The following is a 130,642-nucleotide window of genomic DNA, read 5'->3' on the forward strand; positions in this document are numbered from 1 at the left end:
TCACCTGACCGATGTCCAATCGCAAGCTGCTATTCATCTATGTGTGTGCTTGTGTGTGTGTGTAGATGCATGTGTGTGTATGTGTGTGCGTGTGTGTAGGCGGGCCTTTTCTGGCCTTTTCCCCCTCCCCTCCCACGTCCTCCATCTCTGGCGCAGCATTAGCATGCACGCTGCATGCTGCACCCTAGCACTCACTTCAAACACCCTCACACAGACACACACACACACACACACTCATGTAGCGCACACTAGTGGAAGCAAAAGCATTTTGTACGTCAATGAGATGTTTTCATTTGACATGGAGCCCACACTGTAAATGAGACACACTCTCACACACACACACTGAACAACCCAGTCACTCACACCTGCTGAGTCTCTGCAGAGACACTTTGTGGTGGTGTTTCTGGTCATTCCTTCTTGGCTGTAAACTTGCGCAACACAAAAGTGCACTAATGTCGCCATGGTTACACACACAAGCGCACACAGACACGCACACATAGTCTACAATGAAGGGAATCAAACTCGTCACACCATGTAGCAAATAGTCACATCTCACATGACTTTGCCTTTATGATTTTGTTCATCTCTTTTTGTTGAAATTGTCATCACAACTTCACATGAATACTCAATAATTATGATCGGTGGAGAAGAATAAAAAATCTAAATTAGGGGTGCTAAAAATTCAGGCCGCGGGAAAACAGTGACGCAAATTTTTCAGCTGGAGTCAGCCTTGTTTCTAATTTTGTCCGATTGAGATCGCACATTGTCACTCCACATTCGAAACCTGATGCACAAGTGAGACTAAAAAATTCAATTTTTTATTTCATTTTATTTTCATAATTTAACACTTGCTATTTTCACTTTGTACATTGATTTATTTTTTAACCTTATATGGCAATCCTTTATATAATTAAAAAAAGATGGGATTTTTTAAGCATGGAAAATTGTTTGGGGAATCAAGAAGAGCAGCTGACAGGTGGGAGGGCGGCGACCTGAGGTGCTTCATTAGCGCCCTCAAAGGGACGTGCACGCTCGCTCATTCATAATTAATCGCGCACGCTCATATCAATACTATACGCGTCACAGAGAATATTTTTCGGGCCAAACCACGGCGACCGGTCGGGGCCGGATGACAATTGGGTGGTCATGAGGGGAACATATGAGTTGCGTTTGAATCAGAATCAGTTTTATTGACCAAGTTCGTGCTATACTTTTTTGAATAACTCTTAAAATAATATGTTAACATACCAGACATGTTCTCAGTTTGTTGTTTATGTGCCATGTAACGTTAGCATACTTGTGCGACTTGTACTCCAGATCGACCTATAGTCCGGAAAATACGGTAATAACATTTAACATGATTCGTTCCAATTTTTTTAACAGCACCATGCAAGTAAGCATTGAGAGCCTTTCCCAGATGTGTCTTCAAGCAAATCCCGGAGGAAGCGTGCAACGGGTGAATCCCCAAGCTGAGCAGGGAGCTTTTATTGTGTGTGTGTGTGTGTGTGTGTGTGTGTGCGCGCACCTTGATGAGTTGCTCCCAGCGTGCTCGTTGGCCAGCGCCTGCAATGAAATGCTGACTGGCAGCCATAACTCTGCTCGGGACTTAGATTGAATGACGCCTTCCCCCGAGCCATGGCGCACACATCTCTTCACTGCACGGTCCATCCATCCTTTCTTCATTCTTGATCTTCTCTGGCTCGCTCTCGCTCTCTTTCACTGCGCCGTGACTTGGCCACTGCGTTCATGCTTGGACAGATCGCAGCAGAAAAGTCATTCAAGCTGAAAGCGGTCGTAAACGGGTCTTCGCGACTCCTTTTTTGTGGACAACAGTCCAAGGAATGCTCGTGAATCTTCCTCGCCGCCCTCCAACCTCATGAAACCAAAATGGCCGAGTTCGAAATTGCGCCCTGTGATGTCCACCAAATTTCACGTCTGGCGTCAGGGGCTGCTTTTGGCTTTACATTTTGCACCAAGGTGTTTGAGCAGCTTCAAAGCAAAATGGCCGACTTCCTGCTGAATTTCAGGGATGGGGGATCGTTGCTGAAATTGGTGTTGGGGCCTGTTTTGCATCCTTCTTGTTTAGGCCCCCATTCATCAAAGGTGCCTGTCTTGTTGTCGCTGCCACTTTCCGCACGAGGCAGGATGCTCGTCTCTCTCCGGATCCTCATTGATTGGCGACCGTGACGGGGAAACCACTCCCAGTGCACGATCGATTGGTCGCCAACTTTGCCATCCACTTAAGACGCATGAAGGCCGCTCCCCCTGCAGTTGAGAACATAAACCATCTGGTGATATGATGCCTCATGAACATTGCTAGCACCGCGAGGTGTCAAGGAGGGGAGGGGGGAGGAGGGGGGCAAGAGTGGAAAAAGGGGCCCATCTATCCATCTTGGTTTTCGCCATGCATTTCTAAAGCTGGAAAGGATGTCAGAAAGCAGCTAACAAGGAAACAAAGGAAAGTATAGGGCAAGGAAGGAAGGGAGGAAGGGAGCGAGGAAGGAAGGAAGGAATGTATATATAGCAGTAAGTTTCAGATTAAATAATCACTAACAGGCCTGCATGAGGAATGTGAAAACAACATGCCACTACATTGGCATGACTTCATTCTACGACTTCAATTAAATTGACTTCAAATAAATGCAATGTTGTGATGTTTGTCCTTTGGTGGCCGTCCGAAGAAGAAGAAGAGAAAGTAAATAATGAAGCGAGCTACGTGTTTACACGAACGCACATGCGCAGCAGTGAGCGTCGCGGACAAGCTCTGCCTTGGAAGCACATGCACCGAGCTCCTTCCTTCCTTCCTTCCTTCCTTCCTTCCTTCCAGGCTTCCCATGACGACTGCAGCATGACAGTGCGCCACAGCGGAGCCCCTTTCACACAGCCTGCGTGAGAATTTGACGCCCCGCCCCCGAGATTCAACATCAACCACATCGACGGATGGATGAAGAGTAAAATGGTGGAAGGATGCAAAATGGATAGAAAAAAAATGGGCTGGTGGAAAATGATGAATGATGGTTAAATAAGCGGATGACGCACACACGCGCGCACACACAACCAGCAAAAAAATATATAGAAAATGTGTGTGTTCGTTGTCATAAACAAAGAGAAAGTGCTCCACTGGCTTACAGTCTAAATATGGACGTCGTGTCGTGGTGGGAGGCCGGCGGGTCATCTTGAGTCTAAACACTCGCTCGCTCGCTCAGTGTTTATTGGAGCTTCCTGCGTGAAAGTTGAGAGCAGTAAAACTTTTATTTCCTTGTAGTTGAAGACAAAAAGGAAGGTTGAGAGTTGACAATTTGTTTATGTCTGTTGTTTTTGACTTTTTTAAACAAAGAATGCATGCACTGGGCTCTTTTAAGACTAAATTGGTTGTCAATTGTGTCTTTGATGTTCACAGAGTGTTGCGTTTACAAATATTAGGCTTGCTGATCGATGATAATAAGGACAGGGACATTAAAATGATACATAATTCTCAGAGTTGGTGTCAACTAAATGATAAAAGACACGCTTGTCATTTCTTATGCTGCTGTTCTTGTATGTGCAACAAGTTGCGGTCAACCACTGACCTCTTGATTTGTTCTTCTGCGGAGCAATGCTGCCCTCTTGTGGCCTAAGCAATGTAACACTTGACATGGCCTCGATTTGCAAATATCAGCGGCAGGTGAAACGGATGGATGCCGTATTTCAAGGAGCAACAGAAACGGCTCACTTGCAAATCAAAACAGCAACAGTCTCTTGAATGACTGGAAACATTGGTGACCCCCAAACTTCCGAAGTGGTCGCATATGGTTCAAAAGAAAAACTTGTTTGACTTACTTTGGTTCCCAAATTTCTTAACGTTTAATTTGTAGGATAGTGGCGTTGAAAAAGACTTGGCTTTCACATCCCTGCAAAAAGAAATAGGCAATTATGGCAACAAGTCATCAAATGTAGCACGACATTCTTCCTCCGTTTAATGTCACGTTTTTCTCGTCGTCGCCGTCGGAGGTGGACAGCACAGTAAGCGTCTTTATACTGGAAAAGAACATCCCTGCTGTCTTTCCGGCCGAGGCGGAAAGATTGACTTTTGCTTGTCTTCCAAGCAACTTGCGCTACACAAGAACAGCGTGTGATAATTCCGCCTTGGATGGAACCATCCGGAAGGCCGTTGTGAGGCTGACGTGCGAGCTTCGAATAAATTTGTTGGAGACGGACCACAACAAAATACACAAGAACAGGAACCTGGGGTCTGTGGCGGTGATTTTGATTGTATACATTGTAAACTTTGTCCTGGTGGTTTCCATGGCGACCTCCACAGCAGTTTGGCTTTGGGCTTATCATTCTCTCTTGTGTGTGGCGAGCGAGACGAAGGCGATGGGTGGCGGTGGGCGTCTCGTCGCTTAGCAACCCCAATGGCCCCCCTCGGACTGATATGAGGCTTTGTTCCAGCCTCGCTGTCGGGCGGCCAAAGAGAACCCCTGAACAAAAGCGCTCTTCTTATGGAGGCCTCCACCGTCCTCCGCTTTTTTTTCTTCATCTTTTTCCAAGTGAGTGGAAAGAGTTCAGTGTGGTACTTGGGGGAGGGCACCAGTCGGTCCCAATAAATGAAAACATTCTATTATCAACTTCACGTTGGTTTAGTTGTTACTATACTCAAATGAGCGCAACAGGGCCAACTGGAACTTTTTCTAAATGAAGCCCCGGGAACCTGCTGGACTTTACAACCTGGAATTTGGCAGACGTGTTCGGAGAAGTCATTTTAGCAACAATGTTCTTGAAATTAATTAGTTTCTACATTGTCGCAATGTGAAAGTTGGTAGAAAGGTCTAAAAGGGGTTGAGCCACAAAAGAGCAACTCGGGACCCACAAAAAGTCTCAAGAAGCACACAAAATCAGCCACAATGAAAAGAGCAATTTTGCTATGGGCCGGATTTTCTCACTAAAAAGGAATTTTATGCTAGATATGATTTGGATTTATTTATTAACCAAGGAAAGGCATGTAGCTCCAAAATAGCGTATTTCTTCATAAAACGATGCTCTGTCTGCAGTGAGGCAAATTCCTGTCTGCTCTCCGTGGCAACGTTACACAAAGCAAAAGACTCGCACTTGTTTGTTCCTTCCTTAGTTTTTGGAGGTGACGCTTCCATCGTTGAATAAAAACAAAACATCAAGCTGAAAAACTTGAAGATCAGAAAGAAAGAAAGGAAGTCCAATCCAAAGTTAACTCCAAGTAACAAAACGAGTGGAAGAACATAACTCATTTTGGCTCACAACTAACTGCCAACCCTGATTTAGGAACCCCCTAAATCCTAGTTTAAAAGCCTAATCCTACATGGAAACCCAAGTTTAAGGCCCCAACCCTTGCTTGGAGCCCTAATTTTAAATCCTAAATCTTGTCTTGAAGCCTCCATGTACGCGACTACACTAACAATGTATTTTTTGAAAAGTTAAGGCTACCTTGAAAACTTAGCTACTTAGTTTAAAAGCCTATTCCAAATTCGACTTTGGCTTTTTAAGCCTGGTCATCACATTAGAAAGCCCTGGAACATCTAGAAACTCGAACCCTGACTTGAAGAGCTAACTTAAGCCTGACTTGGAACCCTAGCCTAGTGTCGAAGCCCAATTTGAAAATCTAACCCTGGTTTTATAGGTTTTGAGCCCTACTCGAAACCTGCAACCCTTGTCAAAAGCCTACATGGCGAGTTCCGTGTCACCTGAGTGAGAACGTTCCATTCAGCAGGGCGTCCCGATGACATCATCGGGCGTCAAGGACGTCGGGGTGGACGAGGAGAGTGTGGAGGGGGCCGCGGAGGTGGACGCCTCGGGCAGGCACTCGTCGCAGCAACAACAGCAGCAGTCCAGGAAGGCCTGACCCAGCGAGCGACACAGGCACAGCAGCAGCACGGGCGTGGCGGCGCAACGAGAGAACAGAAAAAAGTGTCCAGCCAGACCCACCGCTTTCGCCAGACCCTCCGGTGCCTCCACGTAGGCCAGTGCCATGCTACACACACTATCGGGTATGTTGCAGGCCACGTGCAAGGTGCTCAGCCACAGCACTGTGGCGCGAAGCCTGGGCTCACGGCTGCGGTGGAGGTGACCATGATGATGATGCTGCTTCTTCTTTGTTGGCGATCCACAGGTGGAGGAGGAGGAGCGCCTGCTCGGTGCTTTGACAGGTTGCTCCGCTGACACCTGCAAATACGGGATTGGCTGAAAGTCGATTCAAAGTCGAAGATTGTCGGCAGCGTACCCGTTGAGTCACTAGGTCACAGGCCAGCGTGAAGAGCAGCGGCAGGCAGCTGTAGCATCCAAACATCCACCAGGTCCGGGCCTCCTGATAGGTCAGCACCAGCGAGTAGACACCGTCGGGCAGTTCCGCCGAGGGCTCGCGCACGCAAACGTCTGCCACCGGGGACGGGCCTCCGTAGCCGAAGGGTCCCCACAGCCTGACGGGTTCCTGGCGCAGCTGCCACAGCAGCAGCTCGGGGACGGCCAGCGCCAGTGAGCCCAGCCAGATGACAGCCATCTTGGACAGGATGGAGCGGCAGGATTCCACCCTGGGTTCGGGCCCGGGGCTTGTGGCACGGTGGAAGCGGTCGATGCTCAGGGCACAAAGGCTGAACGTGGCCACGCCCAGGGATGTCACCTGACGCCGGGCGTTCAAACATCACACACTCATTTCAAAACTTCGAATATGCTTGAAAGCCTCACAGCGGAACTATGAGCCTGGCTTGAAAGCTAACTTTGAAGCTTCCATCAGCCTCGAGCGCCACACGTTGGTGCGTGATCCCACTTGTCCGTGTCCCCCCAGTGAAGACCCCAAGTTAAGATCATTAATGGGCACATCTGATTCGTCTCATTAGCATGACAAAGGCGCTAATGCTCATTAGCCGGATTTGCGCCTTTCACAGCAGGACAAGGAGGAAAACCGCTAAACCCACTAAAGCCCAAAATGTCAAGTCGGGTGAGTCAGTGACGCACCCAGGCTGTCCGCCTCCTCCTGCCATTCATAAGAAGCAAACATTAAAGACATTTTTTCATTTGTTTTCCCATGGGGCAGTTTGGTCCCCACTGCGTGATGGGAAATATAATTATGTTTTTAATTTATGACAAAAGCAGAATAAGTTCGAATTTTGGAAATCGTGATTAAAAATCCCAATTTTTACCAGGAAATAAAAAACAATTTGATGAATCTCCAGTCAAAATTTTTCAAGTATAAACAGGAGGCAAAATGTAAACATTTTTGGAGGGGACAACTTTACAATATTAATATTTAAACGTTGAGAATAACGTTCAGATTTTTATTTTTTTTAAAAAACACCTCCAAATTGTATGCTTAAGAAGGAATTACAAATTTCTATATTTTTATTTTAAAATAAAAGTGACAACGCTATGAGGAGGAAAATAAACGTTCTATTGCTAACGTTTTATTTTTAGGAGAATTTTCTAGCATTGGAGTCAGAATTTTGCAAACGACGAAAAACACAACTTTTATAGAAGAAAAAAACAACAACCACAGACTGAATTTTGCAAGAATAAAGGCATAATGAGTCGTTTACCTGACTGGCTATTGAGAAGCTTCTTAACTCACCTCCAGAAAAGGCACCAGGTAGCAGGAGGCTCCTCCGAGCAGGCGCCTGAAGGTCAGCTCGTGGAAGACGACCACCGGCAGGCAGAAAAAGAGCACCAGGAAGTCCAGCAGGGCCAAGCCAGCCAGGATACAGTTCCAAGCGCTCTGCAGGTACGCGTTGTGCCACACAGTGCACATGAGTGCCAGGTTGCCCACCATGCCCACCGAGAAGAGAACCAGGGCCAGCAGCATCAGCGCGTACGCCCAGTACGAGCCGTCAGCCACGGGGAAGGTCGGATAGGGCTGCGGCTTCGACAGTCCGGAGGACGACGACGGCGAGTTCGACCAGAGCCCGCGGGTGCTGGCGATGACCCGCGGGGTCGTGAAGTACCCGCTCGGGTCTTCTCGTCTCCGGGGAGCCTCGTCTTGACTCGCTCCGGTAACCTCTGAGCTGTCGACTGCCGCGGCATCCTCGCCCCGGCCGAGGTGCGCCTTACCGGGCGAAGGCGGGGGAGGGAGTCGGACTTGGCTTCGGAACTCCGCCGAACCAACAAAGACAAGCAAAAGAAAGACAAGCGCGCTCATGTTGGATGATGAACTCCGCAATTAGGACATAAGCATAAAATAAAAATACGGCTCTTTAAGTCATAAAACGTCCATGAGTGTGACCACCCGTTCCAAGTTAATACGAAGTTTATGCGCCAATAATTGGGCACTTTTAAACCACCAAGGAAGGCAGCAAACTTCCGGTGGACTCTTTCAAAATAAAGACCAAATAAGAAACCGGAAGTATGGCAAAGGATGAAAAATTGTGCTTTACTGTCATGAACCATCACGTAAATTGTTGTTCCTCCCCCATAAAATAACTAAAAAATTCAAAATAAATTATGACACGAAAACTGCCCACACAATTGCAGTACGTGCACTTTTAATAAAAAAAAAGTTGTTATAATAAGAGTTCTAAAAACATTGTGTTGTACCTTGTGTTTGAAACTATTATTTAATGTGCCAATGATAACATATGCACTTATATGGTTTAATATACACTTATTGATATACAAAAAATGTATGTATGTTAAATATGAGAGGGTGACACTTTCACATCGCGGGTGGTCTTGGAACCAATTATCCACGATAAACGAGGGATTACTGTATTTATTTTTTTAATAAGGCATCCCTGTTGAAATTACTAATCTTGAAAATGCATTGAAAGGCCTAAACGTTATCTGGAAATCCAAGTGCTCATTTAATTGACATGGTGTCATCTAAAACGATTGAAGGTACAAAGACAAATTGGGATGGGTGTGACAAAATAAATGACCCCCCCCCCTAAAAAAAATAAAATAATTGTCTTTAGACTTGTCATATATAGCATTTTAATGTCAGTCTCTAAAATGAGCTGTTATATTCCTTACATTTTGAAAATTCAGGATTTCTGCACTCTAGTTTTTTGTGAGGATTTGAGCTTCTTGCGGGCATCTTTGTGTTTTTTCCGGTACTCCTGAGCGCGAACAAAAAAGAGAAAAGATGTCTGTTAGCGTGGACGCCTGATCGGTCGGCTCAAGCGTGAGGGGCGTTCGTTCACCTGTCTGAGCGCCATCTGCCTCTCGTCCCACTCTTCTCGCTCCTCCTCCAGCTGAGACGAGCGGCAGAACCACACGGGACCCTCTGAGCGGTGACAATATCCAAAGCGGTCAGCATCACGCAAAGGCAACGAATGCAAATGGCGATACACGCATCACGCAACTCTCTCCAAAACATCCCTTGTTGGGCAAGTAACAACGAGCATGTTTGTAGAGCCGTTCAAATTGTCAAACTGAATAATAAATTAAAAAACGAAAAGCACACAAACAATACAAAAGTGCGCACCTGTCAATCTGCTGTCATCAAGGCCGAAGAAGAAGAAATTGTTTGTGGCTGAAACCGATTCCTCCCTGTGGGTAAAAACAAACAAGATGGTCATTATCGTGAGTTCTCCTCTTTCACTTGGTCTGAGTAACACTTGAGTAATCACGTTTGCTCCACGTAGTGTTTCTTTCTCACATTGTGGTTTTAGGCGCCTCCTTGCTTTGCCCCTCGTGTGCTTGATCTTCATCCTCGTCTTCGTCTTCCTCGCTGCTGTCTTGTAGGCGAGGGTCCAGTTGCCACGACGCCACCTTCGCCCCCTGGATGAGCTCCACCTTGTACTCTACGTCGTGGTTCCATTAAAGGGAGACGATGAAAATGCAGCAATAAAAGAAAAGACATCCGAGTTCTGCTTTCGCTCAACTCCTCTCCTGCAGACCCCCTTTTGGCATTCTAACATGGCGGCAAGTCAAGGGACGCACCTTTTTGGTCATTTGATGTCTGGATGTCGTCGCCGAAGAAGGAGAACATGAACCCGGAAGGTTCTTGGGCGGGCTGCTCTTCATGCTTCTCCCCCTCCTCCGCCTTTTGGTCCCAGCAGGTCTGGGACTGCTTGGCCGTCTCAAGGTCAGTGGCGGATTCGAACATGGCCTTCAGGTCACCTGACACATGGTAGAAGATCTCCTTGGAAACCTCCGGAAGCTTGGCGGCCTCCTCGCGCTTCTTCCGTCGCGCCGGCTTGCTGCCAAAGAGGTCAGGGAGCACGTCAAGCACGCAGCAAGTGCAGTTAAAGATGACCACACAAAAAGTGAGATGTTTCAAACTTAAAGAATTCAATTCATTTTTAGTGAAATGTAAGAATTCGTCCGGATGGTTGAATAATTGATGAAGTCAGTGACGTGAAATGAGTTTTTGATGGATGGTGGCTGCGCACCTGTCCTGGTTGCTGTCTGCTTTGCTTTCAAAGGCGGCGTGTTCGTCCCTGCTGGGGTCGTAGTGCAGCGCCGACACGTCTCTGCAAATGGGGCCGGCACGTCAAACGGCGGACGACAAACACGGATAGGTACACGATATTTGCATGTGATGCCGACCTGAAGGTTTTGGCCTTGGTGGAGGGTTTTGCGCTGTGGGCTTGAGGTCCCAGAAGCCCCTGAAGGATGGATATGTTCCTCTTCTTCTCCTCCTGCAGAAGGTCCTCCTCCCCCGCCACGCTTCGGTTGCCCTCTGCGTCAACGACAGCAAAAGTCAGTTGATGGCCCGCAATGGAGCAAATGGCCTTGGTGGGGGGGGATTCAGGAGAGTTAAAAAAAAAAAAGAAAAGCTGACCTTTGTTCTTGTCCTCCTCTTCTTCTTCTTCTTCTTCCAGGAAACGAGAGTCCATGCGGAAACGCTCGTCTGTGCCAAAGCGTGATTGCAGCTCCATCAGCTAAACAACACGCACGTGTCCACAGTTATGCGTCAAGCTTTCTATGGATGCCCTTTCCTTTCCAACTTCTCACCTTCTTTCCCGCTAGTCCTTCAAACTGAGGCCTAATGTGAAACCTGCCGCCGTCTTCCTCGTCATCGGCGTCCTCCTCATCCTCACTGCTGTCGAAAAGCCGAGGGGCCGACGCCCTGGCGCGCACCTGAAGGCATGGAGTGTGAAAAGGAGCACGCTCGCCCGTTGCCCCGGGCTCCTCCGACGCGCACGGCTCACCCGCTTCTTAGTGGGCATGCTCTTGGCCTCCTTCGATGGGTCACCGCGCGGCGCCGACGTCTCGCTCGCGGCCTCCGTTGTGTGCTCGTCGTCATCATCCTCGGAATCGAAGACAATGTGTTTGCCCGCTCTTGTCGTGGTGGTATCCTAAATGAAATGATGTTTCAGTCTTATGATGAAAACCAAAGCATTTAGCAAAAACAAGTGAACGCAGAGTGATGCTGAACTCACCAGGTTGGCGAGCGCCCCCTGGATGAGCTTCTGGTGCTGCTCGGCCTCCTTCAGCTTCTGCTGGACGGCAGCCAGCCTCCTGCTGTTGTCTTTCTCCTGTCGCTCCTTTTCCTCCCTAGCGCTCAGTTTTGAACGCCGCGCTGCCGCCGCCGCCTCATTCGCTGAGGATGAAGACAAAGACGCATCCGGCTGGTCCGTCTTGTTCTGCGCAGCGTTCGTTTTCTCCAGAGCCTCCTCGTGGAGAGTGGCCTGGCCTGGAAAGGTAGGAGATTTTGTCGCGGCCACCTTCGTGCCTGTCTTCTTATTGGATTCTGCTTGGTCTTTGCCGCTGTTGCCCTTCAGGACATCCTTGGGCAGGATTGCTTGCTTGGTTAGTTTCTTCCGGGCTCGCCGGTCGGAGCTTTTCTGGCATTCCTCGGCCAACTCGTTGTCCTCGTCTTCCTCATTAAGGACAGCCGTCGCTTTTGTCCTCTTGATTTTGCTCTTGGCTGCCACTGCCTTACTCTGTGAGGACAAAGACGCATCCGGCTGGTCCGTCTTGTTCTGCGCAGAGTCCGTTTTCTCCAGCACCTCATCGTAGAGAGTGGCCGTGCCTCGAAAGGGGGGATACTTTGTCTTTGTCACCTTCTTGAATTCTGGAGGGTCCTCGCCGCCTTTCAGGAGAGAGGCCAGGATGTCCTCGGGCATGATCGCTTTCCCGGTTGGTTTCTTCGGGGCTCGCCGGTCGGAGTTTTGCTGGCATTCCTCAGCCACCTTCGGGAGATCGACCAGGGAGAGTTCTAGACGGGTGACGTTGTCCTTGTCTTCCTGAGGACGGACGGCCGTCGCTTTTGTTCTCTTGATTTTGCTCTTGGCTGCCACTGCCTTACTCTGTGAGGATGACGACAAAGACGCATCCGGCTGGTCCGTCTTGTTCTGCGCAGAGTCCGTTTTCTCCAGCACCTCATCGTAGAGAGTGGCCGTGCCTCGAAAGGCGGGAAACTTTGTCTTTGTCACCTTCTTGAATTCTGGAGGGTCCTCGCCGCCCCTCAGGATAGAGGCCAGGACGTCCTCGGGCAAGATCGCTTTCCCGGTTGGTTTCTTCGGGGCTCGCCGGTCGGAGGTTTGCTGGCATTCCTCAGCCACCTTCGGGAGATCGACCAGGGAGAGTTCCAGACGGGTGACGTTGTCCTTGTCTTCCTGAGGACGGACGGCCGTCGCGTTTGTCCTCTTGATTTTGCTCTTGGCTGCCGCTGCCTTACTCTCTGAAGATGACGACAAAGACCCATCCGGCTGGTTCGTCTTGTTCTGCGCAGAGTCCGTTTTCTCCAGCTCCTCCTCGTAGAGCGTGGCTGTGCCTCGAAAGGGGGGATACTTTGTCTTTGTCACCTTCTTGAATTCTGGAGGGTCCTCGCCGCCCCTCAGGATAGAGGCCAGGACGTCCTCGGGCATGATCGCTTTCCCGGTTGGTTTCTTTGGGGCTCGCCGGTCGGAGCTTTGCTGGCATTCCTCAGCCACCTTCTGGAGATTGACCACAGAGAGTTCCAGACGGGTGACGTTGTCCTTGTCTTCCTGAGGAAGGACGGCCGTTGCTTTTGTCTTCTTGTCTTTGATTTTGCGCTTGGCTGCCTTACTCTCTGACGATGACAACAAAGACGCATTCGGCTGGTCCGTCTTGTTCTGTGCAGAGTCCGTTTTCTCCAGCACCTCCTCGTAGAGAGTGGCCGTGCCTAGAAAGGCGGGAAATTTTGTCTTTGCCACCTTCTTGAATTCTGTCTTTGCCACCTTCTTGAATTCTGGAGGGTCCTCGCCACCCCTCAGGAGAGAGGCCAAGACGTCCTCGGGCAGGATTGCTTTCCCGGTTGGTCTCTTCTGGGCTCGCCGGTCGGAGCTTTGCTGGCATTTCTCGGCCACCTTGTGGAGATCGGCCAGGGAGCTTTCCTGATGAGTGTTCTCCCGGGGACAAAGAGGATGTTTTCTCGAAGTGACGAGTTCGTCCGTGTCAGCAGAGTCGTAATCGTCCTCATCTTGGTTGTTCGTTGGCCTTCCTGGAATTGCCGACCGAGTTGCAAATGTCAAACGCGCGCAGCCACAGTTGGCGGTACAATACTCGTGTTTGTTCCTCTGTTGGTTAGCTGTCGCTTAATCTGATTATGAATCGGTTGTCAATTAATCAATGAGAGTACCTCAACCCAAAGCGATCAGGTTTGTCAATGCGATCTTCAGATTTGTGACATACAAACTTCCGAGTCTGCTAAAATAAGAAGAACACTTAAAAACCTGGCGTTACCTCCGCACTTGAAGTCATGTCCCACCACTTCCAGGTTGTCCTGCGGGTCCTCCCCCGGCGCCTGGAGAGTCTGCTCAAGCGCCACCAGCCGGCGCAGCTCCTCGTCCGAGTCGCTGTCCACGGAACGTGCGTGTCCGTTCCTCTGGGCTGGAGGTCGGTTGTCTGCTGGCGAGGATCTGTTCAACAGGTGACGATTCTCCGGCTCGGCGGTGCTGACAACCTGCGCCGATCTGAGATGAACAAAGAGGTCAAGAAAACAAGAGCGAACATTGCGTCAAGGGAGAACCCATCAAAGGCGTCTTGCCTGGCGTCGTTCCCAGCTTTCGTGGCATCCGTGCGAGCCTTCTTGGGCTTTGGCGGCTGGTACGGTGGGAACTCCCCTCGCCTCTTCTTGCTGATGTCGTCGTCTCCGCCGTCAATGCGCCAGGTGAGCTGGGCCACGGGGGTGGGAGGGTCGGCAATGGAGGTGGGCGGGGCCAAGCGACGGATGTTGTGGGAGTGTTTGGACGGGTCGTACTTGATGGTGCGAGCCTTGGCGCCTTTTTGACAGAGCAGCTGCATGACCGGCAGCACACGACCAAATTTACTGACCACCCAGTCCTAAGTGGAGAAAACAGTCAACATGTGGTTATTGAACAACCATCTACCTGCCACCGCCATTTCCGGAAAACAGGCCAGATAAACTTCATTTTCCGCAAGATGATCAAGCTTACAAATGGGTGACAAACCTTGTGTCCTGGTACTTCCGTGCCTGGCACAGCCGCCTTCATGGTGAAATTGATCACGCCGGCTTCCCTGAGGGACTCCAGCAGCTTGTGCTCCCTTTGGTGAGTGTCGTCTGCATTTTGACGGAGGCGCTGCTGCTCCGCCTGCCTCTCCCGAGCTAGCCTTGGATGACAAGACCAGCCATTCACCAGGCACCTGAAAACAGGGTGTGTGTTCATAGAGAAAGACACTTACTTTTGCAGAAAACTCTCCTTGGCCAGTTCTATCTGCAGCGTTCCTCCTTTCCATTTGGATTTGTTTAAAACGCTCATGCCTGAGAAATAAAACAGATTATAGTAACAATTGTTACCACTTATTTTAAAAAAAGACTTTAGCTTGCACTTTTTATCTTACACTTTTTTAGGTCCGTGTCAGAAATGTTGAGGTTGATGTAAGCAAAGGTTTTGTAGGGAACACCTGCAAAGAAAATAACAAAGCTCAGCTGTTGTAAGATTTCTGCCAAAAGCACGTTCTTGCCAAATATCACGGCTCACCCTCATCATCCCGGCGGGTCCGGAGCTCCACGTCCTCCACGTTTCCAAAATTTCCAAAGCGATCCGTCAGGTCCTTTTGAGTGACCGAGTGGCTTAAGCCGCCCACGTACAGACGCGGCATCTCGCTAAATAGGACAGGACAACACAGTCCGGCATAGATAGTTCAACAATCGAAACCATCAGAGGCAATAAGTCAAGAAAGGTGTAATATTTTCTGGTCCTCATTCAAAACTATTCTAAGTCTATTAAAGGGTTAATTACGACATCGACAAATCAAGTCAAATCGCTTTTTCAAAATCCAAAACGATCAACTAGTAAAGGAATTCATATGCTTGGGAAGCTGCTGAGATATTTACCTCGCATGGAACCACTTGGTGCAACCTTTAAAAGGCTCGGCACCGTGGTCCGTTTGACACTATAGTCCGCTTGTGTTTTTATACCGTTAGAACGTTCCGCTACCAAAGTCATCCATTAAAAATGACAAAAAAAGAGAAAAGAAATAAAACAGCCGATAAAATAGTATTTAATGAATACTAATTAAATTATAATTACTTAAAATGTGCAATTGGACATAATTCAAAGTTGAATCACTTAATCAATGGGACCCCAATGACGTCAATCTTGAGCTGCTCATTTAGCTCGGAGTGGTCGGGAATTGTGTATCATAGACAGCTTTCTCTATTGTGGCATATTAGCGCTTGATATCAAGTTATTAGTTTTATTTTCTCCCCACTCTCCTTTGTATAATTAGAACGTTGGAACTGAAGAAATTATTTTCCCAACCCCTCCGACGTAGGCAAAGTGGTAGCGTCCACAAGGCGCGCGCTTCCAAATCTTTCTCTCTAGAAAAACCTCGTCAACTCACCCAGTAAGTTTCATTTTTATGTTTTTAGTACGTTAAAAATATTCGTAAGGCGCTTTATCATGAACATGAACTCGTATATTTTCACTGTTTTCGTGTGACATTACATATGCGTCGTTAACGGTGGTTGCCGTCTCAATTTAGCCAGCAACACGTACTTATTCAACTCGTACATTACGACTATTTGTCCGGATTGTTTCATCAGAATGGAGAAAAGAATAAATGAGGAGAACAAGGAGGAGGTGATGCTGTTGGAGGAAAACATTCAGCGTCTTCAGGTGGAGGTGGCACAACTGCAACGCCAGCGTCAAAGGCACCAGGAGGAACTCGCTTTGTATTCCAGCCAACCACTACGGGATGCACTGTGAGTTGTATTCCTTGCTAAGCCTCGATGTATGAACATTTTACATCACTTTTATTATGACCTAAATGATCATTATTATCACTGTTATCATTTTTATATACAAAGAAATCAATGAATGACAAAAAGAAGCATAAAAAAGTTCCTAGCGCCAAAGCACACCTTTTATTGTTTTGACATCCGTCTGCCTGGATGTGTGACAGGTTGCTGGTGTGCGGACACGGGCCAAAAGAAGATGCTCACATGGCTCTGTCCAGTCTGAGGGAGGAGGTGGAGCAGCTGGAGGAAGATCTGCAGCGTCAGACTAAAATGAACGGCATCAGCCTGAAGAGCTGCACTGCACGCATTCTGCAAAGCGGTACGTCACAAAGACAAATAAAATGTTCAAATCTGTTTTCTATAAACTCAAATCTGTTTTCTATAGTGGGGATAGATGTTTAGACTGTTTGCCAGCCAATATCAGGGAGCATATAGACAAACAAGATTTTTTTATTTTTTTTGTATTAAAATTATGTTACAAGATATAGATGACTGACAAGCGAGGTTTGTGTTTGTGTCTATTTTTAGGCAGCACCAAGTCAGTGCAAGAGATGTGTGTCTGCGGTCAGTGCTCCGAGTTGGACTTCCAGGTGGAGTTTCAGCTCTCGGAGATCAAGGTGGGTCGTGATGCCGGTTGACACACAAATTGTTGTAGTTGAGGCAGTTGAAGACGAATATGCTTGTGTTCACTGTCTACCATTTCTTGAAGAAAGTAGTTGAACGCAACAGTTTCCGTCCCATCCCATTGCCATGACTATTCATTCTAACAAATGGTAGGCAATGCTCAACAAGCAAAGAAAACTTTACTGGAGATTTACAATTAATTAGCACATGGACTTTCCAATAGGCACACTGCACTTTAGCGACGGTCCAAGAGGGAAAACAATTACTGTAAACTTTGCTACATACAGTACTGACACGGCCTTTGCTTTTCAAGTCAAAAGGCCTGCTGGTGTGTTGTGTGGCCAACAGGGGGTGCCAGAGCTCCGAACTCATCGCTGCACTCTGATGAGTTTAGCAGCTGACCTCTGCTACAGCTTTCAACACGCAAATAAAAATGAAATGTGACTTCTGTAAAATGAGATGAAAGTATCATTGAACGACCTTTTGTGTCTTCCAAAGTTTTCATTATTGGGATTAACGAGGGGAACGGCTGCTTTCCTTTCATGGTCAACTTGTTGCACAGCACAGTGACCTTGTTTTCATTACACGGCTGAGTTATGTCGCGCCGAGACATGGACATTTGTCACATTGCCGCCGCTCTTTTAGTACGCCTTTAATTCATGTATGTTTTTTTTCCCCGCCACATGGTGATGGATGTTTCGGGTAACCTCAGTGTTTGAGCACATCAAAATGGATGGCGAGAGGAAGGCTTCTATGTTTTCCGGAGGAAACTTTGCTGTTCTTGCCGAGAGAGGGATGATCGGATGAAAATGTTTTGGAACTGTTTATTTGCTGCTTGTACACGAGACAGAGGCGCTTCTCAACAAACATAATGGAACAGATGTCAGAGATTGTATTTGTGTTGCAGAGAGGTGAGCGGCCTGAGAAGTCCATCAAGAGCCTGAATGTCGTGACGGGTGCCAGTGACCTGTGCAACTTCAGCCGCTTCCTCACTGGGTGAGTGTTCTCCTACTTGCTGCTGGCCTCGTTGCAACTGCGAGGCGAGAGCAAGTCTTAGCAGCTGCGTGAAGCTCGCCGCGCTCTCCAGTCACATCTGGACGATGCCTGTCTGGAAAACAACACATGGAAAAACACTGCGGATAATGAGCGCGACACAGAGACGCAGCTGAATTTATTCTCCAGCGTAACCGCTGATTTAGAGACTTGTCTTCTTGCGAGTCCCGAGCCAAATGAGCCGTAAACCCTGTGGACTTTTGGCCTGGACTTGACAAAAGTCAGCTGGCCTTCTTTTTCTAGAGCGATAGTGCGAAGCCGAGCTGAGTGCAGATCGGCTCGACGCGTGCCTCTTGGCACTCAACGACAAGCGGAGAACCCTACTTCTGTCAAGATATGATCAGCTATGGAGGTCGCGGCGCTAGGAACATGAAGGAGCACATCGAAATAAAAAACACAAACGTACTTTTTTACTTTTACAATCGCCCATTTCAGTGCCCCTTGGCGATCGGACAAAAAGTGTTCTCTATTAATCGCCCACCCCCCCCTTGTTGGACATAAACCTTCTCTAATTATCACCCTGGGTGACCCCGGTCGGCCCCCCAGACCCCTGGCTACTTTTCAGTGTTTTTTCACATTTGCCATTCTCATCCCTGGTCGAGAAAATCCTTCAAAATATGTCACTTCTGGCCGTGGATTCTTGTATGGTCATTTTCTATCTCTTGTTCTTTCAGAGTGGAAGAGAACAGGGAACTCCTGATGTTCTTCAGGACACTCCGGACTTTCTCAGACAGGATGAACGAGCGCCGCCACGCCTTCCGGCACTTTCAGGTAAGTGGCGGCATGACCAACCGGGACCGCTCGCTCGTAATCATCGGCCCCGTGTCTCTTCATCTGCAACTTGATAGCCCCGACACGAGCTCGATCTAATACGACAAGCACGTGTTTGGATTTGAACGTGCTAACTGGTTGGCCCGTTGTGGTGTCGGCCAAATGCTTTTACAATTGGCGCTTGGACCCAGTCCTAACTCCACAGCAGGCAGAACTCAACATTTAATCACGTTGCAGAAGTTACACGGAGCCGCTGTTTACTCCAAGAGTCAAACGCTTTGCCAAGTTGGCGCACAAACGCGGCATTAGCTCGTTTTTTCCGTACTTGCCTGCGAGAATTTTTTTTTTTTCCTGTTTTATTTTGCTCGACTTTCATTTTGTCGGAAAATGCCATTGTCCCACGGAGCGCAACTGTTAATGACGCACAGGCGCCGGAGTTTTGAGCCGAGGGCGGAGAAAAAAAGTTTTCTTTTGTGTTGCCACGCTTTCACAGCGCCGATGGTGGTCGGCCTCTTAAGGGCTACAAACCGCAAACATTTACAAGCCCTCGCGCGCATTTTTCATCCCAGCACATTTAGATTTCAAAAACTATGACAGCTCGCGTTGTCGTGCAGTTCTGGTACGGAATGTGCGAGATGCGCCGTGTGCTTTTCTCGACAACGTCGCAACGGATTTGAATGAAAGCGAGGCGGATGCTTTGAATGCAAACAGTTAGCCTGCCATGCTAACTGTTGAAAAACAGTTGCACAGGTTTCTTCTTCACCAACAATAATTCCAAACACATTTAAAAAAAAAAAAAAATCCACTTTATTCAAACACCTTAAGCCATACCTTGATATCGCTGTACAAGCACTGTACATTGGTAAGCATTTGTCTTCTTACTGCAGGGGCTACATTTCATACATGGATTCAATAAATGATGATAAATGCTTCCATACTTAAATTCAAGTTGAGTTAATAAATTAATGTTAGAAAGGCGGCAAAGCGACAGAGGGCTGTAAAGCCGCCGCCACGCTCATTCTTGATTTATTGGTAAGGCCGAATTATTGCCTGCGCATCATTTTGGATTCAACGCCAGAATGACGATTCGAGGGGATCTTTAAATCTTCCCTGTGGCTTTTAATCATCATCAACGGTTCTGCTGTCCAATAAGTTAGGCGCTACTCAAAGTTCACGCTAATCACCTGTTGTCCCAGTTGGATACTGGCCACGCTGCTTCGAATAATTGATATTCCCCAGCGGGCGCTTTGAAAACAACTTATAATTCGACTGTGACTGTCCCGCGCCTCACTTGTAATGCAGAAGGCCAGCCCCCTCCCCACATCCAGAATATTTCAGTCAGTGTGCCCCAAAGAACAAAATTCTCGCCTTCTTCTATGTTCACCGGTACCTTCCGATCGGCAGTACTTTCATACACATGAAGCTGTCAGGGTACTTGGACAGGACCAGGGGATTTCCGTCCAGACGGACTTCGCTGAGGCTGGGTCTAAGGTAGTAGGTGTCGTCGGACTTGCAGAAGGTGTTAATGTTGATGTCTGTGATGTTGTTGTTCTGGTGGAGAGAGGGAAGACCGTGTCAGGAATGAACATCCCCGCAAAAACGACCCCATGGCGTATTTGGGGGCGTCTGCTCCAAAAGCGGCACCACGATTGGAAAAGGACTTTCAGTAATGTTTTCCTGAGATGGCAAGATGTCGTTTTTTTTTTTTCTTCCTTCTTCAAGTCATGGCTGCTTGAGACTTTTTGTGGGCTGAATTTTTGATGAAGCAAGGGTTTGATTCTAAACGGAGTGGCTCAGAATGGTAACGTACCTGTAGATGTAAGGTCCGAAGGTTCTCCGGGATCAGCGGGACTGCCTCGATCTGGTTGTTAGCCAGGTACAAGTTGGCCAGACTCGTCAGTTTCTGTCAGGTTTGGAAAAGGACCATTTAAGCCGTTTGCTCTCGGGCACGGCCGAGCGCGCGTCGTGTCCCGCGTGTACCTTGAAGGCGGTGGCTTTGACACCCTTGGTCTTGAGGAGGTTGTTGTTGGCGTTGAACGACGTCAGCTTGGCGGGCAGCGCCGGAAGCCTGACCAGCCTGTTGTCCGCCAGCGACAGTTCCTCCAGTAGCGGCAGATTGGCGAAAGCCCCGTCCTCGATCTCCGAGATCAGGTTGGCCGTCAGGTCGATCCTCTTGAGCGTTACTGTCGCGCGGTGAAAAGAAAAGAGAAGAGCGGCTCAATTCTCTTTGCCTACTGTCGTAATGGCCTCGGCGCCAGGCACTTTTGCTCTTCCGTTGTTGGTGACACCACGTACCGATGTCGGCAAAGTCCCCGGTGCGGATCTTGTGGATTTTGTTAAAGCGGGCGTAGAGGTAGGCTGTCTCCTTGGGCAGGGTGGGCACGGCGGTCATGTCCGGGGTCACCTCCTCGCAGTACACCGAGCCGGTGAGGCAGACGCACAGCAGGCAAGTGGGCAGGTCTGTAACATGTCGGAGGGAGGTCAAAAGACAGAAGCAATTGTTGCCAGCGGAATCTCGTGTCAAAGATTTGCAAATTGTTTTTTTCTTTGGCTTACCCAATGCGTCGCCCCCTGCTGGGACAGGGCTATCGTCCGCTTCGTCTGCCAAAGGCGGCGCTCTCTGTGGAATCAACCAAACCCAATTATGAGAATCAAGTTGGTCTTTGCAAGAATTGAAACTTCTTCAAGCTATCTATTTGTTTTCAATCATTACCCATCAGTCTGCCGATTTTTCAGCATTTTGCCGATTAAAAGCAGATATTTGCGATGAAACAGTAAAGGCCGTTTTGCGTCGGAGTTGTTCTCTGATTCCATTCGGTGCGATGGATATCTTTCTCGTCCCACTTCTCATGTGGCCTCACGTTTACAACAACAATGACGGCGGCATTATCATGTCGTGTTGGTGACGCAAAGGCTCCTGAGCATCGTTTTGCCTTCAAAACAAAATCTTCTGCTCATTCATCCAGCCCATTTCACTCTCAGTTTCCAGCCTTTCCGCTTACTTGGCCTGGCCTGTGACCCTCAGACCTGGTTTTGATGGAGGTGTCAAGTTTCAGCACTTTTTCAGCTTTTTCATCCCATGACGGCAATAACAAAAGCTAGCTGCAAAATCAAAAAGGTATCGCTGTGCAAGAAATGGAACTTGTCAGTGTTTCCCTCTGCAGCCGTGACCAAATTGATTTAGTGTTTCGGGAACGACAGATGGGAAAATGCACCTAGGCTTTTTTTGGCCCGTTTGCTCCATCTGTTGCCAGAAGCAACTGGTCCCGACTCAAGATTATGTTGGAAAATTTGTGCTGCATTTCGGCCGCAGACAAATGTTTACTTTTGCTTCGCCGCGTGTGGTGGAATGAGGCTTTGTGTGCTGGGTGTCAAGTCTCCCCAGTGCGGGACATTTTATACCTTGGAACAGGAATATTTAAAGTCTTAGCGCACACGAGGGGAAATCAACTAATAATCAAAATGTAACTCGCTGACATCGGACGATACCACTTAAAACAGTCCTTCTGCAACTTTCGTGGCCACACAGAATTGGGGCAGCCGCTTTCCCGAACTCAAGTCATTATTCAGCCTCTTTACACTCTCCATCTCGCCCGGTTTGGGATCGTTTAGACAGAAGGAACAGAAGGAAGTTCTTACCCTGGTCCGCGTCAATGTCAAATGGCTGCCGAAGAAGCTGCTTTGCTGCCGTCCTGGTGCTCCGGCGGCCAGCCACGGCACCAGCAGCATGCACGTCAGTACGAGCTCCCTCACGCTGCTCGCCATGCCAGCAGATGCGCTGCACTTCGAGCCCCCTTGGCGGCCTGTGTCCAATGACGCTATTTAAAGGCTCAAGCGGCGCGCTAAAAAAGCAGACCCCCCCCCAAACACACACACACTTTTTTTTAACCCTTTCCTAACCGCGTCTCATTCCTCCAAGAAGCACAGCACGTCATGCAAATAGAAAGAATTGCTTCCAGGGTGTAAAACTTTCATTTTAAACTGTGCAACATCCAAATGGGGCTGGGCCGGGCCAGGCTGTCAAATCGAACGGCTTGTCGAGGGGCTCCAATCTGCGCAATAACCGCATTGTTGTTACTATTCTTATCCACTGGAGGGCGCACGGTCATCCAGTGAAACAACAACTTAGCATAGAGATTTTCAACTTGTGGTCTGCGGCACTCTACTGGTCCGTGGCAATATTGCAGGTGATCTGTGAAATTGGAAATGGAAAATAATTGTAACATTTTTAAAAATAAAATGTATTTATGATGTAGACTTGATTTACTTTCCAGCTAATTTTGTGAAACGTTTAACCATCCAAATTATGCCAAATGTAGCTAAGATTTCCTATTTTTTTTTGCTGCAAACTTTGACCTGGAAAAAAAAGAGGGAAAACAACAACAGCGCTTTAAATGCCGATGTTGAGAACCGTAGGGGGGGTGGGTGGTTTGCTTTTCTCGGGCCTCCTGGCCAGTCCTAAAAGTTAAAAGGTGCTCGGAATTGCCAACGCACCTGCGCGTGTGGAGGCTCGTGTTCCTTTCCTTTCTCCTCGTGAGGCCTGCAAGGCTCGCATGCTTTCTCTTGAAGCTCTAATTTTTCCTTTCGACGCGACTTGTCAAGAAGAAGAAGAAGCACCGACGTGCAAAAAAAAAAAAGTGTGGGGAAGCCCGTCAGGTCTTTTTTCTTTGCCAAAGTCTGAACTCGGTCCAAACGCAGCCGCAAGTCAACAGCTGTGAAATACACTCGGCATGCTCTCATTTAGAACACCGCGTTTCTTCCACTGGAAAGTTTTCCCAGACTGCTTTGCCAGATTCAGTCTCCCTTTTTTTTGTGTAAATCAAGCTTGGGGTCTAAATCAGTGCAAACTGTCAAATTATTTATTGATTTCTATTTAGCGTATTTTCCCGACTATAAAACGCTCCGAAATACAAGTCGCACCAGCCATAAAATGTATAATAAAGAAGACAAAAAAACATATATGTTGCACCGGAGTACAAGTCGCATTTTGGGGGAACCTTATGTGACAACCAAGAACAGACATGACCCCGAATGTAAGACGATTTCCACTTTTTCAGTCTTATTTCAATGCTAAAAATGGCCGAACCATGAAAAAAAACTGCGACTTATACTCGGGAAAATACGGTATTTGGATTGCAAAGAATTAACCCAATATTTATAATTTCTTTTAATGCAAGTATAAAATTGTTGTTTTTAATTATTTGATCATTTACTGTACAACGAATCAACTTAGGACATTTGTGCCGAGTAGAAAAACTCAAGCTACTTCGGCCTTCACACACTTCCAAATATAGCCGCGTGTCGCACGTTAGCATTGGGCTATCTGCTGCTAGCCGTTCTAATGTGGGCGGGAACTTGCTCCATCTTCTTGCAAAACGTCGTCTCCATCCCTCTCGTTCATAACATGACACGGAAATAAATCGTCCACGCCAAAGCGTTTGCTGCTCGTCTACCAGGTCAATCAACTGAGTGACTCTGTTCCGTATCGCCGTCGATATTTTACAAGCGAGCGAAGCCACGCGGGAAAAAACAATTTGCTCTTCCCATCGGCACCGGCGATGGCTTTTCCTTATGCTGGGACTCTGTTCAAACTGCGGCGTTCCGTCTTGGAATTCGCTCTTGGAGGATTTGGGGGGGAAAGTGCTAAAACAGCTGCAATCACATGGAGCAAAACAATAACGAGGGTGGAGAAGGTTTGCTCCACTTAGTTGGGAGGCTATTGTGGAATGGAATTTGTGCATTTGTGCAATTTACCGATGTGGACAGTTGCTTTGACATTGTTTTTTTTTGTTTTTTTTGTGGTAGTACTGAAGGATGGTGTGTTTCGAAAAGGCTTCCCGCCCTCAGATCGTTTCAGAGCAGATGTGGCCGAGTGAAGTTGGGCTTTTCGTAGACACCAGATTTGACAGATGCCAACGCTTGGCGCTTGGCGCCAGAGCAAGTGCGCCGCATGACTCACCAGATGCCCGACCGTGCCGACAAGACGTGAGCCTACGCGGCTAATAAATCTCACGTGTGGCTTGACGGAGGAGACTGACTTGAGATGGACTCAGATGTAGTCGTAACTCAAAAACATCCAACCGACACGATCGAAAGCAGATGTCGACGCAACCTCGCTGACTGGAACGTTTCGCTCTTCAGTTGATAGCTTTCATTATTGCTCGTTACGCAGAAATGTAATATTCAACTATATATATATTTTTTTTCCCGACCAAAACGTGCGGCAAATAATCAAATCAGGCTGTGTAAATGCGGAGGGACGTCCACAACGTGCTTTGTACAAACGAGTTCAGCTGCGCCATAAAACTAAAACCCTTTCAGGCATTCGATTAGCAGCCGAAATTGTTTGGCATGCAAAATACCTAGAGTGGGTAGAAGATGGCGCCAAAGCACCACGTTTGTCTAAAGGCCACTCTTTAAATCGCTTTAAAATAGTAGCATAAATTAAGCTCGTTAACTCACTTCAACATAGCTCCTTGGCACCGCAATCATGGCAAAGTACTACTTTTGTTTTTCCATCATCGTCCGGCCCTAAGTCGGCACAATATCAACATAGTTTGACTCGATTGAAATCGACAGAGACAAACAAACCATTCATGGAGTCAAAAAAAAAAAAAGCCCCCCAAAAAAGAAATGATTTTCTCCAGACGGTGTTCTCCTCGTCACAATTAGCGCCGGGAGAAAAATTTGCAAGCATGGTATCCTCTTAAAACAAACCTAATTGCATTAACATGGGAACTTCCAAGAACTCCACACGTGAGGAACACGAATGAACGAGGCCTGCTCTGGTTTCGAGCGACCAGAAAAAGAATTCACGGCATTTTGAGATGCTTTCAAATCCACTGCGTGTTTTGATGAGTTTCCTTCGGCCCAAGTCCGGTCCTCGAGGGTCCCCTGCTGTCCAGCCTGTTTTAGATGCATCTCCACCGCAACACACCCGATTCAAATCATCAGGAATGTCCTCAGGCTTTTACAAAGCTTGCAAACAAGCTGATCATTTGAATCGGGCGCGTGTCGTTAGGCTGGGCCTTAAACAGGCTGGATAGGAGGGAGCCTTCGAGGACTGGAGTTGGTGACCCCTGCTTGAGGCGGGTCAGCCACGCTGGTCTTTGCGAGGTCGAGTGGGTTATGTTGTATTTCCAAAAGGTCGCGCCTTGGAAAGTAATCATTTGGATGAGCTTTTGAAGACCTTCTAAGGACTGTACCGCCGGTAGTAGCTTTTTCGTGGATCTTTTGGGAAGAGCCGTAAATCTGTGATAGAATCTTTTTCTCCCTGGTCTTTTGGGAAAAGGATTATTGGAGTGCAGGTTTTCCAGCCAGCTTCAGGAATCTGCTCTCAATCAAGCCGGCATTACGCTCCGACATCGGACGCCTTCGCGGCTCCTTCCAGACTCTGAAGCCCCTTTCACGTTGCCTGAGAAAGACGTCTTTACCTCATGGCAGATCTCCAAAAATCCTGAGCCCTCCCGAAGCCACAATTTTGCCCCATTTTGCATCGCACGCTAGAATGGTGCCGACCGCTAGTCTTGGAGCCGAAACAATTTCACTTCCTTAGTCCAAACCTGTGGAGATCGATGGAGGAAGACTAAAGTAGGGGCGCACCACCAAAGATAACCCCCCTCCCCCCCCCACTCCCTTCAGACCTAAGTCAGGAAAGGTCCAAAAACCACATCAGTCAGTTGTTTGATTGCGACTCATCCTGCCAGTCGAGCTCTTTTGACTTTGTTTACCTCTCTGAGGGCGTTGAGTTACAAACATGTCTTCTCTTTAACATGATTGTGTGTGTGCGTGCTCTCACATCCACGTGCATTGATTTGTGTGTGTGTGTGCGCTGTGAAACGTGGCAGGAGGGGGTCTGGCCAAGTGCTAGATCTTTTCCATATGTTTCCTGCAGCTCGCCTCTTCGCTTTCCGAAAGCACGCACTTAGCAAGTATTCATCTCACTCACGGCCGGCCGGCCGGGCCTGGCAAATCGCTAACAACAGCGAAGGTTAGCCACCTTTGTACCCCGCCCGATTCTGGGTACATTCGCTTCCGAATCGGTGGGGGGCAATTTTAAGCCTGCTCGTGAGGTGAGCTACAATTCCAGACTCCCAACTGGCTGTCGGAGGAATTTGTGGTCTACGGGTGGACTGACCGTATTCGTAGCGGTTGTCTTGTACTTTTTTGAAAAAGTCTTTGGTGGTTAGCGTTAGCATTCCAAGCACACAAAAGGCAGAAAGAAAGAAGTCGAAAGATTAAGATGAAAGCATCTCGAGCATCTTGTCTTTGATTTGCTTGGACAGTTAGCCAGAGTTTGAAAAGCGCCACCTACAGGACCAGAGAGGTGAAACGTGGCGTCGGAACATTCCATTAGTTTGTGTTTGCATTGCAGGGGATTAACCTGGAATTGAAAACTTAAGCTTCTAAAGTCCTCAGAAACATCGTCGTTACTGTGATTTATTTTGCCAATGGCTAACGGTCAGAAACGCACGCTACTGCCACCTCGCCTACTCGAGTGGAACTGCAAGCAGGCTGAGACGTCAGGTCTGAACATCGCAGCTAACAGTCGTTGGCCTTGAGTTTACATTGCATCAGATTTATTTGTACCGTAAATCGTTAGTTGACAATTACCTTATAAGTATTGGTGTGTATGTATATTAGGGGAATCCAAACTCGTGCCATCATTTTAAATACAGTTTTATTTGTTGCTTATCATAAATATCAATAATATAAAGAGCCCAGCAAATACAATCCGGTAGACGCCCCACCTCCCCAGCCCCAGAAGCCTAGAAATCTCAGACTGACCTGACGAACCAGAAGTTTGAGTGTGCACTGACATCTACTGGTGAATTCAGACATAACAGCTGTTTGGTGCTGTTTTGTTTTCATACCTTCCTTAATCCATCATGCAGACAGACAGACAGACAGCCTTGGGCATTTTATTTGATTTCCAAGTTGACCTTTATCTTTACTTTATTTCAAAGACAGCAACAAAAACACGGCGATTGAGCTACAGTGATGACATTTAGGAGTGTGACCAGCAGAGGGCGGCATTACTTCAGCACTATGTCCAAACTTGAAACTTTTCCATTTCATATCTACTCTGTCCTCATAATGGACTCCCCCGCCCCCTCCACAGGCAGGATCAATGACCACAGTGCGCAAGATTGGGGAGGAATTCTAGGTTTATTTGAAGACATACTCAATAAATATAGCACCATTAGAGGAGCGGACATATGACAATACATGCCGAGAATGTTCCATTTCATGCAAATCTCGTTTGAGCTCAACCTGGAGATATTTGTGACCATTTTCTCATAATGTTTTCGCAACATCTGCTAAATGACTCCACATCTGTATAAAACCTTTTAAGACAAAATGATTCTTATTGCACTGAATCTAGCCAATATCCTGCCGTGAGAACACTTAATCAAAACAAATGCTTTCGACAACACAATGACATCAAAGAAAAACAGGAAAGAAAAAAAAAAACTGAGATCTAGACAGAAAATTCTGTTTGTTGGTCCGGGGAAGGCTGCTGAGTCAACGTAATGGTTATTTAGAACGATGCAATCTTCTTGCTCCTGTAAAGCAGTAGATGCTTTAACATGTTGTGGTCCATGGGAGGCGCTAATGTTGCTAACCCCCCCTCCCCCTTCCCCCAAGCCGTCCTGTACAGGGGCCTCGTGGCTTCCATTCATACCAATATGACATAAAACCATATGTGTGTGTGTGTGTACTTCTAGTGAAGATGTGAAATGTTCAAATCCGTTTCATCTGTGATTATGAGATTTTGATGATCATTTGCGGCTCTCCCCTCTTTGACGGCCGTCGGTCACTTGCGGAAGTTCCCGAGCTGAACGCCCCGTCGTCCACCCACGCATCGGAAGGTGGCAGGGTGGATGTCCCAGTACTTGACGGGGTTGGCAAACAGACTGATGCCGTTGTACAAGTTCTTTTTCTCGCCAAATCGCAGGGGGCAGAAGTCGTTCATGCCCACGTTGCTAATTTTGTTTGCGTGGAGGTAAATCGCCTGCACAGACAGACAGACGGACGTTTTGGGAAAAATGATTCCAATCATTAAAATGTGTCTGAGTGAAATTCATCCCTGAACGGGGAAAAAAGACGAGTGCAGTTTTGTGCAGCTGACATACTGGAAAGTTCCATGTCCTTGTTGGCGCCAAGTTCCGCAATATTAAGACTTTTACACTTGCTTGTCTTTTCGAGTCTGTCGTGGCTCAGCGTAAGTGTGTGTGTGTGTGTCAGGTGTCTGACCTGGAGGTAGCGCAGCGAGCTGAGACCCGGCGGGACCTTTTTCAGGCTGTTGTTGTCCAGGTGGATCTCGCGGATGTTAGGGGTGTGGGCCAGAGTGCCGTTCTCCACAAAGCGGATCTGGTTGAAGGACAGGCTCAGCCTGCCAGCCGTCACCAAAATTAAAAAATCTTTAAATAATTGCAAATTATATTGATTTAATTACAAATGCCTCTACCGTAAAGATTCCCATGATTATTTATGTTTTTTGCATCCTTGCTATGGGGGAAATTTATTGAACTGAGAGGTCATGAGTGTAATTTGGTATTTGTCTTGTATTTGCTTTTAGTACGAGCCTTTGTTTATTGTATGAGACCAAAAAGTGTTCACCTCTGCAGATTTTTATATCTGATGAAGTCTTCCACCTCCACCTTAAAGATCTTGTTGTACTCCAGGTTGAGCTCTGTGATGGAGGAGGGCAGGTCTGAAAGGGGAGGGGCGGGGCGGGGACAACAACATAGCCAGGTCAGTGTAAGTCAAGCGCTTGTGAGTTGGAATTGACGACAGCGGCGGCACCTTTGGGCACGGCCGTGAGCCTGCTCTCGGACATCCCCACGTAGAGCGTGGCCAGCCCGTTGAAGGCCCCCAGCTCGATGCCGGTGTTGGCCAGCGGGTTGGCGCCCAGTTCTGTTTTGGCGCAACAAGCCACAAGCGAGTCATTAGAACGCATTTCACCCCCCCCCCAAAAAAAAAGTGAAGCCTTTCATTGGTCTTCACAATTGCAACCAAAGACGAGATGAATGGTCTTTTCAACAGATAAAATCTCACTTTGAAATTTCCGTCCCTTTATTCCAAAAGAGCACAGAGTTTCAAATTGGCACCGAAGATAATTCGGTGCTTTGGTCCACCAATGAATCTGCAAAAATCCATCACGTCAGTCCGCGAACGTGTGACTTGTCGCGGCTTTCCTGTCTTCGGAAGACGTTGGATGTCATAGTCGGCGTGTTTTCCTGTAGTTACGACCATCCTACATGCGATTCTCTTTGATTCGTAATCGTCTTCCTAATCGTCTTCTTAGCTCTTTCTGGGCCACTCGATTTATGAGCTGGCCTTGATGCTCGGCACGATCGTATGCCGCTGCAATAAAAAAATGACAGAGCGCATCTGCTTTTGATGTTTCCGCACACGTCTGGTAAAATCTCACTCATCATTTCCATTTCATGCTTATACTTTTTTCTCAATTTATCGTCTCAACTGAAAACAAAGCATCCTGCAAAAAGCCTTCGGAAAAACTCTCTAGTGAATTATGAGCCCAGGCATTTTTGGGACTCTCGTCCAAGCCTGAGTTGTCGTACGAAATGCACAGACACTCAATACGAGGCCTCAGATGACCCGGAAAAATTCTGCGGCCTTCTGCAGTCAACGGAGCCCAAGCGAGTTCTTCATTTTCTGAGTTGCTTTGCAGTTTGACAGATTGGAGTTATTAGAGGAGACGCTCTTCTTTCTACCTTTTCCTTCTCTTCAGTGATCAGCAGTAAACGATAGGTTGCTTCCACCTGAAATACCGCGTTCGGACACAAGAACATGTACTTGCCCGACGTATCGGTCGTTCGCATCCGCTGCAAAGAACGACTTGACCGCTTAAGTGAGCTATCAGAGCAGCAGATGACGGAAGTAAAAGTTGCTTGGGCGGCTGCTAATGACTGGTCGCTTTGGATGCGGGTCCGTACCGAGCACGTGCAGCTTCTTGAGGCCTTTGAAGGCATCCTTCTGGATCTTGTTGATTTTGTTTTCGTGGAAGCGCAGCTCGATGACGTTGGGCGGCAGGTTGGCCGGGATCTCGGTCAGGAAATTGTAGGAGAGGTAGAGCAGGCGCAGGCGGTTCATGTTCTTGAAGGCCTGCGGGTGGATCTTGGAGATGCGGTTGTTGATCAGGAACAGGCCCTGGAGCGAGAGAAAACAACGGGCGTCGGACAATCGCAAAGAAATCCATTGCCCCCCCCGAGCCCCCAGATCGGCTCATGTCAGATGCGTAGCCGCGGCGGTTGAAACCAGTCAGTTTTTGGCCGACTCCGAGGAAAACACCAGAAGGGGAAAACGCCGATCATGTCTCGACACGGTGGTTTGTTTTCGGAAGCGGGAAAACGAGAGGAACGGCTAATTACTCGAGTCACTCCACAAACACAAGACGTGCGGGGCTGATAGCATCGACGTGACTCCAAGCTGAAATGTTACCAGGTGTTTTCCTGCACGAAATGTGACTCACTTTGCGGCTCTCCTGAACATTTCAGCTTTTCAGACGGTTTTGTTTCCCCCCATTTTTGCGCCCTTACGAGTCAGGCAAGTTTTTTCCTTCTCCTGATGCGGGGAAGACATTCTACTAGCGTGCCAAATTGTCTTGCCAGTCAGGAAATGGTCATGTCCACCTTAAACTGGACGCCGACGATGTGGGTGAGGACAAAGAGGACCTCAAATCCAACAAATACTCAAACATCTTGCCGTCCATTTGACGTCTTTCCTACGTGTTGTGTGTTGCTCTCACGTAAAGCTTGTCCAGGCCTTTGAAGTCGTTTTCCTTGATCTGGGTGATATCGTTGTTTTGGAGGTCGATCATCAAGATGTCACTTGGAATCTTGGTCGGCACGCTGATCAAACCTGCCGATGCAATCACATCATGTCGCGAGTGCCCCGTATGATTTAGCGGTCTGCTCTAGGCCGGTTAGACTTCTCGTCCCACTTGGGGGTGTCTCCAGTAACTTCCATTCATGCATTTTGAAGTGATGTCATGTGACCAGGCCAGGATTCTTACCTTGATCAGAGCACTGCACCACTCTGGGCGAGCAGTGGCAGCTCATCGGGCAGCTGTCGTAACGATCGTCGTAGTTGTCGTCGTCGTCCCCGGAATCAGCCATCATGACGTCGTGGCTTCTCATGATGTCCATGACGTCAACGTGCTGGTAGTAGTGGCTGCTGCCCAGCGTCAGCATACAGAACAGAAGGACCGCCCTCATGTTGGGCCGAAACGCCGTCGTCTCGTAGCTTGTGGGAGCTTTGCTACAAGGAACCAACGCGGCAAATGAGAGCAGAGAGTGGCAAACAATCAATCTAGCAATCATCTTCTTGCCATGTTTTTTGAACCGATAAAAACGATCTCACACACCAACAATCGAAAGCCAATCGACCAATCCACCACCAACTGCCGACTTGTTCGTGTCAGGCAGAATCTGCTGAATGCGGTCGGACAAACCAATAACCCTAACTCCACCCCCCCATCCTCCTCCCCCACGCCCCCTCCGCTTTTGTTAACCTTGGCGCAGGTCGGTTATTTGCTTTATGACGACTGGTTAGTAGCTTGAGCCGTGTTTCATTTGAATATTACAATTCCAGGTTCGACACGAAAAGTCAAAAGTGATGCTTTGGAGCAAGAATGTCGTTGTTTGCGCGGTCGTCTAAGAACCCCAGGTGGGAGGACGCGGTCCGGGCCAAGGCAAATGTTTTGCCAGGCTCCTACCTATTGGCCTTTGGGTTGATTTATACGGCTTCCCTCCATGAAAGCCTCACGCTGCCCGCTGAGAGGCCGACATTGTCTGCTTGCCGCGCCTGCGCTAATCTAGATGGATTCTCTGCTCGGCCGCCGACTGGCCACAAATATGCGCTGCCGACGACTGCTGTTGCATTAAACAGACTGTAGTCTTCTGTGGAGTTCATGCAGACCGGCGTTCCTCAGAACTTTAACAGCTTCAGTATTTATGGAAAAATCGGATCCAAAAGAGTCTACAGTTACTTTTGTTAGCCTTGCATTGTGTTAACTTTTAAGACTTGGCTATAAAAATCATCCAAAAAGAGACTCAAAAACCAGCCAGCATCTATTCAGAACCTTCAACAAGACTGATATTGCCAGAAAAATCATTTTGGTCGAAACAAAGAACAGCAGTTCAGCAACATCTGATCAGGATCCCATCCCATCAAAACAGCACCAGCGTGGCTGTCCGGTCTTTGATGAGCGGATCTCGTCGGAGTTAAAAGGTCCAAACTTGGAACTCGGCAAGTCTAACCCCGAGAGCACTTGTGTTCATTCATCTTTCAGGCCATTCTTTGATCAAATCATAAAACACCTGCCCCAAACCATCGGAAAGTAAACAAAAGGACGGAAAATGGAGAACCGATATTTTCTTTCGGTTTACTCTAAACTTTACGAAAATCTGCATTTCTGAGTCAATGACTTCCGAGGAACTTGGGGGCTTTAACCAACATAACATTTGTCATTCCTGATGGAGCAAGGACCACGCCAGGAGATACTTTCAGAAGACTTAGTGCAGACTAGCTTCATGTGGATTTTGTCTTGTGTTCCGTCAACATTTTTATTGTCATAAGAAAGAAAGCCGCGAGAAGGAATCAAATCAAACGTGACTGTAAAGCAGTTCAACACTTCAACCTTGGTCTCCCGCCTCAAAAGCCGCTCTTGTCGACTTTGATGCATTCTGACTCTGAACACGAGTCGCACCGCAAGCAGCCACCCGATGACTGTCATTGCTTATTATTTCCTTCTTGCGTCTACCAAATGAGCTCAAAACCAACGTCTCGGTTTGGGATGTAAAAGATTCTTCATCTGGTAATATTGTTGAGAGTTGCAGTTAGTTTGCTTCTCGAATTTGTCAAAGAAAGCCAACTCATCAGACTGCCACAAAGTGAAAAAAAGCCAAAGGGGTCATCGCCCTACCTTATCCGTCAGCGTCAGAGAGGCTTCGGTCCTCGTTTGAAGCTCAGCAGCAGCAGCAGCACACTTTGGGCGACACACAAGTGAGGGATGCAACCCGAGTCAGCGCAGAGTTGAGAACAGCATCCCCCCTTGTCTCAGCAGCAAGAAGGAAAAAAAAGAAAAAAGTGGGAGAACACCCCCCACCCCACCCCAACGCTGCGGTCGCCGCTGCCGCCGCGCCACCCGACTTTTTCTGTCATGGCAGCAACATCTGCCAATGTTTGAAGCCTCGCCAGGTTAGTTAGTACGCTGAAGTCCAAGTGCAAACTGGAAACATTTTGTTTACTTTCCGTCGCTTAGATAAACCGACAAAACTCTTGTTGACCTCTTTTTAGTCACTAAAGGATACAAATGATTATCGATCAGTAATCAGGGACAAAATTGTATTCGATTATTTGAATAATCGATTCTGAATGGCAAATGTTTGTATACGTCAGCAGTGTTGCACGGAGCAAAAAGTCCACTTTGCATATTTGAGGCTACACGCTTTTGAACGCACTGCGGGTCGTCCTCACGTGCGCCCGGTTTCCTTTTTCCATTGCTGGAAGCCCCCCTCCCCCGATGCAAACGTGCCCCTGGTTTGGCACTCTCAAGCTGAAGAAGCCAAGAAAGAAGAGGCTCCGCTTTCCACCCTGCTGTCTTCTCGCCGGGGGGGCCGTCGTGCAGTCATATTTTCCAAGGCGTCTGAGGTCACCTCAGGAGAAACGCTTAGCCGTTTCCTTGAAACTTCCACTTTTGCGAGAAGTTCTCATCCCGTGTCTAAACGGTTTTGTGGCCGTTGGCATTGCACATAGGAACTAATAGCAATCAACGTCAGGGCAGACAGACGATTCATGGACTCGACAGCAGACAATTAGGAGCACTCATGGACAACATGCAGGCGCTTCTTGATTTTTTTTTTTTTTTGGTCCGTGCAAGCCTGGTTGAGCGTATTTGGAAAATTAGCAGACCGCACTGCCCCATGCTGGCAGGCATGTTCTTTTGCTCACCATCTGACAATCTGTTTGAAAGTAGACTCGAGCTCAGACCACCTCGCAGCAGGTCTGAGTTGGAGCGCAGGCGGTGTAACGTCTGGACTTGACCGAGATGCAGCAGGTTTCATCCGAGCCGCCCAAGGTGGCTCGTATACCTGAGCTGTCGAAAAGCGAGAGCATCTGGAATGTTCCTTGAGCTGAACACAAGATGTCGACTCGACCCGTAATCTGTTTGACAGACTTTGCGTGCGAGGAGCAGTGGAGCCTTTACGGCTCAGCTGAGAAGCAACACCAACGCGTGGGTGTGAGCCGCATCACTTCGCCACACGGCTCATTTGGGACCTTTGGCCTTGTTGGTTTCAGACTCACAACTGAATCATCACTGGCAACACCAGGTTTGGCCATTTGATCCCTCCTGGAGGAACTGTGAAGAGTGCCTTTATTAAGCAGGACGATGCTTTTTTTTTTTGGAAACTGCATGCAAGTACCAAAAAGTTGGTGAAGACGTGTCAAATATTTTGTCAATTGAATTTTAAATGGGCCACGGAAGGTAGAAGAAGTCGGGAATAATGTCCGAAGGACGATGATAAAGTGTCTCCACTTCAGGCTCCTCTCACGGCACTCCGTTACCTCAGAAGACTGGCCGATGCCAAATTCCAAGGTCGAAGGATGCAATTTTCCCACAGGATCTAATGAGAGCCCGATGTGATGCTGGCAAATTACATCTCCTCGCCGATCTTCTCATTCTTGAGCGGCCCTCTATCTCCTGGCGCTGGCTTTGCTTGTTTTATTGCAAGCAAGGAAAACGTTTCCACATGTCAGAGCGGCTTTGTACATGAAGAGACAGACCTGGTGTGATCTGCTGTCTCTCAGACGCTTGGGAAATGCAAGCATTCCTTTACATTTTGGACTCCCTGACATTTCAATCATCTACATGGCACCATTTTCCATTAAGATCAGCGATTTTGTCGCTTCTAAAGTTATTGACTCGCTGCAATTTTTCAAGCTCCGCCAGAATTGTCTTCTGTCCTGTGACAGTAAGCACCAGAACTACCTCAAGAGAAAGTCACTTCCTCGTTCTTTTGTAATCAATCAGCAGTAGAACCATTGGGTTCACCAAAAGGCGCCTTTCTCAACAAAAAGTAGAGGAATCATCTTCAGAATTCATCTGACGAGCTCAGATCACTGTCCTATTTGAAGAAAAACATGAAAGCTGCTCCAATGACTTTTGCAGCATGAAGTTAACTTTGATCCACTCTCCATATTTATCACAACTTAAATTCGATTGAGCTCATTGGCTGTTGCATAAGCGTTGTTTTGTCACTTCGAATCCAACCAATTGACGCATATCGTTGTCAAATTGAGTCTTAACTCAAAACAAAAAATTTATTGAATTTATTGAAATGTAAACAAAGACGCTGAGCGCATTTCATCGTCGCACAGCGACACTTCATCTGCGCTCAATTATCAGCCGCGTAATCGACCTCAAATGTTCACCCTCACTTTCTTTTCCAGTCATTGTTTTTTTTTTCATGCGGCCGCCGCCGCGTGTTGATTGAGAAAGGCCGAACGCTCGGCCTGTCCCCGGAAAATGTGACGATAAAGTTGGTCCGCTTTGTATTTTATTTTATTTATTATATATGTGGCAATCAAACTCACGGTGTCGGCACACATCAGCAACTCCCTATTGGCTAAGCTAATGCTAACGAGTGCAAGGCACAATGTTGGATGTGTTTATTGGAAAATAGTTGACCTGACATTGTATTTTCGGAAATCCCACTTCGCTGAAGGTTTCCACGTTTACATGTGTGTATGTCTGAGGTTGCTAATTGAAATATGGTTGCAAAGGTGTTTTGGGGGTGGGGTCATTTGGTTTTCTGGGGTTTTAGAACTATGCTGGACGACGCGCGCACGCAGGAGAAGGCCGAGGGGGAAACTTTGAGCGGCTCGATCAAGTTGTTCTCCAGCCTCACGGCCACCAACGTGGAGTCGCCGCTGTGCTCCGGGTCGCAGATGCTCTCTTCAGGAACGCTCCTGGACAAGGGGGGTGAGGATCAGACAGGATTCGAGATAGGGAAGGGTTCTCGTCCTTACCTGATCTTGTTGTTGTTGAGTCTGAGGAAGTGCAAGTTGGTCATCTCGTTGATGCCCGAAGGCACGTTGAGCAGCTGGTTGTGGTCCAGACACAGCTCCACCATGGAGTGGTAGGACCCAAAGAAGGACTCTGGTTCGATGGCCTCGCCGTCCAGTTTGTTGTAGGACAGGTACAAGTACTCCAGTCCGGGATCCATGTGGGCAAACACGAAGCCTGGAGTTCAAATGAGAGTTTTGCCAATGTTACGCTTCCGAACAAGGGATAGGGATTCAAATTAGGGTTTCAATCCAGGAGTGGGGGTTCAAAGTAGGCCTTGAACCTTTTACTTTGGGGTTTAAGGCCAAACGCTTAGGCTTTCAGGGTCCCACATCTTTCTAGCCTGGATTTCAAGATAGCGTTGTAGTCTGCCAGGGTTAGGGAATGCGCTAGCTGATAGCCTGTCCACCCACCAGGTATCCTCTCAATCCGATTGCCCACCAGCACCAGGTGGACTAGCGACTTGGGCAGGTAGGACGGCACCAGGTACAGCCTGTTGTGAGAAAGGTCCAGCGACTCCAGACTCCTGCAGCAGGGAAACGGATGAAGGACGTTTTACCTCGGTATACATCACACGGAATTACGGCTCATTCGAGACAACGTGCTCCAACGAACATGCCCGCCAGCCAAAAGTAATAAGTCAGCCGTCAATCGTGCGTCGCGAAAGGAAAGAATCGAAATATTAGCCGACGAGAAGACTTGATGAGAATCCCTGATGTCTCCGCCTGAGCACGTTGTGTTCCTTCCTGCTGTATTTTGCCGTTATTATGATCACACGTTGGATAGCGCATCAGGCTGGAGCACCTGTTAGCATCTTAGCCGCTCTGGGGTGCCGGTCTGAAATCATGTCCGACTGTAGCCATCCGGACTTTGCCTTTGAGCTTTATGTACTCAATGGGCTACATTGCCGAGCTACCGTTAGCATGGTTAGCATGTTGCCGGACCTGTGGTGGATCCAGGCCAGAGGGGCGATCCTGTTCTCCTCCAGCCTGTTGTGCCTGAGGGAAAGCACGTTGAGGTTTTTGCTGTCGTTGAAGACGCCCTCTGGGATTTCTTCAATCAGGTTGTTCTCCAGGTACAACTCCTGGTGAAAGAAGGAGCATTTGGATTCTTTTGTCCAGCCCATTTCAACATTTGGTGTACATTTCCTTGGGTTTGAATGGAAAAAAAAAAAGACCACAAGTGAGGGTGGTTTTCTACATTTGTCCCACACTCAGTGGCGTCAGTCGAGTTTATTTGGCAGATCTCACTGTGGTTTGTTGGAACTTTTTTTCACGCTCACATAAATCTACAAAATGTTTCCAATCAGCCGTCAAAAAGTCGCCTCGTTAAAAAGATGAGGCGGAGAAGAGCCCGTACCAGGAGCGAAGCCGGGAGGCTCTGGGGGATGGTTCGGAAGTGGTTTCGGCCCAGTCGCAGGTAGGACAGCTGGAGCAGGGGCGCCAAGGCTCTGGCGTCCATGTTGGCCTCGCTCAGAAGGTTGGCCTCAAGCTCCAGAATCATCAAAGCGCTTAGACCTGCAAACACGCTCGAACAAGAGGATGCGCTCAGACGCAATTCACAAATTCAGATGACAAGAAGATACGAGAAGGTTGACGTTCTGCTGTTGTGCAGAAGAGACGCATTGTGCTTGTATGACATTTTCTTAGACGTGGGAGGTGTCACCTTGGAAAGTGTTTTCGTAGATCGTCTGCACTCGATTTTCGTTGATTTTCAGCTCCTGCAGGCCGACCGGTAGATTGGCAGGAACCACGTCGAGAAGGTTCCCGTCCAAGTACAGCCGCCGCAGCATCGTCAGATTCTTGTTTCATTGAGAGGGAAATACATTTTGGCTTCGTGCGGGACAGACGGGCGAGAGTAGGCCGGCACGTCTCACTTGAAAGGCTCTTGAATGGATCCCCGCCGACGTGAGTTTGTTCTTCTTCAAGTTGATCCATTCCAGGTTGGGAATGCCGTTGAAGGCCTCCGCTGGGATGCTGCTGATGTTGTTGCCTGCCAAAAATCTTTTAGCATGAAATCATTGACCACGTTGATTTTTTTTTTCTTCTTCTTCACTATTGGCTGTGAATGTCCGTCAAAGATGCGGTGCGAGGAGAAGGTGCGTCACTCACCCTCCAGGCTGAGAGACTTGAGCCGAGGCATGAGGAGAGGAGGGAAGTACGTCAGTTTAGCGTCGTTGCAAGTCAGCGTGACATCGGAAATGTCGCAGCCAGGAGGAAGAAGGCCTCCTCCCGTTGCACCCGCCTCCTTCTCTTCTTCCTTTTTCTCCTCCTCCTCCTTCAATTCATCCTCTGCGGCAGCAGGAGGTCTTGGGATGGGAGCGGGGAGGAGATCCGGTTCCTCGGGTTCCTCGTCTTCTTTGGGGAGCATTTGGAAGACGTCTCCTCTCAACAGCACCTCCTCGTCCTTCTCTTGCAGGATTTCTTCTCTCAGCTTTTTCTCTCTCTCCCATGCATCTTTCTCCTCCTTCCTCCTCCTCTCGTCTTCCATCTTCCTCCTCCTCTCCTCTTCCTCTGCTTTCCTTCTCTCTTCTTCTTCCATCTTCCTCCTCTCCTCCTCTGCCTGCTCCTCCTTCCTCCTCCTCTCCTCCGCTATCCTCTGCCTCATCTCCTTCTCCTTCCTCTTCCTCTCCCTCTCCTTCGCCTCCTGCCGCTCCCTCAATCGCTCCTCTTCCTCCAGGCGCTCCTCCTCCTCCCGCCAGAGGATGCGCTGGATTTCCTCCTGGCTGAGCTGCGGGTCGGTCATGACGGCGTGGTAATCGTCACGGTTACGGGGCGCTGAGGAGTCACCGGAAAGTTCAAGACCGAGGTCGGGGTCTGAGGTGAAGGCGGTGACGGCCAATCACAGGGCGGGAAAGAGACGGGCGGCAGGAAGGGCAAGAATTTAGACAGGAAAAAATGGAGGGAGGAAGGAAGACGGATAGGGAGATGTGTTGGGGGACAGACAAAACATGGAAAGACAGACAGGCTGTGTGTTAGTGTGCTGGACAGACAAACCATCTCCCACGTGACACGCACATGTGCTCGCTTCTCACCTGTTGCGTTGGGAACTGAGTCCACGCAGACCGGGCAGCACTCCCCGCTGGCGGCGGGCGCGAGCGAGAGGCGGCAGACCGGGCAAATTTGCTCGTCGCAGAGCACCCGCCCGCCATTGCACAGACACGTGACGCACGGACTGGGAGACCACGCGGCCTGGTTAAACATGGTCATGCCTTGGAACACGCACTGACCCTGCTTACCTGCACACACACGCAGGCCGTTTATGATGGGGGGGGGGCTGAGTCAGCTAGCAGAGCAACCAGTGAGTGTTTGCGGCCGTTGTCCCCCCTGTCATTGATGCTGCTAATCGTACACTTGCACAATGGGAGTCCTACCCTGTCATCTAGCGCCACTTGTCGAACTATTCTCGTGTGTGACATTGGACGGTCCCATTTTTATAGTCTTTGGTATGACCCGGCCGGGGTTTGAACCCACAACCTTCCAGTCTCAGGGCGGACACTCTACCACTAGGCTTGGAGTATCAGAATGTGGATGCTCAGAAAGCTCAGCTTGTCACCAGACCTGGCAGAACGTCGTAGCTGGAGTGCCGCTGCAGCACGTCCCCGTCGGAGCGCAGCAAGATCACGTTTCCCCGGACGGGCTCCGCGCGGAGAGGGTGTCGGCTCATCGGGGCCTTTGCACGCCCCCATCTGACTCCAGCCTGACCTGAAAAACACATAAACCACACCAGTCAAGCGGCAAAAAGTCAATAACCTTGTTTTGGCTCTCAGCAAGATCCCAAGCGTTCCTTTGAACCGGAAGCCATCGAACGAGGCACTTGATAACATATCTGTCCAAGGGTTGGCGGGAGAAGTTGTACAACTCGTACAACGGTAGAAAATTCGAGACGAAGCTCCCGTTAAGTGCCTTTACCAGGATTGGCTCAGGGCAGCTTACCTGGCCCGTCCCGTTTCCTCTTCATCCGTCGCATTCCTCCATTGGGCTTGCGAAGTCTTTCCCGCCTGTTTTGTCCGTCGGTCATGGTGAAAACCAGAAACAGCCACAAAGCTGCCAGTAGCAGTCCTGTCCTCATGTCTTAACACACACACACACAGACACACACACACACCCCTGAACACATTGTCAAGCTCCAAACATCTGTTTCTTCTTCCCATCAAACAACAAAACAATTTTACCTGCTGAACCTTGGAGACAAAACAGACATCAGTGCCGTGGCTGCTGCTCATATACGGTTAGGGTTAGTGTGTGTGTGTGTGTGTGTGTGTGTGTTTGTATAATTACAAGTCTACTGTCCTAATTAGAGGATCCACCAGGGCGCCCACCTGATGTTTTGGTGAGAATACAAAAGATTGAAGCACTTCTCTCTTGTAATGATGCATTCTCTGCTACTTTGGTTTGAGGTGAACATTTTCAGGGTCCTTTCAAGACCACATTTTTTTGCGTCGTTATGAAATTTCTAGCCTGTAGTCATTGGGTGGATGATGCTAAGTTGAGAATATTTGGGAAAAAGAATTCAGCCAGTTTGATTTCGCATCCACTTCAACTCCGCCCGGTTCATTGTGAACATGAGCATTGTTTCTGCTGCCCCCGTGTGGACAGTGAAAAGTCACACCTGACCAAACAACTGTGCTGCCATGTCAAAGAGTTAATTATTCTGCTTGTGATGGAGCGAGAGAGAAAGAGAGAGGAAGGGGGAGAGCGAGACCGAAAGAGGAAGGGGAGGAGAGACTAATGCTTCATGTCTCCTCTGTCCAGAGACCGAAGGAGGGAGGGAAATGTGGAAAATACTTTTTTCCCTTTAAGATCCTGGATGAGCAGGCTCTCATGGAGCTCCAATGGAGGATAAAAATAACTGTCTTAATGAAAGCCAGACAATGAGAGCCACTCTCATTTGTTACTTGTTCAAGTGACGCTTTACATATTTTATGAGAAACACTTCCCGTCGGAAACGCATCTCAAAATAACGCTTGGCTTTGACATCTCTGAACTTAGTTTAAGACATTATTCCAGCATATCAAAAACAAAGTTGTTCTCTTGCCAAAATTTGTTTTCTTGAGACTTTTTTTGCGGGTCTGCTCACGTCTATCAAACTTATTGTCGCTAACTTCCAAGTGGCTTGGCGAGGTTGAGCTCTGGTTGCGAGCGGGGCTGGCTGGCGTCCATTTTGAACGCTGGCTTCAATGACCAAATATGGATCTTTCCACTAAAAGGGAAAAATGTTACATAAATACCTCTGACGACACTTCTAACACGGAAACCTTTGCTTGACAACGACTGTACAATATGTTGTTCATCAGTGATACAGACAGTAAGCATCACCAAACCATACAAGTGCACGGAGGGGGCGGAGCTAATGACAGACAGGCAGGCAGGAAGTAGACCTTACCAGCACTTTGGAGGCCAAATCCTCGTTCCTCCTCTGCGTCCGGAGAGATGTCTGTCCTCGCGTTGTACGCGCGTTCACATACGCTGTGTCTGTGTGTTGTCCAGAAAAGTTTCAGCGTGTGTCGCAGTGAGCGAGCGGAGTGCAACTGCATTCGATTGGGCGAGCAAGCGACAAGAGAGAGTGAGGGAGAGAGAGAGAGCGCGCGAGAGAGTGTGTCACAGGGGAGCGTCATTTGGGTCTGGGAGGAGGTCAGAGTTCACGGCGAGGCCAAATATGTCACTCAGATGTCCGGAAAGACATTAAAACAACAACTAAGGCTGACCTACAAATCAATGATGTGTGATGCCAATTTTTTTTTAATCACACACGGGAATCTAACTCATGGTGTCTGCACACAAGACAGGCAAGTGTACCACTACACCATCAGCCATCCCCATGTGAGGTGACGATTGTGTTTTGCTAGTCCACATTGGCACGACTGCGCTAATGGTGAAGGCCCCAGGCAGATTAGATTGGAATGTCAACACATGGAGGCTGAATGCTGATTGGATCAGAAAATTTGAACAAGGGAAGAAATATTTGGAAAAAAATGTAAATAGCAGTCAATTCTTGTGGCAGGGTGTTTTTTTTTCCCCACAAAACTTCCCATTTTAATTTAACCCTCTTTTCACCACTGCACATTAGGTGATGACATCATTACAAAACTAATATTGCTTTGTTTTTTTCCCATTCTGGGATTAAAATATTATTTTGAAAACGTGTCTTCCTCTTACATTCTATGAATAATAAATATCCTATCATGCATCTTTTCTATAGGAAATACTTGCTGCGTGCAAGAACATACATAGCTCAGGTCAAAACTTTTCAATACATGGCCTGAGAGTTCAGAATATTCTGAACAATTCTCAATTGTTGTCGAGAAAGGTAATGTTATGATGCAATAAATGTCTGCCATAACTCAGGCGCATGCACGCACACACAGCCTTTGTTTTTCTTCCTCTGGTTCTTGTCGAGCATGATGAACTCCCCAGATGCTGTCGTTGGAGAAACAAAGTGCCGAGTCAGCTTTTATCTTTCTTTCCAGCTTGGAAAAAACGAAAACGAGTGTAGAGAAGAAGTTTCTAAATGTTCAGCCCTCCTTCCAATCTTTCTCCCTCAACTTGGGACTTGATTAGCTTCAAACGTGCTTTTTGCGCCCCCTGCTGGTTACTTGGGCGCTTTGCAGAAACTGATCGACATTGGACTGGCCCCTTGTGGTCACTTTTCAAAACCTGAATGTACAGGTATATCTAATAATAATATTAAATGTGTGTGTGTGTAGGCCAAGTATGGGCAAGTGGCATGTGCTGCTGGTGGTTCCAATCCATCTGTGCTGACTTTTCATCATCCTAATCTTCCAGGGTAAAACACACACACACACACAACAGTCTTTGTACCACTTTGAAATGTTGATTTTTTTTTTCTTCTTTCGTGACAGCTGCACATTTTCGGTGCACTGGTCCGTGGATGTGTCCAAGGAAGGCGAGGTCACTCCAAAAGTGGACCTGTTGCCAAAGATCCCAGACAGAGGTGAGATGCTCCTTTCACACACTTGTGACAAGTAGCAAGTTGATTGATTGATCAATATTTGTCTCCACAGCTTTGGAGCTGTTCCCATCTCAGGGCGTAGGCAGTGCCGCCGAGGCCTTCCATAGCCTACTGAGGCTGCTGGGGCCTGAAGCTGCCGTGGAAGAGGTCATCAGAGCAGCGGGACTCCTCACCAATGAAATGCGTGATGATGGACACACCATCCATCCGTGACAGCCTCCTGAATAACCAACACAAATTGATGGAATGGGTATCTTATTTGTAAAAGTAGCACTCTATTATATTTTACTTGATATATACACACAACAGTAATGACAATTAAATTAAACATACAGAGTTGAAACGGTTCGTACGACATCATGGCTCCATCTTGGCTTCTTCTGGTGTGTGTGACTAGAGACCAGTCATGCAGACACAAACGAAGAATTTCACCACTACTGTAAGTGACTCATCAACTTTAGTGAGAGAGGTCGTTCCTTGGGGAGGATCAAGAATATCTGCATGTGGAGCAAGAAAGTAACCGAGTAGAGACAACACTGAATGGCGGTGACCTGCTTTATTATTGGTAAGTTTGTCATGACTTCAGCAACAAAAACAAATGCAACACAGAGAGACCACCTAAGTGGGCTGAGTTCAAACTAAAAGTCTCGTCTTAAGAACAGAAAAAGAAAGGAACCATGAGTAAAAAAAAAAAACAATCAAAAGCAATGTGAGGCAAGAGAGAAACAATCCTTAGCACTGGTCTGATCAGTGTTAAGGAAAAAATGTCATCCAAGCAAAATGTCAAATGATCAATTTTCCAATTCAAACGATTGAAATAAATAAAGTACAGAGCGAAAATGAAAACATGATTGTATGAAAGCTCCTGTCACATAGTTAAACGCAGAGGGAGGGTGGCTCTTCACGATTGTCCGTCTTTTTTCGAGCCCTCCTCTGCCTGGCAAGGGCATTGCGCTTCTCGCACTGCAGCTTCCACAACGCTTTCATGGCCGCGTCGAATTTGGCCTTCAGAGCCACGGGGCAGGAAGGCAACGCGTACAAGTGGTCGCTGGACGTCCTCTTCTGGCTCTTTCGCCCTTCTCTGGCCGTCGTTCGCTACGGAACAATGTAGAACATGGAGTCACGGCGTTGGCAACAAGTCTTGTTGACCTCTTAGCGCGAAGCCCAAACACAATTTAACGCTTCCTAACGAGGCAAAGTGTTTAATAAGTTGCTCACGCGATGCTTTGATTGCTCTGTGACATTGCACATGCAGGCCAATACTCACGCAAGCAGGGGAAGGGGCCTCGGGCAAGGGTTCTGCTGCCCTTCTGGAAGTAGCTGTGCTTCTTCTTGCTACCGGCGGCTAAAGTGAACACCCAGATATTCAAATGTGTTGCGGTACACGACACACAATGTTTTCCTGAACTTGTAAAAAGTGTGACATCGCATCTCCAAATCTTGATTCATCAATGATGCACGTACCTTTTGAAGATGAGCGGGGAAATTGAAGATTTGTGGCAAGACACCATCTCTGAGCCTGACCGTCTGTCCCGACCGATCAAAGTCTTCATCTCGAAAGTGTTCGCTGCAGAGCAGCGAGCGATCGTTTGCAACGAAGCCGTTCCTTCTGACGGCGAGTTCCCACTGCCTCCTGCGCTCTTTGCTTTTTGGAAACCTTCGAAATGGGATCAAAAGGTACACAGGTATATATTAAGTATGGTATGTACAGTATATGCTGCAAGTACCGTATTTTCCGGACTATAAGTCGTAGTTTTTTTTTTTTTCCATAGTTTGGCCGGGGGTGTGACTTATAATCAGGGGCGACGTATATGTGAAATTATTAAATTATTGATATATTAGCATTATTATTAATGATTTGGAGTGACACAGATGGTTCGATAAACTTTTTATGTTATAGTTCTTTGATTATATAGGCCTGTTCCTGCACTGTATTCCTTATAATGATTTCCCAAATTGGAATTATCATCACTAACTTGTGAAAGGTGATCCCACGGGATCTCGTTTGGAGGTTGCGTTCATTGGAGCAGGCGTGGGCAGCACAAAAATCAGGCATTCCACGTGAAGTTGTATTTCTGTAAACACAGAGCCAGTATACGGAATCTAAATGTACATATACTTTCCTGAAACTATTTTTTAAATTTTATTATGTACAACTTCAACAAAAGAGTAATTCTTCTCACCTTTGTAATAACTCAAAGCCTCTTAACAAACAATTAAACACAACCACATAAAATGACAATTTCAACAAATATTAGAATGTCAAAAAACCTTATATATCTCAGGAAAACTTCATGATATTCGAAAACCTGAGCTCAGCCTTTAGTAGCCAGGCAGAAATAACAAACTAATCTGCTATTTAACCAACCAGCTGAATCATAGCTACGCATTTGTAATAAACCAACCCGTTTGTAAATCCGTCAAGAATTGGGCGAGTTAGTAGTACTTAAACGAGTAAATCGTCCACCTCAGCCGCTCCAGCAACACAGCACAGCGCAGAGCACCAGCGTCGTCCTCTGTCCTGTCCTAAAATGGCCGAATGGTGACGAACGATACTGTTGACTCCGCCTTGAGCCAGTTCTCGCAGAATCAAGACAGGCAATTAAAAAACGACTACAAATTTAAGGAGATATTTATTTTACGATGATATCATATGATAACCAGTTGGAAAATAAACGAGAGAAAATTTGATATAATTCGTACCATTTGTTAATCGCCTTACTTGATGCAGGCATATTTTTGGTCGCATTGTTTGGGGTCTTTGCCTCGGTCTCGGCGGGTCTCCCGAGTTGAAACAACGAAAGTGGAAGTACGACTAAAAATCGAAGAAAATACTGCTTAAAGTCTAGTTAGTGGATATCGTCGGACCCTCGTTCGGGCCACAATGAATCTTGAGCTGCTCGGTAACCAAAGACAATTCTTACTTGCTTGAAATGATCACGCCTTTGCTAAAAATGGTCAAGTGTTTGTTGTGGTTAGCATCGTGAGTTAGCCGAGCACATTAAATGACCCAAATAAATGATCACGTCTCACCGATATGCTTACTGAAATAACAGATAAGTATTTAGTTCTAAGTGACGTTAGCTCATATAAATAGATGTATATGCTAATATATATATAAATATATATATATATATATATATATATATATATATATATATATATATATATATATATATATGCCCCACTGTAATTACCTTTAGCATTCATTTTGTCCATGCTTATCGCTCCTTTTTTTTTTTTCTCCCCTAGAATCTTTTGGGCAGAACTATCCTGAGGTAAAGCACAGACGACAGTCTTGGGAAAATGTATGCGGGTGTAACCAGGGCTTGGCTCCCGTCGTGTTTGCATTTGACAGGAGGCAGATGGAACGCTGGACTGCATCAGTATGGCCCTCACCTGCACCTTCAACCGCTGGGGGACACTCCTGGCGGTGGGCTGCAACGACGGCCGCATTGTCATCTGGGATTTCCTGACGCGCGGCATCGCCAAGATCATCAGTGCTCACATCCATCCCGTCTGCTCTTTATGGTAAGACGACACATCGGCGGGACAAACAAATGATTTTCGATTTTTCCATGAGATGTCTCCTTTAAGTTATTCACTGCCATTGGCGGCTATAGACATCAAATAACTGTTTTAACTGGACTGGTCTTACTTCCAGTTGGAGTCGAGACGGCCACAAACTGGTGAGTGCGTCCACGGACAACATTGTGTCGCAATGGGACGTCCTGACGGGCGACTGCGACCAGCGCTTCCGCTTCCCCTCGCCCATCCTCAAGCTGCAGTGCCACCCAAGAGACATGCAAGTCTATCACAAGACAAGTCCTTGTTCTCCCCGTTGCTTCTCGGAGAGCCGCCTGCCGGAAAACCTTTTGAGTCAAACATCCAAATTTTTTCCGTAGGGACAAAGTACTGGTGTGTCCCATGAAGTCGGCGCCAGTGCTGCTCACCCTGTCCGACTCCAAACACGTGGTCCTGCCCGTGGACGACGACTCGGACCTGAACGTGGTGGCGGCTTTCGACCGGCGGGGCGAGTACATCTACACGGGCAACGCCAAAGGAAAGGTCAGCTGGCTGAGACGGCCCGACGCTCGTATATTCATCGAATCCCGCGGGCGCTGATGAGAAAACGCTTGCGCCGTGCAGATTTTGGTGTTGAACACGGACACTCAGGACCTGGTGGCGTCGTTCCGAGTGACCACCGGCACCAGCAACACCACCGCCATCAAATCCATCGAATTTGCACGCAAGGGCAGGTGAGGGGAGGACGCAGCACCTGACAATCAAACGTGTATTCGTTCATGTGAAGCAGCAGCTGCTCATTGACATTGCAATGGAAGAACTCAAGAAGACAGGCGCTTCCAAAAATGCATGTTTGGATGACAGCTGTCTGACTTTGCAGTTGCTTCCTCATCAACACGGCGGACCGCATCATCCGGGTTTACGATGGCAGGGAGATCCTGACCTGCGGCCGCGACGGCGAACCCGAACCCATGCAGAAACTCCAAGATCTAGTCAACAGGTGGGCCCGGACCCGACTTGAGCGTTACTGCGGCGGGGAAGCCTCTTACCACGTCTTAGTGTCCTTCAGGACTCCGTGGAAGCGCTGCTGCTTCTCCGGGGACGGCGAGTACATCGTCGCCGGCTCGGCTCGCCAGCACGCCCTCTACATCTGGGAGAAGAGCATCGGCAACCTGGTCAAGATCCTGCACGGCACCCGAGGGGAGCTGCTGCTAGATGTGGCTGTAAGGACCCGCTGGCCAGCCGTTTGCGCCACTGCTCGCTCGACACTCACGCCACTTTCCTCTTCTCCGCAGTGGCATCCCGTGCGCCCCATCATTGCCTCCATCTCAAGCGGCGTGGTGTCCATCTGGGCCCAAAACCAAGTGGTTAGTCCGCCGGCCCGCATGTCCTCCCTTTGGCACAAAACTTGTGCAATCGCCCGGTCCTTGATTTGAAAAGAGGATCTGCACAACATTGGGAAAAACGGCAAACCGCTGCTTCCCACCCGCAGGAGAATTGGAGCGCTTTTGCGCCAGACTTCAAAGAGCTGGATGAGAACGTCGAGTACGAGGAGCGAGAGTCCGAGTTTGACATTGAGGATGAGGACAAGAGCGAACCCGAGCAGACAGGTACAGTTGCCATCATCGCAACACATTTCGCTCCCACCGCTTCTAACCGGGGACGCGTGTGGCCCACGTGGCAGGCGCCGACGCGGCTGAGGACGAGGAGGTGGACGTCACAACGGTGGACCCCATTGTGGCGTTTTGCAGCAGGTGAGGAAGATTAATCGCTCCAACAACATTCGTCAACTGCGCCGCACGTGACACACTCGGGTCCAAACGCCTTCGATGGCAAAATGAATGGAATGTCAAGTTGTGTAACCTTCACGGCGCCTTGTGTTTGGTACAGCGACGAGGAGCTGGAGGACTACAAGGCTTTGTTGTACCTTCCCATCGCCCCCGAGGTGGAGGACCCAGAGGAGAACCCCTTCGGCCCCCCACCGGACTCCACGCCCCAGACGGGCGCCACCGAGGAGGTGGCGCAGGCGGGCGGCGACAAGAAACAGCGGCCGCCGTCATCCGATGGAGCCCCGGCCAAGAAGAAGGCACGCACTACCAACATTGAACTGCAGGGTGTGCCAGTTGATGGTAAGAAAGAAAGAAATTCTACCCAAACCCGTGAACTCCTGCGTAAAATAGATGCCTCCCTTCCCAGGCCCAATCAGTGCGCCGATTATTCTACGATCAAAGCTGCTTATTTGTTCTTCTCAATCTGCCCTGTTTGTTTCTTTTGCAGAAGTGCACCCCCTGCTGGGCGTGAAGGGCGACGGCAAGTCTAAGAAGAAGGCGGCGGGCCGGCCCAAAGGCTCCAAAGGTAAAGACAAAGACTTCCCCTTCAGGCCCAAGCCCTACAGGGGGGGCGAGCGGCCGTCCTTCGCCATGGAGGTCCTGGCCGGCTCGGGCCCAGGAGGCGGCAGTGGAGGAGGAGGAGGGATGAAGGGCAGGGCAGAGGGGGGCCTGGCCACAGGTAAGCGTGCCATTGCCACTGATCCTGGCTGACAGGGAGCACTGTGCTGGTCCTGCCGGTCCTGCTGGTCCTTCTGCTCCACTAAGCTCCGCTGATTGACAGCTCAGCCTGTCTCCTCTGTGCTGCTCCCCCTCCCCCCCGCACCCCCCCAAGTCCAAACAACATCAATTGCCAAAGCAGCGCTTCTCAAACCGAGCTCAAAATGACACCACAAAACCAAAATCAGAGGAGTCAGATTCAAAATCAGAGTGTTTGGAAAAATGGCTCCCCTGTGAACGAGTCTCGGAGCTCCAAAGTTTGACAAGCCTGCTTGGTGTAAAGCTGCAGTCTGAGACATTGGAGACTTTATTAGAAACACCTACACAATCCCATGATGGTGAGCCAACGTTAACCTTCCAGGCCATGTTGTTTCATTGCATTCTTGTTGGCGGCCCTAATGCATGTCCCAAACCGCATTCTCCATCCGCTGAATCTGGCGGGTCCTATTGGGCCCCTATGCAAGCGCTTCTGTAACCAAATCAAATCCACACTTTGAAGTGGATTTGCACCAAAGCACATCTTTGAATGATGTGCTAATCCAGTTGTTGATTTGATACACAGCTAGAATTTTGGAACGGAAATGTTCAGGTTTGCATTGGAAGGTGTACCTAATGAAGTGTCCAGTGAATGAAAGTACCCCCATCAGCCAAGTGGAAGTGCCTTTTCTCCACGCGTCATGTTCAGAGTGCGTTTTGACTATTGTCAAATGCCCCAAACGAAAACACTAATTGGCGGTAACTGATGATTGACCGCCCGCCCGCCCGCTTGGCCCCTCCTGCTCCCTGCACCCGCTTCGGCCCCGCCCTGCCTCACCTCGCCTGTCTTCTTTGACCTTGTTGGGTGTGCTGTTGCTCACTTCCTGTCCTTTTTTTGTCCTCTTTAGTCGACTAACCCCTAACCCTAACCATCGCTTTTTCTTGTACATCAGCAACCGTTGACACAGTCTCCTGCTACTTACACATTAAGAAAGAGCCTATTGTACAGCTAAGGGTAATTTTTCTTAACCAGAATGTACTCAGAAAAAACACACACAGTGGAAACTTTTGCCATAATTTGTCCCTTTTTTTTTTTTAAACAGCAATGACCTCCACTGAAACAAATAACAAATATAGAGATTTTCTTACAGATAGTTGAAAACAAGTCATTCCTCTTGAAAAAAAATGTTGGCAGAATTTAAGAAACAGCGGCAATTGCTGTTTAGCGTCATGATTGTCACCACCCAAGAACAGGTTGAATTTGCAACTTTTGACATGTCAATATGTGGATGATTGTAGCGTTCCCCGCCACTACTGTGAGGAAATATGCTTCTGTTTGAGCGCTGCTTGACAAGCGCTACGCTGCTCCTTTGCAGGGACGCTGGTGACTCAGACGTACAAGCAGCACGACAACGGGGGCATGGACTGAGGCCACGAGACACACAAAATCCTGCTGTCACGCACAGACTGTGAGCAAGCACCAATATGCGCGCTTTCCACTACTTTCAGAAGTGGGAAACTCCCACACCTCGCTCGGGCCCACCAACAGAAGAGATCATGTCCTCTGTACCGTTTGTCTTGTATAGAATTGTCTCATAGTGTTTGTATGTGAGTGTGGAGGGGGGAGGGGCGGCTTTTTTACACAAATTAAAAGATTTTGGAATTATCAGAAGTCACATGTTCAGTTTGCCGAACTTGATTACAGTAGGTAAGGGCCAATGATCGCTTTCATAGTATGAAGATTCCAAAACAACTACCTTCTTTCCATCGGTGTAAATTTCCAGCAGGACCTTATTTCATATTGAACACGAACACACGATATATCCCTTTCAAGGGATTCTCTCATTTTCAAAGTATTGAAAAGACGTGGGAAATTCACTGTGAAAAGAATTGACAGGTTCTATTCTATTGACAAGAAACATGTATGTGTGCATGGAAATATTATGGACCCTATATACATTTTTTCTAGGGTCTCAAATAAGACCGGTCTTTCAAAATAAAAGCCATATGAGGGCTTATTTTACGCGAGGGCTATAATTACTCGTCGATCATATGATCAACTCGACGTTTCCACTTCGCGATTATGACAGAAAACACGGAAGTTCGTCGGTACCCAAGAGCCTGGCCAATCAGAGGTCAGTAAGTACGGCTCGCGGCGGCGTCAGTAACGCCAATTGGCTGGTCAATCAGTCAATCAAAGCTATACGTCAAGTTAATACAGTTCCCCTGTGGGACCAAGTCAAACCGTTTACCAAAATTAAGTCAGTCGTCAGCAAATATCCGTGGTAATATAGTCCTACGTGTTCTTAAACCACTTTCAAATGCATTTTATTTATTTATTCTTTTTTTTATAATTTAAGACTTACATAAAAGAAACAATGTATGTTGTTGAGTTTGTGCTAAATCAACCGATACGTCAACGTAATATTAATATATGTGTCTGTACTTTGAAAACGTAAGCGGAAGTTGGTGTGCGCAATGAGGCGCTAGCCGGCAGGTTGTGGCAGAAGTCAGTGTGTCAATGCACTGCTAACGACTCCCAACTAGTTGGAGGACTTCGAAGCGGTCGTCTCGCTAGAGTCGAAACTCACCCGGCGCCGCCTAAGGCGATGGAGCTGGACAAGATGGACGAAAACGACTGGCGCTACCACGGCGAGGGCAACAAGAGCCTGGTTGTGTCCCACGTACAGGTGAGTCAGTCGGCTAGCCAAGTTGAGCTAAAGTGCTCGGACCGGCTGCGGCTTCCGGACAGCTCGACTCGCCGGGATAGTCGGGTAGAAACCTCCAAGGGATGATTGTGACTTGAAAGTGCATGGCGGAAGTGTCACCACCGGACCAGGGTGGGGGGGATTTGGTTCTACGAAGCGCACTTGGGTTGGTTTGCTAGCTTGGCCACAATACAATGAGAATGTGCGTCCAAACGTCACAAATAACCGTCACGTCCGATGTGTACGTTCAGTGGGGTGGGCGTCAGGTGGGCTGTCATCACGGACTATCCCGAAGGTGCTCTCGGGTCCGGTGGCCGCCGGCCGAGTCGAGCTGAAGCGGGTGGGTTGGTCAGGGACACGCGCCCCCCCTATCCCCTCAAGGCGCCGGACTAGCCCGAGCATGCCGTCGTTGAGCAACAAGTGATGACAGCACACGTTCCAAAACACCACACCTGCTTTTGTTTGTATGTTTATTTGCGCTGTGACAACACAAGAGACACATTCGAGCTTTTGAAGCCTTTGATTACCGTATTTTCCGGACTATGAGTCGCACCGGAGTATAAGTCGCATCAGTCATAAATGCACAATAAATGGGAAAAGACATACATAAGTCGCACCTGAGTACAAGTCACATTTTGGGGAGAAATCTATTTGACAAGATCCAACACCTAAAACAAACATTAATAGGCAACAGGCTGAACGGTACGGTATGCTAACGTTACATAAACACATAAAAGAGGAACTGACAACATGCCTGAGGTAACATATTAAGAATTATTGAAATAACTATAACAAATAAGATTATCGAACCATCTGTGTCACTCCAAATCATTAAATCCATCGAAATCTTTGTCCTCTGTGTCACTTATAAACAACTCCGCTGACTCCTGAAGTGAATGCGGCGCTGACGTTAGACTCGTCGTCAGTTGCGGTTCCAATTATTCCACAGGCCTAGAGAAGTTATTGAGTCATTGTCCTTGATGTTATCATTTGAAAAACAAAACAAAAAGACTTGTAGCATTTTAGGCATTCCATGTTTTTTTGTTTTTTTTACCAGTCTGTTTGTCACACAGTAGTTGTCATTGACTTGCTAATCGATGACTTTGCACCTAGTTTTGCACCTCTGATAGACGAAGACATCTCAACAATTGCCACTCAGCGCTCTTTTGATGATGTCATCAATTGAACAGTGCCGTCAAATCTGCATATTTTGAATCCTACTGTGCTTCCTCGCAGCTGTCCAAAGTTCTTCGCCTGCTCAAATATCCCACCGAGGACTCTGAAAACCCGCCGCAGGTAAAGCAATGTTTCTTTTTGGTGCTTTTGTTTTCTCCTGCTTGCCTTGACATGACATGACGCGCGTACACCCAATCATTGGTGCGTTCAACCGGTTTGTCTTGGTGCGGACTCACCGAGGTGATGGAAACGGAAATAATCTGTTTAGATCGAAGAAACCCTCGGACGCTTGAAGACAAGCGTCGTCAAAAGTCATCTCGATCCGAGTTGTACTTGATACGCGATAGTTTGACAAGCGTGTGCCACTCGAATGTATGAGCGTGTGTGTTGTGTGTGCCTTCCAGACGGCAGAGCAGGCCTTCAGGCAGATCCAAAACATCGTGGACTTCAGCTCCAACGTGATGAGCTGCCTGCTGGGCGACAAGTTCATCCACAGCGGAGTAAGGCGCCCGCCCGCACGCATGATGAGAATGCCGTGAGCCACTGAGAGAAAATTCACACATTTTGAGTTCGGGATTACATTTTGGCTGAGGGAGGTTTGATTCTGAAGGAAAGGCGTCAATAGTGTTGAACGTTCCCACATTGCTTCGTCCATCATTGGCAAGGCGGCGCGTCCAAAATGCTCCGATTAAGGAACCGCAAGAAACATTGACGACAACGTCTCTCCGAATATCAGCACTGAATGTTGGAAGCCTTCTCGGAGATCCCAAAGAAGTCTTCATGGGGCTTTTTTTAGCAACTTTTTTTTTTGCTTTAAAAAAAGATCATCGGAAAACAAGAAGTCGCAGTGTTCTCGTTATGGGGTCAGTCAGCTGACGTCCGGCTTGGATAAAATGCAATATTGTTTCTCCTTTGAATGTTGCAGACGCGGTTCGGTGCGTTGGCCCTGAGGCGTCAACAGGGCGTAGGCCAAAAAAAAATAAATCCTGTAACTGCCTTCATTATCATTATCACATGCCTTAAAGCTTACGTGTCACGTTAATAAATTCTCCTGTTTTACATTATATTTATATTATTTATACCCTATTATACTACATGTTAATATATTATTTGATGTTCTAATGACAACATACAGGAAGTGGTCAAGCTGCCGCTGGAGTTTGTGCGGCAGCTCTCCATCAAAGTTCAACATCAACGACCTGGTAAGACCGCAACGAGCACGTTGGCCAACAAAAAAACAAGCCGCTCACTGACACGTGTGTGTCTGTGTGTGCGCGTTAGCATGGCGCCGCGACAAAGTGATGGACATCTACAGTGGCTGCGCGCTGTGCTTGCCCAACCTGACGTGGCCCGGCCTCCTGCAGCACGCGCACATGCCGCCGCTCTGCGTGGAAATCAAGGTAAGCGCTCGCGCACCTCACCTTTGTTTGGTGGCTCACAAACGCAAGTGTTGCCCCGCCACAGAGAAGAATCCGAATAACCCGTTTCTGTGTGTGCGCCTCAGCCCAAGTGCGGCTTCCTGCCGTCCGCCAAGCACATCAGCCGAGACGTCAAGAACAAAGTGTGTCGCTTCTGCATGCACCAACACTACAAGGTGGGCTCGGGCGCAGCAACAACGCCACCGCCGAGGCCGCTCGTAACGTGCTTTGGCGTTGACAGGTGGCCAGCGGGCGCTGGAAGAGACGCAGCCTCTACTGCCCGCTCGACTTGTTCTCGGGGTGAGTGGGCCGCCACCGAATGAGCAAGTGCCTTTGGCGGGCCGCTTGACGCCTTGCCCGCCGCTTGTTCCCGCAGGAGCAGAGCCAGGATGCACTTTGCTGTCCGCCAGCTCATCGAAGAACCTCAGAACAACTTCAAAATCTTCAAGGTGCGCTTTTGAGAGAATTTGGTTAATTCAGTACCCGTAGGACAGCTAAAAGGAATCAACGTCATTGCCAGGCAACGGGTTGCAAAGTCGCCCCTTGCCCACTTGGCTCCTTTTGATTCAGCAAAAGACAGAAACAAACGTGTGTGTGTGTCTGTCTGTGTGTCAGGGGGGTCAGTGCATATACGCCAGCAAAGAGAGCACGGGCGAGGACTCGTCAGACCTCAACTCTCTGCTCTACCACCTGCGGCCTTACTTCCTGTACGCCAACCACATCCACGTGAGCGGCAAAGCCGTCCTCAGCGACTTCATCCAGGTGAGCGCTGGCCCGCCAAGCCCCCGCTGGCGTTCCGTGTCGCTGAGCTTGCAGAGTTTCACTGCGCAGGTGCTGGTCAACGCCCTACTTAGCGGTGGCGGCGGCGTGGCAGAGCGACGGCAGGAGGGCCGGACTTTCTGCGAGGCCAGTCTTTTCAACAAGGAGCGACAGCGATACGGTGAAAGCACAGCCGCCGCTTTTTCTATCCCCGTTTGTCATCTTGACGAAAACGACACCGGCTAAGTGCTGGTGTCGTAGCACGTCCTCTTGGTGCAACGGTGCCATCTGTCATGCGGATGACGCAAATGTTGATGATGTGCGCGGTGTCTCCGTCTGTCCTCAGAAGGACACGGACCAAATGCCTGAGTAGTTAGCGGTCTTTCTCATTCGCGTTGCCAACAGGCCGCTCCCGAAGCATCTGGTCATGATCCAGAGGACAACGAAAAGGGGTAATTGGTGACTGTGGTGACGTCGTGTCGCGATGAGCAACTCCGGCTTTGTTTGACGTTCTTTGAGCATGACGCTGTCCAAAGGGTCGAATCTCTGACGAAACGCCGATCAAAATGGCAACGATTCCAGACATCGCGACACGATGCATCGTCGTCATCGTGACACGGACCAAGCGGCGGTGTAGTGTTTCTTGGCACGGGCTCGATTCGGATGAAACGTCAAATCGCACCGACGTCAACTGTTGACGTCTCCACGCGGGGTCTGCTCGTCTTCCGGGCGGACCAAATGCTTTGGACGGCATGTCGCAAGACAATCTCGCGACGCGGGCGAAATAGATTTTCCGAATTGTTTCCCCCCAGCCAACACGCTAATGGTGTTGCTGTTGTACGCAGGCTCTCAAGGTTTGCCCAGCGAAAGCGTTCTGTCCCGCATCCTGCGCACGCAAATGCTGGACAACTTGAACATCGAAGGCCTTTACCCGCTCTACCGGCGAGTGGAACAACACCTGCGGGACTTCCCCAAGGAGAGGTGATTGGCACACGAGGCCGCGCTTGCTCTCTTGCAGGCTCGCAATCGAGAAAGCGAGTGACGTGCCGTGAAGTCAATGTGAGAGCGGTGTGAGTGTCTTTCAATTGTGTGCAAGGGGAAAATGTCAGCCTTAAAGTGTCAGTGGAGCGAGTGTACAAGAGGAAAAAAAGTATTAGCACTCGAGTCATGCGGGTGAGTGGAAAATGTCAATATTTGAGTGTGAGAGCTTATAGTTTGAGTCAACAAAAAAAAAATGGAAAAGTAAAACTTGTTTGTCTGCGTGTGCGTCTTTTAGTCATGTGTATGCAAAAAAAAAAGAAAACTAAAGAGAACAGTAGCTTGAGTGAAAAAGTCAAGATGGAGTATGAAAGTTTCAGAAATTGTTTCAGGATTGAGTGCGACAGTCGTTTGTGAATAAAAAAAAACAATTGCATTTATAGCATCGCATATGGGAAAGACGTGGTCCTGACTTGCTTTCCTGTGACCCCGCCCCCCAGGACCAGCCTCCAGGTGGACGGTCCGTACAACGAGGCCTTCCTGGAGCGTCTCCAGAAGTGTCCCGCGGAGGATGACGGCTCGCTGGACTTTGCTGTGTCCAAGGTGAGGCAAAATGTGTTGCCGTGGTGACAACGCCTGCCCAGCTGGCCCCGCCCACTTCCATTTCACCTTCAGGTGCATCAGTACCGCGTCGCCATGACAGCCAAGGACTGCTCCATCATGGTCGCCCTCGTGCCCAGCCCCACCAATGACCAGGACGACGACGACCAGGACACGTGAGTGCCCCAATTTGGAGCTCGTTTCAAATTCGCTGTGCTCGCCGTCCTTTCCGGCTCACCGCTTTAACTCTGGCGCAACGGACTTTCAGCTTGTGTGCCGCTCAGCGTCGCCTGCGGGACTTTCTGTCGTCCCGAACGCCCGCCTTCTCCTACTCAGTGTCCATCCTGGACCTCGACCCCAAGCCACTGGACAGCATCCCCCTGCAGCTGAGTCTGGACCACAAGATTGTGCAGTGCTACGCCAGAACACTGGCCGCCTCTGACCGCACGTTGCACTTCAGGCCCGTGTGAGTGGGCACCGCTGCTTCCCAGGATTCCTCTGGCGTAAGTTTTGACTCCCTGAATGGATTCCCAAGGACCTTGGGTTTAGGCATCGCCGTGGCAACGCTGCTTTCCTGGATAGTGCCAAGACAGCCTTGGAGGCTGGTCGTGATGTCATTTGCTGAATGTATTGCCAAGCCACTGAGGACCTGAGCTGAAACGCATTTTTACCTGAGCTTATGTGACCGCGCGTGTGGCCCCTTTCAAACGATCCTTATGTTTCTGAGCCCAAGATTGTGAACGACGTCGTCATGAGCAGCTTTGACGCACGAGGTCGTAGTCGGAACATTGCGCTCCTGAGATTGCTACGTTGAAGTTCATATCTGGCACGGCATCAAAAGCGAACACGCAAGACGTCCGTTTCTGCTCACACAAAAAGCGCCACACTGGGATGATATGTTGACTTTTACATGCAGCGTGGAAAGGGATACGTGTGATGTCACTTCCTGTGAGTGTCCTGTCGGCATCTTTGCTTGTGGTGCCATCTGCGTGTGGGTATTTTCCAACGTGATCTACTCTGGACTGTCAGGATGAGTTTTGTGTCCATTGTGGGAGGGGCTGTGCCACCCTACAGTATGCATGAATGGATCACAGAAAAAGAAAAGACCCCAAATAAAGTGTAAGGATCATAGTTTTAAAAAAAGAAAAAGGAAAAAAAAGATTTATAGACTTTGGAGGAATTTTTAAAATGGTGGCGTGCGTGCAAACATTTGGTGGGGGTACAAAACTATTTGTGAAAAAGACAGTCTGCCATTTTGTATGTAAATTATTTATTTTTGTAGATTTCGACCAATGAGCTCTGCTGTCACATTCACAATTTAGGCCGGAGCAAAGTAAAACACTTTGAAACACAGGCTTCCCTTTAGTCTGTTATTCTTCCTAGTTGTTTTCATCGTTTGTCTTTTCGTCCATCTGATTCGCACCCTTTGACATCTCTTGGTCTGTGTCAATCAAAGTCGCCTCCAACATCACCAAACTGCTCGTGACCTTTAACACACTTGACTTTTATGGTTGTGTGACTCCCTCTAGTCGGGCACATGCGCGCACACTCCCACGTTTACACAGAGCTGGCGATGTGCGTGCGGGGTCCGGAGTTGGATCCTTCCGGAGATTTAAGTTGAAACGCCCCCGAGCCATTTCCTGTCTTCACAATAAAGGTAAGTAAATTATCAAAAACGAAACTTGTGAGACAGACAATGTTTGTGTCTGTATTTTGTCTTGATTTTTAGTGGGTTGAGTTTCAGCACTTTCTTTTATTTGGTACAAAATACCTAAGAAACTACCCATTTTTCCCAAGCACAATTTACCAAGCCTCAAACAGATCAGGATTGTAATGAAGAAAACAAGGATTTGTGTTTTATTTTGAAAGCGCTGGCCAGAAGCTGCGTGCGTGCGTACATGCCTGCAATTACCAAAGTGTTTGTGCGCTGATGTGCGCGTCGCCACGTCGGCAGAAGTGCAGAAGAAGACGCGAACAAGAGGCGAAGAAGACCAAGACGACGACGAGGATCTCCGGTGCGTGCGTGGCGCTGCCCGCGAAGCAAAGCCAACCTGCGAGGAGACAAGACGCCTGCACGAGCAGCAGGGTAAAGAAGGCCGGTCGCGGCGAGCCTTCTCCACCTTGGAGCTGCTCACTCGTCCCGGAGGCTCCGAGTCGTCACAGGCTGACAGGCAAGCAGCGTCAAGTTGCTCCTGCGCCATCCAGGTGGCACAATGGTCAAGGTAACGTCACGCAAACTCCTCACAAACCTTCATATTTATATCATCCTCAGCTACCTCTACGCTTTTAGTGCCTTGTCCAGGTTTAGTTCTTCCAAGATCTTCAGCACCTTTCGCCCCCACTCTCTCCCATTTAGTTTTTCAACTATGTGAAAATGTTTAGAATTTTTTTAATGTGGGGCGTATAACACACAAATATAGTGCACGTTTAGGCTACATGCTTTCGCTCTCTCTCTCTCTCTCTCTCTCTCTCTCTCTCTCTCTCTCTCTCTCTCTCTCTCTCTCTCTCTCTCTCTCTCTCTCTCTCTCTCTTAAGCATGCCCCAAAAGTCATCTTGTGTTGCATATTTTCTGCAGAATGTGAATAACGTCAATGTGGAGCCTCAGCCGGGCATGACCCTGGCCTCTGATCAAACGGAGCTCGCCTGCACTGGGACTGCTGAGGGTAAGCCGGCACCACAGTACCCCCCACCCCCTCCCCCCCATCCATTGGTTGATTGGCTTTGTGTCCCGGCAGACTCGTGCAAGGACCACGCGACGGCGCAGCCTGGCATAATGTGGCGGGTGACGGGGGGTCTCTTCAGCGTCACCAAGGGCGTGGTGGGCGCGGCTGTGGGCGGTGTGGCCTGGGTGGGCGGCAAGAGCCTAGAGATCACCAAGTCAGCCGTCGGCGCTGTGCCGGCCGCCGGCGTGGGCCTGGTGAAGGGCGGTGTGTCGGCCGTGGCGGGCGGTGTGTCCTCAGTGGGTTCCACTGTGGCCAACAAGGTGCCCTTCACCACCAAGAGAAAGGACAAGGCGGAGTGAGGCTGACCCATGAGAACTTTGGCAGAGGCTGTGCGTGCCGTCTCGTCCTTTTGAAGCCTCCAATGCCCCCACCACACACACACACACACACACATAACAATGAACATCATCAACTTGAGTCCAGGTGTTTGGCACGGAATGGAAAGCGCGCCACACACGGGCGACCTGTGCCCATCAATCTTGAGCGAGTGCAATCCGGACTGGTCCTGCGCAACCCAATATTTTGCAATTTTTGTTTTGTCGCTTTCAACACTCGTGCTCAATTTCATGCTGAGGAAGAGCCTTGTGTTCCAAGTTCCTGCAAGGAGTATTCCCTCCCCCCCCCCAACTGGACAGGAGAGAAAGTGCCGCACAATAAAAAGCCTATTTAGGGAGGGAACAAGTCATACTTTGGAGAGGTGGATTTTTCTCAAATTTGTAATTTATGCCTATGTTTCAAAACAAAAAACATGCATTTGTTTTATTGCAAATAAGTTAAAAAAAAATCATACTATTTTTGAGGTATTCTATACCCCCCCACCACACACGTTATTTTTTGGGAAAAAAAAATGCATTGATAATTGATTTGGTAGCCTTCCCAGAAAGTAAGACCAAGTAGAAGCAAACCTTACTCTCATTCCGTCGCGACATTTCTTGTCGTGTATTTTCTTTTGCGGGCCTTATAGTACTCCTTTGTATACGTTTGTGTTGCGTGTTTAAAACAATCGATATGAAGCCGAACACTCGCACGCAATAGACTATTTCCAACAGATGTTTTTGCTGTTGAAATGCTTTTTTCTGAATTAGATCGGAAAAGAAAGAAGTGCCTGCTCGGTCAGTACCAAGCCGACGTGTAAGTTCAACTTGACTGACTTGCTGTCTGTGGATGTTTTCTACAACATTTCAAAGTGCCGGCGCATCTCTGCCAGTGAGATGGAGTTGTTGACGATGGGAATTTGTCATTTGGATGTGTCTTTTTGATATATCAATAAAGTAGTTTGAAAATGGAAATGCAGCAAGCATCTCATTCATTGCATCTGATACCTTATTAGTCTTGGTGAAGCCACATACATGCATGTTTTGGGGAGGAAGTGGGAGAAGATGCCAACTGCACAAAAGGCTGAACCTGTGACTCCAAGCCAGAAATGTGGGGCAGCTCATGTACCACGCTCCATCTTCTCTTATCCAACTTGCTTCCATCCCAAAGAACTTCATTGCAAAGCGGATGTGTCTTTTAAAGTATTACATAACTGCCAACATAAGTACATTTAAAAGGGCATTGATCAAAATTGGGCTTTTGAAAAACCAATTGAATGACCTTTTTTGAATATGATCATCTTTAAAAGCAATTTTTTGTTTTGTTCTTTAATGCACACCGTAGATATGGGTGCTCGGTTGGCGCATGCGCGGTATGGCTGGTTTGCCAGCGCGCATGGGCAGTAGTTCATAACAACGCGGAGTGATTGAAAACTAGATTGGCATTGTTTGCGTTCAAACAATCCGACCAAAAAAAGTCAATCGATTAACGGCGTTCAATGAACTACGTTAAAGTCTGAGTTTGAAATGAGCTACGCCGATTGCTGCGAAAGCCTTTCCTCGCTTGAGTAATGTGAGTTTCATTTATTATTTGCTTGTTTGCCCAACTTAAAGACGATTGAGAAGATTGTGATCTGTTTTACAATGGACTTCATTTAAGTGGTCGTGCATGTCTCCGGAGTTTGGTTTCATACGCAAATTATGTAATTGACTTCCCATAGCTGTGTCGCTTTCGATTCACTTGCTTTCCCTCCCGATTTGTTTGTAAGTTTCATTTTTGAAGAATTGTACCATATGATAGCTTCTTAGATTTGAAAGGGAAGTCTCATGATCTTGTTTCGAAACTGCTGCCCAATAATTATTCGGATCTCAAGCAGTGACGTCACATACTTTATTAGCCCCACGCTTCCATCCTAATAAAACCTGTACACATTTTTCATTACCACTGTCAAAAAAAAGTCATTATTTAATAATCATTGTTTTGGTTGTCCACTGCAGCATATTGAGAAGTGAGAACTAAACCATATTTTGAGTGTTAATAATGACTTGATTTATTATTATCCTTTCTGTTTGTGGTTGTATGTGCAGTACTTGATAATATTTAACAATGTTCATTTTCGGTTTATGGATGATTGGCGAAAATGAAATAATATTCCAGTGTTAAATTTGTTCCAGCACACAATCGAGAGCGGAATCGGAAGTCATGTGGTGGTTCCAGCAGGGCCTCAGCTTCCTGCCGGCCCTCCTGGTGGTGTGGACGGCGGCGGCGTTCATCTTTGCTTACATCATGGCGGTGGTCCTGAGACACGTGGACCCTCTGGTGCCCTACATCAGGTGCAAATGTGGTATTTCGGGACATAAAACGGGCGCTTGACTTTTCTTGTGTGTTTTTAAAATGAAAAAAATGTTGCTCTTGTCGTTGTCAGCGACACGGGCGCAATGGCACCTGAGAGGTGTGTGTTTGGCATCATGCTGGATGTGTCGGCCTTTTTAGGTGAGCCGTAAACAAGCGTGCAACACAGCAATGCGTGCTTGTTTTTGAAATGTCTTTCTATTTTATCGTTTGTATTTCATATGTGCGATTTTTTTTTTTTTTTGTCTGAATGGCATCTGCACGCTACGGTCGCACCGGGTGCAGGCATGGCCACCGTGTACGTGCGCTACAAGCAAGTGGAGGCGCTGACGAGCGGCGCCGACAACGGCTGTGTCTCCAGACTGAACCGCTGCGGGCTGCTGCTGGGACTCTTCAGCTCCTTGGGCCTGTGCGTGGTGGCCAACTTCCAGGTGAGGGGCGTCTTCGATACAGCTTTGCCGTGCTTTCTTGTAGCTCTTCTCGTCTTCAGAGAATCCAGCAAAACCTCAATCGTGTACTGTAGCGCGAGCGGTGCGTTTACTGAAGTCCGTCCTGTTGACGTCGTTGCAGAAGACGACGCTGTTCTGGGCTCACCTGCTGGGTGCCGTGCTGACGTTGGGCGTGGGCGCTTTGTACATCCTGGCGCAGACACTGCTATCGCAGCGCATGCAGCCTCGCGTGCACGCTCGGAGCCTCTTCCACGTCCGCCTCGCCCTGGCGCTCTGGACCTCCGCTAGCATCCTGGCCAGTATCCTTCCATAGTTAGAGACGCCTGGTTGCATGTCGGATGGATGGATGATGGACAGCAATTAGTACGTTTGGTATCGATTGTCGTTTTTGGCCGTTGGCGGTGGGATCGATTGCTGGGCCTCTTTGCTGTCGTGGCCTTCCTTAAGCTCCGCCTCTCAGTGTTTGTGTCGTCCGTCGTCATGTACAGCAGCCTGCCTGGAGTGGATGTCGCCCGCAAGCTGCACTGGACGCCCGGAGAGACGGTGGGTGGCGTTCCCCTGAGTCTTGGTCTGATTTGCAACTTGCTCTGATACCAGCACAATCAAAACAACAACAAAGGAACCAAGCGGTTGAATTCTTTTGTACATATCATTCCTAAACCTAGAGTGTCCGCCCTGAGACTGGAAGGTTGTGGGTTCAAACCCCGGCCGGGTCATACCAAGGACTATAAAAATGAGACCAGATGTGTGTGTGACGACGATCATTTTGGCTCACCTGATTTTTTTTTTCTTTCTTCAACGTGTCCAGGGTTACACAGCTCACATCATCAGCACGGTGTGCGAGTGGTCGCTAGCGTTGTCCTTCATCAGCTTCTTCCTGACCTTCATACGAGACTTCCAGGTATTCGCGGCCACCCTTTTCGCCAGTGTTTTCTCACCGCCAGCGTTTTGCTCACGTTTCCGTGAATTCTTCCTTGAAGAAAATCAAACTCCGAGCCGAGGTGCTGATGGAATGCGACCATTTGTACGACCGGAGCGTCCCCAACAAACCCGACACGTCAGAGTCGTCCCCGCTGTTGCCGGGAGACACGTGACCCTGACAAGTACTAAAAAGTCACACCGACACAACTTTTGTAGGCACTTTTCACTCTATGCACCATTTCTTAGTCAGTCACGCTGACGGAAACAGAATAATTAGTTTGGTAGCACTTGCAATGATGGCCGGGACTTGGCAAATAGCTCAGTTACGGCTGTTCACTTTTGGACACTGAAAAGAACGCAAATATATGCAAAAATAATCTTTATGCTGTATGGAGAAAAAATAAAATACAACTACTCACTCTTTGAAGGCACGTGGGAGGTTGTCGTTCTGTGATTGTTTTTAAAGTTTTTAAAAACTACTCATTTCAAATTCTATTTAATAGAGTTGTTTCATGGTTTCTGTACATATGCTAAACACGCACGCAAATTGAATTTTGACGAGAAGAAACTTTGTGCAAAATGACACAAAATATTACAACTGACATGAACCGAACGCACAGGTTAAGCTCAAGCTCAAATTTTTTTGTCAAAAATTCAGATTTAATCATGTCATCAATTATATTGTTTGCAAGAGTTGGCATTTTCTGTCAATGTTTAAAGCACAAACTTGATTTAAAAAAAAATATATATTTATGTTTTTATTCATCTTGCAGCCATATTTTTGGTCCCATGACTTGTTGCAAAGTACAGCAACGTTTCAACACATGTAGAAAGCAGCAGACGTGTGTATGTGTCAAACGTCCAACAGTAGCAATAAATAAGACAGAAGAAACTAGATAAGCAGCTTATTCCTCTTTTGTGCAAAATTGAACACAGGTCCTAGAAGGCGACAATGAAGGTGAGTCCTTCCTTCCCGCCTTTTTACAAGACTCGATTTTTCATCTTGACGTCACGTTTTTGGCACGCCTTGTCACAGGGCTACGTTTGCAGTTGTCGCAGCGTGAGAAGGCGTCCTCAGCGGAAGGGACCGGGGCAGGCGAGCCGGCGCCACGTCGGGACATTGGCCTTCAAAGCGCTAAAAGGCAGAGCCGTCACACACGATGTTCTGTCCTTGTCCCGGGAAGAGCGCCATTTGCCAGTAGCGAGGGTCAGCGTACACTGGACATGGCAGAGGAAGACGCATGACGTGAGTGAAGCGTTGAGCAACCGAACGACTATGGCATAGGTCTGCTGACATGGCTTCAAATTCAAAAGCTTAATGGTGTTTTAGTGTGCAAGCCCCCCCAAAAATATTTTCAAATGAATGGATAAAAATTCTGCGGGGCTCTTCTTAATTCTGACGCTGGCCGTTACCCATGTCTCCGGGGTTGAGCCACAAGTTGAACGAGCTGCAGTGCTTTTGGCATCGCTGAATGGGAACAACTCGCAGTGTCGGAAGCCCCTCACCCACCACCAGCCAGCCCAGGACCCTCACGCCCTGACACACACACGCAGGCACACAGTCAATACGCCAGAAAAACAACCTTTTAATTGGTTATAAAATTGAATTTGGTACTGGCCTGGTTGTGGATATCTGCGTTGTGTGTAACCAGGCAGCGTTGTACGACAGTACCAGCGTTGTCCAGAAGGGGGCAGAGTTCGGCCTTGGGAAAAAGCCATCGTAACACTTTCTCTCTAGTCGGGGAGCGGAACCTCCTACCAACACAACCGCAAAAAATGAACAAAAATCAATCCATACAAAAATCTATCATAAAAGTCAATCTGATGGCTGCTAAAAGAAGCCAACAGATGGCGCTGTGACCACCCCAATGCAAGGTCATTCTAGCCAATCATAAGCCATGAGAAAGTCATTCATGGAAAAAACAAATATAAGCATTTATAACAATTATTACAAAAGATTTTTTTCAGCTAAAACAAATCCACTGCCTATTTGTCTTCCAAATCTCGTTGACTTCATAGAACCAACTTTTGTGAAGCAGCTTGGAACATAATTTTAGTCAGTCAGTCCACCGCAAGAGATACTTTACAAATTATTACAAGCCGTCAGCTGCTTAGATGCCGTGCGTGTGTCGCGTGCTACCATAGCAGGGTGAAATTGGCGGGCCCTTGCGGAAGTCCGGTGTTGAGGTTGTGTTTGCCGCTATCGTCATCGTCCTCCAGCAGGACAGACATGGAAGTCGAATGTGCAAGGTAGAGCTCCTCCAGTTGTCGCCGCTCAATGCTGAGCGACTCGCCGCCCTGCGGGATGCAAATGATACATAAGCCATAAGGGTCCAGAATAAGGCTTTTTTTTTTTTTTTTAGGAGTTTACCTTCAACTGGACGAGCTGGGGCCCCCGACGCAGTGTGACGGTACCGCGGAGGCTCTGTGGCACTTCCAGTACAGAGGAGATCTCGGCGCAACCTGAGCAGTTGACCAAGCTCTGTCTGGGTGAGCCCAAACTCCACCACTCGTGGAAGCCTACATGTGGACGAAAGTATTGGGACACTGTGTGTTTGTTTACGCGTGTGTGTGTGCGTGTTTACTTACCTTGCAAGTTGTACTTTTTCGCAATAGGCAGCGCCAGCAATCGCACGTGACTAAGCGGCGACGACCAGTTGCAGGATCCCGGGCGGGCGGTGCCCAAGTGGGGCTCGCTGTGTGGGTATGTGAACGCCAGCGCCACCAGCAGCAGAAGGCCCAGCGCAACAACCAACTACACGAAACACACACAACACACTTGAAGAAAACTTTCTTTCTTTACCAAGCAGAATTGGAGGTTCAGTTTGACAGCGATTCGGGTAAATGTCCTGAGACTTTTCGGGAACTGAGCAAGATATGATAGATTTAAAAGCCTACCTTGACGGTGGCCCTGAGGAGGGGGAACTGCGGGGGCTCACGTCGGGGTTCGTTGGTCTCCAGCATGCGCTTGATGAAGCGCTCGATCTCCCGCTCAGACATGCCGTAACGATAGCCGGACTGGCGCAAGATGTCGATGCTCTCCGACAGCTTGTCGTAGATGCAAGGCTCGCTCATTGTTGTTCCCATGGTGACAGCGGTCGGCTACTATGGGGCAAACACAGATGAGACGTTGCTGTGAGTTTTTCACGATTCAAATTAGTCATCTTTAGAAAGAGAGCTTGTAGGCACATTTTAGAACAGTCAGATAACCTAGGATTCACACGACTGTTTGATTTCTCTGTGGTGTACTATTATACTGTAGTTATAAAGCACACCTTAACATAATATCTAAGACAATACATAAGCAAAAAAGGAAAGTGGTCTCATAACTGTGCCATATTTCTATCTTAAACGGAGGCAAAGTTAGTTACGTACAAGATGCCATCCTGTACATTATTATGACTATTCTCCTCCGTGTTTGCACTTTGGAACTAGCAGCCGAAGCTAGCTTGTGTTTACTTGCCACGTTAGTTTGTTAGCAGTGTCGATTGCGTCGCTTCTTTAACGTGACGCAAAACGGACCAGCTCACCCTAAAGCCAGACAACAAAATCCACCTTAAGGAGGAGGGCGTCCTTGTCGGTGTTGTACTAATAGAAGTGTAATCGATGTGTTTTCCGCAATATTCCGCGCATGGCTACTTCCTTTAACACCTGCAGCAGCCTTGCTCTTCTTCTGCAGATTGTGCTTCGACGCTATGGGCGAGCTGTCGCCACCAGTCGGCCGCCTCTCAAATGACATACTAGATAAAAAGTCAAAACTTACTTCCACGTTTGTTTGTTTCTTTGTTTGTTTGTTATCAAGAGTTTAATGTTAGAGCAAAACACGTCTTTGTGGCAGGGACAAATAATCCGACGCTATGGGCGAACTAATCAGAAGACATCGCTTTACGACCAGGCCCGCCACGTGAAAGAAACTTCATTATGTCAAGTGGTGAGGGTATTTTCACTTTGAATTTATCACTCGTAAAAATTATAAATGAAATTCTTTGTGACGCATTCTACTGCTTTGTGCCATAAATTCCAGTTTTAATTAACTTAATTAAAAAAGACAAGGTACGTTTCTGGTAAGACAAGCCAATGAGAGTGTACTTCCGCAGGGTCGACCAATGAGAGCGCAGTAAACAATCGGAAACTTCCGCCTCTCGTGCATGACGTTCGTTGTATAAAGAATGTCATAAGTAAACCTTGCTGTGAACTCGCAGTCCTGCACGCTCGTTTTGTAAGCGACGCTTACCAAACATTTGCAAAAGAATATTTGGGTCTGCAGGGCTACGTTTCACTGGCGGAGGTGTGTGTGGTGTCTCCCAGCAGGTGAAAGTCTCCATCCGACCCGATGCTCTCCTCGGGCAGGATCGCGTCCTCTCGCCTCTGCTGGCCGCTTCCGAGGCTCTATCCCCGGCTGAGCTGCGAGCAGAGAGCCGCCGCCAGCACTCAACAGAAAGGTGAGGACTCGGACGCATCCACGCTGTTAGCTTAGCAGGATGCTAACGCGTAAGTGACGCAGTTTGGGACAACGACTAGCACAAACGTGAATTGTTTTGGCAACTGATGCAGTAGAGTGCTTACCGGATTTTTTATAGCAACTGGTTTTGTTTGGCGAATGTTGGAAGAGACTCCTTAAAAGAGTTTATTTATAAACCTTCACACATACGCACTCCCATATTATTCAGAACAACAACTTTGTTTGTAATTTCAGAGATGCACAAGTGAAGGATATAAAATAGTCATGTTGATCTCATCCAATCACTAACTCATGCCTCTGAACAGGATCATAACGGTGTACAATAAACATAAATCAATGTCATCCATAAGGAACATGTGCGCTAAGATCATGTCATGTATAAACAAAATAATAAACGATTTAAAAAAAAAATCACAAACTAATGAAGAATGAATCATGTGTCACTTTATCCTTGGTCAAATTATGACCTGAGTCATAATGAAAGTGAAAGTAGTAATCCATCTTGAATGTAATGTCCATCCATCCATTTTCTGTACCGCTTTGAACGCCGCCTTGAATATAAAGTCACTCTGCATATTCACATACAATCGTGATGATAAACTCAAGTCACTCCAAATGTTTGTTTCGGGTCCCCAAGCATTCCAAAAATGATGAGCGTGTACACAAAAGGCTGACCAGGAATGACTCAGCACTAGGGACCAGCCACAGACAAGCCAGTTTCTGACCCTCCGTCAGTCTGTGACCACAATGCTGCTACTAGAAAACAAACATAACTAATATTGCGGTGTCATCAACATATATTTATTTATTTATTTATTCATTCATTCATTCATTCGTCTATTTATTTATTATTTATTTATTCATTTTTCATAGAACTGATCAAGAAACGAGACCTGGTCCAAGATGAGCTGCGGCCTCTGTACATGGACTTCCAGGCTACCACACCCATGGTATTCGCCCTTTTAAGCGCAGCACCATTGAAATCTATTTCGGGACTCTTCCAGTCCATTCTAGGGAGTGCTTTTCAAAAAATGCATCTAGAATAAGTGTCATTTTGTGTATGCCAAGAAAGGAGCTCAGTGGCGCCCACTAACGATGACTTGAGAATTCAATTGGATCGTCAATTCTAAAAAGATTTGTTGCCTTTGCCCGAGCAGAGAAACAGCTGAGATTTTCAGTAAAATAATAATAAAGAAAAAGTTGTGACACTAAAATTGTGTCTATAACCTCGACCGGTAGGATCCTCGCGTTCTGGACGCCATGTTACCCTACCAGGTGAATTACTACGGCAACCCTCACTCCAGGACACACGCCTACGGCTGGGAGAGTGAGACTGCCATGGAGACGGCAAGGAAGGTACCAAAAACAAAATATTCTTACGTTTTTCCAGTAATAAAGCTTTTTGTCTCTCCCGCTCTATCGCTGAGCAGCAGGTGGCTGATATGATTGGTGCCGATCCCCGAGAGATCATCTTCACTAGCGGAGCCACCGAGTCCAACAACATTGCTGTCAAGGTCCGTTTAAACTTGCTTGCAAATGTTATTTTGGGGGGAAAACAATATAATAAGTCTAACTTTCATGAAGGCCAGAGTTGAAAGACTAAAATATTGATGCTTTGGACAGTCTTAAAGATGAATTGATGACCAATTCATTTGATAGTCATCAATTCATCGACTCTATTCATCTGAATCGATGGAAAAATCGAATCAAAAGTCATTTGACCTTCCACCTTTTGTGTTGCGTAGGGCGTGGCCCGCTTCTACAAGGGCAAAAAGCGTCACGTGATTACCACGCAGACGGAACACAAGTGCGTGTTGGACTCGTGTCGTGTTCTGGAGGCAGAGGGATTCCGCGTCACCTACTTGCCCGTGCAAAACGACGGACTGGTGGACCTCGAGGTACGAGCTACTTTAACGCCCGCTGAGGGAAAGGAAAAAAAGAAAGGTGATACTCATCTGAAATGTCAATATTCGAGATATTATTCGAGAAGTGGCTTCAAATACAGCTTTAAAAATGCTGTTGAGCCCATAGCGCCCCCTACTTGGAGGAGTGTCAGTTTTGTTCAGTAATTTATTGTATTAGCTTGTATATTTATATTTTTTTGACGTTTGTCAAACCTGCCACGGACAAGAGCGTTTGTTTGCATTTTTGTTTCAGCTGCTGGAGGCGTCGATGACTCCCGATACGTCTCTGGTGTCCATCATGACAGTCAACAACGAGATCGGAGTCTTGCAGCCCGTTAAGGAGATCGGTAACCGTAGCAACCGCACCTCTGTGATCTGAATGTCGGAAGTTTTGCTCTGATCGACCGATCAGAAAATGGAGGGCGAGGCACAGAATGTCATTTTGAATTGACGTATGCCGCCAGTGCTGGTTCTGCAGACCCTACGGCAACACAATGATGCTGAAATGTGATTGGACAACAAGTCCAACATGCACAGACAGACATGTAGTGGAAGCTTTAGAGCCAAGAGAACCACAGCCAAATCAAAAGAAGTTCGTCTTCTCCGCTTGTTGACCTTTGCCTTTTGTCGTCTTGTGCTCAGGGCGTCTTTGCCGCTCCAAGGGCGTGTTCTTCCACACGGACGCCGCGCAGGCTGCCGGCAAAGTTCCCCTCGACGTCTCGGACGACAACATCAATCTCATGTCCATCAGCGCCCACAAAATCTACGGACCCAAGGGTAAGCGTTCAAGATTCACGGAGCCGCATTGATACTCTCCACAGCAGCGGTTCTCAAAATTTTACACCAACTTAACTCAGGTGTGGGCGCGCTGTACGTGCAACGGCGGCCGCGGGTGCGCCTGGAGCCCCTGCAGAACGGCGGTGGCCAGGAGAGGGGTCTGCGCTCAGGAACTGTGCCCACCCCACTGGCTGTCGGCTTGGGGGCCGCCTGCAGCATCGCGCAGCAGGAGATGGAGGTCAGTCCGCCGCCCGGCATGGATACACTCTTGTGCCGTGTGTAGCTTTTTGTGTCTTGACGTGCGTGCATTGTAGTATGACCACCAAAGAGTGTCCATGCTGGCAAACCGTCTGCTCCAGAAGATCACATCTCAGCTCCCTGACGTGATTTTGAACGGCCATCCACAACATCGCTACCCAGGTAGAGTGAAACGTCGCCACCTGAGCCTCACACACACTGACGCGTGTCACATCACTGTGTTAGGGTGCATCAACTTATCGTTTGCCTACGTGGAGGGAGAAAGTCTGCTGATGGCTCTCAAGGACATCGCACTGTCTTCTGGCAGGTGAGCCCCATCACCTACGGCATCTCAAATTCCTTCAGTGCCGGACGCATTTGTTTGCTTGTGCAGCGCGTGTACGTCGGCCTCTCTGGAGCCGTCATACGTCCTCCGGGCCATCGGAGCCGAGGAAGATCTCGCCCACTCCTCCATCAGGTAAACCGGTGGCATCGAGCTCCTCATCTGAAAAACACCTGCTTGACTAACTTGCGTGCGCGTTGAATAGGTTTGGGATCGGTCGCTTCACCACCGAGGAGGAGGTAGACTACACGGCACGGAAATGCATCGAACAGGTTCAAAGACTACGAGAGATGAGGTGGGACATTAGGATTTTTTTTTTTAATCCCAAGTAAATCTACAAGGGTTTCTTAAATCTAACAACAATAATAAAAGCTAAACAAAAAGCAAAACCAGTCGTGTACGCCACGTCCCAATATTTTTTTTATTTTTTTTCCCCCCCTAGTCCTCTGTGGGAGATGGTCCAGGAAGGCATTGACCTGAAGAGCATCAAGTGGACTCAGCACTAACCTGCGTGCCCCTCTTTGTTCACTTCCCGATTGACAGCCAATTCAGGGGGATTCCTTGCATAAGATTTGATTCTATTGTTTTTCCTCTTTCCATTGCCGCACTCAAAACACGCACAAATGTCCTTTGGCGGCCCAAAGTGTCTTCTTTGCTGTTGCCCTCTGCAACAAAGTTGGAGTGAGTTCAATTCTCTATTATGAATACCAAAATACATTTTTATTATTAGCTTGAGGGATCCACCTGTGTTAACAACAACAATAGTAAACGTGTATCTTTTTGTATCACTGAACTTTTCGTTCAGTAGTGTCCATGTCTTCTCGTCGCTTAGCCTGGTACAGCATTCACCAAGCATCATGTCAGTTCATCTGCGTCTTTGGTAGCACAGCTCACAGATTATACAATACGCTTCAAGAAAGAAATATGTTTCATCGTTCAAAGCTATACAATACGGTTCAATAAAGAAAACGTCTCATCGTTCAAAACTGTTTCTTTCCTGTCGAATTTGTATTCCCAAAGGTGGTAATATTTACGCTTCTACGTTTTTTTGACCGATTAAACCTGCTCCTACTTGTAACTGTTCATCTTATGTCTACTTATTCCACTTACCAGAAATTCAAAATTTTCCATTTTAAAATTCACACCAACTTTTACAAATTTGCCTTTTCCCCTTCTAATTTCTACATTTTCTGACCGATTCAACCTGTTCCAACTTTAAACAACATTCTGTAGCATTCCCCAAGTTTTTATTAAGCTTCTTTGCCGTAACACGCAATTTCTACAGAAATTGCAAATTTTACTTCTAATTGGGTTTTGTATTTGAGTGTTTTCCATCGTTGCCGGAACCTTTCCTTGTGTACCATGTTGCAAGTCGAGGACAAAGTTTGAAACATTCTTTTATGCGGGATTGCAGCACAAATTGAAGTTCTAAAACTATTTATTTCAGACAATGTACAACTTTTCTCATACGGAACGACGTGAAACCAGCGGAAATAGACATATATGAAAAAAAACGTAACTATTACAAATGCTACATGTTCCTGTCGGAGGATTTATCATGTCACCACAGGCGGAAGTGGCGTCTCAGCCTGTTGCCACGTCTTGATTGTAATAAAATTCGCTTACCGGTTTCTCTCTTTTTTAAACATCTAAATAAACAATTTCTGGAGCCCCTCTCACTTGTCTGTAATCATGGTGAGTATGTTAAATTTTATTTGAAACTCAGATAAATCATCGTATTTCATATGATTGTGTTTTCAGGAATATACTCGCAGGTTAGCACGTTAGCATAGCGCCTATGTGAATTTTGGACAAGCGCATCAAAATGTCAAACTTGTCATTTCTGCAAGAATGCAGGGAACGTTTATGGTTTTTGTTGTCGTTTTCAGGTTTCGGTCATTAACACCGTGGACACCTCACACGAGGACATGATCGTGAGTACTGTAATTTGTTCTGTGTGATTGCTTGGCATTTTATTGACCCAAAGTTTAAACAATGACTGGTGCATATACACCATTAATTAATGCTTTAGTTCTCCTGATCTTGGACAAGCGTTGAAGCTTTTTTTTTTAATTTATTGCAGCATGACGCTCAGATGGATTACTATGGCACCCGCCTGGCAACCTGCTCCTCGGACCGTACCCTCAAGATCTTTGACGTCCGCAACGGCGGCCAGATCCTTGTCGCTGACCTGCGAGGGTGAGCGAGTTTTCGAGCGTGGAGAGCTCCCGCACTATATACCGTGGTTCATAATTTGTGTGGCTCCCTCAGGCACGAGGGTCCGGTGTGGCAGGTGGCGTGGGCTCACCCCATGTTCGGCAACATCCTGGCCTCCTGCTCCTACGACCGCAAAGTCATCGTGTGGAAGGAGGAGAACGGCGCCTGGGACAAGATGTACGAATACACGGGACACGAGTCGTCAGGTGTGTGCCGGAACGTTGCGAGACGTCACCTCACCTCAGACGCCCAATAAATTCTTGGCGGGAACCGTCCCCACTTTCATACCGTTTACACAGTGCAGCAACACTTTCCTGGGGGTTGTGTGAAAGGGGCCGAGGCCGGGAAAATAATATGTTACTCTTGTTTGTGTTTTTTGTTGTTGTTTTTGTCATGCAGTGAACTCTGTGTGTTGGGGTCCCCATGAGTTTGGTCTGATTCTGGCGTGCGGCAGCTCTGACGGCGCCATCTCCCTGCTCACCTTCACGGGAGAGCAGCAGTGGGACATCAAGAAGATCAACAACGCGCATACGGTCAGCGGCGCCCAAACGGCTCATCCGATCCGTCACCTTCTACCTTGTTGCTGGCTTATTTATTTATGCGTGTCGGCAAGCCGCCTGATTTGCAGGTTTGTGTCGTTTGTGTGCGTCAGATCGGCTGCAACGCGGTCAGCTGGGCCCCAGCTGTGGCGCCGGGCAGCCTGATCGAGCAACCGTCGGGACAGAAGCCCAACTACCTTAAACGCTTTGTGTCCGGAGGCTGCGACAACCTCGTCAAACTCTGGAAGTAAGGCGCGCTCCCACCGGGCCGTGCTGACGCTCAGCTAGCCAAATGTCCGCCTGACCGACGCGTCTGACTGGCCGCGGCGCAGGGAGGAGGACGGCCAGTGGAAGGAGGACCAGAAGCTGGAGGCGCACAGCGATTGGGTGAGAGACGTGGGCTGGGCACCTTCCATCGGACTCCCCACCAGCACCATCGCCAGCTGCTCGCAGGTTAGGCCGCCGCTGCCCCCTCATGGCCGCTGCCGCCTTGCAACTTTTCGTGACGTTTGGCCGCCGTTGCAGGACGGCCGCGTCTACATCTGGACGAGCGACGACCCCGCCGGCAACACCTGGACGGCTAAACTGCTGCACAAGTTCAACGACGTCGTCTGGCACGTCAGCTGGTCCATCACGGGCAACATCCTGGCCGTGTCTGGAGGAGACAACAAAGTACGCAAAGTCGTCATCTTCTAGCCACACGTGTTTTGTTTGTGTGTGTGTGTGCGCCCTAATGCATGTGTAATTGTGCGCATGTACATAGGTGACGTTGTGGAAGGAGTCGTTGGACGGTCAGTGGGCGTGTATCAGCGACGTCAGCAAAGGCCAGGGAACCGTGTCGGCTATCGCAGACAACCAGCAGGCGGAGCAGTGACACGCACGCACGCTTTCATTTCGTCCAAATGCTTGTTATGGTGTACAGATGAGGGACGTTTTGTTTTTGAAATCAAAGTGTTGGCCAAATGAGGACTCTTCTTGTGCGTCCTGCCCGTCATGCTCATGAACATTCCGCCTCCCTCAAAATGATTATCGCGTGATTGGCTCATCAAGTTTGACTGACCCACCAATCAGGAACAGCGAGCACACTCGTTCCGTACTTGTATGTAATTTGTTAATTAAAAAAAGGAAAAGTGAATATGAATGCAAGCTTTGTGTCATTTTCCTCTTCACCTTTATCGTCTTTCTCCTCCCCTGCTCCTCATCCTCCATCTGCCTTATGTCCTCATTTCCCTTCTTTTTCTCCTCTTCACTGTTGCCTCTTGATGCGCCTCGTCATCATCTTCGTCCTCATCACCATGGTCTTCCTCCTCCCGCTGCTCCTTCCCTTCTGCTGCTGCTCTTGTCTCACTGCAACTAAACTTCTTCTGCTCCCAATACCTTTTGTTCATTCTTCTCCTTCCATCTTTCTCTCTCCCTCTCCCATGTTCTTGCTCATCTTTCTCCTTCTCTTCTCCCACAACTCCCTTTCATCTTGCTCCTCTTTCCCCTCCTTGCCTGCTCGTCTCTCTCATTCTCTTCCTCATCTTTGTACTCCTTTTCGTCCTCTCTTGTGGTCATTTTGCTCCTCCTGCTGCCCCTCCCCTAGCGGCGTCGACCTTTAAAAGCAGGCCAACACCTGAGCGTGTACCCACATCGCCCATCCTCCTCTTCCTCACCATGAGCCTGAGCCGCAGCAAAAGGATCAGCTCGGGCGCCTCAGTGCGCCGCTCCAACGGCTTTGGGTCCCCCACGGCCGGCTTGAGCGGCGTCTCGCTGGGCGGGGGCAGCATGGGCGCCCACCTGCAGGGCGCTGCGCTTTCCTCGCTGTCGGTCAACAAGAGTCTGCTGGCCCCCCTCAACCTGGAGATTGACCCTAACCACTCCATGAGCCGAGCCCACGAGAAGGAGCAGATCAAAAGCCTCAACAACCGCTTTGCCTCCTTCATTGACAAGGTGACTGACGCCAGCAAGATTTCATTTTCAACAAAACGCTTCTTATTGTGTCTCGTAGTTTTGACTCATTGTAGCAGTATGAGCTTCATACCTCCGTTGTGAGGTGCCCGGTTTTAAGTCGAGTCAAGCTGGACCCCAAGCAACTGTCCCTCAACCTCAAGAAGATACTCGGAAAGATACTCGTTGAAAACTAGCAGAGAATGAAGCCACTAAACAACCCATACAGGCTTAGTACACCTCCCTAAACCTTTGCAGAAAAAAAATGAAAGTGCATTTGCTAATGAAAGCGCGTAAACAAGACTCAGGTAGCTTTTGTGCTAATGGGTGACATGGATACCCTGGGTGGTGTTTTCTCACGGCGTCGGTGGTGCGTTGACACAATGCCGCCATTGTTGCCTCCTCGCGGCACAGATACATTTCAGAGCAATTGACCTCCAATTTCCATCCCACAGTCCAGATCACAATAATTCCCAGAAAACAAATGTTTATTCATGCCGTCTAACCTGGGAACATTTACAAACCCAACATTTGAGATCTTAGAGCCTCACATGCTAGCTCAAAATGAATTATAGCTGCCAAACTGCTTGCATAAATCTCCTTTTGTCTTCATGAAGAGATGTAAAATAAAAGTACAGTCCATTGGACTACAACGGAAACCCTTTGAAAGCAACAGTGACAACATTTCAACGGGTTATCGAAACCCTCGTTGGCAGGACATTGAAGCTTCCCATCCCACTTCACTAGTTGGTAACCTGATAAAAGACTCCGGTCTCGTTTTGCTATTGACAGAGTCGCCTTTGTGTCTTAGGAAGTTTGTGTGTGTGTGTGTGTGTAATATTAGCCAGGACACTGGAACCATGCCCACTTGAAGCTGGAGTCCCAGCCACCGTTTGAGCTGACTTCTTTTGATCACCAAAGCAAATTTTTGGGCCAACAAATCAACAGGAAATGTGCATTGTTGCAGGTGTGCTTCCTGGAGCAGCAAAACAAGATGCTGGAGACCAAGCTGGAGCTGCTTCAGGGCCAGGGGGCGGGCCGCTCCAATGTGGAGCCGCTGTTTGAGGTCTACATGACGGGCCTGAGGCGCCAGATGGACCTGGTCAACAACGACAAGAGCAAACTGGACGGAGAGCTGAGGAACATGCAGGGCCTGGTGGAGGACTACAAGCACAAGTCAGCAGAGCTTTGATAATTTGTTTAGTCGTCTTCCGATACGTGACTCGCTGGGGGGGGGGGGGGATTTGAATGTCAAGAAAAGTGCATCGCTGATTGCGTTTTATTCTTACTACAAGTTCATCTGCTCTTTGTGTAGATACGAGGACGAGATCAACAAGAGGAACAACATGGAGAATGACTTTGTCCTCCTGAAGAAGGTCTTTCAAACACACACACACGCTGTACATCATCGTAAGGCGTTTGAGGGGGGCCGGCTCATTGTACACACATGCAACCCGAGCTGGACGGTATCATCTGAGTTGGCCTTGGAAAAGTGACACCTGAGGCAAATGAAAAAATGAAGAAATCCAAAAACATGTTTGGTGTGCGCAGGATGTGGACTCGGCCTACATGGTGAAGGCCGACCTGGAAGACAAAGTGGGCGCTTTGAGTGATGAAATCAACTTCCTGCGCACTATCTACGAGGAGGTACCACACTAAATTCCTTGGGAAGATCTTTGATGGGACAAAGTTGTGACGTCGGGGTCACTGAGCACTCCAAGCTGTTTTTGAGCTTCCTGCAAATGCCACTTTGTGCAAGTTGACGTTTGAATGTCTTCGGCAGGAGCTGCGCGAGCTGCAAGCCAGCATCAGGGACACGTCGGTGGTGGTGCAGATGGACAACAGCCGCAGCCTGAACATGGAGAAGATCGTGGCCGAGGTCAAAGCTCAGTACGAGGAGATCGCTGCTCGCAGCCGAGAAGAGGCCGAGGCCTGGTACAAGAGCAAAGTACGTCTTTCCTGGCACCCTTTGGACACCAACGCATTCGAGGTGTCTGTCCCTAACTGTGCTTGTGGTCAGTTCGACCAGATGTCGGTGCAGGCATGCCGCTTCGGAGACGAGCTCCGCGTGGTCAAGGGGGAAGTGGGCGAAGTCAACCGCCTCATCGGCCGCCTGCAGAGCGAGATCGAGGCTGTCAAAGCGCAGGTGCGGCTGAATTTATGCCCGACCCATCCGGGAACAGCGGCTAGGGTAGCGAGTGTGGAATGCTTTTCAGCGTGGCAGCCTGGAGAGCCAGCTGGCTGAGGCCGAGGACCGCGGGGAGATGGCGGTGAAAGAGGCCAAAGGTCGCACCCGGGACCTAGAGGACGCCCTGCAGAGGGCCAAGCAAGATATGGCCCGCCATCTGAGAGAATACCAGGTACCGTTAACGTCACAGCGTTGCCAAACTCAGGATACAGTCTGCATGATCTCGTGTTCTGTGCTGAAGCTACTCGAAGAAAGAGTTGAAATCTATTTTTGCCTCATTTGCCGCAGGACCTGATGAACCTGAAGCTGGCTCTGGATATTGAGATTGCCACCTACAGGAAGCTGCTGGAAGGGGAGGAGGACAGGTGAGGGAGGGCAAATGGGCATCTCCCCAGCTTTTGCCTTTCTGATCTTTGCTGCCTTTGCAGATTGGGCCAGCAGTCAGTGCTCAGCATCCAGGCCATCAGCAACTACAGTAAGACAAGCTTGACACACAAAAAAAAAATAAAAATATATATATATATTGAGCAAGTAGACTTTTTGCCTCGTCTTTGTCAAATGCACGGTTTCCCGGGCAGGCAGCAGAAGTTCCAACGGTCACTACCAGAGCTCCAGCAGCTCTTCGCCTCCCAAGCTGCTCATCAAGACCACCGAGACCCGAGACCACAGCAGATACAGTACACGCTAGACGAGCATGTGCCGCTCTTTCTTTCATCGCTCGCCTAACAATTAGTAGTGATCACAAATATAACCGGGCCATTTTTTTTTTTGGGGTTGTAACTTCAATATTGCCCTTGTATGCAAATGATTGTTCTGCTAAAATCTCAGTAATATGGAATTAGTAGTTAGATGTCTTGAAGGCTTGCAGAGAATCTTATTTGCATTATCTTATATATACTTATAATTCTGTTGCTATATAATAAAACAGCACAGTGCATTTTTGAACCATCGTCGTGCAAAGGATCTTCATTAAGACAAAAGTTTTGCTCCACTGATTTCTCTGAAGTGCGGGGCAGGTGGATACACCTACCACTGGTCTGGTCGATCCAGTGGCCGCCTCTGCTGATGTCAGTGTAGAACTTTTTCACAATGCCACAGAAGAAGCTGCAGCCCAACTACTTCTGGGTGACTTTTGTGGCATATCTTGAGAGGTGTGCACGGGAGAACAGCTCGCTTGGTCCACGCGACACGTCAAGAAAAAGGACTAAAGAACCGAATTACACTCAACACTTGGGTGAGTAAGTTCAGCTGGAGGTTGTCGTTGAAGCTCAGGTGGAAAGTGCCGTTGGCAAGTTTCGATCACCTGGGCTGAATCCAATTGAGCACCCTGAAGACCCTGTCCCAATATTTATGAACCGGACTGTCAATGTAGCGCCTCAACTGACTTCTACATTGTTCCTCGACACTGTCTGAGAATAAAAGAGACAGACTTGAAAGAGAGAGAGTGAGGAGGGGGGGGGGGGCTCTGGGGTGCCGCAGCGGTCCAGTGGGTCTCGCCGCTTCTCCATCCTCGTCGTCATTCCGACATGAGAGAGAGGGTGAGGGACGGGGGCGGGTCGTTTGCATAGCCAGGACCTCATCTTCATCATCCTCTTCATCATCATTCTCATCGTCATGCCGGCGTGGCGGAGGAACCTCAGCTTCTGCCTGCAGCGGTTGCACGAGGACGGTAGGGAACCACTACGCTACGATGCACGCGTGCACGCCGTGCACGTGTGCGCGCAGACTTTTCTGGATGCGAGTTTGTTGCCTGCACGTTTGCCTCCTCTGGACGACGTGCTGAGATTGCGTGCGTGCGCGTGACATGCGCATGCGTGGCTTGTCAAAGTAATTGTGACCGTGCAGCGATCGTGTTCAAACGAAAGACAGCGCAGTGTACTTGTGGTGGCCATGTCTGGTGAGTTCTCGGGTTCCTGCTGTGGCGTTTAAATGTTATCTAGCGTCATTCAAGACAAAATAGTTTGTAGCTTTCAATGTTCATGTGCGTATGCCACCGGTCCAATGCACTGTGTCAAAATAATTTTGAAAAATGGAAAATGCAGTTGAATCATTGTACAAGTTGAACATTTGTTGTGGCTCAGTTCTGCTGTTCAAGTGTAGGCCACAGTCTGGTAGCTTTTATTGAGTGCCCCCTAGTGGCCAGGTGAAGTGACTGCACTCTGACGTGCGCTCTTGCAGTGTATGTGTGTGTCTGATGCCATGTAAGCGTTTGATCCTAACATCTCATTCCCTTGTGGCTGCCAAGATGATGTGAGGAAGCGTGTGTGTGTCTCAGAGGCCTTCAATCAGCGTTCAGGCGGCCGCGGCGGGATCATTTCAGGATGCAAACAATTACGGCTTGATGTGCAAGGAGAGGAAGCGAGGGATGGCAGAAAGCAAGATGAGAGAAAAGCAGCAAGTTTCAGATGATCTTTTCGTTTTGTTGTGTTGTGGTACTGTCTGCCAAAACGTTGTGTGTGTGTGCGTGATGCGTGAAGAAAGCATGTAGCCGCGGGTTAGCAGTTTTGGTCGTAATTGGATCTGACCACGGGTCACGCGGTGCAAACAGCAAACTCGTCTTCCATTTTGCATGCACGCAAGAGTGCAAGGCGACGGACGTTGCGAGTTCCCGGGCTGATTGCTTTTTGTGAATGCCACGAAATCTCCTTGTTCAACTTGTACCTGCTTTTGACGCCCCAAAGTGAGATTGGTCGGGGGGCTGATTTACGGCTGTTCAGGCGTCCATTTTGCAGCAGAAGGTTCCGGGGCCCATCTGGCCACACGGGACGTTTTGTGGTCCTTCCAAAAACGTGTGTGTGTGTGTGTGTGTGTGTGTGTGTGTGTTAAAAATGAGAAGGTTACACTATTTCGCGGCTTTTCACTTATCGCGGGTGTTCTTGGAACCAATTATTCGTGATAAACGAGGGGTTACTGTATTGAGATAATTTGGGGGTTATAATTAATATTCTATTTTTCTGGTTAATACAAATAAAGTTGCAATGTATGAATGCAACACCAATTTTTTTAGCCCTTGTTAGATTTCACGTTGTAGTTTCCCTTTTAGATCTCAAAACTCATCAATACGTTCATTTGCATATTTGGACTTATTTTGTATCTGGGGAAAAAATAGACATATTATTTATTGTTGCTTTTTTTGAAAGCGTCTTTGTGTGTATCCCGGCGAAACTGCACATGGACAGCGCCAGCGCCCACTTTGGCCTTTGTGTTTCCAGTCCATCAAAAGGACCCGAGAGCTGCTGGCTTTTCAATTGGTCCACTTGACATTTCCAACGGGAGAAGAAATTCAAATCAATTCCAAACAAATCTTTTGTGTTGTTCAACAACTTCTCCATTCGTGACGTGTGTGTTAACATAGCCAAAGATGTGTATGTGTGTGTCTGTGCGCGCGTGTGTGTGTGTTCTTTGCCATTGTGTACTCATGCGTGAGCAGACCGGAATATTCCGCCGGCTGCTCCTCCTCTGTGCCTCGGACTCCGGCAGCAGCATCTAAACTCACGTACGCACGCACGCACGCTCATGGCGCCTTTTCAGGCGTAATGACCGACTTGTAGCTCGTCAATGAGATGTCTGCGGCACACTTTTTCAATCCGTCACGACGAGGGAATTCAAGCTACGTCGGTGCAAATCATCTCGTTGGTTGTGAAGGCTTCCCGATGGGAGGCCGTCATAGCGGTGGCGGATGCGCAAGAGCTTTCCGGTTTTTGGCGGCGTCCAGTCATCATGTGATTGGCAGCCGATTAGTCTGAATGTGAAGTTGCTTGCACAGTATAACAAAGCTCAACTTCTCGTTTTGTGCGTACGCTACTGTCCTGCATGTGTTAGGGGTCATCTCTGCTCCCTTTTGTTGACCTTTGCTTTACATGTTAGCATTAGCCTAGCTCACTTTGGTTAGTGTTGAAATATTCAATTTGAACTTGTTGTGTGTCAGTTTCCCACTGAATGGTGGCAATCTTTTTTGTTGTCGTGTCCTTACTGTTACATGAGTCTGCTGGAACATGACAACCCCTGTGGAAAAATAATCAGCGTTTAATTTCGAGCTATCAAAATTGATAAAGCGTGGGAGCGAAGGAAAGCAGAGTCTGTTTGTGCTGACGTGTTGAATGGAATGGAGGGCGGCCATTCCTTCCTGGCCCTGCACTGCGACAGCAACAATCCACTCCCGAGTCCAATTGACACGCTAATTACCGCAAAACGGAAGTAAAAGCGCGTTTGTGAGTGCGTGTGCAATTCTGCAGGTTGCATCACGGAGTCCCGCTGGGAGATTAATTTGCATAATCATTAAACCGGAGCTGCCTGCTGCTCTTTAGCCCAACATTGGAAATATTTGCAACTTCTTGAGCCATCGCTCATTTCACGTCTGTGTGTGTGTGTGCGTGTGTGTCACTCCTCTCGTTAAGGGAAGTGATTGACTCCAGTGGTTACATCAATCTCATGATAATGACATTTTCAATCCGACCTTCTTTAAAATGAGTCTGTGCTTAGCCCAAAAGCAGAAATCATACTGTAATGAATCATATTTTGTCCTAATTGAAACGAATCCAGTCATCGAGTAATGGATGGAATCGGTCTCAAGGATGAATCGTACTTGGCATACAGATTCATAGGAGATCGAATCACAACATTTGGTGCGGTCGTTTGACTCAAAAATGTGATTTTGTGGCCTTGTGGGGTCACTCGTGTGCGCCCGAGCGACTGTTTGACATAACGCTCATCGTCATCCTCTTCCTCCACTTTCTGTCCAGACTTTTTGATTCCACCTCCACTGACACAATTCATGTCATCATTTGTAATGTTGTGTGTGTGTTGGCACGTCTGTGTGTTAGAGCAGTTGATGAGCGAGTTAATCGGTCGATGTGATGGACTAACAAATGACCCCTGTGCTGTTTGTCGCGGTGAGTCATCGCATATGCGCTCACTCCAACTACCACTAGAGGGTGCTACAGACTCGGCGCATGTCACTACACACTGCAACGCGCCTGTATGCGCAGCGTGATTGAGTGCGTGTTTTGTTTCCGTATATATTATATATAGCCTCCAGCCCCAGCAGAAAAATACCCAACAACAAAAAACAAACAAAAGAAATACAACACACACGCTACGAAGAAGTCCTCCTGTGGTAGGTCCAGTTTCAATGGCTCCTCTCTCCGTCACTTTACGCAATGCTCTTCCTTAGCCTTTATGTATGCCCCCCCCCCCCCCCCCCCCCCCACGCACCCCTACACATCTTGAGGTCACTGTGTTAATTAATTAGCTGCATGGGGTTAATGGAAAGCCTGTCAGAAGTCTGCAGCGTGCTCAGGCCACATTTTAATGAATGCGCAAGACACAACTCGGCAAGCCAAAGAAAAAGCTAAATGTGTGTGCGTGACCCATTTAACTCAGCTGTATGCCACCGACGCACTCCACAATTTGCTCTGTTACCATGGCAACACATGCTTCAAACATGCTTTGTGTGCATGCATGTGTGATTTTTTTTTTTGAGTGATGTGTGTACATGAGTAAGTGTACCATGAGTGCATGTTGCTATTACGTGCTGCATAGTGTCTGTGTGAGTGTGTGCTGCTCATGACTATAAATGTGAAGCAGTGTGTGGCTCATTCTCCAAGGTTCTTCTTAAAGTCTCCTGGCACAAAGGGCTGCCATCGGATGAGTTGATTGATCACTTTGATTGGCCGTGGCTGAAGTGGCCGTGGCTGTGACCACTCCCACAGTGACGCAGCCCTCCCTCTTGCACTTGCACATGCTTTGCAGAAGCCGATCTTTGGGTGTTTCCCAGCAAGCAATTTGTGATCTTTTTCGGTCTGCTTTGATTAGAATTGACGGTGTCATATGGAAGACTTCCCGTGTCTTTTTTTTTTTGGGTGGGTCTACTCCTGTTCGCTGCATATTTTTATTTTTTTGCCCCATGAATCCGGTTGGTCTCAACTTGGCCAACTGAGCCTAAAACGGCCTCTTGAAACCAAAATGACTTTTTTGAAGGCATGGCATTCCAAAACATTTTTGTGCTTCTACTTGGGAATCCAGAAGGCACCAGGAACTCCGGGAGCATTTTATTGGCAGTCACATTTCCAAGCACGTCCTGAACAACATAACTTGACTTTTTACATGCTGAAAGTTCAGGATGCCGGATGCAGAGATGGAGATACGCACACACACGCACTTGCACACACAGAGGGAAGAGACGAGAGATGTGAAGCATCTCCCATCATCAAACCCTCAAAGCGCAAAAAGCTCGAGTCTCGCGTCTCTCATCATTCGACTCTGCGAGCTCCGAGGGCGAGGAGGAAACAACCCGGCGGGCAATCGGCGGCGTGAAGAGGAAGAAGAGGTTCCTTGTGGAAGACGAGGAGGAGGAGGCGGAGGAGTTTTGGCTTAGTCAGGATGGACAAAGTGATTAAGATGGTGACCAGGATGTCGCCCAGGAACAAGAGGCGAGAGGGAGGAAGCGTGGCGGTGGCGGGGCAGCTGCGGCAACGACTCTGCCTCCGCATGGGCGGTGAGTGTTTGCATCGGGGGTGTTGTTGTCTTTGAAGTCAACTCTAGTTTTCTGCTGACTTGTTCCACTTTTGCACCACACACACATGCACACGCACACACTGGCCATGTCTGACCTCTTTGTTGCATCAAAGAGATTTAAATCGAATGCTCTATGATTTAGTTTGCCTTTGAAGAAAATGAGGAAGCATGCGCTAACACTGCATCCGACAAATGAAGCTAACGAATGAATTGCAAAATGCAAGCTTTCCACAAAAGCATCTTGGAGATTGGTCGGAGGGAAGAGAAAAATGGAGCATTCCGACGCGCTGCAGATCAGCGGTCAAAACCGGACATCAATAACAGACTTGGCATCCATCCGGACTCACACTGGTTTCTGTGCTGGCCTCAACAACCTAAATTGAATGGAGAGATTTCTTGATTTAGCTCTTATTGCTCATCTTTCATCTGGATGGCCCCTTGATTGCCACATGAGCTGGCTGGAGCACTTTCCTGTCTGGCCAAGAGGGTCCACCTGCAAACGTGGGCGTCGATCTGCTGCCATCAAAGGCTTCACCAGCAATTCACATTTTGAATGTCAACTTTCAGGCTGAGACGGAAATTACGATTTTCATCATCGTGAGTGCACACTAACCGGTGGACGCCCAAATAGAAAAATAACAAAAGTCCAACATCCTAAAGTTGGACAGATGCTATAAAAGTGCCCCAAAAGTTAAATGTCCAGAAAACCCCATCCCGCTGCAGTCCTGACAGTGACGCTCCACGATTGCTTCTCTCTTCCATTGTGGAAAAGTTCAGGATCGAAGGAGTCAGGACCTTTTGTTGCGGTTGTTGTCATGGTTACGGCAAGGTATTGTTACGGAGCGCCCTGGGAGAGGTCATGCGTGACGACACGAAGCAGGCGATGGGGAGGGGTCAAGGCGGTGTGGCTTCATTTCACGCCACTTTAACACACGCCAGCTAGCGAATGAGTCGGAGAGACAGAGCGAAAGAGAGAGAGAGAGAGAGAAATAGAAAGAGGGGGGCGGTAGATAGAAGGATGCTGGAATCTCCGGCTTGCTTCTTTCGCCATGTGACTTCTCCACTCGCTGAGCTCCACAGAAGGAAAAGGGCCAAGAAGGAAGGCAGGATGTTCTCCATGTCGCTCAAGTGCCGCTTGGGGGTCGTCAGGCGCCACAACAAGGGTACAGCCTGCCTGTGTGTGTGTGCGTGCATGAGTAGCTGCAAAGTGTGTTCAGCAGCAGGTGGGTTTTGTGCAAAGTTTGCATCCTTCAAAGTGCATGTGCTTGGGAGGGGGCGGCATGCACGGTAGTGTGTGTGTGTGTGTGTACAATGTGTGTACAATGCCTTTAGTGTAAATGCATCAGGTGTGTTTTATGCAGAGTTTGTAACCTGCACCTGAAGAGGTGTGTGTGTGTGTCCATTGTTAGTGTGTGTATGTGTGTGTGTGCATTATTAGTGTGTCTGAATGTTAGTTTGGGTCTGAGTGAGAGTGTTTGTACATTGTTGGAGTGTGCTTGTGTGTGGGAGTGCAGCTTGAGGCTTGTTGTGCTGACCTCACTGTGTGTGTGTGTGTCTTAATATTCTTGTACGTGTGTGTGTGCGTGTTTATAGCCGCCTCCTCCTGCTCATGTATTCACGTGGCTGATGGCTTTTAGCCCCAAACTCTTCACAATAAACTTTATTTTAATTTGATTTTTTTTTTACTATTTTCGTCATGATGAGCTTTCCATGCTGAATTCTCCAATATGGACAAGGCTGAAAGTGTGAGAGGAGCAAAAATTTTGGATGTGACTCCATACATATTAATAATAGTAATCCAGAAAGCTGGAACTGAAGTAGTGGACTCACTCGCTTATTATTGCCTTGCGGCACTCGGGCGCTCCGAGCTGACCTTCTGCCCGTCGTCAGCTCGAGTTTGACTCGGCGTTTGGCACAAAGCGGCGGCCGCCGTGTGGCCGCTATGGCCTTCACGGCGAGTTCATCATTCGATACAGAATGAAATGGATTGGAATCCTGCAAAAAAGACTCTGCTCTTAGTTCGGGTCAAATCTTTGAACGTAAAATAAAATCCTCCTACGCACAGAGGCTAGTTTCCTTAGCCTGTTTATGAGGGATTGCATTGTTAGCATGGAGCTAAACTGAATTTATAAAGCAATATGTCAAATGAGTTGCTCAAAAGCAAAATAAAATTGGCAGAAGGGCAGCTTGTATTTTGAAAATGTCTAAAGTCACGTGACGCAAGGCAGAAGTGATTCCAGAGTGAGTGAACGTGTGAACGCCTGCTCCCGAATCGTTGTGGCGCGTCGGCATTTTTCTATGACTGTAATCGGCAAGTAAGATGGTGGAGGAAGACGAGCACGGTGGCTGTTGGCACTTGTCCGCAACTTCGCCTGCTAAAGTGCAGCGGCAGCAGTAATGAGCTCCCAGGTGCTTTTCAGGTGGGAGCGGTCCTTAGGTCACTGGCGCGTCACTCACGTTAATGAGGCGGCCGTTTGCTAACTCGACTTCCTCCGATTAACTGCTGACACGTAAGCGGCAGGACTTTTCTCAGCCGACAGCTGGAAAAGGGAAAATTTGGCAAAAACTGCCTAACTGTCCGACTAAAAGAAAAAAATGAAGACGAGAAAAACGTCTTTGAAGCATGACGGCTGCCATTTGCCCCTCCCTCACCTGTCCCCTTCTCCTCGACAATGGCACGATATCATCTGCTTACTTTGTAAGCAGTTTGCCTGCTGGAGTCAATTTCCATTGTGCAAAGTTTCTTTTTTTTCAGGGCGGAAATGACATTTCTTTTCGTCTGATGTGAGCGTGTGTCTTTGATGAATGTTTTATCCCATCAAGACAGATTTGTGACACATTGGGAGCACACGCCGCTCATTAGGGGCGGAAGGTGAGCCTTAGCGACGAGTCAGACGCATTTTCATAATGAATGATGACAAAAAACACACAAATGAAGGAAGGATGGGTAAAAAAAGAGAGCAAGTGTGCTTGCTTCAAGATGTTTGTACCCACCAGTTTGAGTTTTCTGTAAAACCAACTCAGACAATCCATTGGCATCATGTTCTGTTTGAAGCCGCCAGTGAAATTGAAATTCAATTCGCAGCCACTAATCATGTCATACAAGTAATGACTTGCGCCGCTAATGATTCTCGTCTTTAGTTCGTCGTTTGCGATGAGATACAGCGAAAAAAAGTCTCCGGTAATAATCATATTATTAACCGCATGACTTTGACATTTTTCTGATTAAATTGCCGTCCCCGGAATAATTATGCAAACTGTGAAATGACGAGGGCCGCCTGGGAGTCATGGAAGCTCCTGTCAAAGGCGCACGATGGGATTTTTGGGTCGCACGTTAACCCGCCGACGCTGTCTTTTGTGGCGAGGAAAATGACTTGAAAGGGAGACAAGTCGCCTGCGTCAAGAAGCCGCCGCGCTCAGTGCGCCCCCGTTCAGACATCAAATGTCTTCACAAAGCCAGCGCCATTTGAAAATAGCTATCAGTTTGGCAAATAGTTTGGACGGAAAAGTAGGGGGGGGCTGCTATGATGATGCTAACATAACTTTTAGCAATAACAAATATACATTGTCCTAAACCAGACCTCTTGTTGGCAGTTCTTGCAGGAGAATAAAGCTCGACCATTTTCAAAGCTTTTCTCTTCAAATGAATTAATTGCACCGCATGTCTTGAATATTTGATGCTTTTTTTTTTTGACCCACGCAAAATATTTCTGGATAATTTTTCTTTTTTTTTGTGCCTGAAAATAATGAGCCTGCTTCATTATGCGCCAGATGAATGTTGCTGGCTGGCTGTTGCCGATAGCCAACAATATTAAGTCGCAGTGACATACGAATATGGAAGCCGCTTGCTAACGATGCTATGCTAGCCGTCAAGTCAATGTTTGCTAACGTTAGCGGCCACATGCTTCCAAAACGCTGACTTTAGGGGCAACTTTTAGAAATATTTTTCACAAACTTGAGGACATTTTACCCATTATTGATGAATCAACAAAAAACAAAAACTGAACAAAAAAAACACACACCACCACCCTAATGGTAGGACATGTCTTTCACCAACCAACTGACACCACCATTTTCTTCCCCATCAGACGGCGTCACATTTCTGCTTCTCTCTCAGATGCATGAAAACCTTTTTTTTTTTCCATTGGAGCAATTTTTTTCCCCGCTGTTTGCTTCAGATGTGAAGCGAGCGACTGCGCTTTTCTTCTCACCCGCACCATGCATGCTGACGAGAGAAAATAAAATAAATCTTGGCTGTTTTAAGGGCCTTAAAAGAGTCACCCGCCTGCTTTGACAGCGACGAGAAGGAAGACGAGTTCTATTCTCATTCGCAGTCCCCTTTGCCTTGCGACACCTAAAATAAAATCCTGTGATCTGGCAGGGATCACAGCAAATGTATACGTCGCGAGAATATTCTTAAAAAATAAATCAGCTGATGTTTGAGTTGACCTGTCTCCTTGAAGCTCGAGCTTCTGACAGCAAGTAAGTCCTCCTTGTCAATAGTTGGCGCTGCGCTGTGGTGATTTGATGCATTTTGCATCCTCACCTACTGCGGTTTGTGGGTCAAAGTTCGCAACAGGTTTGGCCCACGTTGTGTCGCATGCTAACGGGCAGCGGTTAACCTTTGTTCTCTACCAAGAGAGAGGCGGTTTGTCATTTGGCAGGCCGCTCACCTCGCACCACTGCCGGCTCTCATCTTTTGCCGCACTTTGATCACCTGGTGCTCCCCAGCAGAATCGAGCCGGTGCCGCAAAAAGAAAGAAAAAAAAAACTGGGGCATCAAAAGTCCCGAAGGCTTTGAGCTGCAACTTTTTTGTGCATAATCAGAAGCAAGGAAGATGGTGCAATGACAAAAAAAAGTCGTCACAGAGACCAAGAACAAACCGGAATAAGAAATGGGCCTGCGCCAATAAAATAATCATAAAATGAAGTTGATTACGCAGCTGAGCAGTCGACGTTTAGGGGCGAGCGAGTGAGCGAGCGAGTGAGCGAGCGAAAGAGGGGAGCAGCCAGAAGTGGGGCTTCCTTCTCTCTTCTTGCTTCTGCGCTCCACACTGAGTAAATCCCGTCTGCAAGCGGCGGCGAGGTGGCGAGCTGGCCAGCATGCTTTTCCTTCAGGCCATCTTGAAACGGCGGCTTCTCCTGCAGAAAGGTCAAACCAGCAACTTCATCCTCAGCTGCAACTTTGCTTTTTTTTTTTTTTTGGGGAAGCTTCCATCCTCCGTAGCATCTGCATGTTTGGAAAACTTGACGCCAAATTGATCATTTCTCCCCAGAAGTCATTCTGAATTTGAATTTGAGCATCTGTTCAGCCGGTTGGACATTTCTATCGATTGGGGTTTCCGTGGCAACGTGGCGTCACTTGTTTATACTTCTGAAAGGTTTTGTGTTGATGTTGACGTGATTTTGTTATTTTGCGATTGTGGCAAATCTTCAATTTCCTTTTGATTTCTTTGCGCCGGTGGCAGATGGCGCGACTCTTTGCGTGGATCTTTGTCGGTTTGCCCGAGAGACTCGCTCGGGTCCCCTCTGATGATTTATTTATGGATTTGGGGATCTCCGGCTTTGAAGTCAAGCCCGGAGACGGCGAGCAAAGGCAGAGAAACGGGGACGACGCGTTGCTTGCCGCCTTTCCGGCTCGTGATTACGATTCCGCAGATGTCAGTGGCTTGTACAGCTTTTATTGATCAGGTGATTGACAGGTGTCAATTCCCTGTTGATGTTGTGGCGCTTCTGAAAGCAAAGCGGCGCGTTCGGTCAGACTGGCGCAACCTTTTGTTGTTTCCCGTCTGCGTCCCGCCCCTTCCTGAGCCTTCCCCGCCTTCCTCTCACTAATGCAGATGCACCTCCTTTGATTTTTGTCATGAGAGATTAATTAGCGCGGCAGGAGGAGGGTATTTATACCGATGGCCACCGGAGGGAAACAAGATGAAGGCCGAGGCAGACACAAGTTAACGAGAGACGAATCAATATGCAGAATGAATGAATGAATGACTTGCTTGATAAAATCTCCATGTTATTGTTACCAACTCAATTTAATGTTTGCTGGCTCGTGTCGTTTCTATTTTCTGCTGTTTTCCGGCTAATTTCATTTGTTTACTGACTGAATGTTTGTTCGCTGACTAAGGTTTGACTTTTTCTGGCTACTTTCATTTCCAACAGCTTAAGGCGAATCCAAATTTTACGTTTACTTGCTAAAGTGACGTGGTTTTTGCCTGGTGTCATGTCGTCATGCTTACTGGCTCTCGTGTCACCTGGCTCGGTCATCATGGCGCTTGGGTTATTTCTCAGGTTTATTTGTTGTTTGCTGGCTAATCTCAAAAGTTTGTTTTGCTAATTACACGCTTGCTGGTCACATTTGTTTCCTCCAGGCTTTCTCATGTTTGCTAACGTCATGCTATTGCTTAGTGGATGTTTGCTCGCTAAACTTATGTCATCTGCTTGCAAGTCAATTTCACATTTGCTTGCTAAAGTGTCACATTTGTTTGCAGACAGCATCCTCATCTTCATCTTCATCTGTCAGGTGCGCCGGAGTGAAGCTGCCGTTTGCCACTTCAAAGTTCTTAGCCGTAATCCTCAGAGTGGGGATTCATTTGCACTCGAATCCTTCCGGAGGAAGACCGAGATAAGACCACCACCTCAGACCACCACGTGTCTGTCTGTATACATCTAGTGTGTGTGTGTGCGTGTGTGTGTGTGTGTGCGTGTGTGTACAAGTACACTGACATGAGTCACTCTCAAGAGTGCTTAATTTTTCCCCTGCTTCCCTCTTGGCTTTCATGCTTGCACACACACACATGCAAACACAAACACACACACACAGACACACGCACACAACACACACAAATGGATTATTCACTGGCCACTCTACCATTTGTTGACTAATTTAAATTTTCAGACTTGTTTTTTGGGTTTCGCCGGCAAATTTTAATGTCTAATCGATCAGCTTGATCCAACATGTTTTCTGACAACTGTCACATTTGTTAGCTAATTTCCTGCGTGAATTTGGTTGGCTAACGTTTGGAGTTTGCTGGCTAATTTGATCCGTCTTGTTGGCCGTTGGGGCACGTATGAAGGAAGCAGGAAAGCAGCCGCCGGCGCGTTTGTGTGAGTCAGACAGGATGCTAGCCAAGTGATGCTGATGCAAAGATGCAGAGTGAACTTTTTATTTATTTAATTTATTTAGGAAGAGAAAAGTAGGTCAGGCAGAAGCAGGCAAGCAAGCTCCGAAAACAACCGACCAAAACGCACACACGCACACGCACATGCACACATAAGGAGTGAGAGACAGAGAGAGAGAGAGCGAGAGAGAGAGAGAGAGAGAGAGATAAGAAGCAGGCTTATTACTGACTACATGCACACACACACACGTGAGCTTTTGTGCACTGCATGCTTTCAAATTTCAGCGCGTGCTAGAAATAATTGAAGCTACGGTTGTCACTTTGCTTCGACACGAATGCTACAAGATGATCTTGTTAGGCTGAAATGTCAAAGTCAAAAGTTAACTGAGGTCTGAACCCTTGCATCCATCCCATCCTTCCATATTTCCTTCCTTGCATCCTAATACCTCCCATCCTTGAATCCTCTCATGTTTACATCCTGGCATTCTTGCCTTGTTGCTTCCTCGCACACATCCTTGCATTACCACGTCACATTCTTTCAACTTCACATCATCCATCAGCTTCTTCTGTCCTTCCACCCTCATCTCCTCACATCCTCTTATCCTTGTATCCTCACCTCCTTTCTTCCTTCCAGCCTCACCTCCTTACATCCTTTCATCCTCACAGCCTAGCATACTGACCCCCATAGACCTTCTCAGTTCTTTCATCCTCACTTCCTCGTATCTTTGCATCTTGCATCTCGACCTTTCATCTTGCATTCTGTCATCCTCACCTCCTCAGCCCTGCAGTCAACCTTGCATCCTCACCTCCTTACATGCTGACATATTTCCCTCTCTTCTCTCTCTCTCTCACTCTTTTGTTGTTTAGAGTGGTCGTAACGTAAGCGCCAGTCATCTTTGATCATCAAGCGCTCGGCGGTCCACATCTCATTCTCTTACTCTCTCTCTCTCTCTCTCTGTCGCTCTGTCGCTCTCACTCTCGCTCTCGCTGTTTGCGCGCTTCTTCTTTGCGCTCCCAGCAGTGTGCGAGTGTCTCTGCGTGGCTGTGGACACGGCAGTTGATCTCCTTCCTCCATGTCTGCAGTCATGTTTTGTGGTCTGCGGAGGGACGTCGGGGCCACCAGTGGCGGTGAGTGCGAGAATTGGTTAGGGAAGGAAGGAAGGAAGGAAGGAAGGAAGGAAGGAAGGAAGGAAGGAAGGAAGGAAGGAAGGAAGGAAGGAAGGAAGGAAGGAAGGAAGGAAGGAAGGAAGAGAGCTGCAGGTGGCGCCCTGGAGCTTATGATGATGGAATGACACCGAAGATGATATCAGAGAAGACAGGAATTCATTTTCAGTACTCCATGCCTGTAGGAGGCAGGCTAGATGCCATGTCATCAGTCATGGATCAAAGCATTGATGACAGAAAGGGTGCAGAACCGTCATGAACCGCTAGGGGGAGACACTCATCAGAAGTAACAGCCAGAGATGTCATGCCGTTTGCTTTAAGTTCAATGTGGTAGCTCATTTGTGCTAACTTAGTTTGCTAGTTAAAGCTGAATGTTTGTTGGGTTATTTCTTGTGTTTTCCATGCAAATTCCTAAAACAAGTTGTCATTTGCTGACGAATTTCTCATGTCTTCCCTTCTAATTTTACATTCACTTTAGTAGGCCGATTCCACATGATTATTTTCTGATTTTTGCTGTCTCATTTCTGTTCATTGTTATCATTTCTTGGCTAATTCCATATGCTTGTTAACTAATTTCTCATCCACGTTTGCAGATCAATCCACAATATTATTGAGAAATTTACTTTCATTTGCTGTCTAATTTTTACCTGCTAATGTCACATTTGTTTGCTAATTTTTTGTGTTTTCTGACTAATTTCACATTTGGTTGCTAATTCTGCATTTTAATTGGCGACTTTCTCAATTCTGAGGTTAATTGGCTAATTCCACATGAGTGTCATAGATCAGAAAGGTTGTAGACCAGTGTCATAGATAGCTAGTTTGGTAGGTTGGTGGTTGATAAGTAGCTAGTTAGTTAGGCCACTTTAGTTAGGCTACTTTAAATGTGTTATGTTAGCAGCTAATAGAACAGCGCTAGCGTAGTGACATGCATTCGAATGAGCGCTCGTGGGGTTATTAACCAAACGACTCCAGTGTCGTCCTATTTCGTGCATCAACGAGCATAGCGGGAGCAAACGAGTCAACCGGGTTGATGGCTCCTTTTTGTTGTACTTTGGCCTGCACGCACACAAACGCTCGCTCGCTCAGCCTCGGGGGAAATCCGACTCGATCGATCGATTCGCTAATGAAGCCGCTAATGTGCCATTCTGACGTCGTTTCAACTCAAACTGAGCATCAAACTGTCAATGGCACCAAAGAGGGGGAACATAGCGGCTTGTTGATTGTTCCCTTGCTCCCTTCCGTCCTCACATCTTCACATCCCTATTTGCTCGCATCCTGCCATCTACTCATCCATTCATCATTCCCTCCTTGCATCCTTCCACTCTCACATTCTTCCAAACTTGCATCCTTGTGTCCTTCACATCCCCCACGCTCCTTATTTACAAGTTTGCATCCTTCCTTCCTTGCATTCCATCCTCTCATTCTCTCCTCCTTCATCCATCCTTCCATCCTTCACATTGGCGTTTCCTACGCCGGCGAATATTTCTCTCTCGCTTCAAAGCGGTGGCCAGCAGAAGAAACAAAAAGACCAACGTGTGATCCGCATCAACGACGACATGCGACAGCCCGAACTCAGAGAACCGTGAACCAGCGGCACCCCCATTCCGACACATCAGGCTGCAATTAAGCACAGCACAAAAGCCATTAAGCTTCTTAATTACTGCTTGTTCTTTCCACTGGCCTGCTTACGTGGGCGGCGCAGGAGAGCGAGCGAGCGAGCGTGTGTGTGTATGCACGTGCGTGTGCCAACATGAGTTAACCACGGTGGCGCTTTGTGTGGACGCCGGCTAATTACATGTTGCTTTCGCCACTTTCAGCATCATAATGACTGCAATCAGGCGCCTGTGCGTTCACTGTGTAAAGTTCTCGAAAGACTATTACATAAAACTAAAGTAGCTTTCCTTTAAGCGATTGTGCTATTCTCTTGCGGGTAAGATGGAAAAGTCATTGATAGGACCTGAGGGTCAGTCTTCTTTGAAGTTGGGGATGGAAGGAGCCAAGGATATGAAGATGTTATCTTGCAAAGATGTCAGAAGGTGTGGTGGCTATGTGAGCTTCCGAAAGTTAGGATACGCGGATGTGAGGTTACAAGGAGGCAAGGATGTAAGGCTGCGAGGACGTGAGGATGCAGGTGAGGATTTGAGGGCTCAAGGATGCGAGAATGTTGGGATGTGATGTTACGAGGAGGCCTGCATCGAGAAGGATGTGAGCTTGTGAGGTGAAGAGGAACGATTGCACTGATGTGATGATGGAAGAATGCAAGGATACGGGTTTATCGAGTGATCTAGGATGCGAGCATTTGAGAATGGAGGAGAGCTGGAGGTGTGGCTCGTCGTGCAAGGCTTGATAAAGTGCTCAGAGACGGTCCTCATATTTCTATCATTTTTTGAAGCCCCTCCCCTTCCTGTGTGCCCATGATTAGTTTGATTATTCTCACCTGCCTCTTGTTACCTGTCGTGTATATAAGTCCTGTCTGCCCCTCGCGCCCTTTTCGGGTCATTGTGTGTTGTTGTCTTGATGTCTTTTGATTCCTGTTGTCTTAATGTCTTCACGTCCTTTTGGTATTTCATTAAGCCATGTCAGTTTGCCGAGTGTATTAGTTTGTTTTGCCGAATAAACCCTGGTCCGTTTGTTCGCCCTGCTCAATCCGATCCGTGACAGGCACTTGAGCAAGGAAAACAAAGATGGGGACTAATAGTTGGTTCTTTATTTGCAATATCTTGCGTTGTTTCACAGCAGTCCGTACACAATGCACTTCAGCAGATGAAACAACATGGTCAGACTCCAGATCAGAAGGTTTTATACTTAAAAGGGAGGGGAAAAGAAGGAAAAACATCTCCTCATAAGGGACATTTATTCTGCTGAATGTCTTATCTGCTGTATGTTTCGTATCTATGTGTCATGACGTTAATGAGCTGTCCCTTACGCGTAATGGAAAAGTTACCAAGCTGTGTGTGCCGTGTCCGTGGAGCAACTATGTTTGTAGAAATAAATAAGAATATTTAGACATTGCTGTCGCTCCCTTTTTAAAGGCAATTTCTGAGATTTTGTGCTCGTGCTGACGTTCATCCTCTCACGTGACCACGGTAAGCCGCTTTGTTAAATAAATAAAAAAATAAAAAAAATCCCAATGGAAAGACAAATTTCAGCAGACCGCAGCTCACTTGGCCGTGGAGCGAGTCAACTCGGGCAACGTTGTGCGGGCGCATTTGTGTGGATGTCATTGTGTTCATGCTCGCGTGCACTAGTTTTTGTGTGCACCTGTGTAATCGTGGAACAAAAAAAAAAAAAAAAACTATCCGAGCATTCGGCCTTTGCAAGCAGTCGTCACTAGTAGCAGAGCTCCCGTGACAATGTCGCGAGTGAACTCCTCAAGTGCGCTCCCTCACGGCTTGTGTGCTGCTGTTGTGTGCAGATGATGCACCGTATGGAAAGACCAAGGACGTCTCTGGACCAGAACACACCGCCACCTTGCGGAGACACAGTATACCAGGCATGTAGCACGACTCCTCAGTGCAATAGGACACACATATGCACACTAATCTGTGTGTTGTGTGTGGGAGAGTTAATCTCTCGACGAATACACTCCAGTTTTATGCAAATATGACACCCAGTGTGATTCATTAGTGAACACTCCTCTCTGCAGTGCACTTGTGTGTGCATGTTTTTGGGGGGGGAAGCACCTCACTGATCCTGAATGTCGCCTCGAGGGATTCAGCTCATTTTGCTAATCTCTCACAGCAATGCTCCAGCTCACCTGGTTTGTGTGTTTGTGTGTGTGTTTGTGTGTGTGAGGGCACGTGTTTTTTTTTTTTTGCATGTGCGTTTTGCTTAGAAGCACTGCGGGGAGTGACGATGGTGGAGCTGGTGAAGAAGGAGGGCAGCACGCTGGGCCTGACCATCTCGGGAGGAACCGACAAGGACGGCAAGCCGCGGGTCTCAAACCTGCGGCCAGGCGGGCTGGCCGCTCGGTACGTACGTACGCGGGAGGGCGGACGAAGGCGTAGACGTGACGGCTGTTGCGAACTGCAGGAGCGACCAGCTGAATGTTGGCGACTACATCAAGTCGGTCAACGGCATCAACTTGACCAAACTGCGCCACGAGGAAATCATCAGTCTCCTCAAGAACGTGGGAGAACGAGTCCTGCTGGAGGTGGAGTACGAGTTGCCGCCCACAGGTGTGCACGCTCGCTTTGTCCACAGCAAGGTTGTTGTGGGCACGCAACTAAAACACATCAAGTCGTTGAGAAGCATTTGAGTTCTCCTTCCATTTTTTTTTAATTGCCTTCAATGTTTTCTTTTCGTAGCACCAGACAGCACGTCAAGCGTGATCTCCAAAACAATCGACATCTGTTTGCACAAAGAAGGGAGCAGCTTTGGTTTCGTGGTGAGAGGTAAACCAGTTGCAGGACAAAACAGATGACAAGGTTTTGGGTGGGAATGATCTCGAACTTGCCAAAAACAAAGAGCTCGAGATGCTAAGCTAACAAGGTTGCTCCTGGTTGTAACTGATCGTCATTGTAAATTGCTAGCTGTCCGTTCGTCCACGCTGTCCTCTAATTTTGTGACCCGTATGCAACGCTAGCTTAGCGATTTGTCTAGACTGCAATAACCTTTCTGTCCCCAGGCGGCAACCACGAGGACTGGCACAAGTCGCGCCCCCTGGTGGTCACGTACGTGCGCCCTGGCGGCCCTGCAGATAGGTAAGCTCGCGAGCACGCACACGCCTGGACGCTTTCATTCATAAGAAGAAGAATATGCCGACATCTTCCTCCTCAGCTTCCAACAGGGTGACGCTGCAAACTATTTTTACTCTGTCGTGTCTTTGAAAGAAAAGTCAAAGTGGGACAGCAGCAAGAGAAAATAGCAAGAGATGATTCTCTCCAAAAAGCATCAGTGCTTTTTGTATTCCCGTTCGTGTAGACGTGCACACTTTGATGTTTGTTTTTACAAGCCTATGATGACCAACTTTGTAGTCTGCCTTCATTGGTCTTCATGTGTCTTTGAGGCACCGTTGACCCTTTTATTTCTTCACAATGTCTTTCATAACCATTTTGGTGTAAAAATTAAAGACAGCCTTTATAAAGCCAACCATCCCCAACGGAGCGTTTTCCACCTGCTCGACATTCCTCAAGAGTGACCCGGGCATCAAAGACACGGCTTTCGCTACGGCCTGGCTATCTCCTCCTCGAGGCTCAGTTGAGCAAGGAAAATTGCCTCCAAAATGTGGGTCAGCCTGGAGGAAATGAGGCCTTCACGCTGCTTTATATCCCATTTATGTGCCAGTCGGGAGGCAAGTTAAGCCTCACTTTCACGCCGTACAGCCCTTAAGAGTTCTTCTGCCGTTGATGAGGGAAAGGCTTAAAAATGTGGGCGAAGAGAAAATGCCAAGAAACGGCGCGAGTGGGAGCGGTCGCAACATTCGTCTGCTGATGGCAACCGGGTGAAACATCACCACTGGAATTTTTTTTTTTTTTTTTTTAAATTCAACTTCACATGACTGCTTTTAGCGTAGACCCACCAAAAAGGTTCCAGAGCAGCTACAGTGGCAGGTTGTCCCTTTCAAGCCTCCATATTTGATCCGCTCGCTACCAAATTTTCCCGTGTGTGTTTTCAGGGAGGGCACGCTGCGCCCGGGCGATCGCCTGCTCAAGGTAGACGGCGCGCCGCTCCACGGAGCCTGCCACAGCGACGCCCTCAGCGTGTTAGCTCAGTGCGGGCAGGAAGCTCTTCTCCACATCGAGTACGATGTCCCCGTCATGGGTGAGTGCACACATGACCCAAGCGTGTTTTTCAAACCTGCACCCAAGACGATTTTGCTCGCCCAGCAATCCAGCTAACGCAGGGCGGTTGGTCTCGGGGTCGGGCCAACGGAGCACAACTCCATGGCTGACACTCTCAAACTTTCAAATGTGGGATGTTTTTCGATCCGACAGACACGTTGAGCAATGCGTCAGGCCCTCTCCTGGTGGAGATGGCCAAGCCTCCGGGGGCCGCGCTCGGCATCACCCTGGCGTCGGCCAGCCATCGCGGCAAGCGAGTCATCGTCATCGAGCGGGTCAAGCCTGGAAGTGTGGTGGACAGGTATGGACGTCTCCACCTAAAAAAAAATAGAAATAAATCTCGACGGTGCTTGCACTCAGATGTGGAGCGCTGCACGCTGGCGACCACCTGCTGTCCATCGACGGGACGTCCACGGAGCACTGCAGTGTCCTGGAGGCCGCGCAGCTGCTGGCCAGCACTAGCGAGCTAGTCAGGCTGGAGATGCTGCCTGCGCAGCAGACCCGGCTGCATGACACCGGTGCGAGATTCACTCTCTAACGACTCGCAAAGATCCACATGCGGGAGAAAACGTCACGTTTGCGTGTGCGCGCACATATGTTCCAGTGAAGGTTCACAAGTCGGACCACCCTCACCCTTACTCGTGGGACCCCTGCGCCAACTTGTGTCCACCACCCGCAAACTGTAACGCCAGTGCCAGCCTGCACAAGTCGTGGACCTCCTCCAACAACAACCACCTGGACTACTGCAAGTGTGAGCAGGCATCGTGCCGATGCAGCCATGTGTCATTGAACGCACCAGCGCAAACGTGTCGCCTGCTCTTCTGTCCACAGCGCTGGTGTCCACCAATTTCTCCGCGGGCTCCAGCAGCACGTCGGCCCCGAGCAGCCAGGGCTCCAACACGCTCCCGAGGCCCGCCGTCCCCGCCAGCCCTCGGAACTCGCTCCTCAAGCGCAGACACAGAAAGAAGGACCACAAAAGCTCCCGTGAGCTGGCGTCTTCATTTAGCAGCTGCCGACATGAAGATTGTTTTAAAAAAAGTTGTGTGTTTCAGTGTCGCTGGCGTCCAGTTCGTTGGGTCCGGGCGGTCAGGTGGTCCACGTGGAGACGAGCGAGGTCATCCTGACGGGGGATCTCCTCAACGGCTTTGGCGTCCAGCTGCAAGGAGGAATATTTGCCACTGAGACGCTTTCGGCGCCACCGCTCATTCGCTTCATCGAGCCCGACAGCTCGGCCGAGAGGTGAGACTCATTTGGCCGGATGGACAGATAGACAATCCATCGAGTAGAATCTCTACACCGCGAGGCCACTCGCTCTGATAGCACCCCTGCTAACAGCGCTAATTAGCTGCGGGAGACATCTTCCATTATGGGTGACGGTCGCCGCTGCTCGGCAGGTGCGGCCTCCTGCAGGTGGGCGACCGGCTGCTGTCCATCAACGGGATCGCCACCGAGGACGGCACCTTGGAGGAGGCCAACCAGCTGCTCCGCGACGCCGCGCTCACCAACAAAGTTGTCCTGGAGATTGAATTCGACGTGGCAGGTGCGTATGGCCGATGGGGCCTTGACGGGAAGCAGACTCTGACTATATCCTGTCCCGCCCCGCCCCCGCAGAGTCTGTGGTGCCCAGTAGCGGAACTTTCCATGTCAAACTGCCCAAGAAAAGGGGCGTCGAGCTGGGACTCACCATCAGTGGTAAGAACAAGCTTTTGCTTGCCAGTCAGTCTATCGACCTGTTAGTCACACTCAGTTGGGTTGTCAGAGAATACAATAGCGCCTACATGTGGTAAAATAGAGTATCTTCTTGGGGAGTGAAACACACTCGCCATCCATCTTCTGAGGCTTCATATATCGGAAACGTTTTTATTCACGTGTTTTATTTTATCTGCAGCCAATAAAAAGGCAGGAGAACCTCTCATCATTTCCGACATCAAGAAGGGCAGCATGGCACACAGGTAAGTGTCGATTTTCTTTAGTTGTCCCATCCTTTCATTTAAGGAGCTCCTCGCTGTGTGATGGAGCACCGTGACGTATTTTGTCAGGAAGAAGTGATTATCTTAAATTGTGCTATTCCACTGTCGTCGTAATGTTGGATTCCTTCAGGACGGGAACTCTAGAGCCGGGTGACAAACTTCTGTCTATCGACAACGTGCGTCTGGAAACCTGCACGTGGGAGGAGGCTGAGAAAATCCTGCAGCAGTGCGAGGAGCTGGTCAAGCTCAAGATCCGCAAGGACGAGGACAACTCGGGTGAGACCTTGGCATCTATGACCCACTGACAAAAAAAACGACACAATTTTAAATGTTATTATTTTAAGGTTAAAAAATGTGTGCGTGTGTGTTCCAGAAGAGCAGGAGACGTCTGGCAGCATCATCTACACGGTGGAGCTGAAGCGCTACGGAGGCCCGTTGGGCATCACCATCTCGGGCACGGAGGAACCCTTTGACCCCATCACTATCTCCGGACTGACCAAGCGAGGCTTGGCTGAGCGGTATAAGCACGCAGGCTCCAAAAGTTGACTTAGGAGCTTTGCTTGACACGTTTCCCTCCCTTTGGCAGGACGGGCGCAATCCACGTGGGCGACCGCATCCTGGCCATCAACAGCGTGAGCCTGAAGGGCAAACCCCTGAGCGAGGCCATCCACCTCCTGCAGATGGCTGGCGAGAGCGTCACGCTCAAGATCAAGAAAATGATTGACAGTAAGACGCCAAAGCGTGTGGCAGCTCTGGAAGTGTCAATTTGGTCAACCTGGTGGTGGGAGATGTTTTTTTTTCATTTTTTTTTTTTTCTCCAACAACTTTTTCCCCCACAGGACTCACTTGGCTTTCCAAATTTTTTTGCCCTTGTTCTAATTTCCATTTGCCTTGTCGCTAAGACGCAGACGACAGGAAGGAGAGCGACGCGGACGACGCAACAGAGAACGAGCTGAGTGACGCCGAGGACGACGACTTGACCGACTTGACCGACAGCCAGCAGACCAGCAAACTGTCCGAACTTTACGCCACGACCATCCCCAGCGTCGACTCTGCCATGGACTCCTGGGATGGCTCCGGACTGGACGCCGGATACTGTAGCCAGGGTAAGGTTTCCTGAAAAAGTCATATACATCTGAAAAAAAATCACCCTGGGCGATAATTAGAATAAATACGGTATATGTAGTTGAATTTATTTCCGTGGCGCAGGCACGTACAGCCAGCAGACCTCCACTGGCGTGGCCCTTCACCCTCATGAGTGGCGCAGCGCCAAGCAGCAGCAGGACACCACTACGCCCCCTGCTGGCTGCCTGAAAAATTACCCCTTCAGCGACGGCGGCTTCAGCGAGGATGAGTGGGAAAAACCGTTGGGGTGAGAGAGCAAAAGCTGAAGTTCATTCTTTCATCTTCTCAACCGCTTATCCTCACAAGGGTTGCGGGAATATGAACTTTAGCCAACCATAATCCCCCCCATCAGATTCCTTGGCCAACCGTCAGACGGAATTTTGCTGGACCCCGACGACAGTTTCTGGTGTCAGGCCCTGGAGGACTTGGAGACTTGCGGCCAATCAGAGCTGCTCAGAGAAATCGAGGTAAATTACCATATTGCGTAAAGCCAAATGACAAAACAATGACACAAACAAATCACAGGAAAATAAATCACACAAAAAATCCACATTTAAAAAAATCACAAAAATACAGCTAAAAACTCAACATTCACAAAAAGTCACGCAATGAAATCCACCATCATGTGATTGGTCTCTGGCAGGCGTCCATCATGACTGGCACAGCCATCAGTTTGGGCGTCGAAGGTGTCAGCAAACCTACGAGCGATGCCATCCTCAGCCATGGCCGGATGAGCCCCTCGCAGCGAAACTCCCTCCTCCATCAGGGGGCGCTTCTGCACGAGGAAGGTGTGTGAACCTCACGGCTCACTTAAGCCAATGTCTCTGCACCTTTATTGCACTTCTTTTACATGAAAAGAAAAATACTGGCGGCTAACGCCCCGCCCCCCACCTGGCAGATGGCGACCCGGAGGTGCACTTCCACCCGGACGAGCTACTCCGTATGGGGACGTGCCTCCTCCGGGATGACATGGCGCCGCTCCAGCAGCACGAGCGGGAGTCCAAGTCCAAGGCGGGCTCCTTGAGGGTTTCTGAGAGGACTTGGGAGTCACGGCGCATCAAGGAGGAGATGCAAGGGCTATTGTCGCCCACGCCTCTGGAGTTGCACAAAGTCAGCGGCTGCCGGCTAGCAATGCGAGTGGAAGTTGTCATTGGCGCCCGACCTCACATCTGTTCGGCTTTGGCGCCCCCTGCAGGTCACTGTGATGAAAGATCCCGAAAGCGACGACTTTGGCTTCAGCGTGTCCGACGGCTTCCTCGAGAAGGGAGTTTACGTCAACATGGTCCGTCCGGACGGACCGGCCGACCGCTCGGGCCTCCGACCATATGACAGGATCCTTCAGGTGCTCCCCGTCGTCATAATTTTTCTGATCTCTGTCAAAGGTGGGCTCCTCGAGCCACATGACTTGACTCCAGTCAGACTTACAACTTTATTGGCTGAAAGGTCTTCCAGACTAGACGTAGTGGATTTGAAGATTTTTCCATCTGTTTTAGGTGAACCACGTCAGAACTCGGGACTTTGACTGCTGCCTGGCGGTGCCGCTCATCACGGAGGCCGGCGACCGGCTGGAGCTGGTCATCAGCCGCAACCCGCTGGATGGCGCCGAGGACAACGGCAGCGCTCTGTACCGGCACCCCTTGGACCTGTAGCACATGCGCTCAGGTCGACGTCACTGTGAGAGGAACTTGAAGTTGTTGAATTATTTTCTTTGAACGCCTTCTATGTGCAGGGCGGTGCGTTTTCAGCCGACAAGCGCCGCGTTTCTCCTCGTGGTGAGACAGGACACAGTCGCGAGAACGTTCAGAGTGTCATCTTGAAGGCATTGTACCGTGATGTCATCACAATGCACTCGAAGGGAAAAGGCTTTATGTGCAGTAAGTTTCCAAAAGACAGCTGCCTATCCCAAGCACATTTTCAAGTCATGCTTGCGTCCCAAGACTTTTGTTCAGTTTGTCCCAATACTTGCGTACAAGCACATTTTAACTTCCGGGATGAGTCCCAATATTTTTGTCCAAATTGAAAGATTTTCATCCACAGACGTCCTGCGGCCGTCCAAATTCTACATGTTGTGGTTACCACGGCAACAGCTGAATTTGCAGGCTTCTTCTGTGAGTGCTTCCTGCCTTTCCAGGCTTTGCGCAATCATGAGGTCGCTCTCAAGTAGCTCAAATCCACCAAGTGTCTCCCCACCACCACCACCACCGTGCCCCCCCCCCCCCCCCCCATATTTTTAGTTCCACACATTCCTTCCTGCAGCTTTACATCAACGTCAACTGCTGCTGTTTTTTTCCGGAAGGTCGCCCTCTCTGTGGCAATTATTTGAGGATTAGCGGCGCTAAGAGGGGCCTTCACGTCCGTCACATGAACTCGTCAGCCTGATCATGCTCACCGCGCACCCCCGCCATGCCATTAACCACACAAACACAAGAAATCTATTTCAGTTTTCCGACGTTATGGCGAGTTCAGCGCACCCCTTCTTCCTCAAAAGCAAGTAAAGAGCAGAAAAAATCGACACATTTTCAAACGCAGTTGGCGCACCATTTTGCACCTACCCAAAAAGTATCAAAAGAAAAAAGTGATCAAACTAATGCTCAACCTCACACCCTGTGTGTGTGTGTATGTGTGTGTGTGAGAGTGTGTGTGTGAGTGAGAAAACATAAAAAAGCACAAATTGGTGGACTGTGGTGTAAATTGTCATGACCTTTTACATGAAGACATTTTGTAAAGCAAAAAAAATAATATTCTTGAGAAAAGCCTTCCAAAAAGTCTTGTGTTGGTTTTCATGTATCTGTAATGCGTGTGTGTGTGTGTGTGTGTGTGTGTTTTTCTATGCATCTCAATGTTCAAGTTCTGGAAGTAAACATTTTCTGAGGCTAAAGGATGACCACTGTAAAATATTCAAGTCTCGACTTTGTTTTAATGATATGCAAACGATATGATTAGACTTTCCCGAAACGTACGTCCTGCTGTGACCCGAGGTGGGCGTTCCGTCAGACGGACGCGATTGTAATTGCACATTGGGCTGCTCAGGCGCATGTGCGTGCTTTGACCACCTGGGGGCAGCATAACCAATACATCCAATATTGACGGCTCCAATCTCGACAGAAACAGTTTTTTGCAGATGATAAAGCCCGCTGAGCCACTTTTTGTTCACACCGCTCAAAGAAAAGAAATATATTGTTCTCCGGTTCGAGTTTTTTGTCTGCGTTATTCATATGAACTCGTATACGTCGGAAGGAATGTGCGTGTTGTTTTTGACGGGATGACATTGAAGCGCTCAAAATCAGCAAAGCTTCTTCCTCAAACCACATTGGGCTTTTCAAAGGTGTAATTTTGCCTCTGTGAAGTTCCCTGTAAGAAAATATTTTTATACCACCAATTTACTCTTCCCAAACTGGGAAGTGAAGAGAAAAAAAAAGAGTTGTCATGTGCAAATAAAAGCGCAAACTTTCTCCATGTCATTTCTTTTGCACGTCAGCGACCGCTTCACTGACGCAATCGAAGTTTCTGGCCAGTCGCTTGCTCAAAGAACAAAACCAACACAATGCATGCAACAAATTATATACGTACCTGCAAATCAGTTTACATGACAAAGAAATACACAATACAAACTGCCAGGATGTTTTTTAATCAAGAAACAACAAAAAACACAGTACACATTTTGAAACCTGATCGATACTTATTTTTCAAGCTTACAGAAAGGTGGAAGGTGACAAAAGCTGGTTGAAAACGCTTGTCACTTTCTCATGGCGGATGTTGCCATGGAAACCCAGAATGGGCTGAGCATGAGAGGACGATGATGATGATGAAAAGTAGTGCAATGTGCTTCAATGTGAAAGTAGAATCAAACCAGTGGAACGTTTGAAGGGAAGGCTCGTGAGCAAAACTCGTTCGCAACACTCGTTGGTGGCCCTCAGTGTTGCTAACGTCGATTGAAATGATATTCGGACATTTTTTCACAAAGATTGACCAGTCAAAAAAGCAACAAAAACCTCAAAACATTGATATAAACTAAGGAACATAACCATATATTTTAGGGACGTGAATTCCTTTTGAGGGGAAAAAGCAGCGATGAACTATTTGGGTAGCGCACATCACAATGTCAACTATTGTACGAGTTGAATAGTCGATGTGTGACATGATCAAGAATGTTGTTTAGCGATGCTAGCATGATGTTAGCTTGGTGTTAGCTTGATATCAGCTTGACATTACAATGTGTGCGCGTTATTTTCAAGACGGTACGGTACCAGAAAAAGTCAACTTGGTAGACAAACGTTTTGAGACGTTTCATAATTAGAGCAAGTCTGGCAGATCTGGCGATGTGGTGGTGAATATTGCACGTATGTCAAATGGGAATAAGACATATTCCAAATCAAAACATTCTTTTGAGGTCATACTTGGGATTTTGCCACCGATCAAGCAGTAATTTAATTAAAATATGCAAATGTGAATGGGGCATTTCACTACAATTCAGCCATTATTATAAAAACAGTCAATAGTGGTCCAAATTTTCACTCTTTTTGTCCAATTACTTTTTGTGCTAACCCCACGTCACCGTTTTTTTTTTCGCTTTGTCCTAAAATATTAAAATTCTCACATTTTCAATACATTTGTCCAAATTGGCAAATTAAACTTTGTGTCCCGATACATTTGTACGGCGGCTTTTATGGCCATCGTGTGCGTTAAGGTGCGTTTCACAACCGGCATTCCGCTTTGGACTTTTCATACTTACACATTCAGCGCATTCTTTGCTAAAGTACGTTTTTTTTGGCTTTTCACAGCTTTGATTTGTCACGTAAAAAAATGGTCGCCAAGCGCAGAGAAAAGATATTTTCCAATTTGGCGCACCAGAGTTGTCCAAACATTTGTTGCGGGGAGACTTGCTTTATTTGAAATGGAGCAAATTTGACACAATTCCTCAGGTGTTCCCGACTGCAAATTGGTCCCATCTGACCAAATTCAAGGCCCCCCATCCCGATTTGGCGTTTTCAATAAATTGGATTTGGGAGGTGAAGATGGACTGTGTAGCCCCGATTCTTATGAGGCCAAATTTCAGGGGGCTGAAAAACGGCCTCACGAGTCCTCGACACTTTTTCATCTTCCAATTTTGTCTGTGCTTTGTTCAAGTTCTCGGCAATGCTGGTCAGAAGTGTACAACTGGACTTTGGACAGCCCTGGTTTGGACCTTTGGATGATTGTGTCGTTGGGGGTGAGGGGGGGGGGGGGCGCTGCCACTTAAAACACTTTGTGTGCCGTAAACATTCCCGCCGTAATCGGCTTTCTTTTTGGGATTCAGTCCAACTCTGAACTTTTGATTCCAAGACTCCAATGTCGCCTTCTTGTCCAGAGGAAGAGGAAGAAACTTCCTTCATGAAGTGTTCCTAAAATATTTGCAACTACTTTTTAATTTTCTTCCTTCAAATCCTTTTTTTCCCTCATTCCACCAGACGGAGAAACGGGCGGACAGACAGACGACAAAACAGAAGGCGGCTAGCTAGCGTTAGCTTGAGGAGAGAGAAGCATTTGGGAGGCTGGTGGGAGAGGAGAGCGATCTCATGGAGAACTTTCCATCCCGCGCTCTTCTTTTCTTTTTTACATCATGGTTTCTACGATGGTGTGGCTGGGGGCCTTCATCAGCAGTCCCTTGTTCCCGTTGGGGTCGGCGTGGTAGCCCAGCTCCCGGGGGCTGCGGTGGTCGGCCGGGCGCGAACTGGCGCCGCCTCGGACCGGGGCGGCCACCGCCTTGATCCTCTGCAACGAGACAGCCGCAAACGTTCATCGCAATACGTCACCGGCTTGTCGGGCCGCCGAAAGCCCTCCTCCCCGCCCCACCTCGATGAGCGGGCCGTCCGATCGTATGATCTTGATGACCACCACCATGGGGATGCAAATCATGGAGGCCAAGGCCAAGGTCCAGCCCACTCCGATGGCCCAGTCGGGATACTCGTACACTTTGTTGTACGTCAGGGGCTTGTATTTGACGAGAGAGAAGATGAAGCAGCTCTGCAAACACGGAAAGAGTCTTCAGATAACGGAGGGGGTTTGCGCTTTGGGCAAGTGACGTCTTCAAGGCGCTTGCTAATGGCCGTGCCGCCTTACCAAGCACAAGCAGGGAGTGATGACAGACCAGCTCCACTTCATCCAAGGGTTGGGTCTGTAGCCGATCATGTCCTCCACAGCATCGTAAAAGTTATCAACGCCTGCACAAAAGGTCAGGCACCTTTTCAGCAATTGTACACTTCATTCTTCTTAGCATTTCAAATGATGCCATCTTTCAAATCTTAAAATGTTAGTAGACGGTTTTGCCGTCGGGCGTACTCACCATAAACCCAGGCAACAGCGACACATTCAAAGAATGCCACCCACAGAAGGCACACACCGCTGGCTGCATAGTAGTCAAACAGCTGGAACACGTACATGCCACCCTGAAGCAAATGGAGGGCAGCAGTTGAGAATTTTGCCGGAAAACGCCAGAGCGAGGTCACCCGCAGATACCTCACGCCGCTTTTCCATTTACTTTGGGAATCTTTTGAAATGTTTGCCACATTTTCAGCGGCAATATAGTTTTTCTTCGATTGGTTTTTGTTTTGACTAGCGGATCTGCGGCTTGCCAACAGCTACACAATCATTTCTCTTCATTCTAATCTAGAACATAACAAATGCGAGAAAACCAAAGCACTGTCATAAATACTTGCACGTCTGTGCGGTCGTCAAACAGATAGCGCCGATAATATTCAAGGTGACATCTGACTGACTCTTTCAAGGCGACCATGTTTACGAGATTCTCCAGTGACCGAGCGACGCCGCGACCCGGCTCAATATCCGCATTGATGTGTAGGCGGGGCCCCGGCGTCCTTTTCTGCGTTACCTTGGTGACCATGGTGAGTGCCAGCAGGTAGCTGATGCAGCACATGATAGCGATGAAGACCTCTCTGCGGTAACCCTTCCGTAGGAAGGACGGATACAGATCCACCAGTGATGTGATCTGCCCTTCCACCTCCACAAACTGTAAGCACACACAATACATTGAAGCTTCTACGACCTCCGCCGAGGAGCCCGCTGTGGCCTTTGTGAGTTTAAGTCACGGTTTCAAGCACAACACAAAAGGAGCTTTGAACCGAGCTGCGTTTCTTTTCAACATATATTTTTAGGCCGACTGACCAAACGGCGACTTTGCAAGGGGGCTGGCTGACCTGACTGTCGAGGCCAAGCAGCAGGAGCATGATGAAGAAGAGGATGGCCCAGAGTGTGGGGAAAGGCATCATGGTTACGGCTTTGGGGTAGGCAATGAAGGCCAAGCCGGGACCTGAGGGGCGCAAACGGCACAGGCGGGCAGGCATTCCAGCGGACATCGGAATCAGGTGAGCCAAATTCACAAGACGAGCAAAATTTACCTGACTCTGCCACGTCCGTAATGTCCACACCTTGCTCTTGTGCCATAAAGCCCAGGACGGAAAATATTGCAAAGCCAGACACAAAACTGGTACCACTGTTGAGGGCTCCCAGCAGCAAACAGTCCCTGTGACGCATGTGTCATCAATCGATCGGTTCATCGATCGTACGACTAGGAGGAGCCTCTGTACCGACCTGTAGCAGTTGTATTTGTACTTGTTGTAACTGCCAAGGGACGTCATGGCGCCCAAACAGATAGCGTAGGAGAAAAAGATCTGGGTGCCGGCGTCGATCCACACCTGAGAGAGGACCACGTTGGCAGGGCGGCGTAACAGGCTGGCGGAAAACACATTGGCACGTACCTCGGGGTCCTTGAGCCGGGTGAGGTCGGGGTACAGGTAGAACTTGATGCCCTCGGTGGCCCCGGGCAAGGTGACGCCACGAATCAACAAAACAATGAGCATGACGAACGGGAAGGTGGCCGTAATGTACACCACCTGAAGGCAAGACAGCAAGTCATGAAGGAGCCGTGACGTCTACATCGGCGTCACTTTTGACGTCCTAACCTTCCCGGTGGACTTGACGCCCTTCCAGATGCAGAAGAAGCAGATGACCCAGACCAGCAGGAGACACAGAGCCAGGTCCCACTTGATGGGGCCAATGTCCTCAATGCCGCTGCTGATGCCCAAAACTTTGCGTCTGTGCCACAGGAAGACACGTTAACATGTGAAGCGCCAAACCCAACTCAAGACTAGAAGGTCAACCCCTGCCTAGCCCATAAACAGAACACAAACCTGAACCCCAAATCATAAGCCAGAAACCGTAACCCAAACCGCAACCTGAAACCAACCCTGCAAATCCTATCTCATCTTTCATTAAGTCAAACCCTGAACCCAAGGTAGCTACCCGAAGCCACAAACCCCAACAGGAATCCCCAAAGCTAAAGATAAATCCCCAAACAGAAACCCAAGGCCTAAAATGGAGCCATGAACGGTGCGCGGTGGCGTACGTACTCCCAGAACTCGGTGACGGGGGAGGTGAAGTTGGTGAAGTTGGAAGGCAGCCAGAGGCTTTTGTTCTTGCGGTAGGTGTCCTCGATGCAGCGTTCCGTGTTCCAGGGCTGGTTGCACTTGGCCCACGGCAACTCGGGCTGGAAACACTGACGGCGCAAAGATTTCAGACAACATCGGACTTAACGTTCCTTTCTGTGTGGTTGCATGCAGGTCGTACCTGGAATAAGTAGTAGAGTCCCCAAGCCAGGATGACAATGTAGTAGATGTTCAGCAGGGACACAATGACGATGGAGGCGTAGCCGATTCCTGCAAGCACACCAGGAGGGACGCCAGCGCGTTTGGAGACAGCGTCAGTGGAAGGCCCACCGAGCCATGTTGGACCACGGCACAAACATGAAGCAATCCAACGCAGTTGACACCCGATGAGACTCGCCAACCCAAAAGTAACGCTAAGCGGCCACACGCGAGGGGGGAGGGGCTTGTCGGACTTTGCGATGGCTGCCGCTGGCCGCAATTTACCTGGCCGGCATGACTTGCTCAGCGGCTTTGAAAGCCGGCAGGGCAGGAGGCGTGCCCGTTTGAGCACAATGAGCGTTATTGACAAGACCTTGAACGTCTTGTTATTAAATGTCAGCCTTTCTTCTATCAGCTGCTCTTGACCAATCTGTCACCGGAGCAACATCTTGCACCATCAGAGCAAAGAAGTCACTTGTGACCTGCAAACAAGACAAAATGTTATTGCTTGGAAGAATGTCCTTCAAGGTCCTTTGTGCCATCTGTCTGCATGTGTGTGAGTCAGTGGGTGCACTTGTGTGTCTTTGTGCACCGACTCTGATGATCTGATACTGATTAAACACACACACACACACATGCACGCCCAGCGTGGTCCTCCATGATGTCACTGACATCACCACCTCAGTTGACCTTGTAGTACGTGTTGAGCAAATACGTAACGTGTTGAATTTGCCGCCAACTCAACTACTCACTCACTCACTCACTCACTCACTCACTCACTCACTCACTCACTCACTCACTCACTCACTCACTCACTCACTCACTCACTCTCTCTCTCTCTCTCTCTCTCTCTCTCTCTCTCTCTCTCTCTCTCTCTCTCTCTCTCTCGGCTCGCCCGCTCCCTTTTTCCACCCGCTCCATCGTTCTGATACGTTGCCACTCTGTTGCCTTGGCAACCGTGATCCAGGACACTCTGTACGTCGTGTCGGGCGGCGGCGCGCGTGTGCGCCTGCATACTGAAACCGAGCCAATGAAACGAGCAACCAAACGGCGTCCCGTCGGCGGGAATATTGTAAAGAGCAATCAAAGGCGTCATGAATATTAACGAAGTGGCGCCAAGCAGACACGCGTGATGAATATATTAACCCAATTTTGCGACGGGGGAGGGGGAAACAGTGTGAGCGAGATGACGAGACGGACGAAGCAAGGCGAGGATCAAATTGGCGTTTTCAGAAGGGGCCCGAAACCAGGCCACGGCGTCGCCTGGCAACAGCGACTGTTCCGTCGGAGCAGAAGACGCGTAAAACGAGCGGGGTCCTCGAGGGCCATCGTGCAAGTCATTTTGACGAGCGAAGCTCTTTTTTGAAAATAGACAACAACCAACTCCTATTCGAAAAATTTAATGGAAACAAACGGAGCCCTGACGAATTCATCCTCTAAAACCAACCCAGGGAGGGCAAATCTTAAATGGAACTTTCACAAGCCAAAATGTCGGCCATTTTCTAATTTGGAAGTCCACTTCCTAAGCCGACCCGAACGTGAAGTCCAGATTTAGCCTGAACCCAAATAGCACAATTTAAAGGACGCCCCTGTAGCGTTGAGCGGGGGCGTTCCAAAATGTCAAATGTGGCCCTGAGAGACAAAAACCCGAGCTCCAGGCTCCTTGCGAGGGCCCTTGGGGAACGGTGCTTCAAAAGTGGCCATCTTGGTTCCATTGAAGACAGAAAATCGAAAGCGTGTTGATGGAACAATAGCGCTTCTTCCTCCCCCTCTGCTGGAGACATACCCGTGAAGATGGGGCACAGCTTCCCCCAGCAGGTGATGCCGCCCTCGGAGGTGAACTGGCCCAGCGCCACCTCTAAGAAGAAGACCGGCAGGCCTCCACCAAACAGGAAGATGAAGTAGGGGATGAGGAAAGCGCCTGCAAGGCACAGATGGTAAAAACCTCACTCGATACGAAAGTGGGCGGGCGATGTGAGCTTACCTCCGCCGTTCTTGTAGCAGAGGTATGGGAAGCGCCAGACGTTGCCTAAACCGACAAATCCTCCAGCCACCGACAAAACAAAGTCCAGCTTGCTGGCCCACTTCTCTCGCTGGGGGTGTTTGCCCTCGGCCTCGTCTTCAGGCCGCGTTCCGGGACTCTTGCCAGGAGACGGCTTGAGCGTGTCTTTGTGGAAGTCCTTCAGGCATTGGAGCTTTTCCTTCTGAGCCATTCTGGAGACAAACAAGCAAAACAGTGTTGCAACCCAGGCAACTGAGCGACAGTGAGGATGTACAACGCCGCTATTTTTACTCTCCAGTCCCCAAATAGATGAATCGACCTGTCACGAAAACATTTTTTTGTTTTATTTGGAGATAAAAATGTAATCAGAAGTTAGCAAAACGTTTGGTGACGACGACGTGTTACGAAACGTTCAACCTTCCGCTTGGATGTCTTTATATTTAATATTATGAATTATTATTGATATTATACGAAATATTAAACGCTCAGACGCCTGCTGTTGACTTTGGAGCCCCAAAGCAGATTTTTGAAAACAGCTTTCATCAAAGGTGAAGGTCGTGTTTCAAATGTCGGCACACTCCTTTTCAAATGTGACAAAATAACAAAATGGCCTTTTGCATCTTTGTAACATTTACACTTTTGGCTCAGCGTTTTTGGGCTTTGGCTTTTCTTAGTTAATGATACACCAGAGTGACCTGCTTCCCGACGGTTAATTTATAACCAAACCGTGCGTTTGTGCTCAAACAATGGGCGGCCATTCTGTCTGCTGCTGCACGCCCTGAGGAACTCCGGCAATTCCAAAACGGAACAGAAATAATATCGTAACATTTCTTGCGGTTTTGTCGATGCAAAGTTTCAACACTGAGTCATATTTTATCAAGAAAAGCGGTCACAATATTCCAAGATTTGAAATTTTGTATTCAAAACTAATTCATGCAAAGTATAACGAAGTTAGGAGACAAACCCGTAAAATTACAAGATGAGTTGTCATTTTTATTTTGAAATAAATGATAAAGAATTGACACGCTCTGAAGAAGGCGGAAGTTTGTTAATTTGTCTGAACAAAGGAATACAATGGCTAATTACCTTTAAATTAAAGTTATACTCCATGAAAAAAAGAAATAGGCTAAAATAAAAGTCGTCAAATTATGAAGATATTTAATTTGAAGAAAAAATGATTATAAGAATTTACTATCTACTGCATGCACACTAATGTACTGCTTAAGATGAGGACTAACGAATGAAACAAGCTGCACAGCCGTGAGAACCATATGATGTGTGTGTGTGTGTGTGTGTGTGTGTGCGTGCGTGTACACACACGCACACACACACACACACACACGCACACACAAAGCTCTTATATAACACGCTCCACTATTTTAAGCATGTTTAGTTCCACTGGGCTGAACGAGTACTCAGTCATCATCGTCATCATCATCATCCTCCTCCTCCTCCTTTCTTCTTGCTCTCAGTTGTCTCATTTTGATTTCCGATGACGTGCAGAGTGAGCATCTCCCCCAACGACCACCATCAAAAGTGTCATGCGCCGACATTGCTGACTTTTTAGCAAGCGTTATTTCTGTTAATCGGGTCGGTTCTTCTGCAAGTCTGAAATTAGGGAGGGGGGGGGGGGGGGTCATGCCTTTGGTTCTAGTACCACGTTGTGCCACAATGTGCAGCGTCATTCATTCGTTATGACTTTGCTTGTCTTTGCAACTAACAGATCTCGGCAGGTCTCCAAAAATCTGGCATATATCAGAGCCGCTACCTCGGTAGAAATCTTCAAGACACGATCATAGATGTGTTTTTATGAGTTTTTAACTCTCTTTGAGGCCCTGAATTGAAAGTTGCTGTCTGGATTCTGCACTAATGGAGCAGGATGAGATCCAAGGAGGACCACCTCCTTGGGCGCGATTGGATGGAATCCTTCCTTGGCTTGACCTTCACATGGAGCGTAATGCTCTGATATGCCGCTTCAAGGACTCTCCTCGATTTTTATTTCTTTATTTTTGTTGTGTTGCTGAGTCTTTTTTCCATTAGTCCATCTGAGATACTTTTGGGAAGAAACTTAGTAGATGTTTTTTTGTTGTTGAAGCTGTTTGTTGGGGAGAAATTGACATGGTCTGCTCTGGTCTCGTTTGGGCTTGTTTAAGCTTTGGAGGTCTGCTTTTCCATCTTTTTGCAAACAATTTCTCCCACCTTATGGAGATGGTCCTTCTGCCCAAACTTTGATATCCTTTTACACATTTTCCAGTGCTTATTATCCAGTAAAGGATGAATGATAAATTGATTTATCTGGGGGATTAAAGCTCCACGTATCAGCAAGAAAGGCCAAAGCTTCAGGTGCTTTGCCATTGCATTATGGGAAGAATGCTACATTGCTAGCATTTAGCCAAAAGTACATTCAAATGTATGTGCGAGTGCGTTCGAACGTATTTGTGAGTACCTTGACTTTGATTTCAAGGAAGAGGGAAAGAGAATGAAAACGAGAGATGACTATGACAATGGCGGACAATCAAAAGCTCGGAGTATAGAGATATGAGAGACTACATCTAATGGAGGAGAGACTCTAAACACATCAAACGAGAGAGCGGTAGAGTGACTAGAAGACTTGGTGGGGAGAAAAGTGAGAAAGATCTGCGAGACTGAAGGGAAAAGAAAGAGAGACGGTGAAAAATGAAATAAAATAAAATGGAGAGGGAGAGCAAGAGAGAGGGGGAGAGAGAGAGCGGGCGAAAGAGAGAGAGAGAGAGAGAGAGAGAGAGGTAGCGAGAGACTAAGCGAGAAGGAGGTGGGGGGGTGGAGCATTGCATTTTTTCCCTCTTCTGTCCTGCTTTGTGCTTTGCGTGAGTCCTCATTGGCTTCGTTTAACAACACGATAATCATCATTATCATCATCATCGGCATCGTAAACAAATTAAACATTTTTCCGAACAATCATCATAAATGAATAGTTTCCCCCGAGCTACCGTGTGAGAGATGCCTATGGGGGGCAAAAAGAAAGTGAAGACAAAGGTCATGTGGGAATACAATGAATCACCATTGGAAAGGACATTTGCATCTAAAATGACAGCCCTCGAGAGAAGAGCGCGTTGCATTCAATGCCCCCTAGCTCTCCAGAAAGACAATCTCAAATGAAGACAACCGGCACGCGCTGCTTTCACCATCACCCCCCGCCAAAAAAAGAGGAGAATGCCAAATGAATGGAGCAGCAAAAACTGTGTTGCATTCAATGTCACGCCAACAAAACTCGACACCAGAACGTCTATGGAACATTCAATGTCACCTCTCCAAAACAACACAATCAAGCAAAACAAATGGTGTGCGTGGATTTCAATGTCACCCCCCCCCCCCCCAAAAAAAAAAAAAGACAACTATAAAGGATGTTAGGAATAAAAAATATCAGACCAAGAAGAGAAAGGAGGAGGATGGATGTGGCTTACCTGCTGCCTCTTTGAAATTTCTAAATGTTTTTTTTTAGGGGGGGTCTTCTTTGATAGATATTTTTTATTGGAAAAAAAAAAAAGAAAAAGTCCCTCTTTGTCCTCCGATGTCAAAACTGAGACGTGAGAGTCTCCCAAAAAGCGGGTCCTCCTTATAAGCTCCTCTCTGTGAACTTTGTCTCCTCCGGTTTGGGGGGGCCGGCGTGATACCATCGCGAGTGGAAAATCACCGGGCCTCCCTCCCCCTCCGCCACCCTCCATCCTCCTCCTCCTCCTCCTCACGGAGCAACAGGAGAGCGGCGGCGCGTTCGCGGCTTCGCGGAATGCCGGCCGTGCGCGCGACACGTTCTGGCGGCTTGATGGAGGCGGGGTGTAATTTACGAGGTGCGCCTGAACGCCCCGTTCGGGAGCCCAGATGCTGCCGCTGCATCACCGCCACAGGGGCAGGTGCACGGAGGTTCAAAAGTGAGAGTCAAGGCTCACACCTCTGGATAGATGTGCAAAAATTTACAAAAACAAAGACAGCTGATATTTGGTCACGCAATATTTTGCATGTAAACGTCACAGGTGACAAATCAAGGCCTTCAATGAAATAACAAAATTGAGAAATTTGCAAAGGAATGTGGTGCTTTCCCATGGAAATGTTGACTTTCAAATACAAACACAATACTGGCTCACAAATGTGAGATACGTTTGTGTGAAAATGCAATCGTACGTACAGTCAAACCTCGGTTTTCGAATGTCCCACCTAACCAAGCAATTGTTAAAAATCCGTTCATCCGGCCACTTTATAAAACTGAAAATAAAAAAACACCTTTAATCATAGCAAGAATATAAGAGATGAAGATTTTTTTTAATGAGAACTTCGACACGTGTGCCACAATTTGAACCCTGCCAGAGATTAGCGCCTGTCATCTGCCTGCCCGGGATTAGATTAAAATCCAGATTATGTTCTTCCTGCTTTACAGCAGCTGCTGATCTGAGTGACAACGGCGCATACGTTCTCATCGTCAGACTGCTCATCATCATCATCAGGTTACCGTGGAAACAGCCGTTGGATGTGTCGCCATGGTATTGTGAGAGGGAGGGAGAGAGACGCCATTTGCGAATCAATCCGGCAAACAATTCAAGTCCTTCAATTTTGTAATACAGCAATAATGAGCTCACCAGCCAATATTTTAACTCCGTTTTTAAATAAATAACAACAAACAAAAATGTGCTGAGGTAGGGCGGTACCGTGAGCGGCGCTGACACAGCGCACGGCTCGAGCTGAACGTCACGTTTTTTTTTAGTTTTTTTTTTACATGTCCATTCGAACGGAAGGTGACTCCAAGTGTCCAACTTGCCAGATGTTGGCATCTCTCGACGTGGTCACGGACGCGGCGAGCCGAGATGCACACCTCATGCCTCTCTCATCTTTTCTCTTCGACCCAAAAGCTGTGCTGATAGCCAAGCGATGCTGGAGGAGGAGCGGCGTGACCAACAAAAGCTTCCATTGTGGTCTGGGCCCTGAGCCGGGGGGTGGGGATCGTTCGAATGGGGGTCTTGCGGATTTAGCCGAGCGTTTTGCCGCTCCAATGAGCCGCTGCTTCCACCACTCAGACGGCAAACCTCCAACAGGTCACCTCTCGCTCTCACCTTTGCTTTTGTTTTTTTTTTTGTTTTTTTTTTCCTTAAGCCGCTCAAAGGATCAACGCATTCTCCAAGAAGGAATGAAACAAACGCACCCTGAGTGAGTGAGTGAGTGAGTGAGCGAGCGAGCGAGTGAGTGAGTGAGTGGAAGACTTTTCAGAGAGTCAAGTGCAAAGGACGCTGTGGTTAAGACTGTTTGGTGACCGCCAGGTCAGCACTTTAAGTACACAAAGGTTGGGAAGTGTGTAAAAAGAGGACAATGGTTTTGAAATGTCCCAATTTGTGCTCAGGATTCACGCCAGGACACGGTGACACTTTGACCGCTTTACACACAGTTAATAAGTGTTAGATGGCCTCGCAGAGAACAATGTAAGCACATTTTTGCATACGCTCAGCTAGTCGTCATCTTTCATTTCGGACACTTTATGGCACTTTATGGCTTCCTTTTTTAATTATTGTCACACAGGCAGGTCAATGTGATAACGCACGCAATCGATTAACTTCCTTCAAGGATCTTGCGTGTGTCACATTGCAAGCCAAACACCGAAGACCCCGGTGACCCCACAAGATGGCGACTCCTTGTTGTGCCGGTCGGCCCGGCAACAAGGATCAAAGCTCCCGACGACGTGCACGGTCCGAACTAAGAGTTAATGGCTCGACATCTTGACTAATGAGTTGAGACCCGATTGCCAGACATTGAGCCATTTAAGTGCCGACAAATTTACTTTTGGAGGTTCCACAGTCAGACCAGCATCTGTCAGACGGGCCGTTTGCTTCCCTGCGAGAGCAGAGCATGCTGGGAAAGTGATCCCCCATGAATAACAAAAGAGGAGAAAGTGGAGGAGGCCCGTTCGGGTTACGTCTGCACCGGTGCACCGCACCAACCTCCGTGTAGGTGTGGCCACACTGCTGGCAGCGCACCCCCCGCCGAGCACGCCATATTGCGTGTTATTTGCTTAAACGCCGCAGGAGGGTTACGACCACAAAGAGTCCAGCAGGGAAGGTGCGTCCGACTGCGTGCCTGCCTAAACATACATGTCGACGGCCGATTCCCAAACTGGCGTGCCATTGGAAGGGTGGCCGGTTATAATTATGTGGGAATTTTTCCAGCAAGATATGATGGAGCTATAAGCTGTGAACGAAAAAGAAGGTAGCGGACTCAGATGCTAGATCACTTGAGAGATCTTTTCAATAATTTTTTTTTTTTTTTTCCAACTTCAAAATTGCTTCATACTTGAATGCCCTCAACAAGAATTAGGCACAAATATTTGTGAAAAGATGCTACATATTTGTTTTAATGGCTTTTAGGATGTTTGTTAGATGAGAGGGCCAACTCAAAGGATGTTGAAAAAAATGTGTTGTGCACAAACTCTGTCAGATGTCAGTGGCTGACCTTGTCACGTCTCGTCCCCAGCCGTGTTACTATGTGTCTCTGTCCACGTGCTCGCCCCTCCCCTCCTGTGTGCCCATGATTAGTCTGGTTATGCTCACCTGCCTCTTGTTACCTGTCGTGTATATAAGTCCTGTCTGCCCCTCACGCCCCTTTCGGGTCATTGTGTGATGTTGTCTTGATGTCTTTTGGTTCCTGTTGTCTTAATGTCTTCATGTCCTTTTGTTATTTCGTGAAGTCATGTCAGTTTGCCGAGTCTGTTAGTTTGTTTTGCTGGTCCAAGCTGCATTTGGTCGCCCTACTCTAACCGTTCCGTGAGAGACGTTAACTGTTGAGTGTTTTTATGAAGAAATAAGTGGTGTGCAGCGTTGCGTGGGAATCACATTGTCCCTTAATGGCTATGACACAAAAGGGGCATGTCGGCGTGGACGCTAGCAGTGATACTAACTCTTTTGGACAGGGGCCATGTTGTCCACATGCTAAGATAATGGCATCATGCTAAGATAATCTTACTGTTGTGCTTCTGTCTGGTCTAACGTGTAGTGATTTATTTTCAGGTCAGCGGTTTGATGATGCCATTCTAACCTGCTTATCACCTTTGAATAGTTTTATTTGCGTACACATTTATTGTCTCTGATTTGAAAAACATTGTAATTTTTACGCCAGCACTTGGATTGATCATATACTAACAGCCAAATCACCTTTGAATTGTTTTATATGCATTTTAGACCAAAGTTGAGTCTTTATTGTCTCTGGTCAATATTTAACATGTATTTGCTCTTTGAGTCACTTCATCCTGTTTGTTATCGTAAGTCTTGCATTTTATCATTTTAGCATAGCTACCCACGAGCTACTGTTTGTTGCTATAGCCCACTCAAAGCCCTTAGCGGGGCCTGATGTGCAAGGCGGGCGGGCGTTTGGGCACCCCTCAAGTCGAAAACGGTTCCAACTCAGTAGAGGCACGGCCGCAACGTAAGAAGGCACACAATATCCAAAAGAGGAGTTAGATTTTAATGCTTGATGTTAATACATCACAGCGCATCAGAACACACAAACAATGGCTAACCAAAACAGCAGCACACTTTTAGTTCTCAACTTTGACACTAGCCAAGTGAGACTCAAAGAAAACAAACGTTGTGACACGATTGCAATCATAACAACAAAAGGTCAACAACAAGGTCCCCCGCATGATGCCAAGAGAGGAATTTAGCCTCATTAGTGTGAGTGAGGACAAAGCATTAGCATTAGCATTAGCGCTATTGCTGGGGGCTTAAAGCTTAGCAGCCAAAGAAGGGGGAGGAAAGAAGAGGCCAACTGCTTTTGTTTTGTCTGCAGAGCACTTCAAAGCACAAACTAGCCGCTAAAGACAAGCTAACAATTAGAGAGCCGGTGTCGCTGCTCCCATGTAAAAGTCTCTCAGGTCCATAACAAGCTGCACATGGACACAATTCTCATCTTTTGCTGCAAAACAAGATGTGCTTTGACTGCACACTTGACTGCAGTAGGTTGAATTCAGAAGCGTTTTTGGTCTTTCTGAGGATCTGCTCATATTCTGCCAAACGCTTCAGAGCTAGAACTGGACTCACACCCCGAATCCACGTACACCAGTTGGACAGTGAGTCCTGAATGAACTAGAATGGCTTACTAATTGTACTTGTGACAAAAAAAAAACATTCCATAGTCCAAAGAATGAAAAATAAAATTTGATCCTAATGGTAAATTGAGTGCGCTACAAATAAGGTGTGTTCAAAGTGCTTCAAAAGCGTCACGTGTGCAAACCATTCGAATTCGGCTGTAAACACCCTCAAATTATAATTGTGCAGTTAAAGCACATCATTTAATTTCAAATTCATTGTGTTCAGAGACAAAAACATGAGTTGTATCCATGTCCCAATATTTATGGCCCTGACTGTATCTAGGTCCTTGCCTGCAGTCTAATTTAGTCATTTTGTCAGTGAAGTCACTCAAGCAGTAAAGTTGTTCCTTGAAAGAAATCAAGTTGGTGTGTGGAGTGACAACTGTCAGACAATGTGAAGGGGTGAATGCAGACGTGGTGGACAGACTGACGGACGGGCAGGCTCAGGCGTACGTGCGGGCGCGCGTGGATGACGCGCGTGTTTATGAGGTCTCGTTCAAGGACACATTGTTGCTGCCTTTGCTTTCTTCTTGGCAGCCTATTCTAAGATACTGAAGATACTTTTAATGTCGCCCCACAATAAGAACCGAGCCTACCAAGCTCACCTGCTCCCGACTTTCCGTTGCACCTTACCCGCTACCTATTGGAGCCGTCTTGCTCCCTACTGAGCCAGCTAATGGAGATAGCTACTATTTCACATCTTTCTATCTAGTTAGCAACCTTCTTGAAGGAATCAACTTAAGACCTTCTCATGAACTGCACTGTGGCTTCATGCATACTTAAGAGCGAATGTGTCACCACCTAGTGGTCCAAGCCTAACACTACAACAGAGGTACCGTTTGGACAAGCACTCACCATAATTCATATTTATACAACTGTTTTCATATTGATCATGCAAACGAGAGACGTTTTTGTCACCAAGGCATATTTATTTGCTCACAGCTTTATAACTCAAAGTGGTGGTTATTTACTTATGAGGAATCAACATCACCTAAAAATGCAGACATAATGCAAAATGCTCAAATTGCTGTCTCAAAAAGCAATATATATAAAAAAAAAAAGCAAAACAGAAAAAGAGCTCAGGTTTTTTTTTTTTTAAAGGAACCTGGGCTCAGCCCACCCGTAGGGGTGGCGCTACGAGGACAACGCCGTCACCTCTGACGAACAGCATGGGAATGTTCCTCTTGGTCGACTGTCAAAAACAAAAGACAAATGAGGCATTGAACACCTCCATCATTAAATATCTATGAATACATCTTAGCAAGTAATACGAATGAGATACAGACCTTGTAAAGTTCTTCGTACGTCTCCTCATCAATCTCCACCGTGGTCACCGTCTCCTCCACATCTCCCAGAATCATGTTCAGGTGCTGATCGTATGCCTGATGTGCAGCAAAACAACACAATGGATACATGCGCCTTGCAAGCGAAGATGCGCGAGTGTGGGTAGTTTACATGTAGCCGTCCTCGCAGCTCTCTGTCGTTCCTCATTTTGACGTAGATCCTCTCGTCCAGACTGAGTCTGATCAGGTCGAGGGGCTCTTCTACGGTGTTCGTGCTCGGTTGCTAAAGAGCACGGACAAAGGGAATGTGGTTTACAATACAAATGTGGTTTCTTTGTTGATAGGTCTTACATTTGCTTAAAAGTATGCATTTACATATTACTAGAATTGTTTTGTATTGGTGTTTGTTTCAAATTCTTACATTTTGAAAATTTAGATGAAACTACTGTTCTTACATGATTAATCGGGTGTCAACTTGGGTCATTTTCTATGATTATTTCTTAAATACGTGAACACACACTTATGTGCTTGTTTGAGTTGACCCCTTGGGTTGAACAGCTAACTTAGTAAACAGCATGCAAATTTGAATATTATCACGAAGTTAATGAAAAAATGTTAAAGAATTTCTAGACATTTGGGATGCGTTTCTTCAAATGTCATCCTTGCTACCTCAATTGGACATGCTAACGCAAGGCCGACGCCGCTAAGTTAGCATGTTCAATGGTCCGTCGCCAGGATAAACGGCCACAAAACGGAAGGGCAAAAACCACAAAGATGCGCAAATGGAGCAATGCCAGCGAGATTCAAAAGCACTGATTGTAGCGAGGCTTCGTAGAAGCGCATTATGAGCTCAAAACAATTCATCAAGCAATGAAAGCACAGACCTGCTCCACTTCGTCCGCCATGATTTTTGAGTCGTGGCTACGTCACTGTGACGTCGACGCGATATTCAACTCGCTCAAATCACTTCCGCTAATCCCGCAGTCCATTTTTGTTTGCCAAGTTGAGGCTGTCTGCTATAACCGTCGTTTTTACTTGCGAGTAAGTATCTACTCAACTTCACATTTCTAGTGTCACTCGACTTCTTCTTACCATGTAGAGTAGACGCTGATTTAAAAGAGGGTCCGCATGAAAGGATGAACACGAGTTTTTTGTGAATGGAATCCACGTGTATAGTAGTCCATGTGAAATGTGCGGTATATCCCGGTCCACAAATACATTATTATAATACACAATTGGCGCAAAAGTGATCAAATTAGTATTGGTCGATTGTTTGATTTTTTTTTTTTTTCTTAAAAAGTACTGTTTTGTCCAAATGAAGAAAGCACGTGGTGAGGTACTGATGTTTTTTCGGGTTCAATAACTTTTTTCTTTTGTGCTTGGGAGGGGGTTTAAATTTCTTCCTTTAAATTTCTTCTCGAAGACTTTGTTGTGAGAGCCTCCGCTCCATTCCGGTCCAGTCTGCCGTACTGGTTCTGGTTGTGGTATTGCAGGAGGTAGAGCAGACGAGCAGTGGTGTTACCCATTCCACACTCAGCCCCCTCAACCCTGGCTTTGTGTTGGAAGAGAACCCTGCCACACCACAATCCCTCAAAGTCAAACCCATAAAAGTTAACTGACCTGTCAATAAATAAAATAAGCAAGAAAATGAAAAGGGAGGTTAGCGTCTGACCAACTAATAGAAGGCAAAAAAAAAATCAAAATGACAACGTGAACATGTATGCTGACTTTTTGCAGGAGCTGTCATGACTGTCCTTGGCCACAAGGTGACGCCACAGCACCGCAAGCAGGAGTCCACGCTTTGTTCCATTTTATTTTAAATAAAACTTATTGAAATAGATTTAATAATAACTCTCTTTTCATCACATTTACACTGAACTGTGAGTCACTTTGTTGCAAGGGATTGTGGGTGCTTGCGTACTTGAGAAATGGACCCAAAATACATTGAATTTTGCACGATATTGGGAATTTCTGTAAATCAGATTGTACGAACAGTCTGTGGTCCTTAAAAGTACAGGATGAGAGAGCTGCTAAAAGGCTTGCACAAAAGCCTGGAAAAGAGACAGTGAGCGTCATGAAAAATGGCAATGAGAAAAAAAACCAAAATATTAGAAAAAAAGCAGCAAAAACTGAAAATGAAAGTATGACAGCAGTAGCGTTGGACACAGAAGCATGAAAAACAAAGCACATAGTACTTAGAAGCACACAAATGCCTGAAAAAGAAGTACACGGTGGTGCGAAATCATAAGAATGGTTAAAGCCTGAAATAGCAACAGTCACTGCATAAAAATGTGTGGATGAGATACGTAACTGTGTGCTACACAAAAGACTTGTTCTTTTTTTGTCCCTTCAATTTTAAGCAAGAAATGCGCACACAGCTACGCACTTCTTGTTGGTGTCTATTTTGGGGTACGCGCCGGGGGATGGGGGTGGGGGTGCCAAACATTCTGGCATTGGACAGGGTACTCGCAAGGCACATGATGGAAAGACGAGCTGGCTTGGGCCCAGTTGGACAGCTGAATCAGTGCACGAATGAGGAGGAAACGTTTGAAGCTCAAACAACAAAAGTCTGACTGTTAGAAGAATCTTTTTCCATTAAAAATGCATTTTGCAGCAAAAAGGGAAAATGATATGAAATTAAATTTGTATTGTAAATCACTGCAATACATGTTAGATATTAGAGTTGACATTAGGTTAAATAAGATCTTTAATTTTGTAATGTTACGCCGTAAAATCTGGAGTTGCTTATCCGCAAGTGCAATACAGGGTTTAAATAGTTTTGGATTTTTTATTAGTGCTTGTTTCGTTTTCACTTCTGTTTTGTTTAATTCAGTCACTTTTAGTTTTTAAGAGCAACACTTGAAAATGCTCCGTTTTTTTATTACTTTTAGTATTTTTTTTAATATGGCGCATCTGTCGAGTGCAAGATTAAAAAATGATAATGTCACTAAAAAAATAGATGTGTAGCAACACACAAAAATACATTTAAAATGAAAGCTGATGAAAGATGAAAACAAAGTTCACGCCCAGAAAAGTTGGAAATGCATTTTGCAATTTCGATCTCGTTATTTCATTCATTTTTACAAACTATAATAACCATGATGGGAGATGATGTCATTATTTCTTCATGAGCTCAGATTCACTGTATATAATCCATAATGTCATATTGCCAAATATAACGCATGACAACTTGGCCATTTTGATCGTCACCATGAAGTACAGTGCACTAATAGTTCCAGTCGTAACATCATAGACATGCAGACATCACAGTGTGTGTGTGACCAATAATCCAAACACACACACAGGTTGTTGAAGGAATTTGTCTCAGTGGGATCCAGTCAACAGGTGGGAGTTATTTTTAGATCCTCTGTGACCTCACATCCAAATACACGAATTGTGTGCACTTTTGCGTGCTTATGTTTGTGCTGTAGAATTGGACTTTGTGTGTGTGTGTGTGTGTGTGTGTGTGTGTGTGTGTGTGTGTGTGTGTGTGTGTGTGTGTGTGTGTGTGTGTGTGTGTGTGTGTGCTAATGTACAAATCTGGATTTCACATCTCACATGTCCCCCCCCCCCCCTTCCCGCTGCGAATCCAATGGTTCTATTTAAAGGGCTCCCGGGCGGGCGTCTCACCCACTGACTGAGTGAGCAAGCGAAGATCCGGAGGGCTTGCCGCCGTTCCCGGGAAGACCTAGAAGCTGAGCCGAAAGGATCATAAGGCCTTAGCGGCAGATTTGTGACATCCTCAGCCGCATCTCTTAAATCAGGACCAAGTGAGCTCGGGCAACAATGAGCGCCTGCCGACCGGAGGCCCCCGCTTTAAAACGCGCCGTGAGGAAAATCCGATGCGCCGCCATGGTGGCCAGCCTGGCCAAGAGTTGGCAAGGTTGGGCCAACGAGCATAGCGACAAGCAGGACGCCGCTCCCACTGGGTGGATGCCCTGCTCTGTGGACCAGAAGGACACAACGGAGCGAAGCCATAAATTCAAAGTTGCTAAACCCAGGGAAACGGCCTCAGGTGATGACGCCACTCCCATCCGGAGCGTTTCTATCTCTAAAAGTGTTCAACCGAAAGTCAGCGAGCGCGGCGGGGATGTGGTCAACATCATCCGCGAGAAGATGGAGTCGGGTCCTGAGGAAAACAAGCCCTTCCTGGGTAATGAGTCGCCAACGCGGCGGCGCCACATGAAGGCCTTGCATGGAGCCGGCGGAGGCATTATCCATGAGAGGAAATTGATGCTGCAGGACAGGAAATTGAGCTCCAGGAGCAGCAGCCTAGACACGGAGGACAGCGGCCTGGGGGATGAAGTTGCGCCTGGAGAAAGTGCCGAAACCGCAGATATCAAGTGCAAACCCAAGGTAGTGCTAAGATATTACAGAATGTTGGAACGTTATGTCGTAGCGTTACGTCGTAGCGTTACGGCGTAGCGTTACGGCGTAGCGTTACGTTGTGGCGTTACGCGAGAGGTTTGAAGAGAAGACCTTTTTTTCTTCTTCAAATGCTGCACCGATGGCCGTATTTCTTTTGTCTTTTTTTACCACTATAAAACTCAAAACTGTCAGTGTACACATACGTTTTTGTTAGTGTAAATATGTTTTTGTTATTGTTTATATGTTGTTTTGTGTTATTCGGGCAAATAAATGCAGTTGCTATACAGACACCATGTCATTTGTGTCATAACATATGACATAAATGACCCCCCCCAACAAAAAAAAAAAATAATAACCCCGCCCCCTCCACAAAAATGACCACGCCCACCTCCAGAACAAGGTGTCCTCTTTTTCAGAATCCCAAATCTGGTCACCCTACGTAAAAATTCCCGCACAAAACGCCACCATTGCTCTGACGTCTCTTGGAGAAACTCAACTCCAAGCCGGCAAGCGAGTCGTCTTGCCCTATAAAAAGGCAAGCTGCCTCCTGGCCCAGTTGTAAAAGAAAAAAAAAAAAAAAAAAAGAACTGGAAAATGTAAATCAAGCTGGAGGACAACATGTTCTCGAGCTTGACCTTCCAGTGCAGCGGGAGGTAAGAACAGCCTCAATGTCAACACGGCTTTGAGTAACAGCTGACAGCTGCCGGAAAAAAAATCTCCACTTTTAATTGAAGGACCCAAGCCCCTTGTCATATGGAAACAACGAAGAGTCACCAAAGTAGCACTTTGAGTAACAGAAGGAGCAACGGGAAGTTTGTACTGTGAGAGAGCTCACACCTACCAAGTCTTGGTATTTATTTTGCCACGCTCTCTGGACGCTGATCATCTCCTCTCCCCTTAGATCAAGGTGTCCACCATGGGCGACATTAAGAATTGCTGGCAGCGCTGGTCCGAGGAGCACGCAGAGAGCCAGAAACTCAATCCCTTCAGTGAGGACTTTGACCACCACTACGCCATGAGCCAGTGCCTGCGCAAGGGCGACAGCGGCTACGGTCGCCCCAAGGAGGGCTCCAAGACGGCGGAACGGGGCGAGCGTGCGCACAAGCACATCCACAGGGAGATGGAGGAGATGGTCTGGATCATCCGGGACATGGGCTTCCGGGACAGGCAAGGCCGTGCCGTCGTCACCTTCGGCCGCCTCTTTGAGCGCTACGTGAAGATCTCCGACAAGGTGGTGGGCATCCTGCTGCGTTGTCGCAAGCATAAGATGCTGGACTTTGAGGGCGAGATGCTGTGGCAAGGACAAGATGACCACGTGATCATCACCGTGATGGACTGACTCCTGGAAGAACCCGCCTTGTCCACGGAGATGTAGAACGTTAGGAAATTCCTCCTCGTTTTTGTGTCATGATTGAACTTCTGCAAATTCCCAGCGTGGCTCTTTACCAAGCTGGGAGAAGGATGCGCTTTGCACATTTGGAATAAACACGTTTTCTTGCCATGTTTTTTTTTTTCATTGTACTTTATTTATTTAATCCAAGTCACAAAAATGTGGTCATGTGCATCCAAGCAATCACAATCAAGTCAAAAGAAAATGACGTTTGTTAGGAATAATTAGTTGAGTTTACATATTCAATAACTTTGATGCGTATGATCTTTTTTTTTTCTCAAATTTTCATGGATGTTAGTCCTCAGAGGCAACATGTCCGCCGTGCGTGTAAGGCCTCCGCTTAATGTGTGAGCGCTACAATCAAACCCAGCAGAGCAGACCTCCGCCAAGGCCTCGACTTTGACATTCAGATGAACTTTTTGAAGGTTTTGCCCTTTTAGGAAAAACATTGAATAAAAGAAGACGACATCATCAAAACGACAAGTCGACATGCTCCTTTATGTTTGGCCAAGGTAACCCGACGATTACCATTATATTGTCATGAAATGTTTTTCTTCAGATGACATAAAAACTGTTGTTTTGTGTTGTTGCTACGCTAGCTGCTGACAGCTAAACAGCTTACATCGGGTGACTTTGGAGCAATAATAAATATAAAGTATATTAAATTGTAAACGGGATTTTCTCATAAAATGTTTTGGCACAAAAAACCCACAAAAATTCCTTACATTTATTAAATATATTAAATATTTATATAATAACATCTAAATCTCTTGTGGTTTTTATTTCTTTTAATACATTTTTTGCATTGTTAAAAAAAGCAGTGATTCTGACTGATGATGATTTCCGGTTACAGGCTAGCATGTTAGTATGGGGGGCGGATGTTAAGTCGTTTCGAAAAACTGCCTTGATGATGGCAGCTTCGGGATTTTATTGCTTCTCACAATGTAGCCTATGATTTTTTTTTTGTAAAAATGTAATCATAATAATAATAATAATAATAACAACAACAATAATTTCCCTGCAGTACTGCTACTGACAAACCTGAGGACAAAACTTAATTTAAAAAAAAAACTAAAATCGAATCCTTGGAAGGATCCCAAACTTTTGCATGTTTTAATCAATAAAAAATAAAAGTCGCAAACAAATATGCTACATTGTGTTTGATCCCTCAGCACAGCCTCGCCGTGCTAACTGCGCATTAGACTGCATGCAGATGCTAGCGGCTAACACTACGAGCTACAATTTCCATGGCCACCGGCTGACCTTTGGCTCACAGTTGTCAATATTTACACCACGTAAGGTGCCAAAAATTAAATCCTCTCCTCATGCTAACGTCAAGCTAATGGCTAAATTTATCCAAGCCTTTCGCAGCGCCATTAAGGTGATGCTACTTTCCAATGAAGTGAAGAAAGACACTTTCTGGTCAAAGATGGCACGTGTGCAACGATTAGCCAAAATAAAAACAAGTAGACGATGTATACGATTAAGCTACAAGACTGTCTGACAAGCTTTCTAAGTGCGTTCCACGTTTGCTCATCAAGAAACAAAACACACGAGTGGAATGAATATTCTGGGGCACATGTCACAAGCACGGCTAGTGTTAGCTAACACTTTGTTTTGATTTTGTAATTCTTTTTTTTTTTTGCTTTCTTTTTTACATTCATGCTTAATGGCATTTTCAACCTTTGTAAAATAGTTTTATATTTTTGCACACTTGGTTGTTTGGATTTAATTTGGTGAATGTATTTATATATTCATTTACTTTTTAAAATATGAGTCCCTTTTCATTAACTTTGACTGCAATTATATTAACTTTTGTAATGTCCTGGATAATCATGTATTTTTTAAATTCACTTATGTAATGAGGGTTTTTTTTCTAATGAAATTGTTAGTGTCAATTGCTTTAGTTGTTTTATTTCTCAATGGGCTTTATCACTTTGGAGGATTAGCTTTTTGCTTTTGTGAATTGTAATATGTTATTGTAACATGAGTTTCTTGCAAATGGTCAACTTCGCTACGGTACTTGGGGGTGCACATTACCTGGCGTGAGGATGTTGAGGAGGCTCCTCGGAAAGCTCCCAAAATGCTTGCGAAGCTTTGCACTAACAGAAGAGGATGCCGACGACGCTGCGGAAGGAGACGACGTGAGATCGGGATGCTGAGCCTGCAGCGTCGCCTTGGTCCAAACAGGAGGAAGCCCCGACGAGTCCAAAGTCCGGCACTCAGATGGCTCCTGTGCCGAATGTCTCAGGGGCGCTCGCAGCAGGGACCCACACCGCTCTCCAGTGACAACTGCGAGCAGTGGCGCATGAGGGGCGCGCTGGTGGGCTCCACCATGGACGAGGTAGGGAACAGCTTGTACCAGCCAATCACCATGCTGCTCAGGTCCAGCTCCTCCAAGAGGATGCGGGCCACCCCCATGAAGCACTTGCGCCCCATGCGCCCGTAATTGCCCCAAACGATCAGCTGCAAGGAGCACAGCAAACAAACAAAAGCGCTTCACATTC

At 47.7% G+C, this 130,642-nt stretch overlaps 20 protein-coding genes across 38 annotated transcripts in view; 10 read left to right on the plus strand and 10 right to left on the minus strand.

Annotated features, from left to right (window-relative positions):
- Positions 1-4,932: 4,932 nt before the first annotated feature.
- Positions 4,933-8,781, minus strand: gpr37l1a (G protein-coupled receptor 37 like 1a). The gene is made up of 3 exons (XM_049733410.1): positions 7,574-8,781; positions 6,233-6,628; positions 4,933-6,174 (listed from the first exon to the last, which is right to left on the minus strand). Exons 1-3 carry the CDS (start codon positions 8,135-8,137, stop codon positions 5,716-5,718), a joined length of 1,419 nt encoding a protein of 472 aa, XP_049589367.1. The 5' UTR covers positions 8,138-8,781; the 3' UTR covers positions 4,933-5,715.
- Positions 8,782-8,911: 130 nt separating this feature from the next.
- Positions 8,912-15,260, minus strand: nol8 (nucleolar protein 8). Its single transcript, XM_049733397.1, has 18 exons — positions 15,209-15,260; positions 14,853-14,977; positions 14,713-14,775; positions 14,554-14,632; positions 14,322-14,481; positions 13,898-14,193; positions 13,594-13,823; positions 11,325-13,351; positions 11,094-11,240; positions 10,897-11,022; positions 10,724-10,823; positions 10,489-10,621; positions 10,332-10,412; positions 9,880-10,139; positions 9,596-9,740; positions 9,422-9,486; positions 9,138-9,220; positions 8,912-9,053 (listed from the first exon to the last, which is right to left on the minus strand). Exons 2-18 carry the CDS (start codon positions 14,971-14,973, stop codon positions 8,979-8,981), a joined length of 4,191 nt encoding a protein of 1,396 aa, XP_049589354.1. The 5' UTR covers positions 14,974-14,977; positions 15,209-15,260; the 3' UTR covers positions 8,912-8,978.
- Positions 15,261-15,462: 202 nt separating this feature from the next.
- Positions 15,463-44,160, plus strand: cenpp (centromere protein P). 2 transcript variants are annotated; one of them, XM_049732537.2, is made up of 10 exons: positions 15,463-15,720; positions 15,920-16,078; positions 16,279-16,433; positions 16,643-16,731; positions 17,646-17,734; positions 18,466-18,562; positions 43,366-43,445; positions 43,522-43,613; positions 43,684-43,881; positions 44,029-44,160. In XM_049732537.2, the coding sequence occupies exons 2-9, from the start codon at positions 15,921-15,923 to the stop codon at positions 43,842-43,844; spliced, it is 921 nt and encodes a 306-aa protein (XP_049588494.1). In that variant the 5' UTR covers positions 15,463-15,720; position 15,920; the 3' UTR covers positions 43,845-43,881; positions 44,029-44,160. The 2 variants fall into 2 exon arrangements, with proteins under 2 accessions (XP_049588494.1, XP_049588493.1); XM_049732536.2 differs by lacking the exon at positions 44,029-44,160 and having other exon boundaries at positions 43,684-43,974.
- On the minus strand, positions 19,346-22,385 carry ogna (osteoglycin, paralog a). Its single transcript, XM_049732538.1, has 6 exons — positions 22,202-22,385; positions 21,119-21,182; positions 20,858-21,022; positions 20,543-20,745; positions 20,373-20,465; positions 19,346-20,113 (listed from the first exon to the last, which is right to left on the minus strand). The coding sequence occupies exons 1-6, from the start codon at positions 22,325-22,327 to the stop codon at positions 19,943-19,945; spliced, it is 822 nt and encodes a 273-aa protein (XP_049588495.1). The 5' UTR covers positions 22,328-22,385; the 3' UTR covers positions 19,346-19,942.
- Positions 27,712-33,665, minus strand: aspn (asporin (LRR class 1)). Of its 3 annotated transcripts, none has more exons than XM_049732533.1 (8): positions 33,516-33,665; positions 31,605-31,849; positions 31,338-31,450; positions 30,526-30,739; positions 29,372-29,482; positions 29,186-29,279; positions 28,820-28,958; positions 27,712-28,577 (listed from the first exon to the last, which is right to left on the minus strand). In XM_049732533.1, exons 2-8 carry the CDS (start codon positions 31,804-31,806, stop codon positions 28,380-28,382), a joined length of 1,071 nt encoding a protein of 356 aa, XP_049588490.1. In that variant the 5' UTR covers positions 31,807-31,849; positions 33,516-33,665; the 3' UTR covers positions 27,712-28,379. The 3 variants fall into 3 exon arrangements, with proteins under 3 accessions (XP_049588490.1, XP_049588491.1, XP_068508534.1); XM_049732534.2 differs by having other exon boundaries at positions 31,605-31,844; positions 33,516-33,637; XM_068652433.1 differs by lacking the exon at positions 33,516-33,665 and adding an exon at positions 31,956-32,023.
- On the minus strand, positions 36,134-42,233 carry ecm2 (extracellular matrix protein 2, female organ and adipocyte specific). The gene is made up of 12 exons (XM_049732529.2): positions 42,045-42,233; positions 40,595-40,732; positions 40,220-40,363; positions 39,694-39,897; positions 38,771-39,475; positions 38,536-38,651; positions 38,325-38,460; positions 38,019-38,176; positions 37,604-37,743; positions 37,073-37,185; positions 36,623-36,836; positions 36,134-36,562 (listed from the first exon to the last, which is right to left on the minus strand). Exons 1-12 carry the CDS (start codon positions 42,193-42,195, stop codon positions 36,394-36,396), a joined length of 2,388 nt encoding a protein of 795 aa, XP_049588486.1. The 5' UTR covers positions 42,196-42,233; the 3' UTR covers positions 36,134-36,393.
- Positions 44,161-44,172: 12 nt separating the features above from the next.
- LOC125976710 (THAP domain-containing protein 2) lies at positions 44,173-46,229 on the minus strand. Of its 3 annotated transcripts, none has more exons than XM_049732539.1 (5): positions 46,099-46,229; positions 45,608-45,706; positions 45,096-45,288; positions 44,899-44,976; positions 44,173-44,726 (listed from the first exon to the last, which is right to left on the minus strand). In XM_049732539.1, exons 2-5 carry the CDS (start codon positions 45,685-45,687, stop codon positions 44,508-44,510), a joined length of 570 nt encoding a protein of 189 aa, XP_049588496.1. In that variant the 5' UTR covers positions 45,688-45,706; positions 46,099-46,229; the 3' UTR covers positions 44,173-44,507. The 3 variants fall into 3 exon arrangements, with proteins under 3 accessions (XP_049588496.1, XP_049588497.1, XP_049588498.1); XM_049732540.1 differs by having other exon boundaries at positions 46,037-46,153; XM_049732541.2 differs by lacking the exon at positions 46,099-46,229 and adding an exon at positions 45,815-46,019.
- A 128-nt stretch (positions 46,230-46,357) lies between these two features.
- rbbp5 (retinoblastoma binding protein 5) lies at positions 46,358-51,350 on the plus strand. 2 transcript variants are annotated; one of them, XM_049732530.1, is made up of 14 exons: positions 46,358-46,534; positions 46,884-46,909; positions 46,990-47,162; positions 47,296-47,436; positions 47,537-47,699; positions 47,781-47,890; positions 48,037-48,156; positions 48,226-48,379; positions 48,452-48,523; positions 48,649-48,766; positions 48,841-48,910; positions 49,047-49,285; positions 49,434-49,664; positions 51,055-51,350. In XM_049732530.1, the coding sequence occupies exons 1-14, from the start codon at positions 46,516-46,518 to the stop codon at positions 51,105-51,107; spliced, it is 1,689 nt and encodes a 562-aa protein (XP_049588487.1). In that variant the 5' UTR covers positions 46,358-46,515; the 3' UTR covers positions 51,108-51,350. The 2 variants fall into 2 exon arrangements, with proteins under 2 accessions (XP_049588487.1, XP_049588488.1); XM_049732531.1 differs by having other exon boundaries at positions 49,434-49,511.
- An 810-nt stretch (positions 51,351-52,160) lies between these two features.
- Positions 52,161-58,670, plus strand: ippk (inositol 1,3,4,5,6-pentakisphosphate 2-kinase). Its single transcript, XM_049732532.2, has 14 exons — positions 52,161-52,368; positions 53,623-53,682; positions 53,967-54,062; positions 54,698-54,764; positions 54,844-54,962; positions 55,067-55,156; positions 55,222-55,280; positions 55,357-55,429; positions 55,596-55,742; positions 55,812-55,920; positions 56,585-56,720; positions 57,218-57,320; positions 57,393-57,493; positions 57,586-58,670. Exons 1-14 carry the CDS (start codon positions 52,288-52,290, stop codon positions 57,785-57,787), a joined length of 1,443 nt encoding a protein of 480 aa, XP_049588489.1. The 5' UTR covers positions 52,161-52,287; the 3' UTR covers positions 57,788-58,670.
- A 544-nt stretch (positions 58,671-59,214) lies between these two features.
- Positions 59,215-61,329, plus strand: zgc:153675 (uncharacterized protein LOC768179 homolog). Its single transcript, XM_049732542.2, has 3 exons — positions 59,215-59,539; positions 59,893-59,980; positions 60,053-61,329. Exons 1-3 carry the CDS (start codon positions 59,531-59,533, stop codon positions 60,337-60,339), a joined length of 384 nt encoding a protein of 127 aa, XP_049588499.1. The 5' UTR covers positions 59,215-59,530; the 3' UTR covers positions 60,340-61,329.
- A 408-nt stretch (positions 61,330-61,737) lies between these two features.
- dram2b (DNA-damage regulated autophagy modulator 2b) lies at positions 61,738-64,504 on the plus strand. The gene is made up of 8 exons (XM_049732925.2): positions 61,738-61,927; positions 62,530-62,688; positions 62,781-62,848; positions 62,993-63,138; positions 63,278-63,455; positions 63,617-63,699; positions 63,965-64,057; positions 64,137-64,504. Exons 2-8 carry the CDS (start codon positions 62,558-62,560, stop codon positions 64,248-64,250), a joined length of 813 nt encoding a protein of 270 aa, XP_049588882.1. The 5' UTR covers positions 61,738-61,927; positions 62,530-62,557; the 3' UTR covers positions 64,251-64,504.
- Positions 64,505-64,808: 304 nt separating this feature from the next.
- Positions 64,809-67,789, minus strand: c11h6orf89 (chromosome 11 C6orf89 homolog). 3 transcript variants are annotated; one of them, XM_049732923.1, is made up of 8 exons: positions 67,633-67,789; positions 66,976-67,182; positions 66,667-66,832; positions 66,449-66,597; positions 66,218-66,375; positions 65,697-65,832; positions 65,491-65,614; positions 64,809-65,295 (listed from the first exon to the last, which is right to left on the minus strand). In XM_049732923.1, exons 2-8 carry the CDS (start codon positions 67,162-67,164, stop codon positions 65,213-65,215), a joined length of 1,005 nt encoding a protein of 334 aa, XP_049588880.1. In that variant the 5' UTR covers positions 67,165-67,182; positions 67,633-67,789; the 3' UTR covers positions 64,809-65,212. The 3 variants fall into 3 exon arrangements, with proteins under 3 accessions (XP_049588880.1, XP_049588881.1, XP_068508527.1); XM_049732924.2 differs by having other exon boundaries at positions 67,608-67,770; XM_068652426.1 differs by lacking the exons at positions 64,809-65,295; positions 65,491-65,614 and having other exon boundaries at positions 65,644-65,832.
- Positions 67,790-68,155: 366 nt separating this feature from the next.
- Positions 68,156-72,786, plus strand: nfs1 (NFS1 cysteine desulfurase). Of its 2 annotated transcripts, XM_049732920.1 has the most exons (14): positions 68,156-68,296; positions 68,389-68,519; positions 69,413-69,489; positions 69,779-69,895; positions 69,970-70,053; positions 70,285-70,437; positions 70,697-70,790; positions 71,086-71,220; positions 71,301-71,458; positions 71,535-71,640; positions 71,704-71,785; positions 71,852-71,935; positions 72,006-72,095; positions 72,243-72,786. In XM_049732920.1, the coding sequence occupies exons 2-14, from the start codon at positions 68,411-68,413 to the stop codon at positions 72,304-72,306; spliced, it is 1,353 nt and encodes a 450-aa protein (XP_049588877.1). In that variant the 5' UTR covers positions 68,156-68,296; positions 68,389-68,410; the 3' UTR covers positions 72,307-72,786. The 2 variants fall into 2 exon arrangements, with proteins under 2 accessions (XP_049588877.1, XP_049588878.1); XM_049732921.1 differs by lacking the exon at positions 68,156-68,296 and having other exon boundaries at positions 68,303-68,519.
- Positions 72,787-73,334: 548 nt separating this feature from the next.
- On the plus strand, positions 73,335-75,697 carry sec13 (SEC13 homolog, nuclear pore and COPII coat complex component). The gene is made up of 9 exons (XM_049732928.1): positions 73,335-73,495; positions 73,690-73,734; positions 73,884-73,999; positions 74,072-74,223; positions 74,417-74,550; positions 74,670-74,803; positions 74,889-75,009; positions 75,082-75,228; positions 75,320-75,697. The coding sequence occupies exons 1-9, from the start codon at positions 73,493-73,495 to the stop codon at positions 75,428-75,430; spliced, it is 963 nt and encodes a 320-aa protein (XP_049588885.1). The 5' UTR covers positions 73,335-73,492; the 3' UTR covers positions 75,431-75,697.
- Positions 75,698-75,834: 137 nt separating this feature from the next.
- On the plus strand, positions 75,835-79,618 carry si:dkey-222f2.1 (keratin, type II cytoskeletal 8). Its single transcript, XM_049732927.2, has 10 exons — positions 75,835-76,488; positions 77,453-77,661; positions 77,801-77,861; positions 78,037-78,132; positions 78,269-78,433; positions 78,506-78,631; positions 78,702-78,845; positions 78,962-79,038; positions 79,102-79,148; positions 79,252-79,618. The coding sequence occupies exons 1-10, from the start codon at positions 76,213-76,215 to the stop codon at positions 79,359-79,361; spliced, it is 1,311 nt and encodes a 436-aa protein (XP_049588884.1). The 5' UTR covers positions 75,835-76,212; the 3' UTR covers positions 79,362-79,618.
- Positions 79,619-80,179: 561 nt separating this feature from the next.
- Positions 80,180-104,496, plus strand: LOC125976929 (glutamate receptor-interacting protein 2). 9 transcript variants are annotated; one of them, XM_049732953.1, is made up of 25 exons: positions 80,180-80,342; positions 96,890-96,967; positions 97,313-97,445; positions 97,507-97,652; positions 97,782-97,868; positions 98,102-98,177; positions 99,092-99,237; positions 99,411-99,558; positions 99,618-99,775; positions 99,862-100,008; positions 100,089-100,241; positions 100,310-100,496; positions 100,652-100,797; positions 100,869-100,949; positions 101,146-101,209; positions 101,358-101,503; positions 101,601-101,745; positions 101,814-101,953; positions 102,130-102,333; positions 102,437-102,599; positions 102,705-102,819; positions 102,996-103,140; positions 103,251-103,462; positions 103,548-103,694; positions 103,846-104,496. In XM_049732953.1, exons 1-25 carry the CDS (start codon positions 80,288-80,290, stop codon positions 103,999-104,001), a joined length of 3,378 nt encoding a protein of 1,125 aa, XP_049588910.1. In that variant the 5' UTR covers positions 80,180-80,287; the 3' UTR covers positions 104,002-104,496. The 9 variants fall into 9 exon arrangements, with proteins under 9 accessions (XP_049588910.1, XP_049588912.1, XP_049588908.1 ...); XM_049732955.2 differs by lacking the exon at positions 80,180-80,342 and adding an exon at positions 80,453-80,570; XM_049732951.2 differs by lacking the exon at positions 80,180-80,342 and adding an exon at positions 84,557-85,169.
- Positions 104,497-105,964: 1,468 nt separating this feature from the next.
- On the minus strand, positions 105,965-116,659 carry LOC125976934 (sodium- and chloride-dependent taurine transporter). The gene is made up of 15 exons (XM_049732974.2): positions 116,437-116,659; positions 112,976-113,205; positions 112,778-112,912; positions 110,975-111,063; positions 110,758-110,903; positions 110,311-110,443; positions 110,107-110,241; positions 109,940-110,043; positions 109,747-109,871; positions 109,546-109,658; positions 109,221-109,358; positions 108,675-108,777; positions 108,452-108,552; positions 108,185-108,355; positions 105,965-108,103 (listed from the first exon to the last, which is right to left on the minus strand). Exons 2-15 carry the CDS (start codon positions 113,202-113,204, stop codon positions 107,945-107,947), a joined length of 1,881 nt encoding a protein of 626 aa, XP_049588931.1. The 5' UTR covers position 113,205; positions 116,437-116,659; the 3' UTR covers positions 105,965-107,944.
- Positions 116,660-122,002: 5,343 nt separating this feature from the next.
- Positions 122,003-123,418, minus strand: lsm3 (LSM3 homolog, U6 small nuclear RNA and mRNA degradation associated). The gene is made up of 4 exons (XM_049733006.2): positions 123,262-123,418; positions 122,550-122,660; positions 122,381-122,476; positions 122,003-122,286 (listed from the first exon to the last, which is right to left on the minus strand). Exons 1-4 carry the CDS (start codon positions 123,280-123,282, stop codon positions 122,206-122,208), a joined length of 309 nt encoding a protein of 102 aa, XP_049588963.1. The 5' UTR covers positions 123,283-123,418; the 3' UTR covers positions 122,003-122,205.
- A 2,564-nt stretch (positions 123,419-125,982) lies between these two features.
- Positions 125,983-128,250, plus strand: abraa (actin binding Rho activating protein a). Its single transcript, XM_049732999.2, has 2 exons — positions 125,983-126,733; positions 127,647-128,250. The coding sequence occupies exons 1-2, from the start codon at positions 126,164-126,166 to the stop codon at positions 128,082-128,084; spliced, it is 1,008 nt and encodes a 335-aa protein (XP_049588956.1). The 5' UTR covers positions 125,983-126,163; the 3' UTR covers positions 128,085-128,250.
- rims4 (regulating synaptic membrane exocytosis 4) overlaps positions 128,197-130,642 on the minus strand; it is an 8,809-nt gene continuing 6,363 nt past the window's right edge. Inside the window, exons 6-7 of one of the 2 annotated variants that reach the window (XM_049733001.2) lie at positions 130,498-130,601; positions 128,197-130,427 (exon numbers count right to left, since the gene is read on the minus strand). In XM_049733001.2, coding sequence (XP_049588958.1) covers positions 130,358-130,427; positions 130,498-130,601 — 174 coding nt within the window. In that variant the 3' untranslated portion in view covers positions 128,197-130,357. Of the gene's footprint in view, positions 130,602-130,642 lie in introns of both variants that reach the window. The other variant, XM_049733000.2, reaches the window with a different exon arrangement.

Source organism: Syngnathus scovelli, chromosome 11 (assembly GCF_024217435.2).
Source record: "Syngnathus scovelli strain Florida chromosome 11, RoL_Ssco_1.2, whole genome shotgun sequence".
NCBI classification, from domain to species: domain Eukaryota; kingdom Metazoa; phylum Chordata; class Actinopteri; order Syngnathiformes; family Syngnathidae; genus Syngnathus; species Syngnathus scovelli.

Excerpts from the sequence above, each read along its gene's own strand:
- gpr37l1a (XM_049733410.1), bottom strand. The coding sequence starts at position 8,137 with ATGAGCGCGCTTGTCTTTCTTTTGCTTGTCTTTGTTGGTTCGGCGGAG. Across the intron at positions 6,629-7,573 it reads ACCTGGTGCCTTTTCTGGAG|GTGACATCCCTGGGCGTGGC; the intron begins GTGAGTTAAGAA and ends GCCCGGCGTCAG. Across the intron at positions 6,175-6,232 it reads GTGACCTAGTGACTCAACGG|GTGTCAGCGGAGCAACCTGT; the intron begins GTACGCTGCCGA and ends CCGTATTTGCAG.
- nol8 (XM_049733397.1), bottom strand. The coding sequence starts at position 14,973 with ATGCCGCGTCTGTACGTGGGCGGCTTAAGCCACTCGGTCACTCAAAAG. Across the intron at positions 11,241-11,324 it reads AGGGGGCGCTCGCCAACCTG|GATACCACCACGACAAGAGC; the intron begins GTGAGTTCAGCA and ends CATTTCATTTAG. Across the intron at positions 10,413-10,488 it reads ACCAAGGCCAAAACCTTCAG|AGACGTGTCGGCGCTGCACT; the intron begins GTCGGCATCACA and ends CCCCATTTGCAG.
- cenpp (XM_049732537.2), top strand. The coding sequence starts at position 15,921 with ATGGAGAAAAGAATAAATGAGGAGAACAAGGAGGAGGTGATGCTGTTG. Across the intron at positions 16,079-16,278 it reads CAACCACTACGGGATGCACT|GTTGCTGGTGTGCGGACACG; the intron begins GTGAGTTGTATT and ends GATGTGTGACAG. Across the intron at positions 17,735-18,465 it reads TTCAGCCGCTTCCTCACTGG|AGTGGAAGAGAACAGGGAAC; the intron begins GTGAGTGTTCTC and ends TTGTTCTTTCAG.
- ogna (XM_049732538.1), bottom strand. The coding sequence starts at position 22,327 with ATGGCGAGCAGCGTGAGGGAGCTCGTACTGACGTGCATGCTGCTGGTG. Across the intron at positions 21,023-21,118 it reads AGCAGGGGGCGACGCATTGG|ACCTGCCCACTTGCCTGCTG; the intron begins GTAAGCCAAAGA and ends GACATGTTACAG. Across the intron at positions 20,746-20,857 it reads CGGGGACTTTGCCGACATCG|TAACGCTCAAGAGGATCGAC; the intron begins GTACGTGGTGTC and ends ACCGCGCGACAG.
- aspn (XM_049732533.1), bottom strand. The coding sequence starts at position 31,806 with ATGAGGGCGGTCCTTCTGTTCTGTATGCTGACGCTGGGCAGCAGCCAC. Across the intron at positions 31,451-31,604 it reads GGTGCAGTGCTCTGATCAAG|GTTTGATCAGCGTGCCGACC; the intron begins GTAAGAATCCTG and ends TTGCATCGGCAG. Across the intron at positions 28,959-29,185 it reads AGATATAAAAATCTGCAGAG|GCTGAGCCTGTCCTTCAACC; the intron begins GTGAACACTTTT and ends GACGGCTGGCAG.
- ecm2 (XM_049732529.2), bottom strand. The coding sequence starts at position 42,195 with ATGCAGTTGCACTCCGCTCGCTCACTGCGACACACGCTGAAACTTTTC. Across the intron at positions 40,733-42,044 it reads ATTTGGCCTCCAAAGTGCTG|ACATGAGGACAGGACTGCTA; the intron begins GTAAGGTCTACT and ends GTGTGTGTTAAG. Across the intron at positions 38,461-38,535 it reads TCCATTCAAGAGCCTTTCAA|AATCTGACGATGCTGCGGCG; the intron begins GTGAGACGTGCC and ends CAATGAAACAAG.
- LOC125976710 (XM_049732539.1), bottom strand. The coding sequence starts at position 45,687 with ATGCCTGATTTTTGTGCTGCCCACGCCTGCTCCAATGAACGCAACCTC. Across the intron at positions 44,977-45,095 it reads TCCCCGCTCATCTTCAAAAG|CCGCCGGTAGCAAGAAGAAG; the intron begins GTACGTGCATCA and ends TGTTCACTTTAG. Across the intron at positions 44,727-44,898 it reads AGGCCCCTTCCCCTGCTTGC|CGAACGACGGCCAGAGAAGG; the intron begins GTGAGTATTGGC and ends ATTGTTCCGTAG.
- rbbp5 (XM_049732530.1), top strand. Across the intron at positions 47,891-48,036 it reads GAATTTGCACGCAAGGGCAG|TTGCTTCCTCATCAACACGG; the intron begins GTGAGGGGAGGA and ends CTGACTTTGCAG. Across the intron at positions 48,767-48,840 it reads GAGCGAACCCGAGCAGACAG|GCGCCGACGCGGCTGAGGAC; the intron begins GTACAGTTGCCA and ends CCCACGTGGCAG.
- ippk (XM_049732532.2), top strand. The coding sequence starts at position 52,288 with ATGGAGCTGGACAAGATGGACGAAAACGACTGGCGCTACCACGGCGAG. Across the intron at positions 52,369-53,622 it reads TGGTTGTGTCCCACGTACAG|CTGTCCAAAGTTCTTCGCCT; the intron begins GTGAGTCAGTCG and ends GCTTCCTCGCAG. Across the intron at positions 54,765-54,843 it reads AGTTCAACATCAACGACCTG|CATGGCGCCGCGACAAAGTG; the intron begins GTAAGACCGCAA and ends TGTGCGCGTTAG.
- zgc:153675 (XM_049732542.2), top strand. Across the intron at positions 59,981-60,052 it reads CTGCACTGGGACTGCTGAGG|ACTCGTGCAAGGACCACGCG; the intron begins GTAAGCCGGCAC and ends GTGTCCCGGCAG.
- dram2b (XM_049732925.2), top strand. The coding sequence starts at position 62,558 with ATGTGGTGGTTCCAGCAGGGCCTCAGCTTCCTGCCGGCCCTCCTGGTG. Across the intron at positions 63,139-63,277 it reads GCGTGGTGGCCAACTTCCAG|AAGACGACGCTGTTCTGGGC; the intron begins GTGAGGGGCGTC and ends ACGTCGTTGCAG. Across the intron at positions 63,456-63,616 it reads CTCCGCTAGCATCCTGGCCA|TGTTTGTGTCGTCCGTCGTC; the intron begins GTATCCTTCCAT and ends TCCGCCTCTCAG.
- c11h6orf89 (XM_049732923.1), bottom strand. The coding sequence starts at position 67,164 with ATGGGAACAACAATGAGCGAGCCTTGCATCTACGACAAGCTGTCGGAG. Across the intron at positions 66,598-66,666 it reads GAAAAAGTACAACTTGCAAG|GCTTCCACGAGTGGTGGAGT; the intron begins GTAAGTAAACAC and ends GTCCACATGTAG. Across the intron at positions 65,833-66,217 it reads GCCAATTTCACCCTGCTATG|GAGGTTCCGCTCCCCGACTA; the intron begins GTAGCACGCGAC and ends TTGTGTTGGTAG.
- nfs1 (XM_049732920.1), top strand. The coding sequence starts at position 68,411 with ATGCTCTCCTCGGGCAGGATCGCGTCCTCTCGCCTCTGCTGGCCGCTT. Across the intron at positions 69,490-69,778 it reads TCCAGGCTACCACACCCATG|GATCCTCGCGTTCTGGACGC; the intron begins GTATTCGCCCTT and ends CTCGACCGGTAG. Across the intron at positions 69,896-69,969 it reads CCATGGAGACGGCAAGGAAG|CAGGTGGCTGATATGATTGG; the intron begins GTACCAAAAACA and ends ATCGCTGAGCAG.
- sec13 (XM_049732928.1), top strand. Across the intron at positions 74,000-74,071 it reads CTTGTCGCTGACCTGCGAGG|GCACGAGGGTCCGGTGTGGC; the intron begins GTGAGCGAGTTT and ends TGGCTCCCTCAG. Across the intron at positions 75,010-75,081 it reads CCATCGCCAGCTGCTCGCAG|GACGGCCGCGTCTACATCTG; the intron begins GTTAGGCCGCCG and ends CCGCCGTTGCAG.
- si:dkey-222f2.1 (XM_049732927.2), top strand. The coding sequence starts at position 76,213 with ATGAGCCTGAGCCGCAGCAAAAGGATCAGCTCGGGCGCCTCAGTGCGC. Across the intron at positions 76,489-77,452 it reads TTGCCTCCTTCATTGACAAG|GTGTGCTTCCTGGAGCAGCA; the intron begins GTGACTGACGCC and ends GCATTGTTGCAG. Across the intron at positions 78,434-78,505 it reads AGGCCTGGTACAAGAGCAAA|TTCGACCAGATGTCGGTGCA; the intron begins GTACGTCTTTCC and ends GCTTGTGGTCAG.
- LOC125976929 (XM_049732947.2), top strand. The coding sequence starts at position 86,136 with ATGAGTCGGAGAGACAGAGCGAAAGAGAGAGAGAGAGAGAGAAATAGA. Across the intron at positions 97,446-97,506 it reads CCAGGCGGGCTGGCCGCTCG|GAGCGACCAGCTGAATGTTG; the intron begins GTACGTACGTAC and ends TGCGAACTGCAG. Across the intron at positions 101,746-101,813 it reads AAGCGAGGCTTGGCTGAGCG|GACGGGCGCAATCCACGTGG; the intron begins GTATAAGCACGC and ends TCCCTTTGGCAG.
- LOC125976934 (XM_049732974.2), bottom strand. The coding sequence starts at position 113,204 with ATGGCTCAGAAGGAAAAGCTCCAATGCCTGAAGGACTTCCACAAAGAC. Across the intron at positions 110,044-110,106 it reads CCCGGCTCAAGGACCCCGAG|GTGTGGATCGACGCCGGCAC; the intron begins GTACGTGCCAAT and ends GTCCTCTCTCAG. Across the intron at positions 108,553-108,674 it reads CGCTGTTGCCTGGGTTTATG|GCGTTGATAACTTTTACGAT; the intron begins GTGAGTACGCCC and ends CCTTTTGTGCAG.
- lsm3 (XM_049733006.2), bottom strand. The coding sequence starts at position 123,282 with ATGGCGGACGAAGTGGAGCAG. Across the intron at positions 122,661-123,261 it reads TGGCGGACGAAGTGGAGCAG|CAACCGAGCACGAACACCGT; the intron begins GTCTGTGCTTTC and ends CGTGCTCTTTAG. Across the intron at positions 122,287-122,380 it reads CGTACGAAGAACTTTACAAG|TCGACCAAGAGGAACATTCC; the intron begins GTCTGTATCTCA and ends TGTTTTTGACAG.
- abraa (XM_049732999.2), top strand. The coding sequence starts at position 126,164 with ATGAGCGCCTGCCGACCGGAGGCCCCCGCTTTAAAACGCGCCGTGAGG. Across the intron at positions 126,734-127,646 it reads ATATCAAGTGCAAACCCAAG|ATCAAGGTGTCCACCATGGG; the intron begins GTAGTGCTAAGA and ends CTCTCCCCTTAG.